Here is a 144,179-nt window from a genome sequence, read left to right on the forward strand (position 1 = left end):
ATTGAGTCGGCTCCATTTCATCATGACTGATTCACTTTCCCCTATCACTTGCCTTCCCCACATGTCTCTGCATGCCCTGACCAATCAAGAATCCATCAACTTCTACCCTAAATATACCTAAAGACTTAGCCTCCAAAGCCGCCCGTGGCAACGAATTTCACTGATTCACCGCTCTTTGGCTAAAGAATTTACACTTCGTCGTCTTTCTAAAAGGGCGCCCCTCTATTGAGGCTGTGTCCTCTGGTCCTAGACTCTTCCAGCATTGCAAACATCCACTCTATCAAGGCCTTTCAACAATTAAATAGTTACCCGTTACATTGAAACGTGTGTGTGAGAGTGAGAGTGAGGGAGTGAGAGGAAGAGAGAGAACGAACATTCACAAAGGGGAGACTTCAAATCAGTAAGTTCATCGCAACTTTAAGTTTGACACCTAATCATGGCATTTAACTTTGCCGGTAAAAGTGCTGCGTAAAGACGCTGCATATTACTTTACGAATGCTAAACAAAAACTAGGTAACTATAGCAACAGTGCCCGCTCTCAGAGATGATAAAGTGCTGACTGTACCAGTTGACGAAACCAGTTAGAGCCACGCCCTGTTGAGTGAACGTGTGCTGACGTAATCACGCAGCGTTTGCATCTCATTTACACGGGAAGCTCGGCCTCGTTAACCGTTCATTTTCAAACGACGCCCTCGCAACCTTACAGCGCTTCCCGCTCACTTGCACTCGTGTCAGGGGCGACATTCACACCGCGAAACAAGTTTCACGTCTCCCTGCTCGCTGAGATACTTCGCTTTATTCGCGGGCTTCGCAATGCAATATTTATGTGGCGCGTCTCGAGGACTCTGTGCATTAAAAGTTAGCACATCAGATCACGCCCACCAAGCTGAAGAAGGGGGGTGTTGGGAGGGGGAAATATGCCCCCATCCCATAATTTCCGGTCCCGGAGTTCGCCTTTATTATCAACACAAAGGGCGACTCTATTTTTTATTTAGAGATACAGCGGAACGGGCTTTTCCGGCCCAACAACCCACCTATTTGACCCCAGTCTAATCACAGGACAATTTACAATGACCGACTAACCGGTACATCTTTGGACTGTGTATCCGGATGGTATATAGAAACCCTGTGTCCTTCAAACTAATAAAGAGATTTTGAACGAAGCGAGCCGGAGCCCAGTTCCGCTAACAAAGACACGTCTCTACTAAAAAGCGCTCTTTCAAATCTTCACACCCCCGCTCTGCTCTTCACCGAGAGCAGCTAAGGTTAGAGATGCAGCTGTCGGCTTTGCCCATGTGGCAGGATGCTCCGAGACAAGGGGCTGTTTTGTGCTCATCTGAAACAACTGGCCAACTCCAACTTCAACAGGAAAAGGGTCACGGAACCAGCAGCAATGCCGAGGGAGAAAACAGAGAGCATACTGAACTGTTTCATACTGAAATCCCGAAACACTGCACACTCAATAATGTAAACGTAATGCTATTTAGAATATCCTACTGAATAATTAACCGTATAGGCATGCATTCAATCTGGGAGGAGGTAATTTCAAGGGAAGTGTGAGGGACTTTTTTTACATATAGAGCGTGGAATGCGCTGCTAGGGGTGGCGATATAGGCAGAAACATTAGAGACTTTTAAGAAACGTTTAGATGGGCACATGAATGTGAGGAAGATGGAAAGATGTGAACTTTGAGATTAGTTTAGTTGACCAATTGATTACTAATTTAATTGGTTCGGTACATCATTGTGCTATACTGTTCAATATTCTACGTGTAAGGTCTATAATGTATAGCAAGATGATCTAGCATTCTAGTAACGTTTCAATATATGCAACAGTTCAAACTGGAATCTCTACACTTTATTTTTTGCTCTTTTCAATCTTACACTGTACTGCGCACAGTGATCCGTGTGCAGTTTAAAAATAAGTGCTGAGATAACATGGAACACAGTGGGAAAGTGAATCATATACACAGAGCTTTTGCTCTCTCCTGTGTTATAAATCGAGTATTGCCGAACGGCAAACAGGTACCACACTGCAGATTTTATTACTGCAGATTTCATTCCAGAATAATTTTGCATTTTCCACCCCAATGCACAATCATTAAAACAGAATGACAAATCAGTCTATGTAGAAGTATCTTTGTTTTAAATTAAGGGAACGCTGTCTCTTGGGCGGAAGGTATATGGATACGAGGTGTCACTAGGACCCGGGGGTGCGGTGTCTGCAGTGTTTGCCGAGGCCCCGCCCCTCCAATAACACGTGAACCTCCTCCAGGAAAACCACCTCCAAACATCAACAGAGCGGGCATTCTGGATTCAGAGCCGGCTGGAGGGGGAGCTGGTCGGCTCGGCGTACATTATCTTAAAGATTGGAGCTGCCCGTAGAATCTGAAACCCATCCGGCTCAGCACATATAAAGCCCTATGAAAACTGAGTGACGATCGGCGTCCATCTCGTCTTTCGAGCGACAGCAGTATGCCCGGTTACGACTATAAGTTTCTGGAGAAGCCGAAGCGGCGATGTCAGTGCCCTCTATGCAACAAGCCGATGAGGGAGCCCGTGCAAGTCTCGACTTGCGGGCACCGTTTCTGTGACACCTGTCTGCAGGAGTTTCTCAGGTAAGTCTTGGGAGAGTTCAGCCCCGACCCTGCGGTTAGCAGCAAGGGTCCGGTGGGTTCAGATTAACAGTGGGTAGGAGTGATCCTGTGTGCATGCTGGTGTGTGTACACATAATGCGATTACGTTTCTATAGCTGCATTTGGATGTATGTGAAGTAACACGCATCGGGATGGGGTGAAGTTTGTACTTGTGTACTGTATATCAGTGAACGCAGGGATGGGGTAATGTACGTAAATGTATGTAAACGAACGTGAGGTGAGATGTGTAAATGACTTGGGTGAGTGTGTGTACACTGTGTATACTCGTTCATTTCAGTCCAAAGCAATCTTTCAGCGCCAGTCACTGTATAATGCATACAGTATATTGTGGGACACGGAAGTTTTTTTGCGAGATCCTTCTGTGCGAATTCCATTTAACTCGTTGCACCCGATTAATTTAAAACAAATATTCGAAAGTGTATTTACACCCGACCGGCGTCGGGGAGGGTCGCGGGGGGTCCGTTTGGTCAATTATTGAGCGTTGCGTTGTGGGACCCACAAGTAAGAGTGGAGTTAGAATTTGCTCAAATCTCTTGTAATTATTAACCCGTCGCATTGCGTGTAAACACGGTTTTTGTTCAGGAGCGAGATGTCCGAACGTGTTTGTTAATTGGGGGGGGGTCTTCCCTTTTAAGATTGGGAGGAGGATGTGCGTGGGTTTTGAAAGTGCCCCCAATCTCCCTACCCCCTGCTGTCGGAGCGAACTCTCTCCGCTAGACTGTTGGCATTTAGCGACGCCACCCGAGGACGGTTCACCGACCGTGGACTGGGGACCCGCTGATTGCTTGTTTCATTTCAGGACCCTCACTCCTGTGATCCTCTTCCGAGAATCGTAAACAGAACAAAAATCGCCGTCGGGGGTGGGGGGGGGGGGTAAAGGACTTGAATTGCCCGTGCTTGGGGCGGTTTCATTGTTTGAATATGAAGCACATTGTTCCCTGTTTTGAAGCATTTAACTTGTCTGACCAGCTGTACCGATCTCAGTGAGATGACTCTCCTCTTCCGCGGGGCGCCGCTGGAATGGGGAAGGAACTCCCGTAAAAACTGGGTTTATTGCCTAAACGTCAATCATTGGAATAATTGAGGGGACATTACCACCATTCTACAAACCTTCCATTCAAAGCGGCCCATTTTCTTTTTATCTGTAACTCCAGTGAATTATTAATGCATCGCTCGGGGCTAAACTCGATTCAGGTTTGCTGGTGGTGCCAGAAACAATGCTGCGGATTCCCGGACAACCGAGCGGGCGTTACGTCTTCATTGTATTAAAGCAGAACCTTCCTGACCTGACTGCTTTTCTTTAAGAGCGGTGTGTGTGTGTGTGGCTTAAATGGCATCTCGTTTTCACAAATCCTGTATAACACAAGTCTTTGTGCGTCTCAGCTACGTCTGTATCTCCCTCTCTCCCTCTGCCTCACTCTCCCTGTCCCTCCCTCTGTTTGCCTTTGTCTTTCTCGCTCTGCCTCTGCCTCTCTCTGCCCCCTCTTTCCCTCTTTCCACTCGGTCTCCTCTCGCTCTGGCTGTCTCTTCCCCCATTCTCTCTCAGGCTCGCTCTTCCTTGCCCCACAGCCCCTTCTCGTCTATCTGTTACTCTCTACCTGCCGCTCTGTGGGTGCATGCACCTTTGTGCCCAACTTTTGCTTCCTGTCCCTTGGCGTGATGTGTGATTGGAAGAGCCTTCTGCCGGAATGGTGGTTACACCCACCGGGGCATGTTACCTTGCTGACTGACATCTGGCTGATCATTGAAATGGCAGCATCTTCTGGTCGGATTTGTAAATCAATCCCTCCCTCTGCGTCGGTTCATTTATTTGTGAATGAAACTTGGGGAAAGCTAAGCCAATAGCAACTCGCTCTGAGGACAATAAATGCTACGGTCTTCAGATTTAGTGGACGAATTTTCTTTGTCAATAACAGTTGTTCCGAGATGAACTGCAAATGCGAAGCCGCCTCCCGGGGAATGTTCTGTGCAAACTCTGCGACAGGTATAAAAACAGTACAAGTGGGTCCGTCAATCTCACCAGCCACTGAACTGAAAAGTACTTGAGGCAAATTAATCTTTTGAACGCTGGCTTCGGGTTTTATTTCCCTGCTTCCTTCAGCAAGCTGTTAAATAGGATATTGACAGTTTAAAAAAAATCCACCCTTGATGTTAACTCTTGCTTGTGAGCCATGTGGCACCGGGTGAAGTTGGCATCAAAATCAAATCCCGAGGAAGGAAAGCGAGGAATTGGAGTCCAAGTACAAATTGACCGGCAATAACGTCGGGATTATGGGAATGAGGTGATTCCAAACACAACCCTCCGGAGTCCTGCCGAAGGGTTTCCGCCGGAAACGTTGACTGCACTCTTTTCCATAGAAGAGTTCCTCCAGCATTGTGTGTGTGTGTTGTTGGGATTTCCAGCATCCGCAGATTTTCTGTGTGATTCCAGACCTTGTTCACATGCAGTGCCAAACGCCATTAATCTTGCAGGAGGTCTAGTATCTCTGATTGGTTTTGGTGCATGTTGAATGGGTCCATCATTAGTACGTTTCCCGGATGCTGGATAATTCAGAGCAATTACCGCGTGCCTGGCTTTTCCTTCGTGGCGAAGTAAAGCAGAGGACCAGGACAACACACTCAACATGCTGGCGGAACTCAGCAGGTCAGGCAGAGGACGTTTTGGGCCAAGACCCTTCACCGGGACTGAAAAGGAAGTAATTTGGAATAAGGTTGGTAGAGGGAATAAGATGGCAAGTGATAGGTTAAGCCAGGTGAGGGGGAAGGAGGGGGGTGAAGTGAGAAAATGTGAGGTGAAAAGTGGAAAAGGTAAGGGGCTGAAGAAAGAGTCTGAGAGGACAGGGGAGAAAGGGAAGGAGGAGGGGCACTGAAGGAGGTTATGGACAGTTGAAGAGAAGGGAAGTGATAAGAGGGCAGATGTTTCTGGCCAAGACACTTCATGGACTTGTATGTATTAGAAATGTTGTAGGTTTATTTCTAATGGGTTTCTCTCATTGGCTTTCCAATTCTGGAGCACATGCAGCTTGGGCACAGGTCAGAATTTGTAAAGGGCCACTCCACAGCCACATTTAAGTGCTGCTAATCTACAGGACTGGCTGGGCTATTCATAAGGATGCATGGTTTTTGGGTGGTGACACCACAGCAGGTGACAGGGAGGAGGAGAAGGAGATGCGTTGGTGAATGTGGGCATTTGGCTGAAAGCGATGTTGGATGGGCCTTACCAATGTTCACTTAGGGGAAGGTCTTCCCTTCTTGGGCTGTGGGTCACGGGTGACTTGCCAGCGGTCTAGACCAATGGCTTCTGATGGGCCTTGTGTTGGACAGAAGGTGTCTGAGGAGAGGTGGTGAACTGCTTCTGCCATCTTCAATGGTCTGCCACGTACTCCTGAGGAAGAGCTCTGAGGTTCTCCGTGCCATCCCAGGTGCTGTTGCAATCTGAGCATCACAGGCTAAGGATTTCCCTTCCTTGTTGAAGGTTTTACATTTCCCCTCCAAGGATGGTTTGAAGGAAGTTTCCTTTGTCCATCAGATCATCTTTTCCCATGACAGCTCTGAACAGAGGGTCCTTTCTCAGGAGCCTGGAACTGGCCATGCACACAGTGTGGTCTGTTCAATGGATACAGCTGGGTGTAATTAGGGACAAGATAACCTATTGGGGGAACTCAGTGGGTCTGGCAGCATTGATAGAGTATAATTGAAACCTACTGAATACTGACAGACCTGGACAGAATGGATGTGGAGAAGATGTTTCCATTAATAATTGAGTATAGGATCCATAGGTATGGTTTCAGTGAAGGGGTATCCTTTTAAGGGTGAGATAAGAAGGAATTTCTTCAGTTAGAGGATGTTGAATCTCTGAAATTCATTGCCTTGGAGGGTTGTGGAGACCAAGTCACTGGGTGTATTTAAGGCAGAGACTGATAGGTTCCTGATTGATAAGTGGGTAAAGGTTTTGGGGAGAAGAATGATTGAATGATGGAGAAGAATGAACTAATTATGCTCCTATATCTTATGGTCGAAATCAAAAGTTCCCAACCTTGAGTCCACGGACCCCTTGCTTGATGGTGTTAGTTCATGGCTTACAAAAAGGTTGGGAACCCCCGGTCGAAATGTTTTGGGGGCAAGGCTTCATCTGGACTGACTAATTTGTGCCTGGTGTGTTGGCCGTCCAGAAGAAGATGCTCCTGTTAGGGGTTGTGGAAGGTTTTACAGAAGCATCATTGGGGCTTTCTTAGTGCTCTGAGGACCTTTGAATAGATAATCCAAGTTTTGCAAGTGTATAGGTATCTCAGTTTCCCGGGAGGCCATGAGTATAATGCTGGTTTCAAGTTCAAGTTTGTGTTTATTGTCATGGGCATACATACACAATGTATAAATGCCATGAATACCAGCTTCTGGCAGCAGCAGAGTACAATTTTAAACATAAATGTAGGGTATATAAACTTAATTAGCATAAATTATACATTATTTACACGACACAATAAACAAAGATTTTTTTAAAAAAATCCGTAACAACATTATTGATGATTGAAGGAAATATGCTCCCAAATAGAATCGGGTTGGTTTCAGATGGGTTTGAAGTTATTATTGTCAAACATAATTATACCCCCAGATGGCCTTGATTTAAGGACGCAGAGATAAATTTTGCCAGCGTTCTTTGTTAAGGGTCGACATTTCATCCCACCTAGCGCTGTGGAAATTTGGACAAGACTGGGGAGGCAGCAATTAATGAACAATCTGGATGAAGCGAAGTGCAAAAGAAGTTTAGCATTTGGGGCTAGTGGCTGCTACCAAACGATGATGTATCTATCACTGGCAGTGCGGGGCAGAGGCCGAAGCTTCTGAGGCTGGAAATCCCAGCTCGAGAATCCCACCTGCCAATGTCATGTTCCACACGGCTGCTCCTGCCCAAAATGCCGGCAGCTCCAATCAGCTGATTGTCTGTGCTCTCTGTTTTAGGATTAAATGCTTCACCCAGTAGTTGATATGTGCACTCGCTTATCTGCGCAAATAGCCAATTTAAATTTATGAATTTTTCTCCCCCGGAAAGGTCGATGGCATGTGGAAAACGTCTGCAAATATTGACTTGGTGGTTCTGTGCGGAATCTACTGGAAGAATTCAATAATGCTGTCCCCTCCCCCCCACTCCAGTGACTTCATTGATTAGTTCAAATTTAATTTTAAAGAGAAACCTTCTGCCCCAGTTTTGTAAAACGCGCACTTTTAATTGCTGGTCTCGCCGTTACAAAGCCAGCTCAAATGAGGTGACATTTACAGTGTTGACATGAAGTCAATTGGTCACTTGCAATGGTTAATATTAATTGAAGCCTCTCTGTAATGTTGAACTATTTTACAAATCGGGTACTGGGTATTACTTTTCTTTAATGAAAACCTGTGCCCTCTGAAGGTAACACCCAGTATGACCTCTTTTTTGATCCTGCAGATCTCCCTGGGCGAACTGAAAATCATTTTTAAAAAAAAATGTGTAGAACGCTTGCAGACTGCCCGTCAAGATACAGCCCTCGGGTCTGAGCACATTCTGGTCAGAGCGCCATTCTAGTCCAGTCAGAGGCCGTCTTGTTAAATATTCAGGAATGCGCTGTGCACACAAAATTTCTGCCCCGTTCTGACTACTGAATAAAACATCTCTTATGCTCTTGTTCAGGGCAAATAAAAATATCCACATGTGTTCTGTTCATGTCACCCCCCCCACACACACACCACCTCAGTTTGCTTTAATAATGTAACCCTCGCAGCTGCTGAAATCTGCCTCTTACACAGCTGGCTGCTCTCAGAGCGAAGCTGCCTTGGTTCAGAAAGCGGGCGGCCGGGATATTTAATCAGGCCAAAAGGTTTATTGCAGCAGATTTCTTTCCCGGGCTGCAGCTGGAAGGAAGTTCAAGGTATTGGGAGTACAGTACCTCCATAATATAACCCACCCCACCCAGCCTCACTTTATTTACATTTAATCAGTCCAGGTGCACTATTTAACAGTTACTGTACATTGCGTTTTATAGAATTGATTTTATATTTATTGCGTTTTGTTTATTTTGTGCTCTTTTTGCTTACTGTGTTTTTTATATTGCGTCGGATCTGGAGTGAAAAATCCTTTCCATGTGCTGCAGCATGACGATAAACAATCTTGCATTTAAGTATCTGAATCCCAACAGCTGACACGGTGGGATTTGAACTCTTCTCCCTGGATTGCTTGCTTAAGCCTCTGGACTGGTTGCAAATGGGTTCCATTTTTACAGAAGTCCATAAGTCAATTTTGTTTGTAAGTTTGGAAATTATGCAAAAAAATTCACCTGACATAGTAACTGTTTCTTGTGCTGTATTACTCTATAATACCTCCACTGTGTCAACACAGAAAGTTGATAATGAAGAACAGGAAGGGACAGGAGTTTCCTGGAAGGAATGTCTGTACATACATTAGATTCCATTATGAGTGCTCGTTGGTGGGTAGGGGGTGCCCACAGGTCAGGTATTTATAACCTGTTCAGTCCAGTAATTGCTTGATCAAAAGTAAAACAAAAGAACTTTACTTGCTGTAGAAGTCTGAAAATGAAAGCAGAAAATGTTGGAAACACTCAACAGGTCAGGCGGCATCTGTGGAGACAGGAACCACATTAATGGCTCTGGTCTGAGAATCAGAACCCCTGTGCTGGAGTATCTTCACACTGTGAAAGGAATTCTTGACCTTTTGGATAGCAACCATTTGCACGGCGAAGGAAGTGTCAGAATACAAGGAGAGATCTGCCTCCCCCTGCCAATTGTGGTCAGTACTTGGAGGAGGTGCGTTAACAGGGGCGGTTACGGTCTTGTCAGTTACAGTGAGTGAGAAGTGTGTATCAGATGAGAGGTGGCAGGGGAGCGTAGAGATCAGTGTTAACAATTTACAGTACTGGCAAATGGAAGATCTACTTTCAATTCCTGCTGCCCTCTGTAAGGGTTTGTACATTCTCCCCGAGACCGCGTGGTTTCCTCCCTCATGCTAAAGATGTACGGGTTAGGGTTAGTCTTGATATATGTAACTTCCTGGCTGGAACAGAGGAAAAACTGGTTCGCTGTAGTCTAGTCAATGTGCTTTAGTTGTGACGTTCAAGTTGCGTATAACAAAAGAATCCGAACGGCATTTGATTTGGGAATGAAACAAGCTGCAAAGCGAAAGTCACTGATACTGTTGTCACCTGGTTTTAGTTGAGTTTCAGGGCGACTCATATCACGGCATGAGCAGTTAGAAAGCAAGCTTGGTCTTGCCGAAAGTTTTGTCACCTGCCTCGTCAGCACACTTGGCTGTTATTGTGAATCCTTAAAGAACGTTCGTACCTTGATTGGCATTGAAACCAGCAGTTAAAAATACCTTACAAAATATTGTAGGTCACGTTGTGTTGTTTTCATATTCAGCCGTAGTGATGTCGTTAAGCACGCTCACCATGCAGATCCAAAGAAGAATTTTCACACCAGGACCCAGAAAGTAAACAGTACACAGTTTTAAACCCTGGCTTTAAAGGACATTAAAATGATGATATTTGAAATTAGTTATATATACTCAAACCATCACATTTCTGAATGGACAATGAACACGTGTACAACCTCACTACTTTTTCTTTTTCTTTGCTCCCTTTTGCATAACTTATACAAAAAATAAGTTAAAATATTTCTTACTGCGATTTATAATTTTTTATTATAGATTGCAATGTACTTCTGCTACCAGCCAACAAATTTCATGACATACGCCGGTGATATTAAATCTGATTCTGGTATGTGTGATGAAATAATTAATTTTCTATTCTATAAAATTATATTTTGCAATATCCAGCTGGGGGATTGAAAATCCGCTGATATTAACAATAATCTATTTATTTGGAGGTGGTTCTGGATGTTATAAATGAGGAATTAGGATTGTAGGGCACTCAAAACTTATGCTGCACTACATGACATCCACAGCTTTTCCTCGTGTGTATATGGTCTGCCGATTATTGCAGTTCCATTCATTCCCGATTTCTGCTGGTGAGTTGGAAAAAATTTCCCAAATGGCACTGCCAAGGGCAGGGAATCTTCAGTGGCAACCTCTGGATTTCCTCTTTTTGCAGTACAAGAGGTCACAGTCGGAATCCCCCGATATAGCAGAGATCGCTGCGAGTCTCACTGTTCTTTGTCACAGTGCATGTTTGTGTTGGAGAATAAGGTGTTTTATTGACAGGACCTACTATAAAATAAGGTGTTTTATTGATATCCACCAACTATAAAATCTGACTTGAAAACAAACTCCAAAGGCCCATTTTGGGTCGCACCCAATGATCAGTCAGGTATCTCCTGACAATAGTTTTGAGGAAATTACTGATGAGTAGATTTGGGGGATGCTGGTCTTCATTGGTGTAGATGCTGCCTGCTTGCTTAACTTGCAGTGTTTTTCTGAATGGATGTTGAGACATTCATTCAGAAAAAATTGCAGAAGACAATTCCTGTTTGCAGTTTAATTTACTTCTGCTGAAGTTGGCTCCGTAGTCTCTTCCCGAGCTTGTGTCGATATTTTGCACCCCTCTCCCTGAATCTAGACCGGTATATTAAACTTTCAAACCAGGCAAGTGTGTGTAAAAGTAGTAGGTAGAGCAAGATTCTGACACTGTTCTGACATTGTTGCAATATTGACATACATAAAAAAATGACTGCTATGATTTGAACTGCAGTGTGTGTATAGCAAAGATCTTATTTAGCATGTGTGGGAGCGCCCAATCAGGTCGATGCAAATGCTACTTGGCTTACCGGCTCATTTGTCATGGAGTTGTCATCTTGGTGGATACGCCTGTTTGTGGGCTATTGACTGCCAAGACCAGGAGCTTTGAAGTTTGCGCTCAGATTGAGAGTAACACTCAGCATGTCCCTCCGTGCAGTGAAGGGGGATGTTTTTGTCTGAAGGCCTGCTTTGTCCTGTCACCATCATGACATGTCCAATGAGGTGGGAGCAGGGAGAATGACTCACTCCTCTAATTGGCAATCAAACACTTTTAGATCCTTTCTTAAAACACTTGCATGATAACAGAGGCACACCAGTGCATTAGTTAATTGACTCGCGTCAGAATCTTGGACTTTAGATCCAGACACAAATTGAAACCCCACCATGGCAGTCAGGAGATTTGAAATTTCCCTGAAGACTCACACTTCCTCCCCTCTGCAATCAGATTTCTGAACGTCCCACGAGCCCATGACCGCTACCTTGTTATTTTTTTGCACTATTTATTTATTTTGTAATTTATAGTCACTTTGTGTCGTTTGTACTGTACCACTGCCGCAAAACAAATTCCTTGCCTTCTAAGTCGGTGACAATAATCTGATTCTGTTTTTGAAATTCATGCTATTGAATAAATTGGGATTTTTTTTAAGAGGTAAAATCTCTCAGAAGCAACAACCAAAACAGTCATTCGTTTTATTTTTTTTATTGTGATACAGTGCAAAATAGGCCCTTCAAGCCGTGCCTCCCAGCAACCCCCGTTTAATCCTAGCCTAATCACGGGACAGTTTATAATGACCAATTACCCTACATCTTACGACTGTGGGAGGAAACCGGAGCACCCAAAGAAAGCCCACACAGTCACGGGGAGAACGTACAAACTCCTTACAGGCAGCGGCCTGAATTGAACCGAGGCCGCCTGTACTGTAAAGTGTTGAGCAAAGCACTGCGCTACCACGCACTGGATTGTTGTACAAACCAAATGGATCTACTCGCGAGTTCTGTGGAATGAAATCTGCTGCCCTTCCCCACTCACCTTGTTTGTCCTAGATCAGGCATTCCCAACCTGGGATCTATGAATCCCTTGCTTCGTGGTGTTGGTCCGTGCCATAAGAAAAGGGTGGGAATGGGAAGCCCTGCTCAAGGTAGTAGTATCTGCTTGATGAAGGGTCTCGGCCCGAAATGTCGATCGTTTATTCATTTCCCTAGATTCTGACTGACCTGCTGTGTTCTTCCAGCATTTTCTGCACGTCGCTCCAGATTTGTGTCTGTGTGTGTGTGTGTGTGTGTGTGTGTGTCTGTGTGTGTGTGTGTTGCTCTCCATAGCTCTTTGAGATCGAAAGCTGCAAAGAATGCACAACCTGCAGAGTGAAGAAACTCCTTATCTCTGAAGTGAAAAAGCCCCATACTGCTTAAACACTCCATTTCATCTATTCTGTGTGTTATCACCATTAAATGTATCTGATTGAACACATTGTTAGATCTGGGGAGCCTTTGTCCGTACTTCCTAGAACTCAATGCTTGATGGATTTATAATGAGACATGGATTTGGTGACAGGTTACCTATTCATATGTAAAAAGAAGCTGTGAACTTCAGTTAAGGAAACAAAAATCTCGAAGCAATGAAGAGGGTGGGAATGTCACCAAGGTTTTGTTTACTTATTTCTTCACTCCTCCAAGTGTACACATGATTCTCTGAACAGAAAGGTGTGTTGTTGATTGTTGAAACACTTCAATGTTAAACAGGTTCAAATCGGTCTGACCATCTCATCCTTAAATGGTTCTCATTGTCATCTTCTTTGCTCACCACATTCCTTTGTGCTCCTGCTAGGTGGCTCCTAGCTGTCTCTGCCTACACCCTCCCTCCCCCACAGCGGGCTCTTTTTCTCACCCTTTCTGTGACACCTTGTCTGCTCCCACCTGTCTTTGTCTCCCAAATCTCTCTCCCCTCCAGCTCATTATTTATCACTACCCCCTCAGTCCACCAACCGCTCTGCCTCAACCTTCCTACTCTCCTCAATATATTGGCTACCTAGGAAAAGTGTACAGTTAGTGGTGGGTGTAACTCAGTCCATCACAGGCAAAGCCCTCCTCACATCTAGGCACGTTGACAAAGAGAGCGCAGCCACAAGAAAGCAGCATCCATCATCAAGGACTTCCACCATCCATGCTCTTTACTCACTGCCACTATCAGGCAGGAGGTACAAGAGCCTAACGCCCCAGACCACCAGGTTGAGAAATAGTTATTACCCAATAACCATCAGGCTCCTGAACCAGAGTGCATAATTTCACTGAACAGATTCCACAACCTACAGACTCTATAATTCATGTTCTCAATATTTACTTATACATTGGTTGATTATCAGCTTTTGTTTTTGTGTAGATTTTTTCATAAATTCTATTGTCATTCTTTATTTTCCTGTAGATGCAAGAACATGAACCTCAAGGTGATATATACCTACTTTGATAATAAATTTACTTTGACCTTGACTTTAACTTTCCTCACCACTCTCAGTCCCGAGGCAAGGTCTCCACTCAAGCCACCAGCTAATCCTCTTCCCCCTTCAGATGCTGCCTGAACTGAAATCCAATAACAGTTTGTTTTGTTTCACTGAGGATTTACACCTGTCAATACCTTGCTGTCATCTGTATACACTAGGGGTATCATGTTCTTCTGCGTGTCCTGTCTTGGCAGCGAAGGTGACCGTTGTGTTGGTTTGAAATATGAACCTTGTTCAGGGTGGATTGATGAAAATAATCCTAGCGAGGGGTCTTGGTCTGAACCACTGGCCTGTTTATTCCCCTCTATCGATGCTGTCTGACCTGCTTGAGTTTCTCCAGCATTTCAGAATCAGAATCAGGTTTATTATCACCGGCATGTGGCGTGAAATTCGTTAACTTAGCAGCAGCAGTTCAATGCAATACATCATCTAGCAGAGAGAGAAAAAAATAGTAATAGTAATAATACTAATAAAATAAATCAATCAATCAATAATAGTGTACATATATTGAATAGATTAAAATTGTGCAAAAAGCAGAAATAATATATATTAAAATTAAGGTTCAATGTCCATTTAGGAATCGGATGGCAGAGGGGAAGAAGCTGTTCCTGAATCACTGAGTGTGTGCCTTCAGGTTTCTGTACCTCCTTCCTGATGTTAACAGTGAGAAAAGGGCATGCCCTGGGTGCTGGAGGTCCTTAATAATGGACGATGCCTTTCTGAGACACTGCTCCTTAAAGATGTCCTGGGTACTTTGTAGGCTAGTACCCAAGATGGAGCCGATTAAATTCACAACCCTCTGCAGCTTCTTTCGGTCCTGTGCAGTAGCCACCCCCATGCCAGACAATGATGCAGCCTGTCAGAACACTCTCCGCCGTACATCTATAAACGGTTTTGACTGTATCCGTTGACATACCAAATTTCTTCAACCTCCTAATGAAGTATAGTCTTGCCTTCTTTATAACTGCATCAATATGTTGGGACCAGGTTAGGTCCTCAGAGATCTTGACATCTAGGAACTTGAAACTGCTCACTCTCTCCACTTCTGATCCCTCTATGAAGATTGGTATGTGTTCTTTCATCTTACCCTTCCTGAAGTCCATAATACGCTGCACGAGATTTTCTGGATCTGCAGAACCTCTCGTGTGTAGACTCTCTTTGTGATCTTTCTGGGTGATTGGTAGTGTAAGAGGGGGAGAAACTGACTGGCCTTTTGGACTTTGCAGTCTTTTATGTCTCTGCGGTCTTTGGGAAGTACTCAGTTATTCGAGTCAGTGTCAGTATTTTATTATAGGTTCAAGGGTGTTAACACCATTCCCATTATTTAAGATTTGGCATAATGAATAAAAGAATCAGTTTGCACAGAGGGTGAGATGTTCTAGAGGCCTAAACTCTATTCAATCAATTCACCGCTGCAAGTACCTGTTGAATCCTTATCTGTGGAGTCAGGAGATGGCCAACATTTTGGGACCACGAGTCCACAGGTATTGTCGACCATCCCTTTGCCTCCACAGACGCTACATGGCCCATTGAATTCCTGCAACAGTTTGCTTTTTTTAAATGCCAAAACAATGATAAGCCTAATTGCCAGTCAGCTGAGTGGCATTGGGTCAGTGCCCACTCCTGGTAATGGACTGGCTGTCCATTGAAGATGACCTGTTGCCAGTGCACCCCAAAGTTACCACAGTGGCAGTAATTCACAATTCTCAAAGGCTTCCTCTTACTTGTTTCCTTCTACTTTGACAAAAACCGTTATGTTATGGTCTGTCAACATTATGGATATTTCCTCACCTGCAGTAATTTAGTTGATCTCAGTTGAAGTGGCAATGAGAGGACTACTTTTGGCCATCACCTCAAGAGAATCAGTGATGAGGTATTGATCTGATTGCTGCCCAGTGATTTTAGGAAGTGGCTCAGAGACTGAAATGGAACCCAGTTGAGTTGTACAATTTAATGCCTTTGAACAGTATATCTCTTCTTTTGAGGCCATACGTAAATGATTGCTTAGGCCAGGACCTTTGAGACCTTCCAAGGAACTCCAGTAGAGCAAAAGGTGAATAAATGAAGTGAATGGAGGAAAATAAGATTTTTATGACCCACAATGGGGCTGATTATGATTGCCAATATGTTTATTGAAAACCTATCGACCTCGGCCACTATATCCAATGCCTTGTCCTTCACAGTTAATTTTGTGGCAACGAATCTCACAGAGTCACCACTTGCTGGCTAAAGAAATTCTCCTCATTTCTGCTTTCCTCATCCTACTACAGGATCCTAACACCCTCTCAATGGCCACTCTATCCAGGCCTTTCAGTATTCAGTAGGTTTTGAAGAAATCCACCACCCCCCTCACCCCTCTGAACTGTGTTGAGTATAGTCTACAATCATAGACTTCTGGCAGCATGAAAAAGACTTAATAATTTGGGTGTTTTTAATACAGTCTGACGAGTGATTCAGTTAACAGTGATTGATTAGACACTAGATTTTATGGAACTTCAGTAATCACATACAAACTTGTTGACAAATCCAGTAAGCAAACAGTCCGATGCAGCTTTACCAAGATATACAGCAAGTGTCCTCTTATTTTCCCCTTGCTTTCTTCACTTTGCTGTCTATACCCAATGGCTTAACCCACGTCTGTGAACTGTGGTGCTACCAAAATCAAGACTTGTTGCTGGTTTGCGAATGATGGAAGTCAGAGGTAGCCCTTCTGTTTTCCGGGTTTGCCTTGTCATCCCCAGCTTTCCTCCATTTACTGTATATTTTAAGATGAAGCAGGAGCCGCTTTGATTTGCCTCCTGTGCCTGATGAGGTGGCCACTGATCGTATATTCACAGTCTTCTGCTGCTGTAGCCCATCCACTTCAAGGATCAACGTGTTGTGCATTCGGAGATGCTCTTCTGCACACCGCTGTTGTAACGTGTGATTAATTGAGTTACTATCTACCTCCTGTCAGCTTGAACCATTCTGGGCTTTCTCCTCCAACCTCGCTCATTAACAAGGTGCTTTTGCACACAGAACTGCCACTACAGGATTTTCTTTTTGCTGTTTTTTTTGTTTGGAACCATTTTCTTTAAATTCTAGGGACTGTTGTGCATGAAAATCCCAGGAGATCAGCAAAACCCTGTGAGATACTCAAACCACCCTGTCTGGCACCAACAATCATTCCGTGGGTCAGAGTCCCTTGCATCACATTTCTTTCCCATTCTAAAAATTTGGTCTGAACAGCTGAACCTCTTGACCGTGTCTGTGTGCTTTTCAGCATTGAGCTGCCGCCACATGTTTGGCTGGTTAGGTATTTGCATTAACGAGCAGGTGTACCTAATAAAGTGGCCACTAATTGTAAGCGATAATGACTCATCAGTACATTACAAATTGGTCATACTGCAGGGCCTGTTATTTTCAAATATAAACACGAGAAGCATAATAATTAAAAGTAATAGGGGTAGGCCGATAGATAGGGATGCTACAGTCTTACAAAAAAATAATGTATTAGAAATGAGCTACAGCCTGACATTATTTGCCTTTGACATTACAGTTAAAGACTGGCTGTATCAATGCCGGGGTAACAGTGGCAATAACAGCACACCCTTTTGCAGTTCGGCTTTCATTCTGTGTTGCCCTTGAACATACGCCAAGCTTTTTTTTAAAAAACCAAAATAAACTTTAATCATAATAAAAGCAATGTTTGCAAGAATAAGCATTTTCATCCCTGCAGTCATAGGCAAGGCATTAAGTAGTGCTCAGTTACGTTTCTTGCAATCAGTTGGGCTGCTGCCATTCGTGCGCAGCCCCCTGGACAAACTTGGCCCTTCCCCGTCCAGTAGTGGAAGAACCTTGCCACTGGCCGGATTGAGCTTTAGCGGGTACCTCTGCACCCACTTCTGTACACCGAACGTGCCAGCCGGCAGTGTTCCCCTGTAGCAGGGGTTTCTAACCTTTTCTATGCCGTGGAGCCTTACCGCTCACCAAGATGTCCGTGGATCCCAGGTTGGGAACCCCTGCCCTACGGACATCTCGACGTGCTGGCAGACCAACACGTTTCAGGCAGGTCAGTCGGGGCTTTAACTGAGCTGATGATCATCCAGCAGCCCTTGACGTTCCTGTCTGTATGTGTGTGTCTGGGTAGACCCGTTTGGCCAAGCCTGGACAAGCCTCCACCTTTTGCTAATGGTTTATTTGAGGAAACAGTTTTTTGCCCAGTGCTCCCCTCTGTAAGGCCGGGATGAGGGATGTGGATAAAGCCCCTTTTCAAAGGTCTCATTCTTCCATGTTTCCTTTCTCAGTCCAGTGACAGTTTTCCTTCTCCACAGAAGGAAATTAGCAATTTTTATTTATTTCATTAATATCTTATAGTTTATTTATTGACCACCCCTTTCTCCCTGATGGCTAGTATAGGCCCATTTGTTTAATGTGCTGTTGCTCATAGGCCAGAGGTGGTGAAACTTTAAAGATGACGATTTATGTATCACGTGTACGGTACATCGAAACATGCAGTGAAATGTGTTGCTTGCGTCAAATCAAATCAACGAGAATTGAGCTGAGCAGCCTGCAAGTGTTGCCGTGGTTCATTGCCAACATGGCGTGCCCACAACCCACTAACCCTAGCTGTAAGTCTTTAGAATGAGTGAGAAAACACACGTGATCATAGGGAGAATGTACAGATTCCTTACAGACAGTGGTGGGAACGGAACCCTGAACTTGCAACTGGCGTTATAAAGCCTTGTGCTGACTGCTAAACTATTATGCCGCCACGGTTTAAAAGCTGGTACATTTCCCTTGGAAAGGACCTTAGCAAAGCCCATGAGCTTTGACTAACTTCATCAATGATTCTTGTATTTGGTTCCAGAATTTATTCTATTTATGAATCTAATATTGCCCAGCTGTCATGCTGGGTTTTGAATTTGTGTCTTTGGATCATTCGTGCCAGATTGTTTATTCATTTACATAAGTATGATGCAACTGGAACTGATGTACAAACAGGGATCAGGAGTGGGAGTGGGCCACTTGACTTCTCCCACCTTCTCTACCATTTGATGAAATCATGACTAAAATAATTCTAATCTCATCTCCGCATTCTTTCTTTGTAAAATTTTAGCCAAGAATCAACCTAGCATAAATAACTCCCTTTAAAAAAAAATAGTTAAAGGCTCTGCTTCTGCCTCTTTTTAAGGGGGGAGGCAGCACCCTCTGTGGTATCACAGTGATATGGGTGGGCTTGTTGTTGGAATCTCCTCCTTGGAATCTGTGCGGATTTGAGATGATCGTGCGTTCCGTGGACTTTCTCTCTGCGGTTTCAAATCTTGAGGACTTTGAGGAGTTTTCTTGCAAGTTCACTTTCCAAACTCGCTTGCCTTCTGGAATATTATTCTGAAGAAAGCTTTACAAATATCGTACTGAATCATCACTACAGGGTTAGTGCAATATTTCTGAGTGGAGAAACCCTGGGAAAGTTGAGTAATTTAATTACAGTTTGCTGGAATCAGAGAGGTATAAGTCAGCCTGGGAATCTGGCATTGTAATAGTGCTATCAGCTTTGTCATGGCCCTCTCTTGGGGCAGGCCTCTTTTAGAATAAGTTTTCAAGCTTCCTCTTTTATATGACAGGTGTACTGGAGTTATAGCTTCCAAAGTAATTGAAGGAGGCTGTGTCATGCACCCAGCAGCTTTATCTTTGATAGAAAGAGACGTCCAGCCTAATTCTGTTTTCCTATCAAATTCTGCACTCCTTCCTTGAACAGAAATGAGTACATTTTAGGTCTTTTTTTTTACTGCCTCAATGAGATTAATAGACTTAAATTACTGATTTATAGTACAATTTGTTGCATCTTGTTGCCCACTGTGGCATTTATTGCAGAACTCAAGTTTTATGTTTGCAGTTTGTCTCTCAAGATGCTGACTAATTGCCTTGAAATGTTTAAAGAATGCTTGGACTTTGTCCCACACCATTTCCACCTGGGCTCTTTCCATTCTAGCCCTGGCACCTCTGCTCTAGCCCAGCCTTCATAAATAAGGGGTCTCAGACTTGGAGGGGAATGGTGTGCGATGCTGATAAGCTGTGTGGTTTACAGGTGGCTGTTTTTCAGAAATATTCAGTGCTTGTTCAGATAAATAGGACTTGGTCCATTCCAAGTCGCTGTGCTTTCGCAAGGGTTAGAGGAAATTCTATATTGAAGAGGCCTACTGCCACTGGACTGTGCAGAGTTAGACACCATTGCTAAAATGCATAATGGTTATTCACCCAATCTCCACCAACAGCACAAGCCCATGACCTCAGCTGCCAAGGACATGGCTAGTAGGCACACAGGCCGTCACTACCATAGAACCATAGAACACTACAGCACAGAAACAGGCCTTTTGGCCCTTCTTGGCTGTGCCGAACCATTTTTCTGCCTAGTCCCACTGACCTGCACCTGGGCCAGACCCCTCCAAACCCCTCTCATCCATGTACCTGTCCAAGTTTTTCTTAAATGTCAAAAGTGAGCCCGCATTCACCACTTCATCTGGAGCTCATTCCACACTCCCACCACTCTCTGTGTGAAGAAGCCCCCCCCAATGTTCCCTTTAAACTTTTCCCCCTTTACCTTTAACCCATGACCTAATTCCAAACTCCTAATACCAACCTCCTAATTTACACACCATCCTGACTTTGAGATATATTGCTGGATCTGAATCTTAGAACAGCCCGCCCCCACCCTGTGGAAATATAGTCACCAGGATTAATGTTGTTTGAATGTGCCTAGGCAAGAGTGTTGGGGATAGGCAATAAATGCTGACTTTGGTTATAATTTCCACATCTCAGAAATAAAATTATAAGTAAAAGTTTGATGTGGCCATGGGGTTCATCTCTGCACGAGACGCCTCTGATCAGATGCTACAGGACCAAACATCTTCAGAAAGTATGCATATGATTTTGTAAAGGTTATCGCATTTGCATCAATACACATTAGGGGGAGACTAATTTGCAGATGAGGTTAGGCTAATTTGTGTAGAGCAATACAGCGACAGTTTTATATGGCTTATAGCAACTAAGGCTTACTGGAATTCCTTACGGTACAATGGGAGTAACAGGGCAGGGTCTGTTTTACGTTGGAATGAATTTCACTGGCTTTGAGTAATACAGTTAATTATTGCAAAGGTTTATGTGGATTTTTAAAGAGCTGGTAATGGTAGGGCATTGAAACTGAGGTAAGTTATGGATCACCTTGATCTAAACTTGCAACAGTTCCGAGCCTTTAGGAGCGATCTCTTGTCTTCCGAAGCGCGCTCCCTGGCAGGCAGCTGGCGTGTGGCTGAAGGGACGCAGACAAGTGCTCAACAGATACGTTGACAGCTGCAGAGAAGCCAGATGGTTCACTTCCGAGGAAGTGATGCACAGGGGGGAGGGAGTGAGGGAGAGAGGGACAGGAGCAATGATGATCTCTTCATTCAGGTTGGTGCCGGTGTATATTAGCATGAGGAAGTGTGATTTGAAAATAATATCAAAGTGAATATGGTGACAATAGCGTAGTTGGTGAGGAATGGTGTGGACTGGGTAATCTTATACACTAACATTGAGTCCCGTCTCATGCTCCTAAAGAAAGGATTTCCAACCTGGAAACCCTTTCTCAACCTGGGCTCCAAGGACTCCTCAGTTAATGGTAAAGCTCCAAGGTATAAAAAAAGGCTGGGAACCCTTGTTCTAATTTAAAGCAGATGTATACCTAGTCTATTCAACCTTTCCTCTTATGACAATTCACCCATTCCAGATATTAGGCTAATAAACCTTTGGACTGCTCTGGAAATGTACAGCTGTAACAGAACAACACATTCCAGACGCATGTCAGTGGCGATAAGCTTGAATCTGGTTTTTCTGACATCCTGCTTTAAATGAGAGGATTAATATTACACATTAATACTGTTGGCTTCCAAATGTGATTTTAATGTCCTTCTAAAAGAAAAACCTGATTTTAATTTTCAAAATAAATTGACTTTTCCTCTTTCAGAATGAAAAATGGTGGTGACTCCCGACTCCCATCACGTTTACTGTTATGAAATATATTTTTGGATTATGCACTCAGTGGCCACTTTATTAAGTTCATGGTCTTCTGCTGCTGTAGAGCACCCATTTCGATGTTCGACCTGGGATTTCAGAGATGCTCTTCTGCACACCACTGTTGTAACATGCTGTTATTGGAGTTACTGTCACCTTCCTGTCAGCTTGAACCAGTCTGGCCATTTCCCTCTGCCCTCTGCCATTACAAGGTGTTTTCACCCACAGAACTGCCACTCACTGGATGGTTTTTGTTTATCACACCATTCTCTGTAAACACTAGAGATCATTGTGTGTGGAAAAACCTGGGAAATCAGTTTCTGAGATACTCAAATCACCCCATCTGGCACCAATAATCATTTCTTCTTAATTTTGCTGTTTGCTTTGAACAGCGTCTGAACCTCTTGACCATGTCTGCATGCTCTTGGTTGTTGATTTGCAGCCATGTGATTGGCTGATTAGATGGTTGTATTAACGAGATGTACAGGTGTACCTAAAAATGTGGCCAATGAGTGCAAGTCCATTTTTCTCTGCTGGGACTCAGTCACTGTACCCGCCTACCCACAGGTATAACCAACACATGCTAATTGCTGAGGCATCCTTGCCATCAACTGCTTCGATAGCCTGCAATTGCATGTAGTAAGTCGGGTTGTACAGCGAGGTTGCTTCTAAAACAAGTAAAATGTATCGGGACCCATTTACCATCAGCTTTGCATTGTCTTTTGTCATTTTGTACTGTAATAACCCAGTTTCAGATTTGCTTGTTGGGAAGCGTCCCTTTACCCGTATACCATCGATCACAGAAAATGTTATCAAAGCCAAACTTCACATTTTAATTTAACCAATCATTAAAATTCTACCCTTCTGGATGGATTTCAGGAAGAGCGATTTGTCATTATGAAGAGTGAGCCAATTGTAGACAGGTTGGCTATTTCCAGTTGAGTGAAGCATCAAGAGGTCAGAGTTGAGGGTGGATTATGTACAGTTCCTTAGATTACTCCTTGATCTGCTTTGAATCCCTTTTCTGGGCATTTTGCATTAGTGTTGATAGCTCTGTGCATGAACTGTTAATATTGGTTGGTCTGAAAAGAAGGAAGTATACTGTATGTGGCATGAATAGATTGTATTGGTGGTGAGTCACCCATAATCTCTCAATACTAGATTGTATGTAGGCGAACTAATAATGTGCATGATTAAAGTTAAAGTAGGTATATTGGAAATGGTGAGGAACATTGAACCAGATAGAAGTGAGAGAATATGTAGGAGGCATAGAAATTTCAGTGACTTACCTGAGGACGGAGAGAGATTTCCTTTTGAAGGCTATCAATTTCATTGTTAGGGCCTACTGGTAAGGTTGAATATTTCTTTATCCAGAGATCCAAGAGAGACAAATGGTTTGTTTCCTTTAGTTAGTGTTGTAGAGTCATAGAGAGGTGCAAAATGGAAACAGACCCTTCTGCCACAGAATCTGCTCTGACCATCAAACACACGCAGTTACTTTAATCCTACACCAATTCCAATTTATTTTATTCCATTTTATTAGGATATCTCTTCTGATGGTTCGGTGTTGATAATCCTTCTGAAATTGATCCCTAGCCTTCACTTCAGTTTGGTATAGTTCTTGGTAGAGAGATTTGGGCGGGCGGACTGTAGAGGTGTGGTGTGTATTCAATGGTCACCACATATGGGACATTGAGATCTCTACACCACATTCAAGTAACTGACCTTCCTGTACCAGCCTAGAGCCTGATAAGGCAGGAAGCTGCTCCAGCCCTGCATGTCAACTGGCATATCTGAATAAGAACGTTGTTCAGAAGGTTATTTGCAAACTGATAATGAGACGCAAATCTTGTGGTTACAACTGTTTGTTAAGCATTCATCACAGAAAATAAGGGTAAAGCACAGGGAACAAGCAACACAGCAGCAGGTAACCAACTGTAACTGTAGCCAATGTGCTCCATTACTTTCCGGTCGTAGCTGGATGGGTAAGGGAATCTTCAAGGACAGCCTTGATTTATACACTGCTGTCACACAGGCTAACAGACACCCAAGTACAGAACCAGCTATACTACAATTATAGAAAATCCACTGAACATTTATAAACCAGCAGGTGATTATACTGCCTTGAAGTGTGCTGGCAAGTCGGAACTCAAGTACGGAAGAAAGACAGACTCCAATGTAGAGACGGCAACCAGAGTTCATTCTAACAGAACATTGGTGGTTCAGCTGAGTAACTCCGTAAGCTGCAATATTCTCAAAACTAGGACCCCGTGATTAGCGCTAATCAGGTGCCCACTTAAATAATACAAGTAACACAGAATCCCCAAGCCTGTCAAATTAAACTTAACAAGCTTAAACAGAAAGCACTAGGAGACTGATTAATAAAGAGCGAGTCACCCCAGGAAAAAAAAACACAAGTCACTCTAACGATAAACAACTAATTCAGCTGCTCTAAAAACTTTGGAGCCCAACACCCTCTGGTGTCCCACACAGGCCTGAAGAGCTTGTTACACAGCATAAAGAAAATTAAACAACAAGAGAGATAACAATTTAGACCTTAGTTCAATGCAACTTAACAACTATTTATATAGCACCTTTAACAAAGCAAAATAGATGCTAGAAATTTGAAGTAAAAAGAGAAAATGCTAGAAATACTCAATAGGTCGGGCAGCTTCTATGGAGGTTGAAACAGAATTAACATCTTTGGTATAAGATCTTGTTCATTGCCTGGAAACTTAACTCTCATTTTCTCTCCCCACTGATGTTATCTGATCTGCAGTGTATTTCTAGCACGGTGCAATGGAAAGTGATGGGCAGAGTTATTGAAGGGTAAATTGAAAATCATAGGTGGAATGTAAATGAATGGTACAAAGGTGAACACAGGGTCACATGAGATCCAAAGTTGCCAAAACCATTCTCTGTTATCAATCTAACATGACGTCACTGAGCTTCCTGCTTCATGGAACTGAGGCCATTTATTGGTTTTATCTTTACAACAGCAGACAACAGGTGTTAACAATATTTTGCCTACCTACCCCCTTTTACATTGACCTGATTAATTGAAAATAAATCGGTGGATGTGGAAGACAGCCAATTTGAGTTAAACCTCCTCATAGTACCTTCATTATAAGAATATAAATTGAATCAGGAGTATGTCCCTTGAGAGAGGTCTGCCTTCTAATAATATCATAGCTTATTCTATACTTGTCTGCATTCCCTACTGATACCTATATCTCTCTTTCCCAGAGAACATAAGTGACCTGTCTTGGGTTTGAATGTACTTGGGTGGATTGAGTATCTGCAGTTGGAAGTTAAGAATTATAAATCTTTACAACCCCGAGAGAGAGAATTTCTCGTTATTTCATATCATAGCTGCCAAGCCCTTTAAGCCAAGGATTAAAATTCACTCAGCCCAATTCCACAGATCAATCTATCCACTCTGGAACACCTCTAGGAATTTTGTTCATGAACTCATTTTTCCAACTCCATTAAACATTTAATCTTATTCAATTTCCCCCTCCATAACATGTTGTGATGAAGAAACTAAATGGATAAGTTATCCAAATATTTGAAGAATTTTTAGATATGCTGAAACTTGTCAAATTAAGTAAAAAGTGAATCCGCCCTTTTCAATTCATAAAGGACCAACCTGTCTAGGAATCTAATTGTATCTGTCCATCCAGATTTATAGACTTAGTCATTGGCTTCATGGTAGGCGTGCTTAGCATGAGTTTTTGTTTATTTAGTTAATTTGAGGAATAATTACTAATTGTGATAATCTTCGTACACTTGGAGATGTTTGGCAATTTGTGGCTTCATATTTAAGAGCTGAAGTTTGCTACTGATTTCCTGTTGCAAATTGTAACTGGTAGAAAAGTACTGCTTGTAAATTACCCACTACCCATGCCAAATCTTTTGAGGATTAATTGGAAACCCAGAAGAAAATATTTTTAAAGTCCTTTTCCAAAAGTGGATGACATTTGTTGGCTGAGTTTAAACAAATGGGTTAACATCCAGCATGTTGGCCGGAAGATGTCAGGTCCAGACTTAGCAGCACTGAGGGATGTAGGGGGCTGTTGCCTCCCATTTTCATGGGTCCAGGTTCAATCCTGACATTGCGTGCTGTCCATGTGGAATCTGCATGTTTTCTCTGCGATCCTGGGTTGTCTTGTTTCCTCCCTCATCCCAGAAGGCATGCCGGTAGATTAATTGACTAGTGACTTGTTTGAGAGGATAGAGTGCATATTAGGGAAAGAGGAAAACAAAGTGAATGGGACTGATGTTGTTTCTCCCCTGGGGGATCTGGCACAGATCTGATAACCAAATGGAGCGAGATATAAGGGAGCCAGAGGAACTCTGCAGGACAGGCAGCTTTGAAGGGAGCGAAATGGACAATTGATGTTTTGGGTCGAGGAGCTTCATCAGGAATAGGAGGAAGAGTCTCACCCGAAGTATTGACCGTCCATTTCCCTCCATAGATGCTACATGACCAACTGCGTTCCCCCAACTTCTTTTGGGTTGCTCCAGGTTTCCAGCATCTGCACTCTCTCGTGACTCCATGATAACTCAATACCATCCTCTTGTTTCAATAATTATAAATGCTCCTGAAGCCTCATAACCATCAACTCGTACCCCTGACCAACGCAGGAAGTGAACACATCAGTGTATTGGAAACAGAAAGCTGCTGGAAATACGCAGCTGTGGGAAGAGAAGATGAGTTAACATTTGGGATTGAAGGTGTCTTGATGATGAAGGTCCTTTGACTGAAAGATTAACTCTGCTTCTCTTTATACAGGTGTGGCCTGACTGCTGAGTATTTCCAGCATTTCCTGTTTTGTACTTTAGATTAGCAGCACCTGCAGATTTCTGACTTTTCATTCAGTGCATTAGATTGGCAGTGCTTTAAAAAGGTGGCATGCATTGTGAAGGATCCAGTCGTCCAGGTCATGCCTTGTTCTCAAGCAGGTAGGAGGTACAGAAGGCTGAAGGCACACACTCAGTGATTCAGGAACAGCTTCTTCCCCTCTGCCATCCAATGTCTGAATGGGCATTGAACCTGTGAACATTACCTCACTACTTTTTTATTTCTGCTTTTGCACTACTTATAGCATTTAACTATTTAATAAATGTACACTTACTGTAATTCGGTTTTTAAAAATCTATTATCGTGTGTATTGCATTGTCCTGCTGTTGCAAAGACAACAAATTTCACGTCATATGGTGGCAATATTAAACCTGATTCTGATTATTGTATTGATGAGAGTATGGCAGTGAACCACTTAAATTTGAAGATTATCACGATTACCCTGCTGGATTTTATAAAATATTGATCTGGGAGCTAAAATCAATTGGGATATATTGTCTGAAATCTTGGTAGTTTTTAATTGACAGAATAGTGGATGCGGAGGTGTTTTCAATATGGAGTTCCTGGGTTGTTTACAGTCTCCCTTCACCTCCCATTTGGGGTGTGTGAGTGTGTGGCGTTCGGTCAGGTGATACTGCACGATCAAGTGCAGGCAAGGACTGAAGTCTAGTCTTCAGCAGGAATCTTGGCAGCAGTTGACCTGATTGCTTACTCTGTTGATGATTCACTGAGACCTGTGGGCTGCACAATTACTTCGTTCGTATTGAGATTTACATATTCAAAAGAAAGAGCAGAGCAAGCACTCATGTTCTTGAGATTCATTTATTATTATTTCTTTTTTAACATTGCTCAGATTGTGGTCTTTTGCACACCGGTTGAAGGCCCAAGCTGGTGCGGTCTTTCATTGATTCTATTATGGTTATTACTCTATTATTGATGTATTGAGTGTGCAAAGAAATGAATCTCAGGGTTGTATATGGTGATGTATATATACTTCAACAATATATTTACTCTGAACTTTGAACCTCGGGCCAGTGTCCTTTTAATAAACTCCTGATCGGTCTGCAGTCAAGTAAGTGAGAAAGAGCTGAGACTTGATTCTGTAATCGGTTTGAATTGTGGAATTGTTAGTTACAAACAGTCTTCTTGGCCCATCGAGCGTCCATGAGTTCCAGGTAAAGTAATCTTATCAGTCTCATCACTTGCTCCTCCTCCACAGTTGTTAAAGCTACCTACTCTCGGCTCTTACCCTTTGACGGTATATAGTAATCCTGTTTCCACAACCGCCGTGGGCTGTAATTCCAGATGTTAGCCACCCTCTGACCTATAAAATTGTTTTCCTTCATATTTGCCCCTATCACTTTGCCCAGAATATTAAATCTAAGCCCGTTGGTCCCTATGCCATCTCCTGATAGGCAAAATTAACCTCATCTAACCAAAAGATCTTTACCTGACTTACCTCAAGTCCCCTTGCTCCACGGAGCGTCTACAGTCCAGCAGAAGTCTCATCTCCCTGGACCCATTCTTTTTTTTATTGAACCTTATCTGGTACCTTAACATCCTTCCTGAGTGTGGTGGCCGTGAAAGTGACTTTATATAGAATCTACATTCTATGCAATAATCATGCAAATTATGTGATGATACCTATTTCTTCTCTTGCCCTAGGTTGTAGGTACCTACACTTTATGATACTCTAATGTTGTAGCCTCTCCCCCACCTTCCCTACGTGTGCGCGCACACACACACGCGCGCACGCACACACACACACACACACACACACACACGACTTGCTCTCTGTGCTTAGATAAATAAATAGTGGATATGAGTGAGGATGGGGGAGTTTCAGACTGATTTCTCACATGTACGTTGAAGGATGGAGTGAAGTGCATCTTCTGCGTTAACCCAGGGAAGTTCATCAGGTTCGCATGAAGCTGCACCTCAACTAGCAACTGTAAATGTGTATTAACTGACTTCACAGTCTGGAGCAGGGACTCCGAGCAAAGTTATCGAATGCCACCGCATCTTAACATACTTAAATCAACTGTGGCCCCTGCTGGCTCTTCAACCCCCAACCACCCAGCAACCCCCGATCTAATCCTAGCCTAATCACGGGTCAGTTTACAATGACCAATTAACCTACCAACCATCTTTGGAACGTGGGAGGAGACTGAAGCAGCCAAAGGGAGCCCACATCCACACCCACAGGGAGAACTAATCAACCCCTTATAGACAGAGGCGGGAATTGAACTTGGGTATGTTGTGTTAACCACTATGCTACCGCACTGCCAATAAAGCAGAAATTAAAGATTAAATGTTTCTGAAAGATACAATTCATTTCTCACTGGTTTAGCAATGGCTGTCATATTTGGCTAGTTAGAAAATTAGAAAATTCGGCTCATTGTCAACTAGAAAATTTTCATAACATAGAAAACCTGGGGAGTGAACCGTTTAGTACTTGCCTTTGTTTATGCAGATCAGAAAGTAGAGGTTTCAAGCATGTAATCTAGGTTGATAATCTCGTGCAATAATTAAGGGGAGATGGGAATTTATGAATGAAGTAGTATATCTAGTCTAACTCCTTTCAGGATTTGAAGGCCTGCATCAGAGTATTTGAATGATAACAAGTGAGTTTACCTGATATACTGGGAAACATTTATCTCTTGAGCAAAATAATTGATCAATTCTTTTTGTGGGCTGTAGCTATGCATAAATTAGCAAAAGTGTTTGCCTAAGTTATTGCTATGATTGAACTTCATAAGTAATTCATTGGCAGTTAAGTGCTTTGCCAAGATCATAAAAGACCCAATTGAAAGTGAGTTGTTTTACTGAAACATAAAATAATAATTCTCTTGGTGCAAAGGCTACTAATCAATAATTTTAAATGCTTGATGATTAACAAAACTATTTCATTTTACTTAGATCTCTTTTTTTTACAATTCACTTACTTCATATCGAGCAGGGTGATGCATTGTTTTGTTTTAAAGCTCGTGAGAATTTATTTTCCTTGAAAGGATTCATTTTCCATTCAGGTGATTGTAGCTGGAATAAAATTGTTCCATGGCACACAAGTAGACCAATTTGAACTTCAGAATCAATCATTTCTTTATTTAAAAAATGCATGTCTGACATCTTGATGTACTCGGTTCATTTGAATATTCAGTGCAGTGTAGATTCCAACGTACCACAGCACTGGTTGAGGACAAGGTAGATGGCAGCTGAATTAAAAGCTGTCTTTTGTGCAGTGAATCTCTCTTGATTGGGGAAGATAAAAGATTTGATTTACTTTGTTGAAATGCACATACTTCATTGCAGCTGCAATGTGTACCAGCGTGGAACGTGTTGTAGCAAAGCTCCTGCCAGAGCACCTTCCAAACCGTCATCCCTCCTGCCCTAGGAGGACAAGAGAGTAAGGTCAATCAAGGATCAACTTTATTCACCATATGCATTGACATGTATTCAGAATTTGTTGTAGCGTGTTGGTCAGCATTCAACAAAAAACAACAGCATTCAACAATTATAAAGAAAAAATAATTATTTAAAAAGAATTATATATAAAATTTTACATTAATTGCATGTAAGCAGCATTATAAAAAGTGGTTTGAAGTGTCTACATTCGAGGGGGAGGGTGTCCATCTCGAACGGTTGATCAGATTATCTACCTGATGGAGGAAACTTTTAAGATGGTGTGAAGTTTTTGTTTTAAAAGCCCTGTAGCACTCCTCCGGAAGGATAACATTACATCAGGGGTTCCCGACCCTTTTTTTTATGTCTTGGAGCCTTACCATTAATTGAGGGGTCCGTGGAACCCAAGCATTACAGAGAATAGTGGCACAGCGGACCATTCTGCCGTATTTGTCTAAGTCTGCGCTTTGCCCCAGGGAACTCCTGCGCAATGTCTGGCCTTCCTCCAAAGTTTAACTTAGATTCTCTTTCTTTCCCTGATTTCTTCCCTCCTCTTCACCCTCCCCCCCCCACCCAATATAGCCCTGTAGCATTTCCACAATCCAGAATGGAGTTTTTGCAAAAGGCAGTTTGCAGAGTGGGTAGTATCCACAATCACTTTTCCTGGTTAGTTCTTTGTCCTGGGCATGTCCAAGTCCTGAATTTATGGTGGAGTGTTGCCATTGACCTTTTCTGCTGTCTTGACAGTTCACTGTGGTTTTCATGTATTGTGAGAGGATCCTGCACCAAGTGAATGCCACCTGCCTGTTTCCTCCATAAAGTCACTCCCCATCCTGTCTTGGAAGTACCTTTCCGTTTCTTCTACATTAATGGCTCTAGATCCTGGGACACTGTTTTGTCAGCAGAAGAACTGCAGTTTTTCAATAACATTGTTCACCACCTGCCTCCTGAGTGGCAAATGCCTCCAACACCAACATTCCTTAAATAGATTTTTATTTAGAAAAGTAACGGCGGGCTAGTTAAGATCGGCTACTCCTATTCAGGAGAATTGAGGTAGAGAATTGTAAAGATGCTGGCACTTCTAATTATACTCATATTGACATGGGACCTTCTGGTTACCTGGAGCCAAATAACTCCCTGTCATTTTTAATCTGCTTGCCACTCACTTAGCATCGATGGACATCAGCTAGAGTCATGTTTAAAAAGTCATTGTTTAACGTGGTTGGTAGCCCTTTTGGATAGAAAGTAAATATGATGGGCCATCGTTGGGAAGGATGTGGCGTGTCAGCGCCCTCACCTTGTTATTTCAGCAGCAACTCCAACTGCTTGTCCTGCGCTGGTTCTGAATACGAGCCCTGAACGTGGAGGCGGTACCTCTCCCTTCATGAACCCTGGCTCTATGCGAGCCTGTACGTTACGAATCAGTTGTCACTGAGCTGATGATGGGAATCAAAATAAAATTAGAATATTCTGGAACCACTCAGCAGGCTGAGGAGCACCCATGGAAGGAGAAGCAGTTAATGTCTCAGATCCAGGACCTTGATGAAAACCTGACAAAGGGCCCCATTAACCCTCCACAACTTACTCTCTAAAGTTCATGCAGTCCTCACGCTTTCCACAACTTGAAACTAGCTTGTTTTCTCTCTCCCCTGATTGGACCAGCGATGATAACTACACCTCTTTCCAGGAATGCTTCCTGACCTGGTGACAACATTTTCTGTCTTTATGCGACCAGGAAGACGATGGGAACGGGAGCTCAGACTGACAAAACGTCATTTACTCCATTGAGATGACACTTCCATTGCTGCTCCTATGGATTATAGTTCACCGGGCTGTGGGCAGGACGTGAATGACAGGTCTGTTAGATTTATTGCCTGCCTTTCAGTCCAGCTGTTTGGATGGGTAGCCACACTAATGTTAATGGCAACATTGCTAAGCAGAACGTGGCTTCGTGTTACATTAAGTAAACCAAGATGACGCCCTTAACTGTAATTATGACTCATGTTTTCAGGCCTTTAATTTCCAGACCTATTTTTCCCTCAGCTACTTTTAAACTGATGTCTGGAGACATAAGGGCTCCAGTTGTTGCATGAGGGAATCTCTTGACTTGAACTGTGCTCAATCCAAATAAAAGGAGATCTAAGGAACACAGTTGTAAATTCCTTTCATGCAAGTCACGCTGGTGTGGGTCTTTCTGGAGGAAGCAAAGCTGAGATTAGTTTAATATAATGGAATATCTTTCTTTAATATAATGAGGCAGCTGGTTGGGTGACTAGCTCCATTTGCTTACATAGTGCATAGCTAAATGTAGAAACTTGCTTGTGACAGTAGTTAAAATTGATCAGGTATCTTCATTCTGTTAGGTCAGCGAGGCAAGAATAAAACTTAACAACCTGGTGGCATGGTGATTATGTTCTGATGAAGGCTGGCTGGACCTGAAGTGTTCACTCCTGTTTCTCATTCCGCACATGTTGCCTGACCACAATCATGAATTGCTACCGGCTTTATTATAATAGTTATGTTGCTGATTTATAATCCATAGATCTGTGACAAAGACAGATTCCACTGTTGCAGCTGAGGAACTTGAATTGAATTGAAATAATTGAGGCGGCACAAAAGCGTGCAGCACCGATGACCTGGGTTCAATTCCCGCCGCTGCCTGTAAGGAGTTTGTGCGTTGACCGCGTGGGTTTCCTCTGGGTGCTCGGGTTTCCTCCCACAGTCCAAAGGCGTATGGGTTAGCAGGTTAGTTGGGTGGTGTGGGCTCGTTAGGGTGGAAGGGCCTGTTAGCGTGATGTATCCCTAAATAAAAAATACATTTTAAAAAAAAAGGTTAAAATGTGACTGTGATAGCTGCACTTTATGGTAAAGGCCCATCTGGCTCACTGAAGTCCTTTAGCATGTCCTTACACTTTGGCCTATGTGTGACTTCAGGCACACAGGAATGTGGTTGACTGTTCACTGCCCTGTGCAAAGATCCAGGAAGTCACTGCGTTCAGGAGAATGTCAGAAAAGGTCCTGCAATGCCCACATCCTGTGTGACTCAGTAAAAATAATAGGAGGGAGCTTACTTGGAATGTTAGATAAACCTGTGTTTTAAATGGGATTGGTTAAAGCTTAAGGAATGCTCCAGAGTGTCTTACGAGCAACAAATTTCTCTCTGAAGTGTGGTTACTGTGTTAATGTAGGAACTGCCTCATTTGTGCCTCAGAGAAGCAGCTATAAATCAAATCCCTTGACCATGCTGAGTAAGATGAAGGCTGATCCTAGGCTTAGTCCATTTTTTCCCACATACTCTCCGCGTAGTGGGATATATTTAAATCTTATGAGATTGATGGGCAAAGTGCAGGGATGTGTTTGCTATAACTAGATGCCCAGGACCACAGGCCACAGTCTCCAAATAAAGAGTTGCTACTCAGGACAAATGGGAAGAATTTCCACCTGGAGCTGCTGAACTTTTGGAATTCTTCGCCCATTCACTGACTGTTGTCAAGAATCAGTAGGCTTTTGACTATTGGGCGCATCCAGGGTTCAGGAGTTGGTGAAGGAAACTGGGGTTGAGGTACAAGGTCAACCACTGAATGTCATAGCTGGTGCAAAAGAGGTGAACCAATTTCGTCCAAATAGGTCGAAGATAAAAATCCTGATAAAGGTCTCGGCCGGATACGTCGACTGTACATTCTTCCATAGACGCTGCCTGGCCTGCTGAGTATCTCCAGCATTTTGTGTGTGTTGCTTAGTCCAAATAGGGATGGGCATGTACGATTTGGCATTAACACGATGGGCTGAAAGGCCTGTTCTGCTGCTGTATTGTTCTATGGAATGGTGCTACAGTGTTTAGTATAATGTTGTTACAGCACTGGTGATTGGTGATTCAATTCTGCTGTTGTTTGTAAGGGGTTTGTTCTCCCTGTGACCATCTGGATACTCTCCCTCATTCCAGAGATGTATAGGCCAGTAGATCAATTAGTCACGTGGGTGTAGTTGGTCAGCATGGGCTCAATGGGCCAGAAAGGCCTAAACTGTACTGTATCTTGAAATCTAAATCTTATGGCCTGTTCCTGTTAACTTCTTAAAGGGCCTCATTGTAGAGTAGAGCCATACGTCATAAAAAGTGGCTTTTTGGCCCATTAAGACCATGTCAACTGTCGCGTATACATTTGCATCTCTCTGCCGATCCTATTTGATACGCCTCATTTCCAGGGTCTGCTCCTCACTAGGGACCAATTACAGCGGCCAGTTATCCAACCAGCCTGCATGACGTGTGAACCCGGGGGAGACACTGTGGCCGGAGGACAAACTCCACATGGATAACCTTGGAGGCCTGGATTGGGCCTGTGTCACTGGAAGTGTGAGGTGGCAGCTCGATAAGCTGTGCCGTTTGTCACCCTTTATGATCTCGCCCTCACAATTAACGAACCTGATTGTATGCTTCTTTGTTTAATATGTAAACTCCACGATTGGCCCCATTTATTTCCACCTACCTGCCAGAGGAGACTGTGGAGAGGGCCATCAAATTCTTGATGTGATCACTTTCTCATCCCAACTCGTACACTGTGGGTGACCGCAGTGAGGAAGACTCCCACTACTGGAAGCTCCCGGGGAATGATTGTTTCAGCTTTACAGCAAACTAGATCAACTAAATGCACATCTTCCATGCAGCACACACAAAATGCTGGAGGAACTCATTGGGTCAGGTAGCATCAATGGAAATGAACAAACAGTTGACGTTCTGGGCCGAGACCCTTCCTCAGGACTGGGAAGAAAGGGGAGGGGAAGGAAGATAGCTGGGAGATGATAGGTGAAGCCAGGTAAAGGGCTGGAAAGGACGGATTCTGATTGGAGAGGGACGGGGGAGGTAAAGGTATGATGGGTGGTAGGTTCCTTATTCCCATTAGAGCTTGGTCATCTGTTGTACACTCAGTGGCCACTTTATTAGACATTGGCCTTCTGTTGCCCTTCTACTTCAAGGTTCAAAGTGTTGTGCTTTCAGAGATGCTCTTCTGCACTCCACTGTTGTAATTTGAGTTATTGTCGCCTTCCTATCAGCGTGAACCAGTCTGGCTGGTCTCCCCTGACCTCTCTCATTAACAAGGCTTTTTCACTCACAGAGCTGCTGCTCACTGGATGTCTGTATTTGGGTTTTTGTTTTTGCACCACTGTCTGTAAATTGTAGAGATTGTTCTGTGTGGAAAATCCGGAAGATCAGCAGTTTCTGAGATACTCAAACGACCCCGTATGGCAACAGCAATCATTCCACGGTCAAAGTCACTTAGACCACATTTCTTCCCCATTCTGATGTTTGGTCTGAACAACATCTGAACCTCCTGACCGTGTCGGAGTGCTTTTATGCTCTGAGTTCCTGCTGCACGATTGGCTGATTAGATATTTGCATTCACGAGCAGGTGTGCTAATAAAAATCATCAGATATAGGAGCAGAATTAGGCCATTTGCCTATTGAGTTTGCTCTGCCTGAATATAATGGCTGATTTATTACCCCTCTCAACCCATTTCTCCTGCCTTCGATGCCCCTACTAATCGAGAACCTATCAAACTCCGTTTTAAACGTACCCAGTGATTTGGCCTCCACAGCCATCCATGGCAGTGAATTCCACAGACTTGCCTTCCTCTGGATAAAGAAATTACTCCTCATCTCTGTCCTAAATAAAGTGGCCACTGACTGTAGTGTCCTTGTTTATGGAGGAGTTTAGAGAAAGCAATGAGGAATACTGAGAGATGTACAAGTAAGCTACCAAGCAGGTGTTGAAATATATTTGCACGGGAAGCTAATTGCAAGTCATTTGGTGGTTTTGAGACTAGCTTGTCATCATGACTCTCATCTTTGACTCTGATAACAACATAATGGACAATTTGTTTACGGGAGCTTGGAGAGTTCTTTGTTATTGTCACTTTTCATTTTTAAACATATAATGCATGGGCAGCAGAGGATGGAGAATGTCTTCTAAAGAGGTGAATTTTATGAGGACCTCGTACAACTGGGAGCATAGTATCTCTTTTACTGCCCAGGCCTCTCCAAGGCTAACATTTTTTTAATACATAAATGTGCACCTGGTGCTGAACACCAATCTTTATTTTGGATGAAAGGAGAGTGATTTCTGCTTGAAGGCCATAAGCAGGTACTGCCTTGAATCGGATAGATGAAGTACTCATTTTAGAATAAGTTTGCTGAAATCTCTTGGATGAGGTCAATATTCTGGAGTTTAGTGATAACCTAAATCCTTTGCTTAGGCCCCCAAGGCACTGAAAGCAAAATAATATCTACAGTGGCCTTCAGCAAGGTTCAATGTTATATTTGCAGAAGGATGAAAGACACTGAACATCTGTGGAGTCTCAGTAAGCATTTATATTTAGGACTTGACTATTTTTTTCTACTTTCTGTAGATCTTATTAGTAAAATTAAAGCAAGCAAACCTCCAGTCATTGAGTATGTTTAATAGTAGGGCGTCTCCATTTGTGAATTGCAGAAGATATTAGAAAATTGATTCAAGCTACATAAAGGAGATATTACTAATCATTTGCCAGTTTGTACCTCTTCCCCTCTCTCCACTTTCTTGTTCTGGCATCTCCACTTCCTTTTCAGTCCCGATGAAGGTTCTCAGCCCTAAACATTGACTGCTTATTCCTCTCCATAGATTCAAAGTTTATTTTATTATCAAAGAATGTATAAATGATACAACCTTGAGATTGTTGGCTTACAGGCATTGACAAAGCAAGGAGCCCAAATTTTTAAAAATACGACCACTACCTCCCCCACCCCCCCATGCCCACAAAGAAAGAGAAAAAAAAACACAAAACAAGATCATGCAATCAATAGAAGCGAGCAACACCAACAGCATTCCGAGCCAAATTGAGTCCTTAGATCCAAATCCACGGAGCAGCCGGGAATAAGCCCAAAGCCCCAGTACTCAGCCTGACCTGCTGAGTTCCTCCAGCATTTTGTGTGTGTTCCGAAAGGAGATATGGATGGATTGACAACAATTGGTCAGAGAGAGTTTAAGAGGAATGTTCATGGGGAAAAGAGTCAGGTGAATAGGGAAGTGATAACATTTCAAAAGAATTGGAGTATCACAGAGATACAGAGATTAATATTTTTATTTTTAAAACTTATTTATAACATTGCACTGAAGATTAAACAGAGCAGTATTTTAAACATTATTAAGATATGGCAATATATTCACATCTGTAAACATGTTTTTTTTTGGTACAGAACAAAATTGCTACTCATAAGTCCCTCTTTGGATGATACATCATGTTGCTGTTTGAGGGACTTTCCTGCCAAACTCATTCCTTAAATATCTGGTAGTGGAAGAATGCTGGACTGTGGTCCTTCTCCATAGAGACTTTGTGGTGGTTGCACCAAACTTCAGTGTGTCCCTCAGCATGTACTCCTGCAGCTTAGAATATGCCAGCCTTCAGTATTCTCTTAGAAACATCTCACTGTGTTGGAAGACAACCAGGTTCTGGGCAAACCAAAGAGCATCTTTCACCAAGTTGAAGACACTGGATGTCCATTTTTGCCTGTGACACTGGGAGAAGCCTGTAAATCAGAGAGCCCTCTGTAACACAGCTGCTCAGGGTGAACCATGGCCAGGACCCTTGAAATTCAGAGGAAATTAGAACACTACTAATTGTACTACAGTATTATACAGCAGTATTAGTACCTAATAGTTCTCAATGGAGGAAGTCATCCAATGCACTCAATGATCAAAATCAGAACAGATAATATACCATCTTCATACAATGCTAGCAATGACTGCATCCTCCAAATCTTCATTGTCATTGTAACATTCAAGATCATTGCTGATAGCTTCAAATTGTTCATGGTTTCTGACATGTTGAGGTAGTGAAATCATTTCATTTTTACTCCTGGACCTTTCTGACATCTCCAAGCCTGAAAGCTTGAAACTGCTTACTTCTCGTCAACTATCAGTGACAAAAATTACTGTTGTTTGAACATAAACACGTACAACCAATGCTAGTTAGAAACCGTTCAGTAAGTCTCCTGTCCCAATTAAGCAGCATAATGTCCCAAGTAAATGAAGGTTGATAGAGTGTAAATATATATAGTGCAAAAAGAGATCCAGAAATAGTGAGGTAGTGTTCATGAGTTGGTTCACTTTCTATTCAGAAATTTGATGGCGGAAGGTAAGAAGCCCTTCCCAAAATCTTGAGTGTGTCTTCAAGCTCCTGTACCTCCTCCCTGATAGTAGCAATGAGAAGAGACAGGCAGACAGACATTATTGATCCCGAGGGAAATTGGGTTTCGTTACAGCCGCACCAAGAATAGTGAAGAAATATAGCAATATAAAACCATAAATAAATAATAGTAAGTTAATCATGCCAAGTGGAAATAAGTCCAGGACCAGCCTATTGGCTCAGGGTGTCTGACACTCTGAGGGAGGAGTTGTAAAGCACATGTCTAGGGTGATGGGGCGTCCTTCACTCTCTTAGCAGATCCATAGTCTGCGAAAGGGTGGGCAACCATCGCCTTCCAATGCCGAGGTTAAATGCTTGAAGCTGTTACTCTCTCTCACTTCATGCTCTGTTCTTTTGTTCTGTGAACTTTTATCTTGATCAGGCATTTTCAAATTTACATATCCTTGCATGACTGAGGCTTGCTCCTTTCACTAGGTATATCACCCACAAATGCAAATCTCTGTAATTGATTTAACAGGACAAATTGTAAGGCCCAAGATGTTTCAGACAGGATGTTTTGAGTGCTGGCACATTAGGAGATGAGCTATTATTATTATTTAGTAGTTAGCAATAGAACAGCTTAGTGAAAGTTAATAGAATTCAGATAATGATTGTCACTGGCAAGCTTTACCTTTACTGCTGAGTTTTGATGTTTTAGTTACCCTTAATGAAATTCCTCTCCATGTGCCCGAGTGATCATAGCCTCGCTCCACCCCATTGTCACTTCTGTACAACGATATTGATTGGAACATAGGGTTTTCAAACCCACGGCCAAGTCCCCTGAACAAAGACTCGCTCTGTCAAGCCTGTTGCCCAGTGTAATCTGGTGGCCTGCGTTTTAAGGGAGCAAATATTTGCACAGCAGGAGGTCAAACAGGCCTCCTAATGAAATAATAGCGGACACATTCTTCAACTTGAAAACTACCATCAGCCTCCAAAGATTGTCAAACTGCAATCTGAATTTTGAGTGTATTTGGTGCAAAATTACTGATGATCACTTATTGTGATCAATAAATTAGGTAAATTTTGTGTGTAACTTGTGTTGTGAAGATTTATATTCAACTGGCTTTCTATGTATATCTATTTTTTCTGGCAATGAAAGGCCCAGATGAGCCCAGAGAGCATGGAATAAGCTTTGCAGTGAGGAATATATTGTTGTAGATGGCGTAACCGGGCAACTATAGATCTGAACGATTTCTTACTCTTAGCTTTGACACCACTGAAGGTCCAGTTACTCTTGTCAGTGGGTACGCTCCCATACGGTGCTCCACATCTGAGGCAAAAGATAAGTTTAATGTGAACCTTGCAGCCACTGTCAGGAATGCCCTTTGCAAGGAACATCTTGTTCTCCTGGGTGGCGTCATTGCAGACGATGGCTTGTGGCCCTCCTGCTGAGGTCGCATTAGTGTGGGCAAGTTGAATGAGACCAGGCAGGGATTGCTGGAGTTCTGCAGCTACTATGATCTATGTATCACCAACTCGTACCTCCAGATCAAGTTTCCTGGAGACGCCCTCGCTCCAGACGCTGATCCTGGTTGGATGCTCCTTCCTCAGCAGTGTGCCTTTCACACGTTCCTAGTTCCTACCGTTGTGCAGACTATACGCGGTATATACTTACTTGCTGCCCATTGCGCCACTGATGTTAGGGCAGCAATGAAGATCCTCCATCTCTGGTGGTGTTCAGGGCTTCCTTCATCATGTCAGTAGCTTCGTCTCGAGCTTCACTACCGTCAGTCGTGCGAGTCCCGGGTGGAGGCTCAGGAATACCGTCGCACTCAGATGTAGAAGGATTCGTTATTTCTGTTTCTGTAGCAATTTTGTTTGACCGCTCAGGGTTGTCAGCCCCGAGCTGAACCCCTGAACCTGGAGGCCTGGTGGACCACTCAGTCTGGCCACCAACCTTTGACCTGTTTGGCCTGGGTAACCCGACCAAGAGTCAAAGCATAAAGCCCTGACTCTAGCCAACGTACATAACTCTCTGGACCATTGAGGCACGCATGCATCCAAACCTTACGATGAGGTTGTGGTCCTCTTGAAGGACGTAGTATATACAACCGTTTAAAAAAGTGCCAATAACTTTGATTTTATTCAATCTTAGTGAAGGCTTGTCAAGTAAGGTTTCATTTAGAAATACTCTAAACAGGAGACCTGATGAGAGAGGAGGATGGTTTTACTTATTAATACAATTTATTTGTGTTTATAAACAGACTAAATTGACTCTTGGATGATATCACCACTTTCTGTTTATGAACAGGATGTCTACGTGTGATCTTCTTGCAGGGCAGGGGGGTGCAGCATTCACATTCTTACTGATTTCACCTTTTTGAGATATTTGGCCTTGGAAGTGAAGACGTGGTAGTTCGAGCCAAAGTCCTATGTTTTTAACGTGAGGCACGCTGATGGCATTTCCCACTGTCGTGCTCCGTTTGCTTGATCTTAATGAGACTCTTGTTTAAGGTACAAATTGGAGTAAAGGCATTGAGACAACAGAGGAGCCTGCAGTCGGCCCCATGAGCCTTCAGAGTTCATCTTCTGACCTCAGCTGCCAGGGTAACCATTAATCCAATAGGTGCAAGTTAACCCAGGTGACACTGGGGCTCATTCCTCCCTGTAGCTTAATAGCTTAATGCCTGAATAACACAGTGGTACTTACAGTACCAGGCTGTAGTTTAACAGAGCCATCAGTCTTCCTTATACAAGTAGATTTAATCATGTGTAACATTGGATTAGGTCTTTCTTTTAAACTGGGGCTTATCATTCATTTGATATTCAAGGATTGATGGCAGTCTCTCCCCTCCTGTGAATAAGTGAATTGAATTCAGATCCAAAATTGAGTTTATGTCACCCCTGACATGGCCTTATAGCTATTGTTTGTGCAAATCCTGTTTACACAGAGAGGTCAAGTCAGGTCCTTAGCCAAAAAGATACTTCAGATGGATGCGTAGTGCGTGTAACGAGCTCCCAGAAATGCCATTTGCTCGAGGCAGTTTTCAATATGCATGCTTGTTTTCATTTACCTCCTGAAAATTCACACTTCATCCACTAAAAGAACTGTATCTTTTCCTTGTCCCATATACAGTACACTGTCATTGGTTGGTATTGATTGCCTTTGCCTGCGTAATGAAATGTTCCAGTAAAACCAAATTCTCAATCAGCTGTGACAAAGTACATCTGAGCAAAGGAAGATTTTTAAAGCACCATTGTATCCTTTCTCTGTAAGTGAATAATAGTCAGCAGATTAGATTTGAAAGAGACATTGGAATGCACGTCTCTCAGGGAATGTCTGGAAAGTGATTTGAAAGGCCATCAACGAAACTTTATAATGTTTCTTTCAATTCCTGTAGAGGAACATTGGGTTCAATATAAAAGTTGCCAATCCATCTAATATTACCAATCTTAAACCTTAGTGAACTTGTGATCCAAAGCTGCTATGGAAGACAAGATTGAGGCATAAAAAGTGGTGCTATAGCCATTTACTAAATAAGAACAAATTACAAAGACACGACAAAGGACAAAGAAGGCGTAATTGTCTTATTCCAAAATCCAGAAGTTTCATGAATGCCCACAAGAAACTGAGACTCAGGTAGTTATGGTGACACATATATACTTTGATAATAAATTTACTTTGAACGTTATCTCTTCCAGTTTGAGTTAGATTTTAATAAGATCGCCGTGATAACAAATAACCTATGAAATAGCCACATTCAGGTGGTGTGATACTACTGCAGAAATGCTAAGAAGCTTCTAGAAAAATACAGAATCAGCTATTCTGCAATTACTAGAAAGTTTACTGAATGATTATACGTTTATAGATGCTTGTATAAAAATGTAAGCAAGCATAGAAAAAATTAAAATACAAGAAAAATAATAATTTAAAGAAAGATGATAATTTTATACTCCAAGTCATCATCAGTTTGCTTAAAGACATTTATATTTCATGGGTGTTGCTGGCAAAGCCGGTACTTGCTGTAGCATCCAGGTCATCTTCAATGAGCGATGTCTCAGAAAGGTGGTGTTTGTTCATCATTAAGGACTTCCATCACCCAGGATGTTGTAATGTGCGTATTATTAAAAGTAAGTTAATACTAATCGGGGAGCTGTTGGTAGCAAGAGGCGGGATCCGGGGTTGGCGGGGTCTTTACTTCCGCTCTTTTTACTCCCAGTATGCATTGTATATAGTTCCTCCACCCAGGCCGCACGAGGTACCTGGAAGCCTCTGTTTTGTAAATATCATTTGCCGTCCCAGATAAAGATGCTCTTTTGGCCATCAAGTTGTCGAGTGGTCTTTTTGTAAAGTAGAAGTTACCACCCAGGACGTGCCCTCTTCATATTGCTACCATCGGGAAGGAGGTACAGATGCCTGAAGGCGCACACTCAGCTATTCAACAACAGCTTCTTCCCCTCTGCCATCAGATTTCTGAATGGGCACTGAACCCATGAATGCTCCCTCACTACTTGATTTAATTTCCTATTTTTTGCACTACTTATTTAACTAACATATATATATATATATATATATATATAATGCAATTCAGTTTCTTTTTCCTCTGCTATCATGTATTGCATTGAACTGCCGCCCAAAGTTAACAAACTTTATGACGTATGCTGGTGATATTAACCTGTTTCCGATTCCCCAGCCACCCTTGAGGAAGTGGCGGAGAAGCACTTTCTTGAACCATGGCAGTTGTTCGGGTAGGGAGACTCCCACAATGCTGTTGGCAAGGGAATTCCAGGAATATATGGGGTGTGTAACACTAAGCTTGTTCCTTTCTGTTCTTGGCACTGGGCCTTATGATGAGAAAGCAGTTTTCTCTGTAAGCTGAAACTGCCTGCACAATAACGGCGAGTCAGGGAATCACTGGAATAATCCCTGCTCAGTACAAAGACACCTTTAGCCAGTTGAAAGCAGAACGTATGAGGAGACGAGATGGCGGGTTATTGAAACTGTAGCAGTGAACCCAGAACCGGAATCAGGACACGGAATTTGTTGTCTTGCAGCAGCAGTTCGGTGGAATACATTGGAAAAAATAGTACAATGTAAGAAAATAAGTAATGAAAAAAGAGAGCAAAAATGAGGTGGGTTTGTTCAGAAATCTGATGACTGAGGGGATAGAGCAGTTCCTAAAGACACAAAGTGTGTTTTCAAGGTCCTGATGGTAGCAATGAAATGAGCACACGTGTCCCTCTGCAGGGAGAGCCAAGTCCTCACACTTCAATCAAAAGGGAATGGAATCTCAGAAATACTTTTGTTTGCTTAAGGATATTTTGAGGGATGTGGAACTTCAGAAGTCCTGATGAAGGGTCCGGGTTGAAAACGCTGCCTGTTTAATCCTCTCCGTAGATACTGTCTGACCCGCTGAGTTCCTCCAGCTTTTGTGCGTGTGCGTGTGTGTGCGGCTCTCGCTTTCCAGCATCTGCAGAATTGCTGGAAGGAAGAGCAGACGCTCACTTGGGCAGGACGTGCACTAGCATCACGCTCTGGCTACACGATAGGAGCAAAGCAAAAACATGTCAGCGGAGAAACAGAAACTGCAACATGAAAGTATCCCCACCATTTCATGCCTGAAGCCATCTCTTGGTGCTAGTAGTTTGTGCTTTGTGCACTGAGCATTTTTATGCTGAACACTTTGTAATTCAACCGCTTAAGACATCCTGTCAGTAAAAAACCCTGAGAGCATTCAAAACATACTTCGACTGCACATTTCTCTGACATGGCATAATGTGGTAAGTCTGTATCAATTGCATCCAAATCTGTATCATTTGCATCTAACTTTTCTGCAGTCTGTGGAAGTTACACCTGTATATCCCCCGTCAATTGATAAATCCAACCAAAATAGAGGGCAGTTTTGAACTTTAATTGCCAGCTGAGGTATTGATGGAAGAGGGAAAAGCCAGCTCCCTTTCCCACAACCCACGAGGGCGTTTCAGATTACCTGAAAGTCTCGCAAACCAAAACTAAGATTTTTGTTCAAGTTTTAAATAACAGGAACATAATTTTAGAGTTTTTTCCTCTGGACTCATGAATGCTACCTCACAACTTGTCTGAGAGACTTAAGAAGGACTTGAGGGCATTTCAACCTGTTTCCTCACTTTGAGTCGTTCAGCCTCTCTGGATGACAATGTTGTCAGGCTGAAAGAGTCTTTTCTATGATTTACCAGGATGGAAATGATCATTTTGAGACATGGGCTTGGAGCAAGTTCAGAGCTGAAACAAATTAAGAATGATATTGGGAATAGAAGGACAATTCTCTTTAATTGTGGTGTGTAATGTATGGTTAGCATTCAATTTTTTTTCTAATTATTGCGGAGAAATGCACTTGAACTAAGAGACTTGGCTGGATTAGTGCAGCTGAACCATATGCTATCGCTTAGCATGGAGTTTGAGATTTCCGCTCACTTATTATGAAAAGGATTTACTGCCTAACGTTGGAAACTGGAGGTTTTTAACAATTACTAATTTATTTAAAATCCAGGAGATCATTTTGCACTAAACTTTCCTTAACATGTCTGATGCACCATCAATAATTCTCGGAGACAGGAGGCAAACCATAGGCTTTTATTAGCTGCAAACGTGACCACAACATCGTGGAGACTGAGGGGGGAGCAGTGCCTCCAATCGCCTTTATACAGGGGTCTGTGGGAGGAGCCACAGGAGCAGTCAGCAGAGGGGCATGTCCAGACAGGAATACACATAGTTTACCACAATGTCTTTTATGGAAGTTAAACTCTCACATAATTTCCAGGAGGTCCAAAATATTTCTGCTTCTCCTCAAAAGATAAAACTGGATGCACAGCAAAATATTAGGAAGTAGTCCAGTCAATATTTTGATAATAAATATTTACAACACACAATTCATGACATGCATGCATCAGTGTAATAAACTTTGTTCTAATTCTGTTTGCAGACAAAGTATTTCCCACACTGTAAGTCCTTGATGAGCAAGTTTTGTTTTTCATTCAAAGGGAAAGTGATTTCCATTTACATTGGATGATGTTATGAAGTTCAAAGTACATTTATTATCAAAGTATGTATACTATATACAACTTTGAGATTCATCTCCTTGTAGGCAGCCACAAAACAAAGAAACTCATAGAAAGACCATTAAACTCCCCCAATGTGCAGAAAAACAATAAAAGTAAGCAAATAGCATTCAGAACTAAAGTTCATGAAAGTGAGGCCACAGTCACTGCAGTCGATTCAGGAGGCTGTTAGTTGCAGGTCACAATGCAGAGATGATTAAAACTTGAGGAGCAGTGAGCTGAGCCAGTCCACCCTTCGCCTCCGGCTCCAACGCCCTGACCTTTTCAAACTGGCGTGCTTAAATTGTCCAAAGCTCAGATCATACCTTGCTCTCGGACCTGGCCTTGCCTGCTTCTATAAGCCCTTGGGCCTGGGCCTGGGCCCGGGCACTACCTCAATTCGTCCCATACCCAACCTTTCTAATGCGGCCAAAGCTAGTGGGATTCACAAAAGCCCTCTTGCTGTGAGTGCAAGTTGTGGAGCTAAAGCAAGGGGCATGGAGTTTAGAAGATCTAAATTCAAAGGGTCTGGGGCCTTTTAATCCAAATGTGGTTAAAAACCTGGGACAGAATCTCTGAGCAATTCTGGGATGGACAGCGAGTCAAAAATCTGCAGCTGTTGAGTTTTGAGGCACTTGAAGCAGGGAATGGGAACACACCAAACACACCACTGATCTCATGACACAATTCTGAATGACAAGGAGTGATGGTGTCACCATTAAGTGCCCATTTTCTAAGTCACTGCTAATTCAATTTGATCACTAAGCTTTCCCTACTGTGTTGATGAGTGGTAGAACCTGGGGCAGTATATAGGTGAGTCATGGGATTAGTGTAGTGTTAGGCTACGTCCACACTACACCGGATAAATCCATGACTGAAGCTTTTTCTCTTCGTTTTTACCCTCTGTCCACACTAAAATGGCGTTTTTGTCTCCTCAAACCGGAGCTTTTCAGAAACGTTGTCCAAAGTGTGTAATTTTGAAAATGCTGCTTGGGCAGATCAGTAACTGGAGAAATCTGAAAACGCTGTCAGATGGCAGCGTGCTAGTTCATTGTTTTCTTGAATGCAACCTAACTATTTCAGAACAGACGGCAACGAGACTGAAGCCAGAAGGGTTAGAAGTGTACTCACCAAATACTTTGACCCATAACTTACTGAATAAATAAGAATACTGTACTCACTTTGCCCTGTTTTCTGTTCTTGCTCGAATGAAGGTGGTTTACCTATTTATGCAAGTACTTCTCTGACAGTAGATGTGTAACAGCCTAATGTAACATTGTATAGAAATACAAGATAACACTGATGCAGACATGTTTTATACATTTAACAAGCTGCTTTATTAGTGCAACAGAGTTAGTCAGTTTTTCAATGTTTGTCGTCAGCCGGGTCAATCTGTCCGTGAACTCCCTGTCGGTTGCCACCGTACGCTTCAGTATTTGTTTTTTTTACTTTTAAGTTCTCCTGCGCGAGAGCCATCAGCTGTCCGTCGTTATTAAGTTTTTCTAGTCTGTAACTACACAAACGTGCACTTTTACGGTGAGATTTGACATCAAACATGTCGCTTGTTTTCGGTAGATGTGTCCTGTGCATGCGCAGGAGGAGGAGATTTGCCGAAATCTCCGTTTCAATGTGGACTGAGATATTTTCAAAAATACATAGTGTGGACGCCTATCGTTTTTACGTGAAACCGGCGTTTTCAAAATTATCTGGTCTAGTGTGGATGTAGCCTTATATAATGTGTACTAGATAGTTGGCATGGACTCAACTGGTGGGCTTGTCTCCACACACAGGACTCCTGACAATTGTAATAGCTCAGTAAGGGTCAAATAAAAATGAAGGCAGGCAGAAATAAACTAAAATAAAGGGAACTTTTGCAAGCCATTTGTGATCTTGTTTCCTGTTTCCCTGTACACAAGTGACAGGAGTGTGCACCTGTGGGTACTGACAGTTCCCTGTAGACATTCAACGTGGCACAGATGATCAGCTGCTCTGAGGTTTATCAGGCATCTAGCTTTTCTTGAGCGGGGACTTTGTACACAAAATGGTTGAAGATACTTCCACATTCTTGCCAAGCCTTTTGAAGAATTGGACACTCTAAGTACAGGAGCACCTGACTGGGAGTGTAACTCTCTCACTAACCCTTTCAGATTCAGGTTTATTTATCACGCATACATCAAAACATACAGTGGAATGCTACAATTATGTCAACTACCAACGCACCCAAGGGCATGCTGGGGGGGGCAGCCCGCGAGTGTTGCCACGCATTCCAGTGCCAACGTAGATAGCATGGCCACAGCGCTCAGCAGAGCAACCCAGAGCACGAGACAGAACGTACCAAGTGACAAAGCAAGCCCCATTCCTGCCTCCCACCCCCACACAAACACAGCCCTCTAACCCCAGGCCGGCCATCTTTACCCTCCAGCCTCCATCAGACCTCGTGTAAATCCGAAATCCAAGTGGAATCTTTCCCGTGAAGAGAGCCTTCCTAATGCTGAAATGACCCTGCAAGTAGAGCGCTTGTGACTCTCAGGGGGCTGGCAATCAATAGCTTTTCAGGCGGCGTGGCAATCCAGAAATATGGAAAGTGCAGTCAAGTGGGGGCGGCGTAAATCATTCGCCATTGATCTTGTAGAGTGACAAAACGGGCCGTGCGATTTGCACTTTCCTGCTCCCATCTTTCATGATCCTAGTGTTAAAAGCACCTCTCATAAAGGTGAGCGATGGGGAGTGCTTATAGGTCAGGGTGTTGGGGGTATAAGTGGAGGGAAATCTGGAGAGTTCAGCCAAGGGACAGCGAGCTGTGTGATTGCTGCCTGTGGCTTCAAAGAAATTGATTTACCAAAAAATTGAAATGAGGCTTTATTCTGCAGGCTCTCTGTGTGCCTGTCAGGATGAGGCATCCGTGGGCTTTCAGGATTCATTCTCAATGGGTGAAATCTTTCTCTTTATTAAAATAAAACTACAGTGCAGTTTTAAGGCACCTGTCTCCCAGTGCAACTGCTGAATTTTCCACTTGAAATACGGTATAAAATAATATAAATCATAGGAGGTCCTTGATAAGAAAAACAATGTTTTTCTTGGTAACTTTGATCCACACTGATTATCATTTAAGCTATAATCCTTGTGATTTCCTTTCTTCCCTTGTGTGGAGTTGAGTGTCTATTGAAATAATCCTGAGGAGGGCATTTGTTGTTTCCTCTGTAATGCTTTTAAGTAAGTGTGCATAGAAGATTAGGAAAATGCCTTGGTATTTCCATCTGGACTGCTGCTGGTTTCATAGAGAGGCCATTGCAGCTCGGTTAATGTGAGATTGCAAGTGGTTTTGCAGTGCATTCTGGTCTTGTTTCATTCCCTATCATTGCCTCCTGTGTTCATGGTTTCACAGAGATACAATCAACAGAAACAGGCCTCTGTACTTGTCTATACTACCCCTATTTACCTACCTCCTATGCCTTGATGGCTCAAACCCTGTTTCATTTGGAGTCAGTGGCTAAGAAGTAAGGAGTCAGACTTTTGCTCTCTGCTTTTTTTTTAATGTCCTCCCGTTCCTTAGGTGAAGTAATTTGAAGAAACGTAACTTCTGTCCCATTTGAGATTTTAATCTTCAACGGACAGCAGATTATTAAAATAAATCTTGGCATATCGATGTCACAATTATTAATCGTCCTTTCTTCTCCATGACGTTCTGTAACTTCTAAGTTATAACTTCAGCCCTTCTTTCCCATGAACCATTCAGCCCCTTGTGTTTATGTGTCAGATTCAGATTAGGCTATTGTCATGTACACCAGGTGCAATGAAATTCCTTGCTATTATGAAGCTCACAGAATAAACAGTGTACGTGGTTATAGTAAAAACAACAATAAGTATGATGATTAACACAAAACAACAGAGTGCAAAAATTAGTGCGGTGAAATGTTTATATGACAATAATGGAATAACTCAGAGAGGTGAATGTTCTGGTGAAGGGTCTCGGCCTGAAACATCGACTGTTCATTCCCCTCCATAGATGCTGCCTGGCCTGCTGAGTTCCTCCGGCATCTTGTGTGTGTTCCTCTTGATTTCCAGCATCTACAGATTCTCTCGTGCATACGAGAGAGGAAAATTAAGAGACTGAGAAGATGGCAGCACCGCCGGGAAGGGGATGAAAGAGAGATGATTGATTTGGAAGTCTGAAACCTGCGTAAAAATTTTTTTCTAAGACCCTTCTTCCATCACAGTTGAAGAGAGCTCCGAAGACTCTGAGGGGGAGAAAACCTCATCTCTGTGATGCATGGGCCTTATGTTTAAAGTAGTGAAGCTCCCCCACCACCCCACCAATTCAAGAAACATCATAAAATTTCCAAATAATCAAAGAGAACATTGAAGGTATAACTGCCCTAACCTCCTGTAGTCTGTGTAGTGAAGATTCTCACTCAGTATTGTTATATGTATAATTTCACTCTAGTAGAGCAACTTGAACTTTATAGTGGAGGGAATTAGATTGATGATCCCAGTGGGTTTCCTCCCTCATTCCAAAGATATACCAGTTAGTGGGCAAATTGTAAATTGTCCTGTGATTAGACTAGGGTTTTAAATAAGTGGGCTGCTGGACAGTGTGGCTCATTAGGCCGGAAGGGCCTGTTCATCTCTGTATCTCTAAATCATAAAAAATCTGAACAAATTACCACAGTTTGTTGAGGCTGCATGGGACTCACGGAGCCAAACGCAGGTTGTGCAAACACTGACAGTTAGACCGGCAGCTGCTCCCCGAGTCACCTTGCTTACAGGGTGACTGAGAGTGTTTGCAAGTCCTGTTTGTGGATTAGACCGTGCTGGCCTCTATTTACTCATGATGTTAATCAATAACAAATACACGGCAGCCTCTGACTCGCCAACCCCAATCCTTGTATACAGGAGGGCAGAGGGCAAAGGGCAAAGCCCCTGTTGCCTTTGATACTCCGGAGAAGGTTTTGATCTTTGGGCTGTGACGTTCGGAGGCTCCATTTGTCCCAAGAGCAGCCACCCTAGCCTGGTTGAGGTGTACAACACACACCCTTGAAAGGCACTCTCATGGAATCAGCTCACCTTTATTGACTGATTTTGGCCTCTAAGAGTACACTTTGAAACAGCTGGATGCTCACCAGGTCAGCCAAGAAAAAAGAGGGCAGCTGTTTATATTTTCCTTGCAGACAAAGAGGCATCCATCCATATTTTCAGAAGCAGAACTCTACTGCCTTTGACCTGTGAAGACAGCCCTGAGCCAATCCCACTTCTGAAACGATTTAAATCCACCTTCTGGAGAGAGCATTCTCAGAGAAAACGACTGCACTTCTAATCTCATCAGATAAGGTGTGAGTCCTGGTCAGGTTTGAAAACATCTCCCAGTAACCTGAGTTTAATTTACTGAGCATAAAAACATCAACAGAAAATGTTGGAGGCACTCAGAAGGGATGAGTGTTTCCTGCCATTCTGTTTTTATTTTAAATTTCCAGTATCTGCATTTCTTTTAGTTTCCCTTTAGGACATAATATGTTTATTGAAATGAGTTCAGGAAGTCGCTATATTCTGATTGGAGATGTTGATGTGTTTATTTTGTGCTTGGGGATCATTGGTTCCACTTTCTTGATGTTTAACAGGCTCCAAAGTAGGAACATGGGATTACCTGATCATTAAAAATTAGCAAGACTAATGGCCGAATTAGTGTAAAAGTGTGGGTGATAGTACAGACTCGATGGGCTGAAGAGCCTGTTTCCATACTGTATCCCTCTGTGATTGGGGCTGAATGATGACTTGATTGAAATGTGCAAGAGCTGTAGAGTAGACAGTAGACCTTAAAGAAGAATTTACAGCAGGAGCTTGTGGTCTAAATAGGGCAGAGACATTCTGAGTGTCACAAGTCATTGGAGCAAGGGTAGTGGAAGGAGTGTCTTTGGTCACATTTAAGGCAGAGGTAGGCAGATGGTCAAAGCGAGGATGCAAATGGTTACTGGAAATTGGGGCATAATTTTATGGTGTGCATAATTTGGATAAATATATGGGGGTGATATCAAAGGGAGGTTCTTTACACGGTGGCGGGTGCATGTGGCACTCTGGCTGAGGTGGTGGTAGAAGCAAGTACATTCGGAGCATTTAAGAAGCTCTTAGATAGTCAGGGTGGAGATACACCTCTACCAAAGGAAGCGTAAGGCATCCCTTCCCTCTGCTAGCCTGCAGGTCACCCTTGGGCAAGGTGTAGCACCTGATCAGGGTCACATGAAGCTCTGTGAGCAGGTGGTACGAGCAGCCAGTGCATATCACAAGTCCCGGTTACGCGACCACTGACGCCAGGCAGACAGTCTCTGAAGTGTATTGATAGTGGCTGGGGTCGCCTGTCTTGTAAAGACACTGCCCAGGAGAAGACGATGGCCAACCACTTCTGTAGAATTTGCCAAGGACAAACATGGTCACCCGCACCATACAACATGGCACGTAATGACGACAGTGATAAGATAGGCACACGGATGATAGAAAAATGGAGGGTTACAAAGGAAGTGATAGATTGATCTTAGAGTAGGTTAAAAGGTCGCCACAACATCAAGGGTCAAAGTGCATGCACTGTGCTGTGCTGGAATGTTCTATGATGAATGTTAGTTGAGATTACATTTGAGTTAGGATTACATTTGAGTTAGCCTTGATTTTATTGAATAGACACCCAGGTGCTAATCCTGTTCCTATTTTCAGGCTTATTTTTGGACATCTTATTTTGTCCTCAATAATGTAGGTGGGTAGATGCACGCAAACTCAACTCACATAATCTTTTGGCTGTGGGATATGACACGAGAACTAGGGTTTAACAAGCACTTTAAACTCTTGCTGATGCTACAAATTTGTAAAACAGACATAATTGCTTTTGTATTTGATAAGTGCTGCAAGGCTCTGAGAACAGGATCAGCTACCAAAGGAGATAATGTTCTGGGTCTGACACCTCCTATCTAAATTGTTGAAAATCGTGATGAGTAATAGGAGTCACACAATGACATTTGTCTCTGCATTCCCTGAAGAATGGCACAGGTTTCGCCAACTGCTGGAGAAACTCCTTGAAGTTTCACTTGGCTTTATGTACAAATGATCAACAACTAAACATACCTTGTTAGTGCCTTGTTTTTACTCCTTGGTGGGTTCTCCTACAACATGCATTGCCATTCTGCAGTGATGAATCTCATGGTTCTGGAGAGAATGGCCCACTGTTGCTACCCGTCATCTTTCTGTGGAGGGTGAGTATTTGTAGCATCTTCTACTTGCACACCTGCTCCTTGAGGTCAGAGATGACTGCCCAGTGCATCTAACTTGGTGCCCAATGACCTTGTTTACGCACAAGGAATGGAAATTGATACAAGGCAGACACAGATGGGTGACTAAGGACATCCTCAGTCCAGACCTTTGCAGCGATATGTATATGGGGCTGAAAGACACCCAGAGTCCAGGGCTCCACTCTTTGCTTGAAGGCCAGTGACGTGGATGGGTAACGGAGGACACGTGTGGATGTTGGACCGTCCCTGCTTGGTGGGTCCCAGGACTGGATTTGTGTTTGAGGAGGAGGCATAAGGAGGTGTGAGTACCCAGAGTCTGGGCCTGGAGTTTCGGGTCCCATGATCGGCTAGTCCAATGGTTGATCATAAGTCCAGGTCAAAGCCCTGGGACTGGAGGCCTGTCCTGGAATCAGAGGACTGTCCGTGTCTGTGGGAGGGAAGAAAGAGGCTTGTTTTGCTGTTCTTTTGTTGCTTGTTGTGTTCTGTGTTGTTCTGCGAGCACAGCGGGCATGCTGTGTTGGCGCCACAATGTGTGGTGACACCTGCAGGCTACCCCAGCACATCCCTCAGTGTGTTGGTTGTTAATGCAAACAGCACATTTTGCTGTTGATGTGATAATTGAACCTGATCTTCTGATAGGGTCGAGGAAGGGAACAAAGTGTATGGGAGGCACAAAGATATGAGGGGTCTTTCTGAGCAATTAGCGCCTTGTAAGAAAAATCAAATAGATTAACCATGATATCCTACATCTGTTGAGCTGGTGGAGACAAGTTGGAAATGCCTCAGGGTTTCTGCCACCGTCTGATGACTGTGAACTGTGAGAGTGGCTCTCAGGTTAGGGGGTCAGGGTGCAAGACATTTCCTTTCCCTTTCTCTACGAGATCCATGTCCTTGTGGCTCTGAGCAGATGTAGCCCTTCCTCAAGGAGATGAGGTGAGTCAAAGACCGCCTTTGTCCTCCGCAGGTCTTTGCAGCAAAGTCCTTTGAGTTGACGAATGGAAGGTGTTTGGAGACGACCGAGTTGGCTTGTCCTACTACACGGAGCAAACCTGCTTCGACGTTTAATGCACTTTAAGATGTTTGCATAATTGTAATAATTGGATAAGTGGAACACTCTCCTCATTACGTGGGGGAAGATTTACTGTCACAGCAAACTAGCATCACTTTCCGATCTGCAATGCAAAAGGGTGACCCTGTACGTATCCTGTCTTCACTGCCACACTCAGTGGCTGTGGCTGACGCCTGATGTCCTGAGATAACTAGCAGCTCGCCTCTGGGGAGGTCCACTTACTCTAGGTGGGGTTTGTCCTGCTTGAAGCCTAACAACAACATCAAGAGCACCCCTCCCTCCAATTTCCACAGCTCGTTCAGCCAGCCCTTTTAACTTTGTTCTTGTACGAAGCAAGATCGTAATTGATAATTGGTTTAGCATGGTCACATGTACTGAGATACAATGAAAAGCTTTTAGTTGCATGACATCCAGGCAGATATTTCCATACATAACTATGTAAATCCAGTTTGCTGGACAAATTTTAAAACCACTCGTGTGATGCATTGCACGGCTTATCTCTGGGCTATTAGACTTGCTTGTTTGGGGCAGTTAATAGTCCTGCAAGTTGCTGCACGTCTGAACTCGCACAGAGGGAGATACAGCACTGAAAAAGGCCCTTCAGCCTATCGATTCTACACTGACTATCGATCACCCATTCTAACCTAATCCTTCAGTAATCCCATATCACATATAGGCTAGGTTTAGTCTGGGTGTCAGTGTATAGGAAAACCAACTGGCTTTTATTTCAGATTCAATTTAATTAATTGGAACTTGGGTACTCCAACTGCAACAGTGGGAGTTGAACTTGTTTCTCCACATTATTAGTTGGGCCCACTGTGTCACTAGTCAAGTGATCTCCACTGTGCTAAAGTAATTCCTGCTTAATGTTAGGCATGGCTCCTTAACTCTCACTGGTGAGGGGAGTGAGAGACAGTCTTGTGTTTCTCTGGGGAGCAGGCAGTCTCCTTCTCCGGCAATGATACACAAGGGGGAGGGAACGTGTGAAACAGGAAGCGAGGAGATTTACTCCTTGAGAATGTGCAGAACTGAGAAAGTGGGCAAGGTAGCATCGCGCCAGCAATCGCCGATCGCGGTTCCATTTACTGCTGCTGCCCTGTAAGGAGTTGGTACATTCTGCCCGTCGCCGCCTGGGTTTCCTAGTTTACGCCGCTGCGCTTTCCCCATCCTCTCCTTGACGGGACCGGAGGGGGAGGGTTGCATGTGATAAGGCTCGTGGCGCAGTAGTTCGATTTAAGGAAAGGTTAAGTGATGGTTTTGGGGGTGAGCTCAAAGCACGTGGCTGCAATTTGTGCAGTTATACTGGGAAAAGCAGAAGGAGCTCTGCTCCCCACAGCTGGAGGGCATCAAGAATTAAATCTGCTTTTTACTGGCACCCGAATGAATGCAGAATGAAAGTGGTTCAGTGAAAGATTTGTAATGGGATCATCGTGAGTTATGTGCTCAATGTTAAACTTGCATTTAATTTCCTCCCCCATTCTGTAGGTTTTTTAAGATGTGAAACAAATGGTACTTTTCATGAATGACTAACTGCTTTATCTTTTTTTCTCTTTCCATGTCATACTTTGTTATCTTTAATGAAATCCCTTTAGGCTTGTGGGATTTCAAATCTTTAGCGAGGAACCAGATATACTAAAACATATACACTGCACTGTGTGTAATTTAGTCAAGAATATTAATTTCCTCTGGTTGAACAATATTACAAAGTGTTCAAATCACAATGCAATGTGTTCAAATGCAATGTTTCATTCCTTACAACTTGAATTTTTTTTCCTCTTTATTTTAACATTTGTTAAGCAAGTTCTCCATTTTATGTTTGGCTCATTTTGAACATTTTGCATGGCCTGTAGTACAAGACATGGGTGGGGGGGGGAGGGGGAGATTCGGGGTTCTGAATTTTTCATCATTCATTCTATGGAATTGTTTTTGTGGATGTCCGTGAAGAGTAAGAATTTCAGGCTGTATACCATATACATTCTCTGATATTAAATGGAACCATTTTGAAGTTCGACAATGACGCAATTGTCCCAACCACATTACACGAGACTCCCTGATCCTATCTGTATTTTCCCAGACACAAATCCACTGATTATTTAGTGTGGACACCCTTTGACACTCTTCAGGGGTACAAATTTTGAGAATGAAACCTGGATCCTAAAAATTATTTAAAAATAAGTTGCAGCAATGAGGTCAGGATAAAATAATTCAGCATCCTGTTGACTGGAGTCTATACAGATGCTTTTGGGGCAACTCCTATCAGCATCTGTAGTATATGTAGTTTATTATTTATCTTTGCGGCAGACCCTGTCCTTTTCTGAGTTTGTATTAAAATTTGCCAAGGAAACAAAGAAGCTTACATCAGTATTTAACTATGAGCCTGGGTCACAGGCATTGCTGTATCTTGCTGTGGAGTGAAATGTCCTTTCAGCTACCAATTGCATTTAGTCAATGCACTCCGTTTTCCTGATTTGTTGTACAGGATTAATACTCTGGGGGGGTGGGAGATCCCTCAGCCTTGCAGGCAACAGTTCAGCTGTGCGAAGAACACACTTGCTGAGCAAATGGTCTGAGTGTGATGACTGACAACAATTGAGCTTTAAACTTAATGACTCTGTTCCTTTCCTCACATAGGAGGTACAGTCCTGCTATTTTCCCCACCTCTCACGGTGCCAGTAACTCCATATGTTTTAAACTGCCTTCTGCGAAAGCCTTAGACAGTAAACTAGTTGTGAACACTTCCTTGAACAAACACTTATTCTGGCTGCCAATTGAGGTAACTTTTTTTAAAGTGTACATTAACAGCACCATTTGGTCTCTCCCTGTCACCTGCTCTGCTAATTACAGCAAATGTTTCTTTAGTGGAAGGGAAGTGAGCTTGAAGAGCAAAGCTTTGGTTACCCAGGCAACAGCTGGCAGTGATCACTGGGCCTCCTGAGTTGAGGTTCCCCACCAACTTGAGGTGGTGTGCAAAACAAAGCGTTGAGGGAGAAAGCAAGATGGAGAAGTGGCCATCTGCTTGCACGAGGTGGTATTGTATGTGCAATGGTGACCAACCCCCAAATGCGCCCCTCGTCACGAGAGGCTGAAAATGGTTTCGCTTAAATGGGCAACTGGGTCGATGTGGATGAATTGGACGGATGGACCTGCTTCTGTGCTGTTGGGCTCAGCTGGATCAGACCCACTCAATTCACACTCACTCATTGAATCACATTCTGCATCAGTTCCCTTCCCCATTGCCCAAATGACTCGCGTCCCCAAAGTTTATGTTGTTTGCTGAGTAGCCAAGCTTCTTCAGGTGCTAAGATTCACATTCCAATGAAGAAATGTTTCCTCCTCTCTGCCCCTATTGGGTTGCTCCTTGACTCAATGTCGACCCCTTAGTCCCAGTGTGAAACTGAGCTTTTTTTTATCTTGCACTCGCTTTGCCAAACTCCCTGTGAGAAAAGGGGGAGTAGGAATGAAATGGAAAGTGGAATGACGGGGTAGTATAGTGGAGAGAGACAAGGAGATGGGAAATTGCTGAGCTCCAGCATTTTGTGTGTGTTTCTGGGTACATGCAGAGAGGAGATTGACAGGTTCTTGATTAGTAAGAGTGTCAAAGGTTATGGGAGAAGGCCAAGAATGAGATTGAGAGGGGCAATAAATCAATCATGATGGAATAGTGGAGCAGACGCGATGGGCCAAATGGCCTAATTCTGCTGCTATGTTTTATGGTCTTATAATCCAAAATGCACTGGATTGACCGAGTTATGGAGTTTTAAACTTGATGAGAAGTCCTGCAAACATCCGTGATGTGGATGGCCAGTGAACCTTTCTCATGGACAAAACACTAACCTTGGCGTCACTCTGCTAAATCGCAGGGGATTGAAATTGTTCTTCTGTTCTATGTGGGCACATAAATGGGATTAGCTCAGTCAGGCAATGTGTCCAGCATGGATAAGTTGGGCCAAAGGGCCTGTTTCTGTGCAGTATAGTCACAGTATACCGTAAGGCGCCACAGTAGCATAGCGATTAGCGCGACGCGATTGTAGCTCTGGGTGCCAGAGCTCAAAGTTTAATTTCGGCGCTGTTTGTAAGGAGTTTGTACATTCCGTGATCATGTGGGTTTCCTCCAGGTGCTCCGGTTTCCTCCCACAGTCCAAAGCTGTACTGGTTAATAGGTCATTGTAAATTGTCCTGTGATTAGGCTGGGGTTAAATAGGGTTGCTGGGCAGCACAGCTTGTCGAGCTGGAAAAGCCCGTTCTGTGCTGTATATTATAGTTTTATGACTATAGTCAATGCAATGTAGTAATCTACACACCATTACTTCTGCATCTGAAACATGAACAGGTTGCTGTGTTGTGTGCTTACTGTATAAAGCAATGAATGAACTTTCAACTGTAGTCTTGGATTTCTTTATGACAATCTGGAAGCTGATCGGCAGTTTCTGTTCAACTCTGCTTCCAGCAAAACAATATAATCTTTCCTCCTTGATACTCAAGTGAACTGTGAGCCCAGATTTGGCACACTAGCCCTGGAACAAGACTCAAACTCCTCCCCTCTTCTTCTATTCCCACTCTGGTCTCTTATCTCCTCTCACCTGCCTATCACCTCCTCTTGCCTCCTCTCCTCCTTCCCCCATCTCCTATAGTCCACTCTCCTTTCCTATCAGATTCCTCCTTCTCCAGCCCTTTACCTATCCCACCCATCTGGTTTCACCTATCATCTTCTAGCTATCCTTCTTCCCCTCTCCCCAGACTTTTAATTCTCAAGTCTTCCCCCTTCCTTTCCAGTCCTGAAGAAAGGTCTCGGCCCAAAACGTTGACTGTTCATGTTGACGGATGCTTCCTGACCTGCTGAGTTCCTTCAGGTGGGGGGGGGGTGGTGTGTGTGTGTGTGTGTGTGTGTGTGTGTGTGTGTGTGTGTGTGTGTGTGTGTGTGTGTGTGTGTGTGTGTGTGTGTGTGTGTGTGTGTGTGTGTGTGTGTGTGTGTGTGTGTGTGTGTGTGTGTGTGTGTGTGTGTGTGTGTGTGTGTGTGCGCGCGCGCTTTGGATTTCCAGTGTCTGCAGAATCTCTCATGTCACTGATGTACAAGCACCAGTCTCTTCTTTTTGTGGTTTGTCTTTTGTCTTACTGCCCAGCTTGGAGATTTATGGCCAAGTGAATGGGTCTTTATAGTTTCACCATGATCGAACTTGGCAGTGACTAGACGCAGATCAGAGTGGATGGACATATGTAGAACAAAACAAGGGCGAAGTCATTTTGCTCTCAGGCACTTCCATGATGTTTAGCAGGGGCAACTTTCACACTAAAGAGATTTTTATAGAGACTTGCATTTTTATAGCATCTGTCACAGCCTCAGGTCATCTCAATGTGTAACCACTCTTGCAATTAATGGATCCTTGAAGGTTTACTGCAGAGCCTAATGTGTCCATTCCGGTCAAATTGAAGCCAATTGCACTTCCAGTGCTGGGATTGTATTTCTGTAGATCAGCTATCTGACTACACATCCAAGTACTTTTTATATGAAGCTTCCGCCTTTTAACAGAAATGCTTTTTCTTAATTCTCTCGAATGTTTAAATTGAGTCAGTACCGTTGGTTTTTAACCCCTCTGTTAAGGGTGATAGGTGATTCCAATTTCACATAATTTCATACAACCAATGACCTCACACAATGCTTTGAACATCCTACTCAGCCAAGGCATTTGATGAAGAGAACAATTACCACATCTTCCATCGTGCTAGCTCCTTCCTTCTATTCTGTGCCCCCGCCAGCCAGTTCCTGCTTCCACTGCCCTCAGCCCGGATGAGTTCTGATGAAGGGTCTCCATCTGAAATGCTGATCGTCCAATTCCCTCCGTAGATGCTGCCTGGCCTGCTGAGTTCCTCCAGCATTTTGAGTGCATTGCTCAGCATTTTCAGCGCCTGCAAGATCTTCGCCTTAATTTTCCTCACTAGCACCCGACACTCCATCCTCCCACAGGCTCACCAAGCAGAAGTGGTAAAGATTGGGCCTGTGCGTTCTGCGAGGACCACTTCAGTCAGTTAACATAGAATTAGCTTCTAATACTGCCTCGTTGGCCATGTAAATCATCCTGTGAACTTTGTGTTCCAGATTCTGTTATCTGCAGTCTCTCTTTTTCCTGTTTAAGTTCAGTTGGTACACGAACAACTCCTTAAGACAAGATCACCATCGGCTTCTAAGATGTGGATGACTTCACTGATAAAAATGTGATTTAGCTAGTTCTTCTTGGGCACTCTTCTGAAGACCTAATGTATATGTGATTATAATCAAATAATTTACCCTGAGCCTTTCTGTGGAATGTGGAATGAACTGGCACTGCCCCTTTAGTGAGTTGCTCAAGTAGGTTTGGAAACAAGTGCTGGGACAGTCAGCAGCACAAACCTGCAATACCACCTGGTGCAGTCACTGAAGGTGAATGAGCAAGTGCAGCAGGCAGCGAAGAAGGCTAATGGAATGTTGGCCTTTATTACAAAGGGAATTGAGTACAAGAGCAAGGAAATCCTCTTGCATTTGTACAGGGCCCTGGTGAGACCACACCTGGAGTATTGTGTACAGTTTTGGTCTCCAGGGTTAAGGAAGGACATCCTGGCTGTAGAGGAAGTGCAGCGTAGATTCACGAGGTTAATTCCTGGGATGTCCGGACTGTCTTACGCAGAGAGGTTAGAGAGACTGGGCTTGTACACGCTGGAATTAAGGAGATTGAGAGGGGATCTGATTGAAACATATAAGATTATTAAGGGATTGGACAAGATAGAGGCAGGAAATATGTTCCAGATGCTGGGAGAGTCCAGTACCAGAGGGCATGGTTTGAGACTAAGGGGTAGGTCATTTAGGACAGAGTTAAGGAAAAACTTCTTCTCCCAGAGAGTTGTGGGGGTCTGGAATGCACTGCCTCAGAAGGCAGTGGAGGCCAATTCTCTGGATGCTTTCAAGAAGGAGCTAGATAGGTATCTTATGGATAGGGGAATCAAGGGATATGGGGACAAGGCAGGAACCGGGTATTGATAGGAATTGATCAGCCATGATCTCAAAATGGTGGTGCAGGCTCGAAGGGCCGAATGGTCTACTTCTGCACCTATTGTCTATTGTCACGCCAGAGCTTAATCGGGATATGAAAAGACATATTTAGCATTGTTTGAGACCCAAGATTGCCTAATACACTTAACAGTCAATGCGGCAAAGAAATCTTGGAATCATGTGCCTTTCCAAAGGACAGCAAAACCTGCCTCTATTTTCCCTCAGCTGGAAGGACCTTCTATTATTGAGATTAGTGGTTTTATTGGCTGAAGTAAAGGAGCCGAGAAGGGAACATACAATGGAGGTGGAGATCAACTCTAGTTTAATAAACTAGTGAAGCAGGCAGAAGGGATTGGGTTGGGGTTAAGGGGAATGACAAATGGCTTACTCTATCTTATCAGTTCTGGAGTGGCTCAGTGGAGAGAAGTTTTCTTAAAAGATTCCTGGGTTTCCTTTCATTTGTGAAAGGTAGGATACGGGAAGGGAGCGGCGTGATAATGTAGCGGTTAGCCGTAATGCGTTATAGCACCAGTGACCGTGATTCTTTTCTTGCTACCGTCTGTAAGTTTGTACGTTCTCCCTGTGACCTAGTGGGTTTCCTCCAGGTGCTCCGGTTACCGCCAACATTCCAAAAGTGTACGGGTTAGTGAGTTGTGGGCACGCTACGTTGGCACCGGAAACATGGTAACACTTGTGGCCTGCTCCCAGTACAATCCTTGGATTACTATGAATTACAAAAAGAATATAAATAAATAAATAGTGCAAAATAGTGACGTACTATTTTGTACATGCTGTACAAAAACTTTAGGCATCCTAGCTAGATATATATCTTGCCAATAACCAAATAACACTTAATATTACTGAGCTAATACAGAGCTAAGTCCTCCTATTTCTATTTCCCAGCCACCTTCCTATTTTAACCACTGTGTACTGTGTAAAAAGTCTATATAGATGCGCCTAAGACTTCTGTACAGTCCTATACTGTCCATGGATTCATGCAGTAATCAAAAATCTGATGGTGCAGAGAAAGAAGCTGTTCCTAGAATGTTGAGTGTGTGCCTCATTTCTGGTGGTAATGAGAAGAGGGCATGTCCCGGGTGGTGAGGGTCAATAATGATGGGTGATACCTTCTTGAGGCTTTGCCTTTTGAAAATACCTGTGGTAGTGGGGAGGCCAGTGTCCACGATAGAGCTGGCTGTGTCTACAGCCTTTTCCGATCCTCAAGATCTCCAGATCCTGGCAGCTCTGCGCCCCCCCTGCCCGACCTGGACGCCTCTCTACCGAGTTACCCCGGGAATACGCGTGACCATTACATGCTGGAGGGTATTTGCAAAGCATGCTCTTCTGCAGGCAAAACAATAGGCAGTTAGCAACATAAAAGAGAACTTTGTATTCGGTTTGGACCTAAGCCGTTATTGCATTAGTACTTTGATCCGGTATCCAGGAGACCAGCCTCCGACAAGCCAGTACCCACAGATGTGCCTGTAGTTCGTTGCCCTGTCACAGCATTCCTCCTCTCTTTGTTGCACTTATGACCTTGCTGTTGTAATTTAATAAAAAAACAAGGCAGACTTTTTGGTCATGGAGGTACAACTCTCAGGCGAAGATGGAGGTCTCAATAACGTTGTGAAGAAGCTTTTGCAGCAGTAACTGTTAGTTTATACTACATGTAGGCCAGAAGGCACAGCACCTGTACTGGACATTGGCACTTTGTGACGTCCATTAAACCAGCCCAGCGCACTTTTATTTCAGCTGGTATTTGATAAGGGTTTTACTCATCCAGTTTTGCAACTTTCTCCAAAGTGGTAGAAATACACACCAGTTCGGTTTTGGACCATTTTCTCCACTGAAGGTTAAAGGCTGGGTGGAGGTGTTGATGCGGTGACTGCGACGGGCTCCTTGTCTCTAGAAGGCACTGTGGCTAAATCTGCGCATTGTCTCGCAAAGCTCCCTCGAGAACAAAGCGGCACAAATGCGGGCACTGAGAATCAAGATAAACCGGAAATGCTCACTGGGCCAGGCAGGGTTTGTTTACTGAGAAATAAATTGATAATTCTGCCACAGGCGAGGAGTTTATAAAAGGGAAGCATGCAGACAACGGTGAGGTGTGTTATGAGGGGTGGGGGATGGGCCGACAATACAAGGTCAAATAAATAAAGCTGTGGAGAACAGGAAATGGTTAAACAACTGATGACATTTGCAATCCGAAGAGTAAAAGTTACAGAGAATGGGTGTGATGTGATGAAAGGGTGTGGAAAGGGACAGAACAAAAGAAATGGAAACCTGGGACCTGGCCACCAGCTCTGTATAAGAAACTGGGTCAAGGCCAAACCAAGACGTACAAACAAGCTGGATGAACTCAGCAGGTCGGGCAGCATCCGTTGGAATGAGCAGTCAACGTTTCGGGCCGAGACCCTTCGTCAGGACTGAAGAAGGAGGGGACGGGGGCTCATTTCAACGGATGCTGCCCGACCTGCTGAGTTCATCCAGCTTGCTTGTACGTCTTGATTTGACCACAGCATCTGCAGTGTACTTTGGGTCAAGGCCAAGGCTCTTCCCTCCCCCCACCATCTTTTAAACCTACTCCTCAACTTTTTTTCTCCAATCCTGCCAAAGGGTTTCAGCCCTACTATACTTTGAAATGTCGACTGTACTTTTTCTCCATAAATGCTGCCTGGCCTGCTGAGTTCCTGCAGCATTTTGTGTGTGTTGCTCGGATTTCCAGCGTTATCAGATTTTCCCTTGTTCAAGGCAAGAGATGTAGACCCACCCCACCAGAAGGTGCATTCCCCGCAGGGAAAGCCGTGGTGAAGGTTGAGGTGAGGCGTTCCACCGTATGGCTCACAGATAGTGGGGACCTGTATCCCATGAGTCTGTGGTCACTCATTAACCTTGCCAGTGAACTTACAGCCCTCATGCATTCAGCAGGGAATGAGTCACACATTGCTTGGAATTGGCTCAGAACCTTGTTGATAATGGAATCGGCCAGGTAGCTTAATGAGGTGGAACAGAAAGTCAGCGACTGAATTAAACACCACGAATGGGTTCTATGGAAGGGCATGCTGTCATTCAAAGAGCTGCCATGCATAACTTTGATTGACAACAATTATCTCTTCAGAGAGCGGCTTTTCTGTAGTCTGATCTGCAAGTGAACTTCTGCCGCAGTACGTCCGAACGGGGAACCTTCTCTGAGGGCATCTTCAAGAAGCGGCGCCTCAGGAAGGCATCGTCCGTCGCTGAGGACCCTCCCCGTTGGGGACGTGCCCTCCGGGAGGAGGTACAGCCTGAAGATCACACTCACCAATTCAGAGACGCCTTCTTCCCCTCTGCCATCAGTTTCTGAATGCTGCCTGAATCAAATAGCACCAACTTGTTATTTCTATCTCCTTGCCCTTTTCTTTCAACTTAGTTTTGCAATTTATAATAATATCCTCTGCACGGTCCACAGCCACAGAACAGTGAATTTTGTATCATCTATGTCAGTGGTAGTAAAGACAATTCTGGTACAGGAATGGATATACTCTGTAGAATAACATTTTTAGTATCATTTTTATTCCCCCCCCCCCCCCCCAGTCTGTGTAGATGAGTATAAGGACATTATTTTTCAGCTTTGTTCTCTTCTACTGCTCTTTAGATAATTCAACATCAATCAGACTGGAGAGAAAGGCACAGGTTTTATTCTTTTCATTTTAACAGCTATGTGGCTACAGTGAAACAGTTCCTCGGATTTTCTCTAGAGCACGGTCAGCTATTACATCAGTTCCTCAATGTTCTGGTTTAATTCGCTGTGGACAGGAACTCCCTCCTGTACCCGATTCACATTTCGTTGCCAGTGCGCCAGCCCGCTGTCCGGGTGCCATGCTTATCTCCGGACCTGCATCCTATTGAGCTCTGCCATTCTGGTGTTGGACCTGCCCTGAATCTTGTTCTGTGGATGCCTGTGCGCAGGCGCTGGTGGGCATGAGTTGCTAGAAGCGACAAGTGGAGGTTTCAGGCCATATCCTGGATCCCTAACCCTCAGCCCGAGAGGGCCTTAACGATAAAAGGATTAGTTTTATCTGTCCCGGTGTACATCGGAACATATGGTGAAATGCGCCGCTTACAGCAAATCAGAATTGTGCTGACCACACTTTCAGCATCAACATAGCATGCCCACAATTTACAAACTGTGACCCACGTGTCTTTGGAACGTGGGCGGACACTGAAGCACCCAGAGAGAACACACGTGGTCACGGGGAAGAGTGTACAGACTCTTTACGGGCACCAGTAGGAATTGAATCCCAGCCTTACAACTGGCATTGTCAGGTGTTTACAGTAATCGCTACGCTGCTGTGCCACCCCAGAATATAATCACAGATATTGCAGCTTTTGCTTGAGCTATAAAGAGAAGCTGGACAGTCTGGGACTTTTTCCACGAGTGTGTAGAGAGCTGAGGACTGGCCTTGCAAAATCAGGTGCCGGATGGCCACAATCTGTTTCTCCAGGGCAGGAGATTCTGAAACTACAGCGACAACTATAAGATTCTAAAGCTGCAAGGTATAGAGGATGGATATGAAAGGGATCTGAGGAGAACTTTTCTCATACAAAGACGGTGGTGGGTATATGGAACGGGTTGCCAAAGGAAGCTTTAGAGCTTGGGTACAATTACAGTTCTTAAAAGGCAGTTAGACAGCTACATGGATAGAAGTGATTTAAAGGGAGAAGGGGCACAGGCAAATGTGACTAGTTTGGTCAGCATGGAGAAGTTGGGCCGAAGGGCCTGTTTCCTCGCTGTTTAAATTCTGTGGCTTTCTGTGTGTCCTCTCAGACCTGGTGTGCATTCCGATGGCACTTCAGGTATCAAGCCCTGCCATACTTGGCTTAGTTCTGTTTTCCCAGGTCAGAATGATTTGCTTATACGAGGTGCACCACTAATCCTTGATCAGCGGCAGCGCTTGCAAATTTCCAAATTTCTACACATGTTAGGTTTGCCAGCATAAGACAGGACACAGGAGCAGAATAAGCTGATTCAGCTGATTGAGTCAGCTCTGCCATTCCATCATGGCTGATTTATTACCCCTCTCAATCCCATTTTCCTGCTTTCTCCCCATATTCTTTGATGCCCTTACTAATTAAGAACCCATTAACCTCCGCTTTAAATATACTCAATAACTTGGCCTCCACAACCGTCCGTGGCAATGAATTACACAGATTGACAAAGGGTCTCGGTCTGAAACGTCGACTGTACTTCTTCCTATAGATGCTGACTGGCCTGCTGCGTTCCGCCAGCATTTTGTGTGTGTTGCTTGAATTTCCAGCAGTCCTGACGAAGGGTCTCGGCCCAAAACGTCGACAGTGCTTCTCCCTATAGATGCTGCCTGGCCTGCTGCGTTTCACCAGCATTTTGCGTGTTTTGTTTGAATTTCTAGCATCTGCAGATTTCCTCGTGTTTACCTCCTCATCTCTGTTCTATTCTGGTCCTAGGCTCCCCCACTATAGGAAACATCCTCTCCATGTCCACTCGTTCTAGATGTTTCATTATTTGATAGGTTTCAATGAGATCTCCCCCCCCTCCCACCCCATTCTTCTAAACTCCGGCGAGTACATGCCCAGAGCCATCAAATGCACCTCATATGTTAGGCCTCAGTCCTAGTCTGACTGCACATTGTCCCTGGTCTCGTCAAGCCAGCTTTTCAATTCTTGAGCTGAATAGACTTCTCCATGGTGCAGCAGGCACTGTGTGGTGGGTCTGTGATCAAGTAATATGTCATCAATTCCTCAGCAATTCATGCTGCCCATTGTCCTGAGGCTGCAGCTTTTGATGCAGTGGGAATTTATTGAGCTCTCAGCTGGTATTCAGCCAGTAGTTCTTGCCTCTGAATCAGTGGGTCGCGAGTTCAGTTTGCATCGCGTGTGGTTCCCAGGGCCACAAACCTGATTAAAGTGACGTCAATACAATTGAGTTTATTTCTGATTATACAATAATCCCTGGGTTATTTTTTTTTCCCCCTTTCTACATTTCACGCCCTCCCATTAGCGCGTAATGACTTCAGAGTCCCGGTCAGTTTGCATCAGGGGATGGTTTCTCCTATCCCCATGCTGTTCATCCGGACGGAGCAAGGTGTCAGAACACTGTGCCACCCGTCGTGGTCGGCTGCATCAAGACCCACAAGCAGCAAGGTTCATCCCTCGTCGGTAAGTGCAAGTGCGTCGACCCGTGCAGTGCCTCCGAAGCTCATTTCCCTGAGGTTGATGGAGTCCATTTCGGGGGCAGAGTGTGGTGCTCTGCCGCACTGATATAGCACGTTGGGTGACGCCAACTGGAAGTTCTAGGCGGCTGCAGGTAAGCTGCTGTAACTGGAATCCATGTTGCATCACTGCTGTCCCATAGATCAAGGAGGGAGGCAGTCCAACAGATCAAGGTGTTGTCAGGAGGGAGGGTACAGGAGTCTTATATTATCACCCTGAACCAGTGTGGGCAACTTCACTCCCCTCGACTCTGAACTGATTCCACAACACATTTCACTTTCAAGCGCTCTACAACATTTTTTAAAAATTCGTACTTGCACACTTTGCCTTTTGCACGTTGGTTGTTTGTCAGTCTTTGTGTGTAGTTTTTGATTATCCTATTGTATTTCTTTGTTCTACTGTGAATTGCCTGCAAGAACATGAGTACTGTGACTTTGATAATCAATTTACTTTGACCTTTGAACCGAGCCCACGAGCAGGTAGATCTACGACGGATCGGTGGAGTTGTCACTTCCACAGCCGCTGCCCCTATTGTTCAGCTTGCTTGTATAGAGAGCGTGCACGAGAATGGGCTTGACAACTGCAGCAAGGTCCACACGGTGTGGCTGACAACGCAGAGTTGTGATTAACAGCAGAAAGATGCTGTGCGAAACCTCCGCTTCATTTCACAAAAGCAAAGTCAAATGTCTTCATTTTTAAGCTGCCGAAGTGTTGACATTTGCAGGCAAAATCTTTTGGCATTTCTTTAACCTTTCATCAGTGGCCCACAATGCCTTTTTATTTACGTTTGCTCCACGCTCCCAGACATCAGAGCAGTCAGAGAAATGTTCCGGCTGGAGTATACATCCAAGGTGCAAGCCGCAGCCGATCTTGCCCCTCGCGGGGCTGACCCCTGCCCAAGAAAAAAAATTCTATCCATTGTTATTGGGAGCTTGACAAATGGAAGTATGTAGGCAAATGACCTATTTAACCCTTTGAAGAGCAGTCTGCAAGTGACTTTCTTTGTAGTCGGGCATTTCTATATCCTGTATTAAATGCATAAAATAACGTGCAGGAAGGTACACTGTTCTTTATGGGCGTGGGGAGAGCTGTTTGTCGGTGTTCTACAGGTCAGGAGCAGTCAGAATGTTTCTGCATGTATAATTAATCCTCCAATCATCAATAGAATTGAATGAAAGTGCAAAGGATGATGAAAGTAATTGGAGATGTAAATATGTAAAATCTTAGGTGGGTAAGAAACTATCTTTTAGGCACTGACAACACTTTCCTATGTGCTGTGGTCTATGTCCTATTTATACAAACCACTGTTAGAAGCAGCCATCACCCACACAGTTGAATTTTAACTGTAACAGCATTTCAAATTGTAGGATTAGGTAATAATTCTTAATGGAAAATTCTAAATAATTTGGAGAGGTGCAGTAGCTGCATCCTTTACCTCCAGTGATCTGGGTTCAATCGTGACCTTCAGCCTAATCAGTGAGGAGTTTGTACGTTCTCCCGTTTCCTTCCGCATTACAAAATCTTGCAGATTTATCCACTGTCAATTGCTTTTACTGTGTATACATGACTGGTATAATCTTGGAGGCAGTTGATGGGAACAAGGGCAGAATAAAATGAGTTAGTTCAGGATTAACGTAAAAATTGATGTTTGATCCATAGGGTCATTTGTGATAAAGGGCCTATATCTGTGTTGTATCTTTCTATGATCATAACTGTAAGTAATTGTTGAAAACAAAACAGTACCATTTGTTTTTTATCTGCAAGAGAGCTTTGAACTGAGAGCCTGGCTACAGTTATTTATTTTCCAGATGTTACATTCATCTGGTCCACTTTTTCTTGACAACCCTGGAATTGGAATGTCACTGCAGAGAGATATGTGTAGTAAGTATCTCCTTTCCTGGGGTCTTTATCACACTCGATCTCTAGGAGCTGTTCCTCTTTAGAATTGGTAGAGGTGTAACTTCATGAAATGTTCTTATTGTTGTGAAGGCAAAGTTAAGCTTGTGCCCTTTGGAATCTGGGAAAGAGATCCCCCTCACTTTATGGGCTATGGGAAGAAGGGGATTGGGGAAGAAGGTGTCCTTCACCCAGTGGGATTCAAGAAGAGTTCCCCCTTCACCCAATGCGATTTATAAAGATGTCTCCTTTAATCCTTTGGGATTGGAATGAGATCCTCCTCCACCTAATGGGCTAAGAGGGAAAAGTTGCCCTTTAGCCCAGGGATTTTACAAAGTCTACTTACAACATAAGTCAAGTCAAGTCCAATTTATTTATAAAGCACATTTAAAAACAACCCATGTTGACCAAAGTGCTGTACAAACTATAACAGGTAGCTGAAATCACAAATACAAGAAACACTGATATAAACAACAAGCTTATAGGCACAAAATAAGCAACACATGAGCCTAGGCACAAGCTAAAAATCAGCCACGTCAGAAAGATTCAAACGCTTAGTGAATAAAGGTAAGTTTTGAGCCTGGATTTAAAAGAGTCGATGGAGGGGGCAGATCTGATAGGGAGGGGAATGCTGTTCCACAATCTAGGGGCTATAACAGCAAAGGCGTGGTCACCCCTGAGCTTAAGTTTAGATCGCGGGACAGCCGGGAGCCCCAGGTCAAGCCGACCTGAGAGACCTAGGAGTAGAATAAGGGGTTAGAGAGTCTGCGATACAGGAGAGGAACAGCCCATTTAGGGCTTTATAAACAAACAGGAGAACCTTAAAATCAATCCTAAACCATCCTGGTAGCCAGTGGAAGGAGGCCAGGATAGGAGTAATATGGCCCCTCTTTCAGGCACCTGTCAGGAGCCTGGCTGCGGCCTTCTGGACCAGTTGCAGACAGGACAGGGACGACTGACCAATCCCTGTATACAGGGAGCTGGAGTAGTCCAAGTGGGAGGATATAAGGGCATGGATGACTTTCTCGAGATCTTTGAAAGAGAGAAACGGCTTGATTTTGGCAATAGTACGAAGCTGGAAAAAACTGGCTATTACTACTGCATTAACTTGCTTGTCAAATTTAACAGCGGAATCAAATATCACAGCAAGGTTTTTGACATGGGGTTTGACAAGGGTGGACAGGTTACCAAGACCTTTTAAGATGTCTTTTTGAAACTGGAATAAAATTTGCTGAATTGTCTGTAATGCTGATGTGCAAATTGGAGTGTATCCATGGATAAATTCTCTGCGTTGTGATTGAATGATCAAATAAATTTCCATAGAGTATTTTAATCAATCTCGTACTTAACAGGAAGACCTTCAAACAGAACTGCATCCTTACATTAGCAAGTTCTATTTTGTTACGTTGCCAATTTAGAACTTGTAAGCAAATCTCACAGCAGATCAGCAATATAACATCAGGATGTGGAGGAAGGCCACAGAGTCACTTGTCAGGCAGGTCCATGTCTAATGGTGTCCTTGCAGTTGTTGATGTTACACTGCCTTCAAAATATACATAATCTTCACGTCAACTGAAATTCTTGCATCAATTTAACTCTCCCTGCTTGTTAGAAAGTTGTAGCAATAATAAACTTGGAATTATTAAAAGTTTTAAAAACACTAGATTTGAGCTCCTAGCTTTCCTGAAACAGCGCAAAGCACTGTTTCAGGACAGTGAGACAGTTCCAGGTTTTCCGGCACACTGGAATGCTCACTCATTGTGAGGAGGATACAAGAGTAGAGGCGGACGAGTCTTCATCCTGGGGTGATTGTGTTGATGCATCACCGTTGTTCTTTAAGGGCCTCTGTAGAGGATATCAAATATGTTCCTCCATTACAGATTATTTGGAACAATCATTTTAATTCCAGGATATTTACTTTTGGCTCGTTATTTTGTATCTGGCTTCAAATAATTTTTAATAGGAATGTTACCCAGTTTCATCAGAGTTCATAAATAGGGAGCTGTCAGTCAGAAAGAATATGTAATTTAACAAATGGCATATTATTATGTTTTACAATAATTACTAAAGCCCAAGTGAGTGCCCCATTCGCCACTGACTGTTTCTCTTTCTTTGTTTCAATGACTTTATTACTTAACAATTGTGCTGTCTGATGTTAGACCCCAAAGATGGGCAATCTGCCCTGGCATCCCAGTTACCAATACGGCATTAAAGGTGACCAAGGCATGTGTTCTCTCAAATTCACATCGTCACATTACTCCATCCACCATTTGCTGAGATGCTGTAAAATTGTTTTTAAAAATTCTGGGAGCGTTAAGCCATCCATTGCTAATTCCACTTGCTGACCATCTTGGGGTTATGGGTGGCTTAAGATTCCCAGAACGTTCTTTATGCATTAGCTTTTAAAAATTGTTTATTTACAGATACAGAGCAGAACAGGCCCAACGAGCCACACTGCCCAGCAGACCACTGATTTGACACTAGCCTGAGCAGGGGACAATTTACATTGACCAGTTAACCGTCTATGTCCCTGGAGTGTGGGAGGAAACCAGAGCACCTGGGGGAAACCCACACGGTACATACTACTTACAGACTGCTCCAGAACTGAACTCTGAACAACCTGAGCTGTGATAGTGCAGCACTGTTTTCAGAATGCCTTCTCTGCATGTGGGGCCAGCATTTATTGCCTATTCGTATTTGCCCTCGAGAAGGTGATAATGGACTGCCTGGAACCAGCGCAGGCCTTCTCGTAGTGCTAACACGAGGTTGCTATGGCGGGAATTCCAGGACTTAGACCCAGTGTTGTTGAAGGGACAACGAGGTACTTCCAGCTCAGAATGGTGTGTGAACTTGAAGGGAAGCGTGGGGGAGATGGTGTTCCTCTGTGCTTGTTGCCTTGTCCCTCTCGGTAGAGGTTGTGGTTTGCAAGTTACTATTGGAGGAACATGGCCAATGTGTTGGTGGTGGATAGAATGTGTAGTTCACGTGTGGGTAGCCATCAGTAAAGTGTGCTCATTGGTTCCGGACACATTATGAGCTTGATCATTGTCAGAGGCCGTTGTCAAGGTATTCCATCCCATTTCTGTCTAATACATTGTAGATGGTAGAAAGGGTCTGGGGTGTCGGGAACTGAGTGTAGCTACCGCAGGATCTACAACCTCTGACCTTTTGCCATGCCACGGTACTTGTGTGTGAGATAGAATCAGAATCAGGTTTATTATCACCGGCATGTGCCGTGAAATTTTTTAACTACGGTATTTATTGACTATTCAAATGTCTAGTCAATAGTAACCGTCTGGGGGAATCAGTAAAAGTAAAGGTTGGTTTGGACTTGGCGGGCTGTCAGACCTATGTCTGGGTGGTATAACTATAAATCCAGTAGGGAATTGAGTAGAAACCTCTTTTTACCCAATGAATATCTACTAGAGGGAGCATCTAAAGCAGATATATGGTTCAATGGTCAATGGTGCCATTTAACATCAGAGAATGTATACAGTATATAACCTGAAATTTTCACTCTCACTTATTCTGGCATAAATCATCAGCACTCCCACCACCCACCATGCCAGCAACAGTAAACCCCTAAAGAGACACCATGGTCTACAGTCCATCAAAAACTGACTGTCGTCTCAGCAATTCGACACCCCTCGGGTTCTCTCTTTCACTGGAAAGGGAGAGACATCGCTCCTTCGTTGATGAGAGGGGAGAGGTGGATATATTGACGTATTTTAGTTGTACAAAGGTAAGAGTGGAGAAGAGGAGGCTGAAGTTGAGGGAAAACTGATGAGGATTTGGGGTAGGATTACGCTATTTGGCCTTTCAAGCCTGTTCCACCATTTAATGCATTATGACTCCTGTGATACATCCAGAGAATTGTACTTCAGCTAAGATTCAGTGTTATCATGGGAGGGAGACGGGAAGGAAACAGGGAGAGACAGTGAATCTAAGTTCAGCTTTAGACAAAGAGCAGACATTGCTGTCAAATTCTTCATAGCAAAACGTTGTTTATGTTTTGTGTCCAGTGTCTGTGGGCCAACAAAGCAGACTGGTCTGTCTGTACCAGCTATCGGGGTAATGTAATCCCTGACAATCACACAGGTAGGTACACCTGCAGCTGTCTCTCGGTAGCAATTGTCACGAGAAGCCCAACGAGTCCCACTGACGGAGGACGTTCAGTCTGTCAGGTAACAATTTGAAAAGGCGGGCCAGAATAACTAGTGAACACTTCCTCCACATTAACCGTCCACCAGAAGCCATAACCATGACGACTGCAGTTTGTGCCCCTTTTTCTAATGTTGTAATTCATCACCGAAATGAGTTTAAGAAGAAAGCTAGAGAACTGCTCTTTTGATGCTGAGAGAAACCCTTGCTGTAATGGATTTCACAAAGTTGGCATGTTGCAGCTGTAACGTGAGAACGTAAGGTGTCGACCACAGGCCGTTCCAACCTGCCCTACTCTTCATTAAGATCGTGGCTGGTGTGCTCCTTCGCTGCAACTTCCCAGTACTGTCCCGATATCCTTTGAGTCCCTTCATGCCCAGAAAATTCTCAGTGTTTGTTTGGATGTATATGGCGACTCTCCCCACCACCCTTCAAGATAAAGAGCTCCAGCCTAATAAAGTGCCCACTGAGTGTATGTTAACCATATAACAATTACAGCATGGAAACAGGCCATGTTGGCCCTTCTAGTCCGTGTCGAACGCTTACTCTCACCTCGTCCCACCGACCTGCACTCAGCCCATAACCCTCCATTCCTTTCCTGTCCATATACCTATCCAATTTTACTTTAAATGACAATACCGATGTTCATGGACCTCTGCTGCTGGAGACCATCCGCTTCATGCTTCGGTGTGTTGCCCATTCAGAGATGCCTCTCTGCACACAACTGTTGTAATACATGGTAACTAGGCTTACAGTTATATTCCTGTCAGCTTGAACCAGCCTGGCCATTCTCCTCTGACCTCTCTTATTAATAAGGCGTTTTTGGCCATGACAGTGCCGCTCACTGGATGCTTTCTGTACTTCACTCTGATCTTTGTAAACTCTAGATTCTGTTGTGCTTAAAAATCCTAGGAGATCAGCAGTTTCTGAGATAGTCAAATCACCCTGTCTGTCATCAACAATTATTCCACTGTCAAAATCACATTTTTCCCCCATTCTGATGTTTGGTCTGAACAACAACTGAACCTCTTGACCATTTCTGCATGCCTTTCTGTAGCGAGTTGCTGCCACATGATTGGCTGATTAGATATTTGCATTAATGAGCAGGTGTACAGGTGTACCTTTTTATTAAAAAAAGGCCATTGAGTTTATTTCTCCTCATTTCAGTCCTGCTGCTTTATAAACGACCAAGAGATATATCAGTGATCAAACTGTGTCTGCAGGTTGTAAGTGAGGATGGAAATTTAACACTTAACCCTCATGGTAGCTCAGTTTATCAACAGGGAATTGAACATTATGCCAACGATCCTGTGGGAATCAACCAATTGTGCCACATTGTTTTTCAAAGAAAAATTACCTCATGTTCATCCTCTTTAAATCATACTTACCGTCTGCCAGCCCAATCCACAAATGAGCTTGTTTTTCCAAAACTTGTTTACATTCTGTTGTTGTTTTTGCCTTTTAATGTCCAAGATGAACTCTTTCCTCTTCTCCCTGTTCCATTGATCCCAAATATTTGATTATGATTCCCAAGAAACCTCTCTTCCACCCTGGGCATCAGTTATTCTAGTTCATTGTTGACCAACCTTTTGTAAGTTAATATTATGCAAAAATGCCCCAAGTCTGTTGAAACATAATCCAGTTTGGCACCTGTACAGTTTTCACAGATCATTTCTTTTTTTAAAACCCATTTGAGAAGTGGAACTAGTTCGGCAACCAAAGCTCTTTTTTTTGGCCATCCCTTCCTTGAGGCAGTCAGCATGAGACAGTCACTAAAAATCCGCTGAGTAACAAGTGGAAAAATGTCTTTACCCAAAGATAGAGAGCTTGGCACAGTATTCGTCACGTGCACATCGAAACCTACAGTGAGGTGCGTCGTCTGCGTCAATGGCCAACACAGCCCGAAGGCGTGCTGGCGGCAGCCCACGAGTGTTTGTGCACTTCCGGCGCCAACCTAGCATGCTCACAGCTTGTTAACCCGAACCTGTTGTACGTCTTTTGGAACGTGGGAAGCAGAGGGAGCTGGGCCGTCACAGGCAGTGTCAGGGCGGGTGAGAGTGTGGAACTCCTCAATGCTGGGGTGCTCTCACAGGACAGATGCAGGCACACTTAGTGTGGACGATCTTGGCTTAGGGAAGGAAACAGTGGGGGAAATGGAGTATAAACGTCAGCATGTTCTGGTTGGATCGAATGGCCTGGTTCTCTGCCATACCTCGATAAAATCTAAACTCTACACTGGGTGGGGGTGACAGTGAAATGTGCCCCTCCCACCATAACTATTGAAAATGCTGAGAACATGTGCAAATGATTACATTAAGTGGGTGTTCAAATGCCCCCTCCAGTCAGATTCAAGATTGCTTAGTCATGCAAGTGTATAGATCCAATGCAGTACAAAAAAACACAATAAATGTAAATACATACATAAGATAGCTTATATACTGTACATAGATTGACTGTATATCCATAAAGTGATGCTAGGCACGGGTGTGTTTTTACATATGGTGACCCTGACTGGCAAAGAATGAAGTAATGGTTGTGAGGTGGGTTATTGGGTGGAGATGTTCATCAGCCTTACTGCCTGGAGAAAGTAACTGTTTTTGAGTCTGGTGGTCTTGGTGTGGATGCTACGTAGCCTCCTCCTTGGTGGGAATGGGACATACAGCCCATGAGCCGGGTGGGGGAAATCCTGACCCTTTTCCAGTGTATTATTTAATGCTGCTAGTGGGAGAGGGTTGTGTCAGGTTGCTTGTGTTGAGTGTGTTTGCACAATCCTGTGGAAAGGGGAAAATATTCCGTGATTAGAGCTCAAATTCAGGCCCTTCACAGCCGTCCGCACCTCAGGAGGACCGCAGCTTTGTCGAGGTTTGGAGGCTTGTGTGCCTCAGTGACCCAGAGAGCAGTGTTGGCTGGAGTCAGGGTCAAAGGATAGAGACCGGACTAGGAGTGATCCACCGGTCCTCCAGGTCTGGGGGTTCTGCTCAGGTCTAACAACCCTAACTGGTGAAACAAAACTGTTATGGAAGCAGCAATGAAGAATCCTTCTACATCTGAGTGTGACGGCTTTCCCGAGTCTCCACCCGGGACTGGCATGACCGCCAGTAGTGAAAACCGAGAGGAAACTACTGACACGATGAAGGAAGCCCTGAACACCGCCAGAGATGGAGGACCTTCATTGTGGCCCTAAGCGCCAGTGGTTTGATGGACAGTAAACTGAACTAAATAACAACCACTACCGGTTTTGTGTAAGAGTTTTCATGAAGTTGTAATGCAGCTCCACCAACAGCAATTACAAATACTGTATTTGTCATTACAAATTACAGGCCTGAGCATCACATGACCAGTGTCTGAAGGATGGTGCATTTGTTCTCCTGACCCTCAAGAGGAAACGTTTTCCAAGAATATTTTGAAGCAAAGCAGCACAACCCCTTTAGAAGTTTACACTAAAGCAACATGTGTGCAACACTTCCATTTAACTATTTACTTTTCTGTGGCATAATTGCATGGAAATACCACAAATGATTTGACTGCAAGGATTGAGCGTGTTTTAGTGACAGTCACGTGACATTGACACCCTTGAGCCTGAGTTGCAAGTGACGATAATTGGGCGGCGTGGTTAGCGTAACGCTCTGCAGCGGCAGCTGTGAGATACCGCCGCTGTTTGTACGTTCTCTCCAGAACCGTGAGCGTTTCCTCCAGCTGCTCCAGTTTCCTCCCATATTTCAAAGATGTGAGAGTTGGGGTTAGTTAGTTGTGGGCATACTATGCTGGGGCAGGAAGCATAATGACCCGTGTGGTTTGCTCCCAGCACATCCTCGGAATGTGTTGGTCATCAAAGCAAACAAAATATCTTGTTGTGTGCTTTGATGTACATATGACAAATAAAGATAATCTGCTTTCTTTAATCTAAAGGCAATTGCAGTCCTTTTCCCCTCCTCTTAACTACAATAAACTTGAAGAGGGGATTCATAAACATATTTATTAGCTGGGTACACATTTTCTTTGACTCAAATTGCATTGGTGTGACTCGTCTCCGCTGAGACTGGAAATTTGTTCTGTGTTGGATTCATGAATGGAGGAGCTATAGGGAGAGTCTGGGGAATCACAAGGGCCCACTTCAGACATTCTTTCCTCCACACAGCCGAACGCTGTCCAGGCGTAATGGAGGTGATGGTGGGAACTGTTCCAGCTCTTTCACTGTGGAATGCTTTTTGTCAGAGGGGGGACGTTTGTTTTGCAGATGTTTACTGTAAGTCAAAGTTGAGTTTATTTCCACATGCACAAGTACGAAAGCCTTAGGTGCAGATATATAGCTAGGGTGCCTCAGAATTGGGTTTATATCACTGGATATGTCGTGAAATTTGTTGTTATGTGGCACCAATACCTAAGAATAAAAACATTATTGTTATTGTAAAAATTATTATATTTAAATAGTTAAATTAGTAGTGCAAAAAGAGGAGGAAAAAGTGGTGAGGTAGTGTTCATGGGTTCAATGCCCATTCAGAAATTGGATGGCAGAGGGGAAGACGCTCTATGCCTTCGGGCTTCTGTATCTCGTCCCTGATGGTGCCAGTGAGAAGCGGACATGTTCCGGGTGATGAGGGTCCTTAATGATGGATGGCGCCTTTTTGGGACACTGCTCCTTGACCGTGCCCTGGATGCTGGGAAGGCTGGTGCTCATGATGGAGCATGGGTCTTTGCAGAGTATTGTAGTAATTTTATACGTTACACTGTACCGCTGCTGAAAAAAAATCACGACATATGGTATGTGTGCCCAAGGCCTGTGCATATATGCAGAAGTGCAATGAAAAATTACTTGTATGCTGCTGTGAATTCATCAGTATAGGCATAATAGACAGTCATAGAACATTCCAGCACAGAAACAGCCCTTTGGCCCATCTAGTATGCTGAACTATTATTCAGTCTGATCCCATCAACCTGCAGCTGGACTGTAGCTCTCCATACCCCTCCTGTCCATGTACCTATCCAGATTTTTCTTCAAGAGGAATTCAGGGAAACACTTGCATTATACAACAAATTGATTTTTGAGATTAATATTCTACAAAAGGCCTTCAAAATTACTGCATTTCTGAATGAAATTTTCCTGTAAATTTGAGGAATTTTAGGCTTCAAAATTTATTTTGGCAGTGTAGAATGATTCCGTAGAGAAGACTGATAGAACATTCTGCAAAAGCATATCGATATTGAGTTCTTTTTATCATGGTTAAAACGGCTTTTCTAATGGCTGCCGGGAAATGCATTAAGTCACTATTGGAACCAAATGTGTTCATGCCAAAATTGAGAGAGACAAATTGTTAATGGGAACATTCTGAGGTCTCCAATTGTCCTGTGGTTCATTAAAGGAGCATCTCCGGTTTTATACACACACAAATGTCCGCGGGATGTTATTTGTACAGAGGCACGGGATGTCTCTGGGGTGAGTTGATATCTTTGGGATTTCTTTCAGACTAGACTGTGCAGACCCCTGAAAAATTAGCTGGTAATTTTGTGTTCATTCCTCTGGGAGAATGGCAGGGCTGATTACTACAGTCGCTGATTCCTTTTTGCTGTGAGTGACTTGGAAGATAACTCACTTTCAAATGCTGCAGTAGGAAAGTAAATGGGTCTGCTTGGTAAATATTTCTCTGTAATGTTAAGCTTTGTTGTCTCACATAATGGACCACTGTGCTCTTTCGGAACTAACTCCAAGCAGTGCCAGGAGCAGATTGTAAGAATCTCTGGCTTCTCTCAATGGCTCTCTGATTTTCATCCAGAGAGCAGCCAAATTGCTCGACAGCATTCCCGTTTCCAAGTCAGTATTCCCGTCCTGGCTATCCATGGTAATTTCTCACACCGTAAAGGCTTGGAAGTGTCATTTTCTTTGTAAGTTTGATTTTTTTTAATGTGCTTGTGTGTGCACATGAGAGAGAGATTTTAATTTAGTTTTAAATTCTGAAGATACAGAATAGTACCAGGTCCTTCCAACCCAATGAACCCATGGTGCCCAATTATACCCATGTGACCAATTAACCTACCTGAAATGTGGGAGGAAACCAGAGCACCCAGAGGAAACCAACACGGTCAAGGGGGAATGTAGAAACACCTTGCAGGCAGTGCAGGGAATTGAACCTGATTAACTCGCACTGTAATAGCGTTACAATAACCACTACTGTGACTGTGCCACCCCAGAAAGTGTGAATTTATCCTTTTCTTTCTCCTTCTATGCTGACCGAAGTGAATTCGAATTTACTTTATTACTTACATCCTTTATATACACGAGGAGTAAAAATCTTCATATCGCGTCCCCGTCTAAATTTGCAATGTGCAATTTATAATAAATACTATGGACAAACAGGGTAGTCAATATAATATATAAATACAGTTGCAGCAGCATGAATTAAGCAGTCTGATGGCCTGCTGGCCCATCCCTGTACGGACCAGTGAAACCTGGACTGAACACAGCTGAAATATTCCCAAAGTCAAATAACCCAGTAATTTAATTTCACTGCCAGGACGTGTGCAGTAACAGTGGCCTTGAAAGCAATAGACTGGAAACTGGCCAGTTCTCCACAACAAAGGTGTGCTCTTTCAAGGATTCAATGGTCAGCGTTGGGTTATCTTTGCCGGGCAGTAAACTAACTCTGCTACTTGAAATATTTGGGAGTGCTGGTGTCCGACAATTGTCCTTCCTCCCTCCACCGTGACCCCTGATCCTACGGAGGTAATTCAACTCCTCACCAGTAATGTTATATAAACACCCAATGATTCATCACGTTTTAAGACTTCCCGAAGGAGGGTGTCACAGATGACATGTTTGTGCATTTGCCTAGGACAGTAGTGCAGCTTTTAGGAAGCCAGCTAACATCTTGGTTGGTTATCTGTCAAGAATCAATGAAAAGGAGTGATTCATGGAGCCAACAGCTTAGATAAACAGATCGAGCCAGGGCTGGGCCATCAATCTGCCTCTAGATTGTTAAACTCTGTCTTGGGGTCTACATGAAGACAGAGTACAGATATCAGTTTACACCGTTTCATCCTGACGAGCATTACGGGCATGCTATGTAGGCCCCTGAATGTGTGATGACACTTGCCAGCACACCCCCGCCCCCCCCCCCCCCATGTGTGTTGGTTGTTAACACAAACGATGCATTTTTCTGTACGTTTTATATACTTTTGGCAACTTTGACAAACTTCTGGAGGTGTGTGGTGGTGTGGGTATATTGACCGCCTGCATTACAGCCTGGTATGGAAACACCACAGTCCTCGAATGGAAGAGCCCAGTCCATCGCGGGCAAAGCCCTCCCCACCATTGGGCACGTCTACACGGAGCACTGACGCAGGAAAGCAGCGTCCGTCTTCAGGGACCCCCACCACCCAGGACATGTTCTCCTCACATTTATTATTCTCATCACTGTTACCATCAGGTAGGAGGTACAGAAGCCTGAAGGCACACACTCAGCAATTCAGGAACAGCTTCTTCCCCTCTGCCATCTGATTCCTAAATGGACATTGAACCCATGGACATTACCTCACTTTATTGTACAGTATTTCTGTTTTTTGTACTCTTTTAATCTATTCAATCTACGTATACTGTAATTGATTTACTTATTTATTATTTTATTTACTATTTTTTTTCTTCTATATTGTGTACTGCATTGAACTGCTGCTGCTAAGTTAACAAATTTCACGACACATGCCAGTGATAATAAGCCTGATTCTGACTCTGATTCCTTGCTCTGCCTGCTCGAAGTCAGTTGATGCTGATTAGCAACAGGAAGCTTGGTAGAGCTGCCATTTCCTCTCGCTATTCCCCTGATTGTAGTTGCTGACCAACAGGAAAAATATCAATAAGGTTGAACGATTACAGAGAAAAATTAAAAGGATGTTACTAGAACTTGAGGGCGAGTTATAGGGAGGAGTTGAATAGGTTTGGACTTTATTCTCTACAGTGTAGGACAATGAGGGGAGATTTGACAGAGGTTTACAAAATTATGAGGACTATAAATGCAAACAGACTTTTTCCACTGAGGCTGAGAAGATTCGAATGAGAGGTCAGGGGTTAAAGGTGAAAAGTGAAATGTTTAAAAGGAACTTCTCCACTCAGAGGATGGTGAGAATATGGAATGAGCTGCCAGTGGAAGAGGTGGATGTGGGTTCGATGTCAACTTTTAAGAAAGTTTGGATAAGTACATGGGTGGGAGGGGTGTGGAGGGTTGTGGTTCAGGTGCAGGTCAATAGAACTAGGCAGAATAATAGGCGCCTTGGTGGTGTAGTGATTACTGCGACACTATTACAATTTGGGGCATTGGAGATCGGAGGTTCAATTCCAGCACCGTCTGTAAGGAGTTTGTACGTCCTCCCCATGGACGTATTGGTTTGTCTCCCATAGTCTGGTTAGTTGGTTAATTGATCATTGTAAATTGTCCTGTGATTAGCCTAGGGTTAAATAGGTGGGATGCTGGGTGGTATGGCTTGTCGGGCTGGAAGGGAATGTTCTGCACTGTATCTCTAAATAAATTTAAAATAGTTCAGCACAGATTAGATGGGCCGAAGAGTCTGCCTTTGTGCTGTAGTGCTCTAGGACTCTATCCCTACCTCTCAGGGTCAAGTAACATGGTGGCAACTGAAAAGATATAAACTGGCTTCCATTTCACTTTTCGTTCTTCGGGCTCTTTGCGGCATAATTACAGAGAAAGTTGTTGGTGTGTGTGAAAGATTTACAACTTCTCATTTAACCCAGTCACACAGAACAGCTGCTTTCTGACAGTTAAGGAGATTTCACTGTAAATATGGAATAAATACTGATTAGTCTGAAGACAGCGAGAAGTAAAAATTAATGACTCTTTTTAACTGCTATTTGCTCAAATGGAACAACAATGCTGAGATGAGATTGCACATAAATATATTACACTAATTCCATTACAATCCCGATAAGTTCTCAGGGTTTGGTAGAGTCGATGGTGATGTGTTTCCAATAGTGGGAGAATCATAAATAAGGAGACCTGCTTGCAAGATTAGGTGTGTTAATTTCAAACGGCCGAGTTTTGAATAGAGCAGGAGTTCCCAACCTTTTTTATACCATGGACCAGTACCGTTAAGCAAGGGGTCTGTGGGCCTCAGGTTGGGAGTCCCTGTGGCGTAAAGGGTTTAGATTCATTTGTTTATCACATGTACATCAAAACTTACACTGAAACTAGCACAATCTAGCACAGGACCTCCCGGTTGCCACCCACTTCAACGCTGCCTCTCATTCCCATCTAGATATGTCCGTACATGGCCTCCTCTACTGTCATGATGAGGCCAAACTCAGGTTGGAGGAGCAACACCTCATCTACTGTCTGGGTAGCCTCCAGCCTGGTGGTATGAACATTGAATTCTCCAATTTCCGGTAATTCCCTCCCTTTCCCCTTCCCCTATCCCAGGTCCCTCTCTGCCTCTCTCCCCTTTCAACTTTCTGCTTCTTTACAGTTCTTTCATGCTTATCCCCTCCCCCTCCCCCCTTTACCTTTCCTCTGATTGGTTTTCCACCTGGCACCTCTAGGCCCTACTCCCTCCCCTATCTCTATTACTGGGCTTCAGCCCTCTCTTCCCCCCCACCCAATCCCGATGAAGGGTCTCAGCCCGAAACGTTGGCTACTCTTTTCTCACGGATGCTGCCTGACCTGCTGAGTTCTTCCAGTGTTGTGTTCGTATTCTACAATCTAGCAATGTGCTGGTGTCTCCACACATTCCGGTGCTGGCGTAACATGCCCACTGTGCTCCGCAGAACCCAGAGCACGACAAAACACAACATACTGTCCCCAACGACAAAGCAACAACAGAAAAATGACGGTGAATTCCTGGGATCCTCTGCATCTGAGGACCGCGGAGGTATTTTAAAAAGGAAGTAACGTCTTGAAAAATCAGGGAATTGAGGGCTGTGGGGAACTGGTACAGAAGAGGAGATGAGGCCTGCGGAAGAGTGACTGGTGAATCAGGTGTGAGCAACTGAGCGCTCCGCGCCTGCTCCTGTTTTCTGGCGTTCTCAGTCTGCTGACTGAGCTGGACAAGCTGGCAAGGAGAGTGAGAGAGCTGGCTCCATCTGACTGGAGTCGCTGCAAGATAGCAAGTTTTGAAGCCTGCATTGATTTTTTTTTAAAACTGTGCCATTTATCACCAAAAAATAATGTGGAGCCTTTGCAGGCTTTCACGGCGTGGGTGGCAGTACACGGGCATTGGGTGGCCCATCTGTGTAGCCTCGTGGGTCAGGTCAGCGGTTTGCTCATCACAGCGAACACTGTACAAGTCGAGGTGTGGAGCAGGGAGTCGTCAAGGGATGGGTTCAAAGATTAAAGATTAGCTTTGTCACATGAACAGTGAAACATATAATGAAGCAACACACACAAAACGCTGGTGGAACGCAGCAGGCCAGACAGCATCTATAGGAAGAAGCACAGTCGACGTCTCGGGCCGAGACCCTTCGTCAGCATCCTATAGATGCTGCCTGGCCTGCTGCGTTCCACCGGCATTTTGTGCGTGTTGCGTGAGGTTCCAGCATCTGCAGATTTCCTCGTGTTTGCGTTTTTAAACATGTAATGAAGTGTGTTGTTCTGCGACAACGACCAATGCAGTGTTGTCAGGCTTCCGGTGCCAACCTAGCATGCCAACCACTCACGGACCCTAACCTCAGGCCTCGGAGGATCCATGGAGTCACAGGGAAAAGGTTCACAAATCAGGGAATTGAGAGCGGGACGCCAATCAATGACCACTGCCGATGTGAAGCAATTGCTCCAACCACTAAGATCCTGTGTCGCCATTTTCAGTTCCTATCAGGGTGGCTGGCGTTAAATATCGTGTGCTGTTAGTATTTTAAGATTCCATGATTTCTACCTCCAGTGGCACTGCCTTCGAGACAATGTGGCCAAATGGCCGTCCAAGAGCTGGAGGACAGTTTGAGCAATCTTTGAGTCCATTTTACCACACACTGTACGAGGCATCTGATAAGCCTCAGGGTCTCAAGTGTATTAGGGCCAGTATCTGTGCAAGGGAGTATGGATACAAAACTGTTTCAAAAATATTTCAAACTTTAAGTATTTGAAGAACTTTGCTCTAAAATGTGTGTCAAGTTGCAACAGAGAAACTACATCCCTTGGTCACTGTGCATTAAGGAAGGATGTGATGGACAGTGAGGCAGAAGAATGATCCCAGGGATAAATAACGAGTCTGCAGAAGCCCTTGTCTCCCTCCCTTTCCTCCACCTCTTTGACACTGTTATTGCTCCCTAATCTGATGAATGCTCTCTTTTTAACCAACGCACTGATTTTTACGAGGTTTGCTCAGACCTGGGTCTTGTGGAGTAACCTAGAGTTATTACTGGAGGACTGGTGATCCCAGTGGCAAAGCTTTGTCTGCATTTGTTTGTGCAGTGAAAGTCTTCTCAATGTTTTATCATTGTGCGTTGCCTTGTCAACTCCCGGCTCCAAGCCTAATTCAATTTGCTGTTTTGGGGGCTACTTTAAAACAAAGTTTCTGCAGGAGTTTGAATTGTTCCACTGCCCGATCCCACTTCAATAGCAGCGAAGGCAGCTCCTTGTGTAAACGCAGCATCGTTCCATCCGGCACGGTGCCCCAGCCTTTAAATAATACACAGTACCTGCTCACAGAGGGATCACCGATCTGCCTCTGCTCGCAATATGTTATTTTGTCAGCGTTAGAAAATAGAAAACAGAGGGAAAAAGTTGTTCACTGCTTGCTCACTTAACGACTCTCTTCTCTTTCTTTCAGTGAGGGCGTGTTTAAATGTCCGGAGGACCAACTTCCACTTGACTACGCAAAGGTAAGGAAGGGGCCATCCAGGCGGTGATTTTCACTCTTTCGTTGCTCTAATTGGTTTGCCTCAAATGCTGCATGTCCATTTCCCATAGTTATCTGTGTCTGCTCTGAGCAGCACCACACCCCCACCGTATCTCTGTTACCCCAGGGGTCCTCGTGCAGCCTTTTGTCATTTTCTTCTCTACACTGATCAGTTGCAGCTCCGACAATTGTAGTAATGAGCGTGCCTTCAGGCCTGTATCATCTGCATCCTTTGTTGTGCAGCTCACCAAGGTCTTTCTTTTTAATAGTTGCCTTCCTGGTTGCCTGTTCTGTTTTGCTGGATGAATAGAGCCGTAAAGCTGTTCTGTTCCTCTCCACCTCCTCCAAAGCACGCTGTTTTTTTCTCTCACTCCTGCACCTCAGTCACTTCTGCTTCAGTCCCTCAAAGACAAGTTAGATTATTCAACGTGACACCAGAAATCCTGCCTTGTCCCATGCAGAAGCAAGAAACCACTTAGCTCCCTTGAGCCTCTGCACCATCCAGAAAGGTCCTGAACCTCAAAGTCCAACACCCTGTATGGTTCACATGTCCTTTGAATGCTTTGTGATGTCCAGCAGCTTTCTCTGATTAAATAATTGAGTTTTTTAAAAATCAAAGCAGAGCCAAGCGTAAACAAATGCAAGCACTCTGACGTAAGTTTGTCCATTCACAAAGGTTATAGCCAGCCTGTACCTCAAGTCCAGCGCCCTGTCTGATTCACGCATCCTTTGACTTCTTCGTGGTGTCCAGCATTCTAAACAACTTTGCAAATTGAATGACTGAGTTTCTTAAATCAAAGCAGCGCTTGTAGCCAAGAGCAAGCACTCTGACTAAGTGTACAGTTTGTTAGAATAATTAGCTGTCAGCAATTTTCTGATTTTTTTTTGACTGCAATAATAAAAGAATAACTGGGCTGGTTTGAATAGAAATTGTGAGATGAAGTTTTTTTTAAACTGGTAGTTCTTTTCACTTAATTTAATGTGACATTCCTTGTAATTCCATGTTACCTTGTCAGATTCCATTAGACGGCATACAGCAGTGGCGTTTCTTCAGAGTGTTACACACTGTTCCATAAATTCAATTTGCCCATCAAATCTATGCAATGGCAGTTACGAATAAGCCTTCCTACAGTGATCCTCTCCACAATGCCCCACTGTTTGTCCTATATTCAATTCTGCTACAAATTCAGTAAGTGACATTTGACTCTTGGCGAAAGAAGCAAGCTTAGTTTGTTTTTACTCTGTTCTCTTGCCGAAGATTGAGTTGGCTGCAAAAATGACCATTTGTCTGTGGTTTTGCAAAGGCTGAAGAGAGTGTTTATTCTGTGCTCACTAAGTTGCCTGCATTCACCCAGTGTTTCTGCCAAAGGGATCCAATCGCTTTTCTTTCATTCAGTTGGTAGATGGAGAAATTGGCACAAAGAATGTCACTATTTGTCAATTGACGCTTGAATACACTTTATTGCTTCCTCTCTTCCCCTCAGAGCTGGCAGCAAAATCCCACTGCAAACTGAAACAGAGGGAAATGTGAACCTTTTCCCCTCTTCTCCAGTTCTTTTAATACAGATGTTCCTTCATTTTGCTCTGCTGCACTTCATCAATATCTTGATATTAGATGTAGTTTCATTTCCACAGATATTAGAAGTTATTTTTAGACTGTAATCCGCTCTAGCTGGATTTTTTTATTAAAAAAATCTTGCCCCTTTATTGTCCAGACAATAAGTCTTACTGTTCCCCGCTGTGTCAATTCTAATTTTCATTAGCTTTGAAGTGTCGTGGAGACCAACTCCTTTTTTAATATTTCCTTCCCACTGCAGCAGAGGGTTTGCGAAACCCTTGCAGTGCAGGCTACCGGATTGTGATGTTTTTACTGGGTGGATTCTTACAGACAGATTAAATTGATCAGCTCCATCCCTGGTACAAATGAGGCAGAAAACAGTACAGAACAGAAACAGGCTTTCAGCCCACGATGTTTGTGCATCACAGAACGCCAAATTAAACAAAATCTCTTCTGCCTGCACAAGATCCATATCCGTCCGTTCCCTGAATATTCATGTGTCTATCTTAAAGCCTGTTAAACACCACTGTTGCATCTGTTTCCACCACTACCTCTGGCAGGTGGATCCAGGCATCTACCATTCACTCTCTGTGTGTGACATAAAACTTGCTTCCTTTAAATTTTCCCACTCTCCCCCGAACTATAATGTCCTCCAGTATATGGCATTTCTACCCTGGGAGAAATTATCTGACTGCCTAACTTTGTCTAAGCTTCTCATCAGTTTATAAATTTCTGTCAGGTTTCCCCTTGGCCACTGACACTCCAAAGGAAGCGAGCCAAGTTTGCCCAACCTCTCCCAGCTCATATCCTCTGCTCCAGGCAGCATCCTCACAAACCTCTTCTGCACCCTTTCCAAAACCTCTCCACCTTTCCTGTAATGGGCTGCCAGAACCGTGCACAGTGTAATGCTTACTCGCGCCTTCAATGTGCCACTGTTTGCTGGGGATATAACGCTGAATTGAGGCAAACTTGCCTTGGCTGAATGCAGCCACTGTAGACACAGTCGAATGACGGTGATGCTGAAAATGTGCAACTAAAAACAGAAAACATTGTAAACAGGAAACAAGGACGTCAATGTTGTAATCACTTGTATTGAGGAGGTCAGAGAAAGCCTTGGAGAGGGCCTCTGACACCTCCATTAGGATGTCACAAGGCCAAGTGCAGCTATTGAAATACTTGTGAACTGTAATCACTGTCTGAAGCTGGCCAGCCCGTGCACAGCAAGCTCCCATGAAAGAAAGTGTGATTGTAAGCGCAGACTCGGTGAGTAAGGCAACATGGCAACAGGCCCGTCAGCCCAAATTGTCCATGCCAACCATGATGCCCATCAAGCGAGTCCCATTTGCCCCCTCCTATCTGTGTATTCATCCAAAGGTTTCTGAAGTGATATTATTGTACCCCTGCTTCTGGCAGCTCATTACCTGACCTGGAGAAGTTGCCCCTCCAAATCCTTTTAAGTCTTTCACCCCTCAGTTATGCTATGTCCTCCAGCTTCCAGTTCCCCTTCCAAGGGGGAAAAAAAGCTGAGTGCATTCACCCTATTGATGTCCCTCATGATATTTTGTTTTGCTGAAGAAGATTAAGGGATAAGTATTAGCTGGGACATGACAGCAAATGTTTACACTTGTTTGTAAAAGGGCCGTGGGATCTTTCACACCTATTGAGCCTCATACAGACCGTGGGTTTAACAGCCCACTCGAAACCAGGGGACAGTGCTGTCTCCACACTTCCCCTGCGGTGGTACGATATTCCATGGCTGCCACAGTTCGGCAAAATAAAACCGAGAGTCAGTGGTAGAATGAAGGGTAAAACTGAGGTAAATGTTGGGGTAAAGTTTTTGACGATAGTACCTGCTGTCTGCAGGGTTTGGAGTATTTAAGGAGACGAGAGGGGCAGAAAGGAAAAGAAGTTTTCTGTGTTTAAATCACTGAACTGTCAGGGATGTGTGCTGATGCATGAAGGTCTCTTGTGTCACTTTCACGCACTTGCCAGTGTCCGTTCTGTGGTGACACAGGATGAATGAGACGATTTTTTTGTTTCTGCTTTTGTTTTTACATCAAACACAACCTTTCCCCATACTTCCCCTCCTGGCCTCCGGTGCACGTCTTGGTTCCTCTTCAGTCACTGGGGACAATCGCGTTTCTGTTACACTTCCACAGGAAAAACCACAGCGGCTTTCGGTAAATGCTCTCCGGTAAAACTGCTGCGGCAGCAGTTCGTCACCCGGCCACAGACTGTAGGGAACGTGAGCTGATGGCAAAAAAAAATCTCCGAGCTGGAATGATGGGGCTGACCTTCCATTTCAGATCTCTGGTGAACACGCTGAGTTTTGGTATTCTTTTCCAGCACTCTGCACACAAAGACTGTTCTGTGCAGAAAGGAAACGTCTGCTTATTCCGCTGATAGGAATAAGTTAGAAATTAAACAGAAGTGATTGAATGAACTTTTCTCTAATTCTTGTCACAGCAGACGTGGGCATGGGTCTGTGTTAGGCAAAGTTCAAAGTAAGTTTATTATCAAAAAGTTCGCATATGCCACCATCTGATGGGGAAGACTGGATGGGCCAAATGGCCTAATTCTGCTCCTATCTCTTATGATCTTATATACTACCTTTGAGAATTGTTTAATTGCAGGCACTTAGAGGAAAATTAAGAAATACAATAGAATTTATGAAAAAAATGCAATTAACAAAGACTGACACAGAACCAATGCAAAAGAAAATAAATTGTGCAAATAAGTAAAAAAAAGTAAATAAATAATACTGAATAGTAGATTCCTTGAAAGTGCGTTCATGGGTTGTGTTTAGTGATCGGTTCAGAGCTGAGGTGAGTGAAGTTTTCCACACTGGTCAGGAGCCTGATGGTTGAAAGGTGATAACCGTTGCCGAACCTGGTTTTGTGGGACCCCAGGCTCCTGTCCTTCCTGCCCAATGATCGCGTGCCTCCGGCTTCTTCCTCCTGTGGAAAATAACCGGCTCTTTGATTTTGCTGCTGCTGAGTGGCAGGTTGTTCTTATGGTGCCATTGAACCAGCTATTCAATCTGTAAGCTATTTACAGACCACGTTGTAACAGAGTTCTGCAAGATTTTGAGTAGTGAAAGACCGATTTTACCGATTTCTATACTCTCGGCTTTTCTAACCTGCGACTCAGTCAGGTGGGTGTGGAAGGTCGTTTGATGGCATCTACTGTCCACATCAAAGACAGCCTCAGGAGTTGATACCAATCCCACTCCCCCCCCCCCCCACCTGAATCCCTCTATCCAGATTCTGGTGTCATCTTGCGCTGTATTGTCTACCCGCGCTGCGCTTTCTCGGTAACTGCTATGGAGACTCGTAAGGTTCTGCAGAGGCTGGAGATCTTGAGTACCACACAAGGAAATGCTGGAGGAGTTCAGCAGGTCAGGCAGCATCTGCAGAGGGAAATGAACAGCTGACATTTCGGGATGAGATCCTCCATCAGGACGCAGACAATCAGACACGCGTGTTGCTCCATAACTGTTGCACTTCATTCTGCATTCTGTTATTGTCTACCTTGAACTCGCTCAATGTTCTGTAAGGATCTCGCCTGTATGAACAGACACAAGACAAGCTTTTCACTGTATCTCAGTACATGTGACAATAGTAAGCCATTTCCAATTCCAGTGCACTACAGATAGGTAGACAGAGTGCATATGGAGAGGATGTTCCTAATAGTGGGAGAGTCTCGGACCACAGGGCACAGGCTCAGAATAGAAGGACGTCCCTTTAGAACAGAGATGAGGAGGAATTTCTTTAGCCAGGGGGTAATAAATCTGTGAAATTCATTGTCACAGATGACCATGGAGGCCAAGTCATTGGGTATATTTATAACAGAGGTTGATAGTTCTGGATTAGTAGGGGCATCAAATGTTACGGGGAGAAGACAGGAGAATGGGGTCGAGAGGGAAAGTATATCAGCAATGATGGAATAACAGAGCAAACTCGATAGGCCAAATGGCCTAATTCTGCTTCAATATCTTATGGCCTAGTGGGTCAAGACCTCTCCTCCATTAAAATACCCAAGGGAGATTGGCAGCTTCTCAGCACAAAATTTGCTAGGCATTCATAATTCTCATTAAACATAGTAGGAAACTATGTGAGCCATCAAATCTATTCTAGTTACTTCCATACTTCCAAACAAGTCCCATTATCTTGCTCTTCAGTCTGGTTGGATTATTCAGCTTCTGATGTGCTTTTCTGAATTTAAAAATATGTCAAACTCGTGATTGATTTTTCTTGCTTTTGGCTGGATACCAAACTTCTACTCCAGAAAGTCCAGGGTGTTTCTCATCAGAGTGGGTTCTGCGCTGCTTGGTGAAGATTCCCAGCATTATGGTGTGGTCAGCGATCCTTCCTTTAACCACCCACCAACGATCCCATCCAACCATTGACTGGTACCTTTTGTGGAATAAGCACCGTACAGCTGGAGAGCGGACTGGTGTCTGTCTTTGAAAATACAGACCAAAATGCCGGGGGAACACAACAGCAGGCCTGATGAAGTACCTCAACCCTGAAATATCGACTGTTTATTCCTCTTCCTCGGTGCTGCCTGACCTGCTGAATTTTGTCTGTGCTGCACCTTTCTTTCAAGTTCAAAGTTCAAAGGCATTTTATTATCAAAGTATGTATATGTCATCATATACCACCTAGAGATTAGTTTTCTCACAGGCGATTACAGGATCTTAGATGCACTAAAACACAGAAAAGTTCTGAGTTCCACCAATCCAGCGCTGGTCAGACCCATAGTCACTGAATGTACCAAAAGGTGCATTGTGGGTACTGGATATTTGGACAAGAAACTAATCCCCCATCGGTGTCCAAAATATCGGATAAGCACGCGATGCAGGAACCTTCCAGAAACAGCATAAATAAAGCCATCATGTCAGAGCTTAAATGCAATCCTTCCCGTTGCCAGCAGCCCTTTCAAGATTCCAAGCGTTCATTCTGACAGAGATCCTCAGTGAGCGAGAGCAGCCCTCTCCTTGACTCTTGAAGAACAGACAGCTTTATTTAAAGAAGTGATCAGGGTTCTGAGCCTGTTTTTGTTTTGTTCCTGCCGCTCTCCCCGGTCGGGGCCTTTGCTTTCCAAGTGAGTGAGCGAGTGACCCCCCCCCCCCCCCCCCACCCCAACCCCGGTTCTGGGTGCCACTGTTCACGCTGAAAGTGAATTGTACAGAGGAGGAAGCGGCAGATCATCTTCCCTCCCTTTTCACATCAAGCAGATTAGTACAATCCTGTCTTTGTTTTGTGGTAACTGCCCGGCGAGGTGACTTCTGTAACTCTCTGTGGTAATGAGCTCCTGCGGCTGAAATGATGCCAGTGGTGGATTGGAAAGCAGACTCAGTTCATAACAGGGCTTTATTTATTGTCCGATGTTGGCTTAATGGTGTTTTTCCATCTAAATTAAATACTGTATTCCTTCCTTTCACTGATCCTTCTATTTCCCCTTGGTCTATGTGCTCATTCAGAGTCAGAAAGAGCCGCATTGTGTTCCTTGAAGGATCAGACTAAAGGCCATTTAGCACAAGTATACAGGTGTGAGGAACTGATCTTCTGAACTGTCCTCCTCTTTCCATTCCGTATTTCAGTGCGAGCAAGTGACGGGCCAAATTCCGGCTCAGCATATCACGCGTGTTCGTGGGTTAATTGAGGTAACTTGTTTCAGGCCGAATACCGCAGATGCTGGAAATCTCAAGAACAAACCCTCAGAAAAAGCTGGAGATATTCCACAGGTTGGGAATGTTGTGGGATTGGTGGAGAGAAATGGAGTTACTCTCTCTTGGGCCTTTCATTAGGGCTGTAGAAATGAGAAGTAATTAGTGAATTGGTATATTTTTGTCATGTGTATCAAGATACAGTGGGAAACCTGGATTTACATGCCATGCGTATAGATAATTTCAATATATAAGTACATTGAGGTAGTTATAAGGAAAAAACAGTAACAGAGTGCAGAAATTCTCTCCCATCCCCTTTCTCTCCTTTCATTCCCCAGTCTGGCTCCCACCTTACCTCTTCTCTTCTGCTCTATCACTTGCCTATCACCTTCCCTTGGTGCCCCTCCTCTTTCCCTTTCTCCCCTGGTCCCCTCTCCTCGCCTATCAGATTCCTTCCGCTTCAGCCCCTTACCTTCTCCCTCTATCACCTCCCAGCTTCTCACTTCATCCCCCTTTCCCCACCCACCTCCCTTCCCCTTCACCTGGCTTCACCTCTCACCTTCCAGCTTGTAACCCATTCCTTTCCCGTCCTGAGGAAGGGCCTTGGCCCGAAACATCGACTTTTCCATAGATGCTGCCTGACCTGCTGAGCTCCTCCAGCAATGTGTGTGTGTTACAGTGATAGTGGAAACACAGTGCAGGTAGACAGTCAGGTGCTACTGAAGGAAACAGGGGTTACGTTCAATAGACTTGAGCTAAATGATCCATTTACTCATTCAGTTCTTAGTATGACCTGAACATTTTGGAACCTGGCTGAGCGAGGCAGCTGATGTGAGGTGCTTCCTGTCCCCTTCTCCTCACTCGGTGCCATGCTGTGACTATGATCTGGAGTCACAGGAGACACACTGAAGCTGATGATATAGAAATCTTTATTCAAAGCTTATTTGTTTATCAACGTGTGAATACTTTATACAACCTTGAGGTTCGTCTCCTTACAGGCAGCCACAAAGCAAAGAAACCCTAAAGAACCCATTTTAAAAGGGGAAGACTGTTAAGCACTCAGCGTACAGTTCGTGCGAACAGTGAAAGTAAGCGGGACTGAAGTTCGCGAAAGTGAGTCCGCAGGCACGAAGCCAGGCATCGCCACAGCTGATTCAGGAGCTCAGTTTAGCGCAGAGATGAGTAAACCTCGCGAAGCAGTAAGCTGAACCAGCCTGTCCCTCGCCTCCAGCCCCGACGATCTGACCTTTTCAATCTGACCCAGCCCCTAAACCATTCAAACCTCGGGTCATTCCTTGCTCTCTGACCTAGACCCTGCCGCTTCAATACGATCTTGCTCCCGGGCCCCGTCGCCTCAGTTTAGCCCAGCACTTAAATTGATCAAACCTCGGGTCATTCCTCGCTCTCGGGCTCGGGTTCTGGCCCACTTCGGCTTGCTTCGATTCGCTTCCATGTCCGCTCCCACAGTGGCTAAACATTGGCTTATTCCCCGCTCTTGGACTCGGACTCCACCACCTCGATTTGGCCCATGCACGCCACGCCGCTAACGCCTCATGAAGTCAAACAGATATCCTGATGAAGACACTCTCAGTAGAGGCTCACAAAGCCAGAAGTGTATCACATTTTTATACCCTTAAGATCAAAGTTAACAGTAGGTAATTTCAGTAGCTCCAATGACATTGTTTGCTTCAATATTCTGGGTTGACTATGCTTCCTTTGAATTATATATCTAGAGTGGGAGATACCTCTGAACGTTCAAATACCTTTATAACTAAGTAATTCACTCAAATAGGCTAAAAACTTCTGAAGACAGAGAGACAGACACCCAAAATTAATATTGTCAGGGCTGTCTCTGAGTACACGAGCAACCGTTGATTGTCTGTACCCGTGACCACGTTCAATATGTTAAATGACAACATCCATCTGGTCAGTCAGCTTAAACTCCAGTCATAATGCTGCAAAATAACTTAGCCCCACCTGATTTGATGCAGGTCAATTAACACAACCCCAATATCCTAATGTTTGGCTGATACATATGCAAATGGTCACCATTTTGCAAACTATTTCTCTTAGTCTCTGGGCTTTTTCAACTTACTATAAAAACCGAGGACAGTTCTTGCTTAAGTTAATGTGTGCTACATTCGCATAACTCCAGAATACTTGCTGACACTCTGCAAGCCCCATATGGTGTGGTACCGATCAGTCGAAAGCTGTGCTCAAGTATAACTCTATTTTTTAACGAGCCACAGACACCGTGTGGCTGAGGCTTCTGGACTGGGCGCATCTTCTTGTAGGGGAGGCTCCTCCCTCCCCGACCGTGAAGAGCCAGCGAGAGGCCTGGCGTTTCAGGTGCTGCGAACCAGCGACCGTGCACAAAGCTGCAACTCCCGCCCCACCCCCACCAACGACGACCTCCCAATCCTGAGGGCCTGACCCTTTGTCTGGCTCCCTCATCTCCGATCTGTTTACCCCAAAACATTTCTCCGACTAGAATTAATCACTTGTCACGAGCTCACATTGCAAGGTGAGGACGTCAGCCTTGCATTGTGTCTGGATTCTTTAAGAAAGCTCTTTCTCCCTCTTCCTCCACCCCCCCCCCCCCCCCACCCCATCCCAGTTTAGTATTGTTAGAAATTCTGCGTGACACCCTTTGAAGTGGAATCGGCTTTAAAGGTGCCAGAAAGCACCCCAGCATCTGGCTGATTGAATTGTCCGGTTAGATGACTGTACTATATCTTTACCAACTTTTAAAACTCTAGGTCGATTCATTGCAAGCACTTAGGCTGCACTGAGGGATGGGGAATTGTAGGGTTCAACCAGCACTCAGAGGCTTGACTCCTATTGAATAGAGTGATGCTGAGATGAAAGTAATTGGAGAAAACTCCCATTCATACAATGGGAGCTGGAGGGAATAGATCTCCTTGGGTCTGGGGTGATGATAATTCATTCCAATGCACAGGGTCATTAAAAACTTCTGACTACCAAGGATATATTTAATATGCCATGCCGCAAGGAGGAGCGTCCATCATTAAAGGGCATCCGGGACATGCCCACTTCTCATTACTACCATCAGGGAGGAGGTAAGGCAGTATTTTAGGAAAGGGTACTTCTCCCTCCGCCATCAGATTTCTGAACGGTCCAAGAACCATGAGCACTGCTCACTATTTTGGTCCCTTTTTGCGCTACTTGTTTTTATATATTTCTGATTATAACAATGAATTGTAGTCTTGTTTATGTATTTCACTGTGGCGTTGATGCAAAACAGCAAATTTCACGGCGTACGTCCGTCATAATAAACCTGATTCCTTTGTCGGATCACCAATCATTTGGGCTTGATCTCTTTCTATCAAATGCTGAGGCGAAATCATCCATAACCATGGGAACTGAACAATGATATGGAACTGGGGTGTGCTTGAGCCTTAGAAAGTCATCTGTGTTCTGTCAGGATACCTCAACTAGCTCATTCACAAAGCATCATGGACACTAGATGAAACTTCTGTCCAAGCTACTTATCTGCAGTGGATGGGGTCATTTTTTGACCAAATGGAGAGATGTCCTCCTTAATAAGAATTTCCTGACCAAGGTAAGGATACCAAGCCCAGTTCAAAGGTCAAGGCATGGAAATCATTCTAAAATAATGTAACTGTAGCACTCTATTCTGCATTCTGTCAATGGCTTTCCCTAGTACTGTTTCAATATATTTTAATTTTCAATGACCGTTTTATTTTTAATGGTATCTCAATTATTTATTATTATCTGTTCTATTATTTGCACAGTTTTTCTTTTGCACATTGGTTGTTTGTCAGTCTTTGTCTTTTTGCACTGGTGGTATTTATTTATTGAGGTACAGCACGGAATAGGCCCTTCTGCCCCTTCGAGCCATGCCGCCCAGCAGCCCCGATTTAACCTCAGCCTAATCATTTACAATGACCAACCAGCCTACCAAGTGGTACATCTTTGGACTGTGGGAGGAAACCAGGGCACCCGGAGGAAACCCACACGGTCACAGGGAGAGCGTACAAGCTCCTTACAGGCAGCGCCGGGAATTGAACCCTGGTGGCTGATACTGTACAGCGTTGTGGTAACCGCTACACTACCATGCTGTCCGACGGCTCTTTGTTCTGTGAATGCCTGCAAGAAAATGAATCTCAGGGTGACATACTTGTATATGTGCCTTGATAATAAGTTTACTTTGAACTTTGTCCTCTCAGTACCTGTGACAATAATAAACAAATTTAAGTTCTAATAATAATTGATTCACTGCTTTCAGAACTACTCATTCAGTGTAGTGCTTGTTGACTGTTTCTACTGTCCGTGTGGATTATGGGCGGACATTTACGTTGCTTGCAGAACAAAGCAATGCTGAGTTTCTATTTGGCTCCCAGCTTTTCCACTGATTTATTTGTGTCCTTGATTTGCCACGAGGGTCTGACCCTCTGATTTTAACCAAGCGGGGGCAGAGGTCTGGTGATCGCAAAACAATTCGGAGATTTACCGCAAAACAGCGGCATGAGTTGGGTTTTCGGCAAAGTGGCAACGGTGTCGGCAGCTTCACCTGCTGTCCTCAGTTTCTGCCAAGGTGATGCCTCATTCATCACGGCTGCTTTGAATTAAGAGAGGATGTTCAGTCGGGCTGCTTAGACTCAGATATCACCGGCACCACGCAATTGCATTTAAAATATTCCACGCGTCAGATAATTGTGCGTCTCTGACTGGTCTCGTCTGCTCCAATATGGCTACTGTCCATCTTCTTTTCCTCATAAATGCAATTACTTTCAGTTATATTTTTCTCTGTGGCTGGAATCCCTAATTGCCCCTGAACTGAATAGTCCGGCAGCCACTTCAGGAGGCAATGGATGCACAGTGCTAGCAGTCCTTCCCTGAAGGATATTAGTCAATCAGCTGGCCATTTTCTTTAAACTCTAGAACTCGTTGAGTTGCGGCGACGGAATTTCATCTCATCTCCGAAGCAATATGAAAAGAGGCAGAGATAGATTGGACAACCAGTGCCTTTTTCCCAGGGCAGAAATTGTTAATAGGTGAAGGCATAATTCTAAGGTGATAGAAGGAAAGAATGGGGGGGTGGGGGGCTGTTGTCGGAGGAAGGGTTTTTACCCAGGGAGTGGTAAAGTGCTTTGAATGCGTTGCCAAGGGTGGTCATAGAGGGCCACTCATAGCTGAAAGATAAATGGAGGATTAGCTGAGCATTTCAGCTCCATGTGCTGTGCTGTTCTGTGTTTAACAGTTCTGGTGGTTGGCCGTGGTCCAATAAGCTGGCCATTATATCACCACATCTCTCGGATGAGTGAATTTGAAGTCTTCAGGCTGGAATATACTCTTTTTTACTGACCATTTTTATTGAGCGAGTATCATTGTAAAGGGTATGAATTTGCGGGGTAAAGGAGATGTGTGGAGCCAGTTCTTTTCCACGGCGTGGAAAATGCTTGGAATGGGTTGCCAAGGGTAGTGGTAGAGCAGATACAATGGATCATAACACCATAAGATACAGGAGCAAAATTAGGCCATTTGGCCCATTGGGTCTGCTCTGCCCACTCCATCACGTCTGATCCAACTTCCCTTTCAGCCCCAGTCTCCTTCTGCCTGTATCCCTTCATGCCCTGACCAGTCAAGGATCCATCAACCTCTGCCTTAAATATACATAAAGACTTGGCCTCCACAGCTGCCTGTGGCAAAGAATTCCACAGATTCACCACCCTCTGGCTAAGGAAATTCCTCCTCGTCTCCATTTTAGAAGGACGCACCTCTACTCTGAGGCTGTGTCCTCTGGTCTTAGACTCTCCCACATCCACTCCATCAAGGCCTCTCACCATTCGATAGGTTTCAGTGAGGTCATCCCTCATGCCACAATGGTGGCATTTAAGAGACTGTTGGATAGACATGGGAATAAAGGGTTATGGATCGTGTATGGGCAGAAGAGGTTTTGATTTGGTACCATGTTTGGAGCAGACTTGATGGGTCAAAAGGCCTGTCCTGTACTGTCCCGTGTTCAATGTTCAGTACATGATAAATCACAATCATATTCCTGACATCTTTGCCTACAACTTAGTTCCTGAAGGGGGTCTGTTGCCTTCGATTTGCTTCACCCTGAGCATAATTTTATTGGCTGACTCACTGCAAGGCTTGGCCACAGATTGGTGGATAAGTGCCCTGCGGATCTCTGATTACCAGGAGGTCAGCTGAATTTTTATTACCTCAGCAGAGATGTGGTGATTTTAATGCTCTCCACAGTTCTCAGAGTACGGGACTAAGGAATAAAAATCAACAAGAAGTTGGGGGAAAAAAATAATTGACGAAGTCTGGGTTGACATACACAAATGCCACATGGCATCTTATTCCGTTGTTCAATGTTCAAAGTAAATCAAAGTACTTTAGTGTCACCATATACTACCTTGAGATTCATTTTCTTGCAGACATTTACAAGAAAAATAAAGAAATACTACAGAGGGGGCTTTGTGGTTCTGAGGTTTTCCTGTCATTCATTCTTTTGAGGTTCTTCTGTTTTTCGTGGATGCCTGTGAAGACTAAGAAATTCAGGTTGTATTCTCTGAAAATAAATGGAACCATCTGAATTTATAAAAAAACTTAAAAATGACAACAGACTGACAAATAACCATTGTGATGTGGCGTTCCCAGATAGCTTTCGCTTTGGAGTTCCCTACAGGATTTCTGCAGCAACTCTTGTCACAGGGTACTTTTTCCAAGGATGGGTGAGAAGGTGGAATGTCCAGGAAAGACGCAGACTGATATCAGAGTTGTGTACGACATGCAAAACCAAGAGGCTTTTATTTAACAGATGGATTGCACACTTACTTCGCATGATAGGGGATTTAGAAACACTGGCACTGCTTTTGTGTCTTGCTCAGGCTGCGTGTGTGAAGAGGCAATTATCCGTTGGGCAGGCAGACAGGCAACAAGCAGGGAGGTGGCTGGACTACCCACAGTACGTATATCTGACGCACTGCTGCCGGTTTCCTTCTCGAACCATTCATGCTAAATCATTTCAAAGTAAGAAGGATCTGCAGAAGTATATATCAAGCAAGCTGCCGCATTCCACGATTCATCATCAGTAAAGATTCTGCAGTGGCTGCAAATCCAGAGTAACTCTCTTACAGAACGCTGGAGGAACTCAGCAGATCTGGCAGCATCCATGGAGAGGAATAATCAGTCAACGGTTCGGCCCCAGACCCTTCACTGACACTCCATGATTTCCTTTCCTGTCCATTTGGAGTGTAATAACAACATATATATTTTACACTCCTTGATGATATAATATGTTAGCCAGAACTTTTCAGAAGAGTGTTGTTGGATAATGTTCTTTATCCAGAAAGTGGGCAGAATATATACAAAATGCTGGTGGAACGCAGTAGGTCAGGTAGCATCCATAGGGAGAAGCACTGTCGACGTTTCAGGCCGAGACCCTTCGTCAGGGCCAGTGTTTTGTGTGTGTTGCTTGTATTTCCAGCATCTGCAGATTTCCTCGCGTTTGCGGGAATATATACAGACTGTTTTTAATAATAAGTGCCATAGCCCAGTTAATGGAGCCACTGCCTTACAGTGATGGAGACCCAGGTTCAGTTGTGATCTTGGGTGCATTCTGTGTGGAGTTTGTATGTTCGCCCGTGTAAATTTCCCAAGTGCTCTGTTCTCCTTGCACATCACAAAGACTTTTGGGTTGGTAGGCTAATTGGCCAGTGGAAGTTGTCCTCTGGCTTGTGGGTGTGCGGAGGGATGTGAGGTGGATTTGTTGAGAATAAAATGGGATTGGAGTCAATGGCTGGGTTGATGGTTGGCACAGTTTCAGTGAGCCCAAAGGTCCTGTTTCCAGTTCGTATATCTAATGTGTTCTGGATGGTTGAAACAACACGTCAGGCCATGCCAGTGCCCCACACAAGCTATTCCAGCCCCCCCCCCCATGAGGCTTCAGGTCAATGCCCGATCCATGCCAGGTTTGCTGATCTTGGCTTGGGAACTCCCAAAGCTGCTGAACTTGGCACCAATGTCTTCCGATGGAGAGGGGCTGTCGGTCAATGCTGCCCGTCGGGCTCGAGGGCAACCGCTCTGTGTCTGACCACCTGCAGGTTGTTTGAGCCCAAGGGATCTTCACGGCAAGGAGCTGTTCCTTAAACTAAGGCGTGACAACAGGGTGGCTGCTGGTGGAAATGACCTCACCTCATCAGCCAATTTCCATTTTTTTTTAAATTGTGAATTACAAATAGAAATCTTATTTATATCTGAGCAGCCAATTTGTGAACAGATGGATTGCCTGCAGCCATACTGGCCTGAAAACACCCAATCTCATCTGATGTTAGAAGCAAAGCAGACTTGGGCCTGGACAGTTCTTGGATGGGAAGTTGTCTGGGAATAGGAAATGATGAAGTCTGAAGGTGGAATTAGCATGGCTACCGAGCCATTGGCTCACAACATGAAGAGATCCAGGCTCAATCCAGACCTGCAATGCTGCCTGCGTGGAATTTAAACGTTCTCTCCGTGACCACTTCTCAAAGTCGCGCGGAAGGTTGGCCACTCAGTGCGCAAGTGACTGATAGAAAAGGGCCACACACAAAATGCTGGTGGAACTCAGCAGGCCAGGCAGCATCCATGGAAAAAAATTACAGTCGATGTTTCGGGCCTAGAGCCTTCAGCGGGACTGGAGAGAAAAAAGGTGAGGAGCGGTCCCACCAAAGGGTCTGGGCCCGAAATGTCGACCGCACTTTCTTCCATAGGTGCTGCCTGGCCTGCTGAGTTCCTCCGGCATTTTGTGTGTGTTGCTTGGATTTCCAGCATCTGCAGATTTTCTCTTGTTTATGATAGAAAAGGGAGAGGGGTGGCAGTGCTGGAGGATGAAGGAATCAGAATCAGGTTTAATATCATCGGCGTATATTGTGAAATTTGTTAACTTTGCGGCAGCAGTACAATGCAATACGTGACAGTAGAGAGAAGCAAATGGAATTACAGTAAGTATATTTTTTCCTTTCTATTATCGTGCATTGCATTGTACTGCTGCCATGAAGTTAACAAATTTCAAATATATTTATTAAGTAGTTAAATTAAAAAAGCAGGGAAAAATAGGAAATAAAACGTAGTGGGGTAGTGTCCGATGACTATTCAGAAATCGGATGGCAGAGGGGAAGACGCTGTTCCTGAATGGTTGAGTGTGTGCCTGCAGGCTTCTGTATCTCCTACCTGATGATAGCAATGAGAACAGGGAATGTCCTGAGTGGTGGGCGTCTTTAGTTGTAGATGCCGCCTTTCTGAGGCACCGCTCCTTGGCGTCCTGGGTACTATGGAGGTTAGTGCCCATGATGGAGCTTACATTGATCCTGAAGTTTGGCCCCTCCATACCAGACGGTGATGCATCCAGTTAGAATGCTCTCCACGGTACCAATGAAGAAATTTGCGAGTGTTTTTGGTGACGTACCAAATCTCCTCAGACTCCTAATGAAAGAAACACAGCTGCTGAAGGCATTAGTGGGAAAGTGTAAGGAAAAAATTGAAGTTAATATAGGGTTAGTTTGGTTGGGAGCTTGATTGGCAGTGCAGACTTGATGTGCTGATGGGGAAGGCGATTGCCGAGGGTGGGCGGAAAGAAAAAGGTAGGATTATTATAAGTGGCTGGCTGGCGATTAGCACAGACTTGTGGGCTGAATGTGCTATCTCTGACTCTGAGATCCTTCCAAGCATCACATGAAAGAAATGCTTTGTTAATGTGTTCAGGTGATGGTAGAGTAATGAATTTTCAGAAGCAGAATCTGATTTATCATCATTGAATTGCAGAATATGATGTGAAATCTTTCATATTGGGAGTACAGCGCAAAGACAAAAAATTCTGTAAATTCCAAAAATGAATAAATCGTACAAGAGTGTACGTGGTCCATTCAGAAACCTGATGGGGCAGGGTAAAAAGCTGTTCCTGAATCGTCGAGTGTGGGTCAAAAAGCGGCCGATCGTGAGGACCTGAGAGCGGGTCCCATTTCCGCAAAGAGCCGAAGTCGGCGTGTAACTCCAGGGTCAGGGTCTTCAAAAGAACCCTGAAAGGGGAAAAGAGGGATATCAAAGATAGAAGTGGAGCTGTTTCCAAAGATGCAAGCAAAGGAGTCGCCGTTAAACATCATCATCCTAAACTCTGCCCCTCCGCCCCTCTTTCGAGAGGGTGCAGAGGAGTTGTACCAGCATGCCGCCCGGACCGCAGAGCAGGACTTATGAGGAAAAGTTGAGACTTTTTCCCAGGGTGGAAATGGGGTGATTGGAGGAAAGTATAGAGGGGATGTCAGAGGCGAGTTCTTTACACAGAGAGAGGTGGGTTTGTGGAACAACGTGCCAGGGGTAGTAGTAGAGGCAGGTGCATTAGGGACATTTAAGAAGGTCTTAGATAGGCTCACGGATGAAAAATAGAGGGTTATGTAGGGGAGAAGTGTTAGAATGATCTTAGAATAGGTTATAGGGTTAGTATGATATTGTGGGCCGAAGTGTCTGTACTGTGCTGAAAAGTTCTTTGTTCCCTAAATTGGATATATTATGTGCACCCATACTATACTTTACACCCCCCACCACCTCCACCCTCTTAGCGTCTTGAGTGGGGGGGTTGGGGACAGTAGCATTGCAAGTGCACAGATATAAATATTAGAAGTGAAGTGGAAAGAATAAATAAAATGAGTTACATTAAACAACCTACCGGGGTGGGGTGGTCATCACTTTTCCGGCTATGGGTTGACTCGTTATAGAGAATAATGGCTGAGGATAAGAATTTAATGAGGTGTTGCTTCGTTAAGTGCATCTTTTTCCCCTCTCTGGATCTGGTTTCCTTCGGTCGCGTAAATAATCGAGCCTTTCAATGAGCCACGAGGAGATGTCTTGTTCATTGAGGTCAAAGCTTCCCGTTGTTCCTTTCAGATCTACCCCGATCCGGAGTTGGAAGCTCAGATTCTGTTGCTGCTCATTCGCTGCATCCATAGTGAGGAAGGCTGCAGGTGGACAGGACAGATTAAACAGCTTCAGGTAAGCTCTGCAGCTCCCTCGCACCCGACCGTTGGCCGTTGAAGTGCATCACACTGGGAAAAGATGTTGGAATTATTGCTGGGTGCTTCGCGTGTTAATGCTGGACGATGGAAACCAACCCAGTTTAGAGAAAAGCACCAGTGGCTGAGAGATATGAGTCTGTTACACGATGTGACTCTGATCTTCCTCTTCCTGAGCTTATGGAAAATCAAAGCAAGAGCAAGTTAGTTCAGAGGATATTTGGACCCCGCCCCATCAGTACACTCTGATTCAGACCTTTGCTGCGGTCCAGCCTCTGCCTGTTTTCCGCAGTGGTGGCCAAAGAACTGTTGAGTCACACAGCACAGAATCAGGCCCTTCAGCCCATCATGTCTGTGCTGATGATCAAGCACCATTTTATGCAAACACACACACACAAGCTTCTGGAGGTACTCAGCAGGTCAGGCAACATCAGTGGAGGAAAACAAACAGTCGGGCTTGCGGGCTGCAGCCCTTCATCAAGACATTCCTCTGGCATTTTGTGTGTGATGTTGTTTCAAAATTCCTGTATCCACAGAACCTCTTGTGTTTCCCATTTAATTCTTCCACATGTGCCCATCAACTCTCCCCAGGTTCTGCCAAAAAACCTATGAACACTAAGGGCAACTTACAATGATGAGTGAACGGACCAGCCTACACATCTTCAGGAGGTGGGTGAGGACCAGACTAGCTAGAGGGAACGCGTATGGCCGCTGAGAGAACACATCACACAAATGTCACCAGAGGTCAGGGTTGAACCTGGTCACTGGGCATGTGAAACAGCAGTTCCATTGGCAATGACGGCTGGTCCTTACTAGACTTGATGCTGGTATTCTGTGTCAAAGGCAATCCAGGAGGGACCAGAGCAAGGTTGGCCAAATTGGGCTTTGCCTAGGGCACCTGCAGCTATAGGTAGTTTTGATTTCAGAATATTGCTCTTGTGTCCTCAATAATAGGACTCAAAAACATCAATATGTTCTCCTTCCATCTCTGCTGGGTTATCGGTCCCTGACGCTGGGTATCGTGTACCACACTGGCCAAGAGCTGTGAGGAGAAGCATTCATAGGCTATTCATTGCTAATGACACCTCTCAGCTATCCCTGAGTCCTGGATGGGATTCTTCATTAGGAATGCCTGGGAACAGAAAATTCCACAGAAAGCTGTGGATACAGCCCAGTCCATCACGGGCTAAACCCTCCCTACCACTGAGCACATCTACAAGGAGCGCTGCCACAAGAAAGCAGCATCCATCATTAAGGACCCCCACCATCCAGGCCATGCTCTCTTCTCTCTACTTCTTACAGCCAGGAGCCTTAAATCCCACAGCACCAGTTATTACTCTGGAACCCTCAGGCGTGGATGACTTCACTGACCACGACTCTGACCTGACTCCATAACCTCCAGATTCACTTTCAGAGACGTTACATCTCATGTCGTCAGTATTCATCATAACTACATTCATTCATCCATCTATATACAGTGTCTATATATCACAAATTACCTTCTTTTTGCACAATGGTGATTGGCCAGTCTTTATGTATAGTTTTTCATAAATTCTATTGTATTTCTTTAGTTTCTTGTATTCGGGCAGATGGGGCTCGTTAGCCATGGTTGGCAGCTCATCCAGGAGAAAGACAACTCTGATCTCAAACCTCCGCTGCCTCACTCATGGGGAAGGCTTTGGGAGTAAACCCTGAGGGAAAACTCCAGTGCTGGAGTCCCTAAGGATCATTTAGAACCATATAACCATAACAGCACGGAAACAGGCCTTCTCGGCCCTTCTAGTCCGTGCCGATGCTTACACTCACCTAGTCCCACCGACCCGCACTCAGCCCATAACCCTCCATTCCTTTCCTGTCCGTAATATAACCATTTGGGTTCATCAGGTGCGTGGAGAGGGAGAGCCTGCTACGTGGGCAACAGCTGGCTCTCCATATCGTACTACCCAGGCTTGAGTATCTAGACAGCTAGGATGCAATATTTCTGGTCAACTCTGACCAATGGAAGCCTCATTTTATTTTCTTCTAAATGCCCACAAGAAAATGAATCTCAGGGTTGTATACGGTGACACATATGTACCTTGATAAAAAAAATCTACTTGGAACTTAATTAGGAATATCGCCGGCAAGTTGGTTATAATCACCCTTGGGACTAATTTCAATGCTCTGCCGACAATTTCTCAGAAGTGCAGACTGGGGGGCGAGTCTGAGGGACTTTAGCTTTGGTGGTGTCCTGATCTTGTTCTCTGATCCCACAGCCCCACCTTGCCACATGCCCATTTAATGTGATACCTTGCCCAAACCGCTGTACCGTCAAACTGAGCAGGAGGGACCTGGCGGAGCACTTGCAGCAAGATTGCCCAAAGCGACGCGTCAAGTGCGAATACTGCGGCAACGACTTCACCGGAGAAGGTTACGAGGTGAGCCCACCACTGACTGACTGATAAATGCTGGCAGGCTACAGATGTGGCTACATTAAATAATGACGGCAGGAGATTCTGCTTTCATTTAGAAATACAGGCTGACAAACCCATACGTCTTTGGTATGTGAGAGGAAACTGGAGAACCACATAGTCATAGAGAGAATGTACAGACTCCTTACAGGTACTAGTGGATTGGAATTCCGTTGCTTAGTACAGTAATATTGTTATGCTAATATTACGCTCTCATGCCGCTAGCATTGCTCAGGTTAATAAGAGATCATGTATGTATATTTAATTATAGCCACACACTAACGGAGAACTTGGTATATGAGGGGTGATTGATAAGTTCATAGCCTAAGGTAGAAGGAGTCAATTTTAGAAAACATAGTACATTTATTTTTCAACATAGTCCCCTCCTACATTTACACACTTAGTCCAGCGGTCGTGGAGCAAACGGATCCCTTCTTTGTAGAAGTGGTCCACAGCAGGGGTGATTGATAAGTTCGTGGCCTAAGGTAGAACGAGATGAGTTATTAACTTCAAACTTTCTGCATTTTCACTCAAAGAGTTGAACTGCACGTGCATGTAACGAGAGCATCTTGGACCTGCAGGTGGTCCACAGCAGGGGTGATTGGTAAGTTTGTGGCCTGCAGTAGAAGGAGATGAGTTATACAGCTCTCGTTACATGCACGTGCAGTTCAACTCTGAGTGAAAATGCAGAAAGTTTGGTTAGTAACTCATCTCCTTCTACCTTAGGCCATGAACTTATCAATCACCCCATGCTGTCGACCACTTCTGGAGGCCCAAGTCACTGACTTCTACAAAGAAGGGATACGTATACTCCACGACCGCTGGACTAAGTGTGTAAATGTAGGAAAAATAAATGTGAAAACTGACACCATCCACCTTAGGCCACAAACTTATCAATCACCCCTTGTATTTTTGTGTCAAATGGACCAAAGGTGGTGTTGCTGAGAAGTGAAAGGCCCCACAACTGGCTTCCCAACTTGCCTGTCACAAGTGCTTGAGAAATCACCCAGTGACTAACGTGTGTGTGTGTGTGTGTGTGTGTGTGTGTGTGTGTGTGTGTGTGTGTGTGTGTGTGTGTGTGTGTGTGTGTGTGTGTGTGTGTGTGTGTGTGTGTGTGTGTGTGTGTGTGTGTGTGTGTGTGTGTGTGTGTGTGTGTGTGTGTGTGTGGTGAATATGGCTATTTTGTACATTACTGTTGTTGGCTGAGAGAGGATCTGGATTACTGTTCCATTCTGATGAAAGGGAATGCATGGGTTTAGTTAAATGCCCTGTGCTGTAATGACTAATCCACAACAGAGCCAATAGGGATTCAGTCTTAGCCAAACAACAGAAGACCAAATTTTCCAGTCACTCTCAAGACATCCAGAAACATCACTAGCTATTTTTCTGAAGTCCAATGCTTTTATTCAAAGGCTGCAGTTCTTCCTATTTAACCTTTGTTGCCCCTCACAGTTTGACTGGTTATCCGACGGGGCAGGGTAGTGCTTGGTATCCTTAACTGCCTTTTCCACACGACCGCGCTGTGAGTTTATGGATTATGCTTTTGTAAACACAGCCCAGATGTATTCTGGCGTTCCCATGGTGCTGAACTTGCTCCTAACCTGTGCTAAAGATGCACTCAGTACTGGTGTGGGCCAGATGTCTCCAGACCTCACTCAGCGAACATGGAGAAGCTAAGGGGAGAGAACTTATTGATGTGGCTCCTGCCCTCCTCTGCGCAACTGTGAACAAATTAAACCTGATTTTCTGCTTTTTGGGTCATTTAAAACCTCTGCATTTAAACGTTATACTTGAAAGGAGATTTTCCATTTCAGTACTTGCATGTATGTGCTCCTACCAGTGTTTCTGCCGGTAGTGATGCTGTTGAATGTGCAATGCAGTAGAATAAATGAGATAGCATTAGAGTGCAGCCAGGCGTGATATTAATCTGTTTGGCTCTGTCCAGAAGAGATGGTTATTTAATTTGCTGGCCTTAAAACAGACCTTTTATGCTGAAGACTTATGGGCAATGACTGTAAAACAACAGAACATGTCAGTGCCCTGTTCGGTCAGGAACAAGTGAGATGGAATACTCTCCATTTACCTGGATGAATGCAATTCCAATAACACTCCAGAGGTTCAACACCAAGCGGAGTTTTAATCAACGTTTTAGAAACAGCTTCTTCCCCTCCGGCATCAGATTTCTGAACAGGCGATGCACCCATGAACACGACCTCACTGGTTTTGCTCTTTTTATTTACAATATATATATTATTTATCAGATACTTATTTGTTATATGTAAAAAAAAACAGACAAAATGCTAAAGAAACAACAAGATTGCTGTCCAATGCACCACAAGGTGTAGAGAAGAATGAATGAATGAATAAATAGATAGATAAATAAATGAATATATATATGTGTGTGTGTGTGTGTGTATTTCTTTTTAAAATGTATATCATATTTCATGCATTGTACTGTACTGCTGCAAATCAACAAGTTTCATGACATACGTTGGTGATAATGAACCTGACTCTGATTCTGAGCTTGATTAACCCCATTCGTCTGCTCTGTCACTGGCACATCCTGGCTGCACCGTGCACCAGCGGCAAAATCCGTGGCAGTTCCTCGCTCCTACTGCTCCAGCCCAGGAATGATGAAGGCAGCAGGCCCATGGGAACCTCAGTCCCTCACGTCCACTTCCAGTCACATATCATCCTGGCCTACAGTAGAAATATATATAGGCTGTCCATAGCTCACCGACGCCTGGCTTACTGTACGTGCAACTCCCTTGATATGAATGAGTGTCTGAGAGACTGAAATGATGGATTTGCCAGCTTTTAGGGAGAGAGGAATGCTGCAGGAATCTTCTGCTGTGCGTGAAGTTGGTTTGCAACGACGCTGGATTACCGACGGTTCGCAGGAATGGAACGCTGCTGTAATTTGGGAAAGGCTCATTCATTCTTAATGATGCTAAATCCTGGAGCTTCCTCTCTAACAGAACTGTGGGAATACCTTCCCCGTAAGGACCACCAAGGTTCATTTCCCCTTGGAATTTGTATGTCCTCCCCGTGACCGTGTGGGTTTCCTCAGGGAGCTGCGGTTTCCTCCCACATTCCAAAGACTTAGTGAATTGTGGGCATGCTATGCTTGTAACTGAGGCATGGCGACCAGGACTGATTAGATTTCAGTCCATTAACAGTATGTTTTCTTGTACATGTGACAAATAAAGCTAATCTAATTTTAGTCCTTGGCCTTGAGTTCGTTCATGCTGGAATCCAAGCTATTGTCTGGTTTAATATTCTCTTTGTATTCATGAAGTTGTATCTGCCGTTGTCTCACAGAATCACCAGGGGATTTGCCCTCAAGAGAGCGTGTACTGTGAAAACAAATGTGGGGCCAGAATGATGCGGCGCTTGCTCTCACAACATTGTCTTACGGACTGCCCCAAACGCACACAGCCCTGCAAGTTCTGCGGCAAGGAGTTTGTGTTTGACACCATACAGGTTGGTTTCCTGCTTGGGCCCAGGGTTGCCGCTTAGATGGTGGCGGCTGAGGTTACAACGGGAGTATTTCCACCGCCATTTAATGCCTTTTGCGGCGCGTGGAGCCTCTTGATGGGTGCCTGGCAGAAATGAGAGGCTGCTCTGCAATGTGGCCCAGGCCCATCAGGACCCGGGGTGCGGTGCAGATTCCATTTTGCAAAGCAGGCTGCACAACTTTAGCTCTGGGGATGGACATCCTTGGTCTGAATCACGGCCATTTTGGAGGCTTTGCTTGAGACATGGGATGAGCGGCAATGCCAGGATTTCCCCTCATGCTGAATAAATAGACATCCAGTTTGACCGTAAAATTAGAAACATAAGATGTATGAGAATGATTAGGCCATTCAGCCCATTGAGTCTGTTCCACCATTCAATTATGGCTTATTTTTTCTCCAACCTCATACCCCCTTCTTCTACAATCCTTAGCTCCCTTACCAACTAAGAAGTGAGTGCTAACATTGCATTTGCTTTTTTGAATTCACCGCCATAAATGGCTGTGGAAGCCAGTTCATTTGAAGTGGAGGGTGATAGGTTCATAATTAGGAAGGGTGTCAAAGGTTACGGGGAGAAGGCAGGAGAAAGGAGTTGAGGGGGATAATAAATCAGCCATGGTGGAATGGCGGAGTAGACTCGATGGGCAGAATGGCCTCATTCTGCCCCAATGTCTTATGGTCTGTCTTAGTAAGATCTGCCATATCCCTCAGTGGTAATATATTCCACAGATATACCACTTCTGGCTAAAGAAATACCTCCAGCTCAGTTCGAAAGGGGCTTCCTTCATTCTGAGGCTGTGCCTGTGACGTGGAGAAGTGAAGCTGTGATGGCCTCTCTGTGCCCAGTTTGAGGGAATGAACATTTGTATGAGGAACAGAGGGTAGTAGAGGAGAGTGCCATAACAATGTAGAGTGTGATGGGCTGAGAAACAGGGCCTCAGGACAGAGTGGCCATTGTCAGGGGGACGCGGAGGTACGCTGCCCTGCTTGGATTCTCTCTGTTGTAGTCAGCAATGAGGAGAATGGCATGAGGCCAGGTTGCTTCAGGATGTGCTTCAGTTTCACGTGGACCAATGGCGGGGAAAATAACTGCGGTTTGAATTCTCCGACAGAATCACCAATATCAGTGCCCACGATACCCAGTGGCCTGTCCCAACCAATGTGGAATGGCAAACATCGCCCGGGAGGACCTTGCGCATCACCTGAAGGACAACTGCAACACAGCCATGGTTCTCTGTCCCTTCAAGGAGGCAGGCTGCAAACACAGGGTAAGATTCCCACCCTGCCCTTCCCTTGTCGGCCTTCAAACACGGTGGATTGTATCATCACTTGTAGGCCTTCAAACACGGTGGATTGTACCATCACTTGTAGGCCTTCAAACACCATAGATTGTACCATCACTTGTAGGCCTTCAAACACCATAGATTGTACCATCACTTGCAGGCCTTCAAACACCATAGATTGTACCATCACTTGTAGGCCTTCAAACACCATAGATTGTACCAGCACTTGCAGGCCTTCAAACACCATAGATTGTACCATCACTTGCAGGCCTTGAAACACGGTGGATTGTACCATCATTTGTAGGCCTTCAAACACCATAGATTGTACCATCACTTGCAGGCCTTCAAACACCATAGATTGTACCATCACTTGCAGGCCTTCAAACACGGTGGATTGTACCATCACTTGCAGGCCTTCAAACACGGTGGATTGTACCATCACTTGCAGGCCTTCAAACACCATAGATTGTACCATCACTTGTAGGCCTTCAAGCACGGTGGATTGTACCATCACTTGCAGGCCTTCAAACACGGTGGATTGTACCATCACTTGCAGGCCTTCAAACACGGTGGATTGTACCATCACTTGCAGGCCTTCAAACACGGTGGATTGTACCATCACTTGCAGGCCTTCAAACACCATAGATTGTACCATCACTTGCAGGCCTTCAAACACGGTGGATTGTACCATCACTTGCAGGCCTTCAAACACCATAGATTGTACCATCACTTGCAGGCCTTCAAACACGGTGGATTGTACCATCACTTGCAGGCCTTCAAACACGGTGGATTGTACCATCACTTGCAGGCCTTCAAACACCATAGATTGTACCATCACTTGTAGGCCTTCAAGCACGGTGGATTGTACCATCACTTGCAGGCCTTCAAACACGGTGGATTGTACCATCACTTGCAGGCCTTCAAACACGGTGGATTGTACCATCACTTGCAGGCCTTCAAACACCATAGATTGTACCATCACTTGCAGGCCTTCAAACACCATAGATTGTACCATCACTTGTAGGCCTTCAAACACCATAGATTGTACCATCACTTGTAGGCCTTCAAACACCATAGATTGTACCATCACTTGCAGGCCTTCAAACACGGTGATGCCAGGTTTCTCTGACCATGGAGAATGCATGCATGGTCCCAATATATAGCTGAACCTCCCGCCCCACCTGTGTCACCAGGCCCAGTTCAGTCCTTTCCTTTGGTGGTCTGCATGTAGTTTATACATTTAGACCTATTTTCTTTAAAGAAGAAAAGACCCTGCTATAATTAAATGGAGGTGAGCAGAGTTAGTTTGAAACCAGATAGCTCCAATCTTCAATGAACCATAGTACATTAAAGTGGTCCAAATCCCCCACATTTTCACAAAAGAGGCCCGGCTTCTTTGCCTGCTGTCAGGTTGCGCAGCATTAAATGTGACAGCACAGTATTGTTTCTCCGTTTGTTAACCCCAACCCTGACTTTCATGCCGTTTTTCCCCATCCTAGTTCCTCCACTGTACCCCTCCTGTACTCCTCTCTTCTCATTGAGAAGGCTCCACCACATGTCTGGATTGGGTTCAGATGTGCGACCTTGTACGGCCATCACCAAGGGTGGATGGGAAAGAGTTGTTTGGCTGAGAGGCTGTGCTGTTTCACAGCTGATGCCTCTGTGCCTCAGAACCTACAATGTTTCCCCAGTGCACTGGCAATATGTGCAGTAAATTCTCGTTAATCACGAGAGAGAGAGCCACACTAAAAGATGGGGGTAGCACTAAGGCCACTGGTAATGACTCGCTGTGGATACAACAACCTGTATGGAAGCAAATGACAGCTTGACTGGCAACATATAACAACAAAGCACCCTTCAGATTCCCCAGCTCATTTGATACTCCACCTCCCGCTGCCCCTATCCATTCTTCAGAACCCCCGAGCTCCAGCCCGTCTTCTGGGACCTCCAATTCCCATGCCCTGCAAGTTTGTTCCCACTCTTCTGGTGTCATTCCGACAAAGCTTCAAGCGGAGCCGTGGGCAGACTTTGTGGGCGTGTGTATCCCTGGGTAAAAAGTCGCCAGAAGCAAGGGTATAATAAACTTAGATGATGGATTTCCCTGGCTGCAAGCCTGTACCCAACATCCCCTTTGCAGAGAACTGATCTAGACATGCAGCCTCTTAATCTCCAGTAGGTGTTCCTCTAGCCTGGACTACGTTCATTGGTCTCCTGGGAAGATAAGCTGGGGTGAGTAATATCACTCATGTGGGCCTCAGTGCCTTGAATAGGGGCCTCCCACCTGCATCAGACGCAGCTGCTGTCGCTGGCTTCATCCACCACTACACCCACCTTGAGGTGTGACCTTGAGCCCTTCTCCTCTCCCACCCTAGCAGCATCACCATTCCAAAGACAGCTTCAACCCAAGCGTTGTAATAATTTTTCCCTTCCTCTTAAAAAATCGCACCTTTTTGCATAAATTTTGTCACAGGGACTCTCGCTTTTGTAAAATGTTACTCTGACCTTGGGCTATGACACAGGCAAGGTTATTCCCTCCGAAACCATAGATTATTTGGACATTTTGTGAGTGCAGCCGGGTATGTACTCAACGGAGTGTGTAATGGGTTTGTCAAAGTTCACACAAAGGAAAATTTGATAATTTACCCTCATAAAGTACAGTTCAAAATTGATGGGGTGGGGAGCATGGAACAAAATGACACGTTACAACAAGCATGCCGGTTGTCCTTCTGTCTCACCTGCCCTGTGTCGAGCAGACTGAGCCTTGCAGGAAATGGATGCCTCCTGCCCTTCTACTCTACAGTACGGCAGCCCCCCTCGCTCACTGCCTGGACTTACCTGTGAATTCTAACGTCATCCTAACACTGAGCAGAGGCAATGTTCACGTTGGCAGAGTTTTTCATCAAAGCACCGGCACTTTGTACACGAAAGACTTTTTTGTGTGACTAGAACATTTCTTGGAAATTACAGTTAATGTAAGACCATAAGGTATATGAGAGTCAAAACATCAAATCGGCTCCACCATTCAATCGTGGCTGATGTTATTTCAAACCAATTCTTACCTCCTCCCCCCCCCCCCTTACCAATTCAGAACCTATCACCCCCTGCTTACATACACCCAATGTCTTGGCCTCCACTGCCCTGCGTGGCAAAATTAGTCTGCTCCATCATGGGTACTAGCCTCTGTTGTGTCCAAGACATCTTTAAGGACCGGTGCCTCAGAAATGTGGTGTCCGTTATTAAGGACCCCCACCACCCAGGACATGCCCTCTTCTCACTGTTACTGTAATGAAGAAAGGTACAGAAGCCTCAACGATTCAGTAGCAGTTTCTTCCCCTCCGCCATCCGATTTCTAAAAGGCCATTGAACCCATGAATACTATCTCGCTTTTTAAATTTTCTATCTTTGCACTATTTTTAATTTAACTATTTAACATACATACACATACTTACTGTAATTCATTTTTTGTCTATATTTATCATATATTGCATTGTACTGCTGCCGCTAATTTAACAAATTTCACAACACATGATGGATATATTAAACCGGATTCTGATTCTAAGATTCGCTGAAGAAATTCCTCCTCAAACCAGTTTTAAAGCGATGTCACTTTATTCTGAGGCTGTGCCCTTGGATCCTAGACTCTCCTATTAATGGAATACCCTCTCCACATTCACTCTGTTCAAGTCTTTTAGTATTTGGAAGGTTTCAATGAGGTCCCGTCCTCATCGTTTGAAACTCCCGTCTCGGAGAGGCCTTGAGACAGGCTTCTTATGGATTAAAGCTTTCATGCCTGGGACTGAAAACTAATTAGCCTTTGTGTGTTTTCCACCTAGTGCCACAAGATTGCGATGAGCAGACACATTGATGAGAGCATGAAGGTGCACCTGAATATCATGTGCAGCTTGGTCAGCCGACAGCGCCAAGATATCCTGGAGCTGCGGCGGGAGGTGGAGGAGCTCTCGGTCGGCAGCGACGGTGTCCTGATCTGGAAAATAGCCGACTACATGCGCAAGCTGCAGGAGGCCAAACTGAGGAACAACTATGAGTTTTTCAGCCCCCCGTTTTACACCCATCGCTACGGCTACAAGCTGCAAGTGTCGGCATTCCTCAACGGCAACGGAAGCGGGGAGGGGACCCACTTGTCGGTCTACATCCGCGTCCTCCCAGGCGAGTACGACAACCTGCTGGAGTGGCCCTTCTCCTACAAGGTGACCTTCTCCATTATGGACCAGAGTGACCCATCCCTGTCAAAACCGCAGCACATCACTGAAACCTTCACCCCCGACCCCAACTGGAAGAACTTCCAGAAGCCTCTAAACTCCAGGAACTCCATGGATGAAAGCAGCCTTGGCTTCGGGTACCCCAAGTTCATTTCCCACGAGGAGATCAAGAAGAGGAATTATATCAGGGACAATTCAATCTTTATCCGAGCTTCTGTGGAGATCCCTCAGAAGATAATAGCTTGAGCCTTGGCCAGGAGGAAAGGGACCAATTCACTTCCTTTAATGTTAAAAAGCTTTCCTTTTTATAAGTGTACATTGTGATACAAACAGATTGCTCGAGAACCAAAAGTTTCTGAGGTAGATTTGGGATTTCTCTGTGCACTATGAACCTTGCTACTGTGTATGTGCAAAAGATGGCATGGTACTCGAACAGTGAGTCTGCCCACTTCAGGGAGACAAAGAATACCTCCACCGTGTGGCTTTTTTTTAAACAAACAAAGAAAATGTACGTCTCATTTTGATTTGCCATTATTTCACCAACCGTGCTCACACTTTGGGGCATTTGAGAACATACTCAGTCTGATCTATATTCCCACTCTGAGGGGTCACTCCGAAAACAGATCCAACCCACGCAGGACTGGAGGAGGCAGTCTGAAGACATGTTTGGATTTAGAAGGAAATATTTTCCTCCAAGCAACTTTTAACTTTGTCCACAGACCGACCCGTGTGAAGAGATCAAGGGCACCGTAACAATATCCATTAAGGGGGAAGGATACAATTCTTTCAAGTGACAGTCGGTAATGCAAAGGGGCTCAACTCCAGGCTGGGTTTGGGTGGTGCCGAATATGTTTGTGTGTTTGTTTGTTAAAAGGACGAATCACCTTGCGTACTGTAAGCTGTTGAAAGTTGGCTTCTCAGGTGATCAAACATAAGCCAGCTTTCAGTATTAGTTCAGTGTTTTCAGAGTAGCTGCTTACAATTCCATGCTGGTCAGTGAGTGTGCGAGTGGGTGGGTTGTAGACTCTCCACCTGACAGGAAGCATCGTCCATTTACTCAGTCTCTTTAACAAGCAAGTGATTCCTCTTCCCATTTTGCTTTGTCAAAATGTAGTCCATGGAGAACAACCGTGTGCGTAAACACGATCACAGCCTCTGACAGCCATGTGGCCAGCAAGATTCGCAGGAGTGTAGTCCACTGACTTTGGGGACTGCTGATGTGGGTTCAGGGCTGTCTCTGGTTGTTCTGACTTTTCTCCATTCTATAACTTTGATAGATTAACATGGGAAGTTTTCAGGCATCCATTTCAAAGAGCAAAAGAAACATTCTGAGGGAAGAGGGTAAGAGAGGCCTTTATTTTCATCCCAGTGTTATTTTGGAACATGAGGAGTGACATTCGGTCCACAGGAAGGCTTCGGCCTAGTTTATATTTCTATTTGACCGTGGCTGATTGTTGAGAAATGCCCATTTAAAATGTTTTAGTGAACTAAGCCATGTGGAATAAGTAAGTGCCCGCATTCAAAGATGTGAATAGTTAAAGCTACTAATATATAACACAGTGATGTTAGAAATTAAAGAGGATTGTTTTTTTAAATTTCTCTCTTTTCAGTCATTCTTTTCCCTCACGTGCTCCCTCATGGAAGTTGCTATCTTTTGCTAAGTGCAAACGATATCAGGTGCAAACTGTTTCTATGTCAGTGTCTGCGTTCACCGATTTTGAAAATGGAAAATTTTTTTCTAAAGCTGAATATTTTAAATGAAATTACATCTACAACTTTAACTGTTTTTTTGTAGTAGGTTAGAGACTCGAGAGTGTTTTTGTAATAAAAATAATGAAGAGGTGGGAAATAATCTCAATGGCATGTTAATGTAATTCCATTTTGTAGGTTACTTAAAACATTTGGAAAACTTTGGAGTTGCCTTCTGCTTTCCAAGACTCCCATGTATAATTTCCCTTCTAAAGCTATTTATTTTTTAGCTCTGTTGTTGATCATCGAGGTAGAGATGCTTAAAAGCCAGAATAAGAGATGATTGCCTGTATGTTCGTCTTTTTCAAAATAAAATGTGTATTCATACAAACTCCGTGTGTTGGTTCTCATTTTCGAGGAGAGGACTTTATTTTAAACTGCGTGGATTTTGGGGAAAATGATAGAACTACAAGATAAGAGGCAGAGATCAAGGGACAGCCAGAGACTTTTTCCCAGGGTGGAAATGACCGATACAAGGTCATAATTTAAATGTGATTGGAGCGAAGTATTAGGGGATGTTGGAGCTAAGGATTTTTTACAGAGAATGGTGGGTGTGTGGAACACCCTGCCAGGGGTGGTAGTAGAGTCAGATATATTAGGGGCAATTAAGGGACTCTTAGATAGGTGCATAGATGACAGAGAAATGGAAGGCCATGTTGGAGGGAAGGTTTAGATTGACCTTAGACTAGGGTAAAAAGGTTGGCACAACATTGTGGGCTGAAGGGCCTGTACTGTGCTGGAATGTTCAATGAAAAACAAACACGTGTCATAATATAACTAGCAGTTACATGTTTCACCACCTCGGGATATTGCCAGGAATAGCTCATGAGCAACGAAGTATTAGAACTTGTTGTAACTGTGACGTTAAGTTCCCAGAAACTGCAAGGTGATTTGCTTAGTGAGTTGAATGCAGGGTGTGGGATTATTTTTGTCCACCTCACCTGAGAGAAGAAATGAGATCTCGAACAGTGATCCTCTCTGTCAGCTTTATTACTCCCCTTTGAATGCATGCAGCTCGAGCTCAAACTGCGATAACCTTTACCAGTGAAAGATGCGAGTGGGGAATTGTCGCAGTTAAGTTGCGTGCATGAGTACAATAGTAAGCAAGCTTGATTGACAGAATGATTGCCCGGTGATTTCCACTGATTTGAGGATTGGCGGCTGGATGAAGTGACGATCAGAAGTTGCCAATAATAGCTAATGGTAAATACAGACATTGGAGACAATTCTGACTACAACACACACTAGGTGCTGGAGGAAATCTGCAAGTCAGGCAGTATCTATGGAAACAAGATTCATTCTTTTCTGGCCTTTGACCTTTCCCACCCACCTGGCTTCACCTATCACCTTCCAGCTAGCCTTCTTCCCCTCCCCACATCTTTTTATTCAGGCATTCCCCCCCCCCACCCCCCCAACTTCCTTCTCAGTCCTGAAGAAGGGCCTCAGCCTAAAACGACAACTGTTTATTCATTTCCATAGATGCTGCCTGGCTTGCTGAGTTCCTCCAGCCATTTTGTGTGTGTTGCTTTGGGTTGCCAGGGTCTTCAGACTTTCTTGTGTATCTGACCACAATGTTAGGAGTGCAAAGGGTTAAATGTCACAAGTAGCTGATGGGGGTGGGTTTTAGGACCTGGGGGGAAATACAATTGATATTGACCGCACGTTCCTTGCTATTGATGTCTTTGGAAAGTGCATTGTTGATTTCCATGAAGCTGTGTGCAGATTTCAATATAGCATTGATCCTGAAAGGAAGCAATTCTAATGTGAACAACAGCTAAAACTGCTCACTGTTACTCGCCAAGCACAGCCAATAGCTCCCTCATCAATGAATTAATTTGTACGGATTGCTGCAAAATCCACCATTGTCCCATTTGTGTGGATTTCATTGGTGCTTAATCCCAATGCACAGATGGATTTTTACATCAGAAGTTAAGGAGATGTTTATACTCCTGGCTTTAACACTATAGGAAGGCCCAGGATTTTTAGTCACCACAAAATTCACGTGACTTTGTAATCAGAAAGCGGGACACAGTGTCATTCAGAATTAGATTTATTTATTTATTGATATACAGCGCAGAATTTGCCCTTTCCAACCCTTCGAGCCATGTTGCCCAGCAACACCGTGCCCCCCCCCCCCCACTTCCGATTTTAACCCTAGTCTAATCACGGGAGAATTCACAACGACCAATTAACCTACCAAGCAGTATGTCTTTGGACTGAGGGAGGAAACTGGAGCACCCGGAGGAAACCCACATGGTCACCGGGAGAACTTACAGGCAACGGCGGGAACCGAACCGGGGTCACTGGTACAGTAAAACATTGTGCTAACCACTACACTTCCGTGCCAACCCATTTATCACGAAACATACAGTGAAATGTGTCAATGTGTTAACAATCATTTTTATTTTACATTATCCGGAGATACAGCACAGTAACCGGTCGTTCTGACCCAGCAGGCCTGGGCCGCCCAGTTACTTGGATCCTATAGAGAGAGTGCAGAGGAGATTTACAAGAATGTTGCCTGGATTGGAGGGCGTACCTTATGAGAGCAGGTTGAGTGAACTTGGCCTTCTTGGAGCGATGGAGGATAAGAGGTGACCTGATAGAGGTGTATAAGATGATGAGAGGCAGTGATCGTGGATAGCCAGAGGCTTTTTCCCAGGGCTGAAATGGCTAACACGAGGGGGCACAGTTTTAAGGTGCTTGGAAATAGGTACCGAGGGGATGTCAGGGGTGAGTTTTTCACACAGAGAGTGGTGGGTGCGTGGAATGCACTGCTGACGGTGGTGGAAGCAGATACAATACGGTCTTTTAAGAGCCTCTTAGGTAGGTACATGGAGCTTAGAAATATAGAGGGCTATGTAGTAGGGTAATTCTAGGCAGCCTCTAGAATAGGCTACATGGCCAGCACAACATTGTGGGCTGAAGGGCCTGTAATGTGTCATAGATTTCTATGTTCTATATTCTCCTGTGTGACCAATTAACCTACTAATCTGTATGCCTTTGGTAAGTGGGAGGAAGCTTAGAGTATCCCGAAGAAACCCAGACAGTCATGGGCAGAACGTACAAACACCTTACAGACAGCAGTGGGACATGAACCCGGGCAGCTGGAACAGTAATAGCAATAAACTGATGCACTATGCTACCCTGCCATCCATAACTTTGTTAACTCATACTAAAATGGAGACTGTAATAACTTAAATATTCCTGCCACTCTATTGCCCAGCCATACTAGCCTACCTTGCTTTATCTAACTCCTTTCTCAATAATTTATGACCATATAACAATTACAGCACGGAAACAGGCCATCTCGGCCCTTCTAGTCCGTGCCAAATGCTTACTCTCACCTAGTCCCACCGACCTGCACTCAGCCCATAACCCTCCATTCCTTTCCTGTCCACATATCTATCCAATTTTACTTTAAATGACAATGTTGAACCCGCCTCTACCACTTCTACTGGAAGCTCGTTCCACACAGCTACCACTCTCTGAGTAAAGAAGCTCCCCCTTGTTATTATTTATTGTAATTGGAACCAATTAAGCAGGGGGGGCTTCTACCTCAACCAGATCCCACAACAGTATTTTAATCCCCTCTGCGGTGTAATCTTCTACGGAGCTGTAGGATTGAGTCAGAGTAAACCTAATAGGGAATTACTTCTTCTGTTGCCTTCGCTTAAAAAATCTAATGTTCATTCTTGTTGTAGCCATTAATTCACTGAGAATGGCTCTACAATGCTGATTACTTCGAAATAGAGGTTATTTTTAGCATCCTAGATATAGTCCCAGCTGAGCTAATTAACCCAACCCAAATGAATTGAATTCTGGACCTTCATAGTGAGACTGCCTTTGTTGCTGCCTTACCTGCCTATTAGCATTTCTGCAGTTCATGCTTTCGAACAGGTTTCCCAAGTTTTTTGTGTCATGGACCATTAAGCGAGGGATTCATCTACCCTAGGTGGGAGCCCCTGCTTTACAGCCTTATCAGGAATTCTTAAATTTTATTAAATATCTTTGTCTTCCCCCTGCAAAAATAGTAGCTGAAACTCTGCACCGTGATTTCTACCAGTGGTAAGTCCTCAAGCTTACTAGAGACAGTGTGCAAGGGCATCTTATCCACAAACCAGAATTCACTCACACACAAGGGAAGAACATTGCCTGTTGAGATAGAATGTGTTTTTCCCTTGTGGGTAGGTGATTTTGTTTTATCTTTATGGTACAAATAATTTATGGCTAAATGTGTTTTTTTTTCATTTTTCTATTTTTTTATTTTAGAGATAAGGTGTGGAATAGGTCTTCCTGGTCCTTCAAGGCACGCCACCAGCAACTGGAAATGAAAGTTCTTTCTACTTAACTTTGGTACAAATGTAATGGAAAAAGTGCAAATGATGTTAGATTACCCATAGAGAGTGCCAGGATTGGAGGTGGACAGCAGCTTTTTAAAGGAACTGTTTGATTTTATTTATTTAGTGATACAGTGTGGAGTAGGCCCTTCTGACCCTTTGAGCCCTGCTGTCCCAGCAACCCCAAAACCCTGATTAACCCTAGCCTAACCTCAGGACAATTTACAGTGATCAATTAACCTATCAGCTGGTATGTCTTTGGACTGTGGGTGGAAACTGGAGCACCTGAAGGAGACCCATGCATTCCACAGGGAAGATGTACAAACTCCTTACAGAGGATACCAGGATTGAACTCAGAGCTCCGACCGGCCTGAGTTGTAACGGCATTGCGCTAACCGCTGTGCTACAGTGGAGCTTGTAGCTTTCATTCATGAACAACCTTTCTGTCTAACTTTTATTAATTGAAATACAAGTTCCCTGATGAACTGGGTTCGTCCTGAGCACATACCATTCAATTTTTTTGGATAACCAATTTGAGGTTCTATTTTAAGCTACCTGTGATGCAGACAGAAAATTTTCTAATCTCTTTCTGCAATTATTCGCATTCTTCTTTCGAACAACTATACCCTTTACAATGGGAATGTTAACCTTCTTGGGAATGGATTTTGGTGCTGGGACATTTGTCCCAGACCCCTGTATGCTGTATGTTTAGGTTTAAACTGGATAGTATATACCAATGCTTCCCAGAGTGGATGATATCGTTTCCCCCCCTCACCCCCCGGGGCAATGAGAGTTTCTAAGGGGGTGATAGGGAGATGCTTGATAGCAAGGGGGCAGCTTAGGGATTACAAGCTTAATTAAAGTAATCAATTACTTACTATAAGCCAGGGGTTCCCAACCTGGGGTCCATGGACCATTTGCTTGGCATAAATTAGCATTTGATCCTTAGTGCCCCATAATAAATTACAATGATCATGTAATCAACTCATCTCTTGCTAACTCACTGTTCTCTTAGACTTTGTTCAAAGCACATTATAGGTATTGAAAAGTAATATGACACCTCTGTATTTGGCATATCATGAAAAATAGGGACTCAAGAAATCATGTTGTGGATTTACGCCAGCACCAAGCAACCAACAGCTTACCAGTTGTGTGAACATTTTTCTCAAATGAGGCTATCAAACCATCTGGGCTCCTTGAACAGATGAAGAGAATGCACCCTGATAAAGCAAACAAGAACTTGGCTTATTTTCAGACACTTCGTGAAAACTTTCAGATATGGAAAACACTTCAAGACGTGTATGCCAGCTCTTCGCACCAAAACAGTGATGGGTTTGTGTGCTTCATACAACATTTGATTGCTCATTGTTAAATCTGGAAACCCCCATACAATTGGAGAAGGACTGATTCTGCCAGCAGTAAGGGATGTTCTGAATATGGCTTTGCCTAAGTCACCGGACCACATAATTAAAGTAATTCCGCTCAGCGATAACCCTGTTCAAAGACGAGTAGATGAAATGTCTGAGAATGTGGATGGCACATTGCGCAACATACTTAGGACAACAGAATTTGCTTTGCAGTTGGATGAATCAGCTTTGGTTATATTCAAATCATAAAAGATGAAAGGAAGCGTTGTTATTTGCAAGGGGACTAGAAACAGATACGAAGAGGGAGTCAATATTTTGGGTCGTTGAGCAGTTTTTCAATGAGAAGGACATTCCACACACCAACATTCTTGCTTGTGCAACAGGTGGGACACCATCCATGACAGGGCATCAGCAAAGGGTTATTACGTTCTTGAAAAAAGCAGTACCTAACATATTTACCCTTCACTGTGTAATTCACAGACAACGTTTTGTAGCAGAAAACCTAGGTGATCACATGCACAAATCATCAAACAGTGTTATCACAGCAGTAAATAAAACCAAGTCCACCCTCTCAATTCTTGACAATTTTGAAAGCTTTGGCCTGAGAATGATGAACAATTTGAAGGCTTGCCGTTGCACACAGAAATCAGATGGTTCTTGAAAGGAAACTGCCCAAGACGCTTTTGTGTGCTTTTTAAAACTGATGAAATTCTTTGAAGACTTGAATGCTTCATTCAGTAATTAACTCAGGAATATTAGGCATGACATTGCTTATTTGTCAGAATTATTCGCAAAGTGTAATGAAATCGATTTCCACCTCAGTCGTTTCCATATTTCTGTCCAAGTTAACCCTATTTAAGTGCAACATTGGTCGCAGTGACCTTTTCCAATTTCTGAGCCTGTCTGAGTTAGAAAAGAATGAAAGAATACCAGATGATGATATTCAAATATACACCCTCCTGGGTGAGCTACATAAAGACATGTCCAAAGAGACTTCATCTCTTGATCCAAATTCCAGATTGTGTAATAAATTCATTCCTGAACACTTGTAATGAGGAATTAACAGGAAGGATGGGGGAAGAACTGATCAAACTACAAAATGACTTTGAGCCGAAGCCAAGATTTATAAAATCATATCAGGACTTTTGCTTGCAGAAAGAAATCTCTGAGTACTACCCTGCACTGTGGAAAAAGGTCAGGACGTTCTTTATTGTCTTTTCTACGTTATATTTAGTAGAGCACAGCTTCAGTACAGTCGTCAAACTTATTTCAAAGCAATGAAACAGGCAAGCAAATTACTGAATGTAGTGACATTCAGCCTGATGTTGAGAAGCTGATAACATTGTACCAAGCCCATCCATCTCATTGAGAGGTGAAAAAGCAATGAAGTAGTGAATAGTTGGACTACTAATTTATGTTCTAAAATTGTTGATGAAAATAGTTTTTATTGTAATTGAATGAAGAAATAATTTTATTTGTAGCTTTAAATTGATTAGAATTTTTTTTGCAATCATTTGTCACTGCTTTGAATTTGCAGTTCCTGTTTTTTCCCTCCATGCATCGTAAATTGAAATATTTTATGTGCTTATGCAATGGTTGGAAAGGGAGAGGGGTCACTGGGGACGTGGTCTGGGAGACAAGGGGGTGGTAACCTATAAAAGTTTGGGAACCACTGGAGTAGGCTATCTCATTATTAAAAAAGGGCTGTAAAAGCAAGGGGAGTTACAATTATTACTGTGTTCAAATGGTACACAAATTTAGCATGAGTTTAAGGGTTAACATATGAGGAGCGGTTGATGGTTCCGGGCCTCTACTCACTGGAGTTCGGAAGAATAAGGGGGTATCTCACTGAAATCTATTGAATATTGAAAGGCCTAGATAGAGTGGAAGTGGAGAGGATATTTCCTATAGTGGTGGAGTCTAGGATCAGAGGGCACAGCCTCAAAATACAAAGATATGGCATTAGAACAGAGCTGAGGAGGGATTTCTTTAGTCAGATGGTGTTGAATATGTGGAAGTCATTGCCAGATAGCTGTGGAGATCTTGTCATGGGCAGATATTAAGCAGAAGTAGATACTTCCTTGATTAGTAAAGGGGTCAAAGTTTATGGAGAGAAGGCAGGAGAATGGGGTTGAGAGGGATAAAAAATCAGCCACAAAGAAATGATGGAGCAGACTCGATGGGCCGAATGGCCCGATTCCGTTCCTATGTCTGACGTCTTATGGTCTAAAGCAATTACAACTGTCACCGTGCAATTGCTTTAATATTACCAATAGTAATTACTTCGTTGTAAGGGTTATGCTCCCCTCCTGTTCTGCAGAGATCGATCTGCTGGATGACAGTGCTAGATGAGATAAAAGCCTTTAGCCTCTTAACCTATGCACAATAAATAAACCATGAATTCAACTGAGGTATATCATCGTGGGCTTCCATGGCCAATGGAGACATCGATCGAAACATCCTCTCAATCAGTTCTGCCTCTCAAGACACAGACACTGCCTTGTTGCAAACTAACCTATCAAGGCAGTTACATCAGCACTTGTGTGAGCTTGCTAAAGAACTCTGGTGCAATCATCCCACATCTGACATTGAGACTCGGAGCTGGGCGTTTCTACTCTCAGGGTGTAGCAGAGATAAATAAAAACCCTGCTCTGTTGAATAATTCAAACCAAACGTTGCAGTAACAGAAACAAGTTATTAGAGTTGCTTCATTCCACGTTTTTGTTTGAGTCTGCTTCAGGGGAAAAATAAAATGTTATTTTGCTATTCAATGATATACTCAGCCAGGTTCTGAAGGACGCAGGCCACTCCCTCTACAGAGAGTGATGGATAGAGCCCAGTGAATCATAGGTAAAGCCTCCCCATCACTGAACACATTTACAAGGAGCACAGTCGGACTAAAGCAGCATCCATCATCAAGGACCCCCACCACCCAGGCCATGCTCTCTTCTCACTACTACCAGCAGGCAGGAAGCACAGGAACCTTAGGTCCCACGCCACCAAGTTCAGCGACAGTTATTATCCTTCAGCAATCAGGCTCCTGATCCAGTGTGGATAATTTCATTCTCCATAACTCTTACCTGATTCCACAACCTACAGACTCAACCTCTGTGTCTCATGTTCTCAGAATTTTTTTTTATTATTCGTCTTCTTTTGCACGTTGGCTGTTTGTCAGTCTTTAAGTACAGTTTTTCATAACTTCTATGGTAGTTTGTTATTTCCCTGTAAATGCCTGCAAGAAAGGATATGGTATATACTCTCAAGGTAGTATATTATGATGTATATGTACTTTGATAAACTTGACTCTGACATTGATTCTTGGAACACCAGGGTGTGAACGTAGCTGTGGGAGAGGAGAGGCAGTAAGGATGATAGGGTCTCCCAGAAGGCTGCTGATGAACCTGTTAATGACAGCCTGGTGGTCCATGATCATATAAGCTTGCTCTATAAAACTTCTCAGCGTAATGCTCTCCAGGCTATGAACTGGAATATCTGCTGTCCAACACAGCCAGAAGCAGGTTAGCTGAATACTCGCCTGGGTGGAGCTTAAGATCACTTAAATATAAACTTTAGGATTAACTTTATTCATCAAGTCCATTTTGCATCTATTAGGAAAGTTCATTGGTGTGTTGCCACTGTATGCAAAAATACACATTTAACAATTACATCGAATAAAGACATATATAAAAATAAGTTAGAAGTACAGATATGGAATAAAACGTGTAAAAATATGTAAATAAGTATTTACAATGTAAACAACATTATAAGAAGTGTCTTAAAGTGTTTACAGTGCAGTGCAGTGACTAAGGTAATAGACAGAGGGGGTCGGGGTTGGGTTACCTAGAATGGTTGATCAGGTTAACTGAATGGAGGAGGAAACTTTTTAAATAGGTCAAGAGCACTTTACAGAAGGGACCTTTTGAAAAAGGCAGCATCAGCTGGCTCTAGGCTTTAATACTTTGTATGCATTGTGATGCTGCTAAGGGATACACCATTTTTAGCTTAATTCAGGTCTCCTTTTTGCTATGCAGCCACTATTATTTGGGACAGCTAACATGACATCACTTGGGTGAATCAGGAGAAGGCAGCTTTGAACTCATGACCCAGCACAACTGTCAATTTGCTTCTGAGGGCAATTGCCTTCTTAGAGAGCGCAAGAGTACTCGGCCGCAGGTGATGTGTCAATATGATTTTCTCTTCTGGTGATCCATCGGGCATGTTTACAGAAGCATTTGTGCTACTTCTCAAGGCTCTGCGTGGGCAAGAAATACACCAGTAAGCAAAATCAAGGTTTTCTCCAGTTTACAGCACGGTTCTGTTCCTTTGAACTGTTCTAAACCTGAACAGCTCAGGAGTCATGAACTGAATTTGTAAGCAACTGAAGATGTCTGTAACACTACAGCAGCGGGCAAATCCACTCCGCTCATCTCTTAAAGACCTTAAGACATAGGAGCAGAATCAGGCCATTTGGCCCATTGAGTCTGCTCCACCACTTCATCATGGCTGATCCATTTCCCTCTCAAACCCATTCTTCTGCCTTCTCCCCATAATCCTTCATGCCCTGTCTAATCAAAATAAGACCATGCAATTGCTGGACAGGCACTCAGTGGCCACTTTATTAGGTACTCCAGTACATCTGCACGTTCATGGAACTATCCAATCAGCCAAATATGGTTAAGAGGCTCAGATTCAGGGTATCTCAGAAACTGCTGATCTCCTGAGATTTTTCACACACAACAGTCTCCAGAGCTTAGAGAGAACAGTGCGGTAAACCCAAGAAAATCCGGTGAGCCGAGGTTCTGGGGGCAAAATCGTCTTGTTAATGAGAGAGGTCAGAGGAGAATGGCCAGACGGGTTCAAGCTGACAGGAAGGCTGTTCTCCACGTGTTACAACGGAGGTGAGCAGAAGAGCGTCTCTGAACGCACAACTTGCCGAATCCTGAAGTGGACGGGCTACAGCAAGAGAAGAACAAAAGGTACCTAATAAAGTGGCCACTGAGTGCAAGACAGGTGCTCAGAAGTTGGGAGGGCCTGTGAATGTAGGGCAACAATCGGAAAAGACCATGACCTGCCATAGTTATCTGAAAACAGGCAGGGTATTTTAAGCCCCTGTACTAAATTCCAAAGTACTGGTCTAATGATCAAGGGATGAGAGAGACCCAACACTAGAGCTAATTTAGATTGAACTAATTAAATAAATTAAATTAAAAAACTATTATTATTATTATTACTGCTGTTCATGAAACTAATGGATTGCTTAAAACCTAATGGCCTTCAGAGAAGGTAATTTGCCACCAGAACCTGGTGTGCCTTACATTTGACTGCAGAACCACATATGGTTGGTGCCCTAAATATCTTCTGAAGCATCTTAGCAAATGATCCGGTTTGGGGAGAGACAATGACCATCAGCCTTGTCTGAAAAGCCCCCAAAACGACAGATTGATTTCTTATTCCAATGTGCTCTTAATGATGTTCACATTCATCCTGCTTGAGGAGCCGGAGGAGGGAGTGACAGAAGTACAGAATATGACGAGGGAAGTTGTGATTTGCTCTGGAAGTTTAGCAATCTGAGTATTAGTCATTATTCATTTGAATATTCAGTTTATAGAACAAAGAACGGTTCTTACAAAATACGGAAAGGTAAATTTGAATAAATTAGGCAAATATTGAAAAGGGAACTGAATTTGCTGAGAGAACAAATACTCTTTGCACCTTAGCCCCAAATGTATGAGCAAAAGGTTCCTAAACCTATTGTCACAGAATCAAACAACATGGAAATAGTCTACTCCTATCATATCAGTGCTGGGAGAACAAATACTCATTGCGCCTCAGCCCCAAATGTTTGAGCAAAAGGTTCTTAAACCTGTTGTCATAGAACCAAACAACATAGAAATAATCCACTCAGCCCATCACACCTTTGCTGCAATTTAGGATCTAACCACACCACCACTACATGAATTTCACTTCATTTACTACAAATTCCCACTAACATCTCCCTTTTCATACACTACCACTGTCCCTCCTCCCTATTTCTACCACTGACCTGCACACAAGGGGTAATTTAAAGTGGCAAATTGGCCTACCAACCTGCTGATCTTTGGCATTGTGCAAACACCCAGGAGGAGCCCCAAGCGGCCGCTGGGAGAGTGAGAAAGTTTCAAACTCCACACGGACGGTACCCAAAGTCAGGAAAGAATTCACGACACTGGGGCTGCGAGAGGCCAGCTCAACTACAGCTGAGCTTTATGGTGCAATATTAGTCTCACATGACATCTGAGCACAAGGGTCCCACAATCATGCAACTCGAAGGAAAGAGAGCAGGAGGACAGGAGGAGAGAACTGGGGCTTTTCTCTTTGGAGTGAAGGAGGATGAAAGGTGGCTTGATAAAGGTGTACAAGATGATAAGGGGCATGGGTAGAGTGGATAGCCTGAGACTTTTTCCCAATGCAGAAATGGCTAATTTCAGGGGGCATCATTTAAAATTGATTGAAGGAAAGTGTAAGGGCGAAGTCAGAGGTAAATTTTTTACATAGAAAGTGGTGGGTGCATGAACCACTCCACCAGGGGTGGGGGTAGGGAGATTTAGAGACACTTAGGAGACTCTTAGGCAGGCACATGGATGAAGGAAAAATGGAGGGCAATGTTGGAAGGAAAGATTAGATTGATTTTAGAGTAGGTTAAAGGTTCTACATAACATTGAGGGCTGAAGAACATGCGTTGTACTGAAATATTCTATGCTGTATAAAGTTTAAAATAAAACAATATTTTAAGTACTCTGCATATAAGGAAGAAAACTGTTAATAAAAATAAATAGATTTCAATTCATGTTTTGAATTTTTAGTTAGAATTCTAGACACAAGTCCCCAGTATATTAATAAAAGTAAATATCCCGATCCTCAAATAATATCTATACAAGGCCTTAATTTAATGTTTCATATTGAAAGATGACACATCTGACAGAGCAGGGCTCTCTTGGTACTCCTCTGGAATGTCAGCCTGTATTAATTCTTCAAAGTAACTGAAAAGCAAAAAAGTTGCTGATGATCTGGGAGAAAAGCAGAAAATGCTGGTGATTCTCCACAGGCCAAGCAGCAGCCATGGAGAGACAACGTGCTTTAATATTTCAGGTCAATGACCTTTTATCAGCTCAAGAGTCATCAACCTGAAATGTGGGAGTGTGGACACTATAGAACAAGTGCAGAGGAGATTTACAAAGATGCTACCTGGATTGGAGAGCGTGCCTCATGAGAATAGGATGAGTAAACTTGGCCTTTTCTCCTTGGGGCGACGGAGGATGAGAGGTGATCCGATAGAGGTGTATAAGATGATAAAAGGCATTGATCGTGTGGATAGTCAGAGGTTTTTTCCCAGGGCTGATATGGCTAACAGGAGGGGGCATAGTTTTAAGGTGCTTGGAAGTACATACAAGGGGATGTTAGTGGTAAGTTCTTGAAACAGAGAGTGGTGGGTGCGTGGAGTGCACTGCTGACAACAGTGGTAGAGGTCGATACTATAGGGTCTTTTAAAAAACTCTTAGATAGGTACATGGAGCTTAGAAAAACAGAGGGCTATGCAGTAGGTTAACTCTAGGCAGTTTCTAGAGTAGGTTACATGGTCGGCACAACATTGTGGGCCGAAGGGCCTGTAATGTGCTGTAGATTTCCATGTCCCATGTTCTCTATGTAAAGAACCCGCCTTCTCCAGAATCTTCTGTTTTCATTTGTGTGGTGGGTCCAGGGATATACTTCGAACCAACGGCTTCTGAATCAAGTTGAAAGGTACTAACACCATGGCTTAAGCCAGAGAACTGGGATATTGCAATTGTTACCGGGCCTGCTCAGTGTAAGGCTTCACAAGCATGCCATTTTCTCACTGGGTGCAAAAATATAATACGGCAGATTCTGGAAATCGGAAACAAAGCCAGAAAATGACCCCAGGTGTTCAGCAGACCAGATAGCATCTGCGGAATCAAAAAATGAGTTCGCATTTCACTCAACTTTGTTACCTGTCCATATACCTTTTCATTTATTTGTGGACATTACTGGCAATGAAACTATTTATTGTAGATCCCCAACTGGAAATGAAGAGTATGGAAGAGTATGGTCAAGTGTGGAAGCCAAACAAGGGAAGGACAGTTGACACTGTCTCTCCCTGGTAAACCTATCTGATAGTTTCCTGGTCAGTACTACTTAGGGCAGCTTTTTAATTCCAGATGTAGTTACTGCAATTAATCTTCTTCTGCCATGATGAGATTCACGTTCACGTTTCTACATTAATATTCTGAAGGATGCTACTGTTCTACCGTATCTCTTAACTGTTAATCTACACTCAGTGGCCACTAACCCTATCTATTCCTATTGGAGAGAATCATACACTCAGTGGCCACTTTATTAGGTACACCTGTACGCCTGCTCGTTAATGCAGATATCTAATCACCTAATCATGCAGGCAGCAACTCAATGTGTAAAAGCTTGCAGTCATGGTCAAGAGGTTCAGTTGTTGCTCAGACCAAACATTAGAATAAGAAGGAAATGCGATCTAAGTGACTTTGACCATGGAATGATTGTTGGTGCCAGATGGGGTGGCTTGAGTATCTCAGGAACTGCTGATCTCCTGGGATTTTCACACACAACAGTCTTCAGAGTTTGCAGAGAATGGTGTGAGAAACAAAAAAGAATCCATTGAGTAACAGTTATGTGGGTGAAAATGCCACGTTAATGAGAGAAGTCAGAAGAGAACGGCAGAATGGTTCAAGCTGACAGGAAGGTGACGGTAACTCAGATAACCACGTGTTACAATGGTGGTGGGCAGAAAAACAACTTTGAATACATAACATGTCAAACCATAAAGTGGCCACTCAGTGTGTAAAAATGTGATTCTGCTGATGTTGACAAGCCCGTCACTTTTTGAAACAACTTCACTGGCTGGAAAGTGCTTCAAGATGTTTAGAGATTATGAATGAGGTTGTGCAAAGCTCAACTTGTTTTTCTTTAAATTTAATTTAGGCAGGTTTACCTTTGATGGTAGGTGACTGTAATAGGACGTGACTCAGTGTGTCGAGATAGCAGAGTTTTTAAGGTGGGGGTGCACACTGGAGGTTTCTCTCCGGCCCATGCTGGGCTCTCCAACATGACAACAAGGCCTGGGGGTTAACTGGGGGAGCAGCAACATGTAAAACTCACAAAACGGTGACTGTTTATTCCTCTCCATTGATGCTGCCCGACCTGCTAAGTTCCTTTAGAATTTTGTGTGTGTTACTCTGGATTTCCAGTATCTGCAGAATCTCTTGCGTTACAAGCAAGATTTAAAAACTGTTTTAGTGTGACAAGTTGTTTTTTTGTTTTAAACATGAGAGATTCTGCAGATGTAAGAAGTCTAAAGTAACACAGACAAAATGCTGGAGGAACTCAGCAGGTTAGGAAGCATCTATGGAAAGGAATTAACAGTTGACATTTCAGGGCAAGACAATTTATCAGGACTGGAAAGGAAGGGGGAAGAAGCCAGAATAAGGAGGTGGGGAGAGGGAAAGGAGTAGAAGCTAGAAGGTGATAGGTGAAGCCTGGTTGGTAGGGGAGGGCAATAAAGTGAGAAGCTAGGAGGTGATAGGTGGAATAGGTAAAAGGCTGAAGATAAAGGTATCTAATGTGACAGGAAAATGGACCATGGGAGAATGGGAAGGACGAGGGTTCCCATGGGAGGTGATAGGCAGATGAGGAGAAGAGAAGAGGTAAGAGAAGAGACAGAGTGGAGAATAAAGGAAGAGAGACAAGGTGGATGAAAAATTTCCGGAAATTAGAGAAATCAATGTTCATGCTATCAGGTTGGAGGCTTTCCATACAGAATGTAAGATGTTACTTCTCCAACTTAAGAGTGGCATCATCTTAGAAGTAAAGGAGGCCATGGACCGATATGTTGGAATGGCAATGGGAATTTGGATTAAAATGGTTGGCCGCTGGCAAATCCTGCTTGTTATGGATGGAGCAAATGGGCTAGTTGAAGGTGTCCTCCAATTTATGTCACGTCTCACCAAGGTAGAGGAGGCCGCCTTGGGAGCACTGGATGCTGAAGACAAATCCAACAGATTTGCAGGGTTTTTTTTTCTGACCTGGAAGGACTGTTTTGAGTCCTGAATGGAGGTAAGGGAGGAGGTGAATGGGCAGGAGTTGGTAATTCTTCTGCTTGCTGAGATACTTGCCAGGAAGCAGATTAGTGGGGAGGGATGAATAGACAAGGGAATCATAGAGAGAGTAATCCTGCAGAAAGCGGAGAGTGGAGAGGAGGTGAAGATGTGTTTGGCGGTAGGATCCCATTGAAGATTATGGATTGTGGAGAACGACGTGCTGGATGTGAAGGCTCATGAGTTATAGGTAAGAACAAAAGGAACCCTACCCCTGTTAACAAACGAGAAAATCTGCAGCTGCTGGAAATCCGAGCAACACACACAACATGCTGGAGGAACTCAGCAGGCCAGGCAGCGTCTATGGAAGTTGATGGTTCGGCTGAGACCCTTCATCAGGACTGGAAAAAAAGATGAGGAGTCAGAGTAAGCGATCCCTATTAAGGCTGTGAGGGTGGATATCTGGGAAATAGAGGGGATGTTTTCTTTTAGTTCGTAAACCTTCAGACACAGCTTTTCATGCACCTGTTAGTCTCTAACCCCTAGATCAACTCCTCATTAAGAAAGCATACCTGCAATAAAAAATAAAAATTGTTTGGTCAGGCAGCATCTTTGGAGAGAAAGTGAAAATAAAAAAGAACTATTGCAAATATGGAAAACCTGAAATAAAGCCAGAAGAATCTGGGAACACTTAGCAGGGCAGCAGCATCTGTAATGAAGGGTCTCCAACCTGAAACAATGTCATTGTTCCTCTCTTCACGATGCCGATGAGCATTGAGAAGGATCCCAGCACTTTATGAACACGAGATTTTGCAGATCAGAGAAATCTGGAGGAACATAACATATCAGGCAGCATCTATGGAGAGGAATCAAGCAGTTGACTTTTCAAGGTGAGAACCTTCATCACGATTCTGAAGGATCTTGGCCCAAAAGGTTGACTGGTTATTCCTCTCCGTGGATGTTAAGAAAGGACGGGGATATTAGAGAAGTTAAAATACACAATTGTAGTAAAGGATGTTGGTGAACTTGATTGGACGATGAAGAACTGTGAGATGAGTCAAAGTACAGCAAGGTATGTTGGATTGTTCATAGCAACTCCTCAGCCAATGAAAAAGACCATGCATGGACATAGCAAGCCCACACAACATTTTGGCACCGGCTGATAAATGGAAAGTAGCATTCTTCTCACAAAAGTACCAGCCAATGACTATCTCCAGCCAGAGGGAATCGAATCACCGACCCCTGACTTTGTTGGTACTGCCATTGCTGAATGGCCCATTATCAATATCCTGGGAGTCAAAAACTCTGCAGAACCAGCCGTATTTACTGCCATGGTTACAGAGAACAGGTTTATTTTTATTTTTCATTTATTGAGACACAACATGGAATCGGCCCTTCCGGCCCTATGAGCTGCACCGGCCAGCAAACCCAGGTTTAACCCTGGCCTAATCACGAGACCATTTACAATGACCAATTAACCTACCAACTGGTACATCTTTGGACTGTGGGAGGAAACCAGAGCACCTGGAGGAAACCCACACGGTCACAGGGAGAACACACAAACTCCTCACAAAGAGGGTTCGAAGTGGGGGAATTCTGCGCTAAGTGACATCTGAACCCTGAGGTATTTGCGTCGTCTAAAAAGCATAAATCAGGAGCACGATGGAATACTTTCCATTTGCCTGGATGAGAGTGGTGCCCACAACTGTGAAAATATCAGCAACATTGGTGGCAGGGTAGCAAAGACATACTGGTTAGTAGATCCATCGGTCAGTTGGGTGTAAATGGGCAGCACAAGCTCGTTGAGCCAGAAGGGCCTGTAACCATGCTGTATCTCTAATAAAGTAAATTAAAAACAAACAGGGAAAAGGAGCCCATATCACCTCGGCAACTTAATGTTAACTTGTTTTCCTTCTTTCCCACTTCTAAGAATCTTTAACCTTTGGCAGATGGAGTTCAACCCAGATAAGTGTGAGGTGGTTCACTTTGGTAGGTCAAATATGATGGCAGAATATAGTATTAATGGTAAGACTCTTGGCAGTGTGGAGGATCAGAGGGATCTTGAGGTCTGAGTCCATAGGACACTCAAAGCTGCTACACAGAATGACACTGTGGTTAAGAAGCCATATGGTGTATTGGCCTTCATCAATCATGGGATTGAGTTTAGGAGCCGAGAGGTAATGTTGCAGCTATATAGGACCCTAGTCAGACCCCACTTGGCATACTGTGCTCAGTTCTGGTCGCCTCACTACAGGAAGGATGTGGAAACCATAGAAAGGGTGCAGAGGAGATTTACAAGGATGTTGCCTGGATTGGGGAGCATGTCTTATGAGAATAGGTTGAGTGAAATCGGTCTTTTTTCCTTGGAGCGGCGGAGGATGAGAGGTGACCTGACAGAGGTGTATAAGATGATGAGAGGCATTCATTGTGTGGATAGTCAGAGGCTTTTCCCCAGGGCTGACATGGCAAGTACGAGAGGGCACAGTTTTAAGGTGCTTGGAAGTAGGTACAGAGGAGATGTCAGGGTTAAGTTTTTTATGCAGAGAGTGGCGAGTGCGTGGAATGGGCTGCCGGCGACGGTATGGATACGATAGGGTCTTTTAAGAGTCTCCTGGATAGGTACATGGAGCTTAGAAAAATAGAGGGTTATGGGTAAGCCTAGGTAGTTCTAAGGTAAGGACATGTTCGGCACAGCTTTGTGGGCTGAAGGGCCTGTATTGTGCTGTAGGTTTTCTATGTCCAAAATACCTCTCCATGGGTGTAGTCTCATGTGCTAAGGATTTCCAAATTTTTTTGTTGTCTTTATTTCAGATTTTCAGCAACAGCGGTTTTTAAAAAATTTCTGTTCTGAGCCAGGAGCCTGTTTAATCATAGAATGACAGCCTGAACAGTGATGAGGATTGGGCAGGCAGATTACCCCTAACTCCTGCTCAAGAACAGACCTAAGCCATGGCTGAGATCAGTCATCGAGAGGGTTTCAACATGGATTTCTTTAGTCAGAAGCAGATGTGAGAAAACTAGAAAATAAAGCGTGGTGTCTTCCCTGTATCCCGATATGAAAACGTCTGAGACCTGGCATTTTACTGATTTTAATGTCTTATTTATGACATGCTTTATAGTTTCACAGAGAAAGTAAACAGGGTTGGGCATCATGGTAGAAGATCATTCTTTCTTAACAAAATGCATGTCTTTAATGACTTCTGAATGTAAATATTTGTAGATAGAACTGCAATCTGCCAGTAATATGCAAAGTTATTGGGCTCAGCCATCTGACATTTACGATTAATATCAGGAATTTTATGCGTGGAGATCTTTTAGCTTCTTCTATTGAAGTTAGAGTAAGAAAACAGATTCAAAAGATTCGTTAAATCATAAAACACAGGAAGAGGCTCTTCGTTTCACCAAGTACACATGAATGACAAACATTTCTTAGAGCTGTCATGTAAAATCCGAGCCGGATGGGTAAGAACTAACTGCTAATCTGGGATCTTTATAGACTGCAGAGGAGCTATAATTTGATAAGGCCATATTTGGAGTATTGTGTGCAGTTCTGGTCCCCTGCCTACATGAGTTTAAAAGAGTACAGAGGGAATATGCAAGGACGCTTCTGGGACATGAAGACCTGAGTTATAGGGAAAGGTTGAATAGGTGAGGACTTCATTCCCTGAAGCATAGGAGAATGAGGGGAGATCTTAGAAGTACACAATATTATGTGGAGTATAGGTAGGTTGGGTGAGACTAAAGTTATAGGTCATGGGTTAAGGGTGAAAGGTGAAAAACCGTACCTATAAAAAGCATTCACCTTCTCCCTCCACCCCATGGAAGTTTTCATGTTTAATTGTTTTACAACATTGAATCACAGTGGATTTAATTTGGCATTTTTTGACACTGGTTAACAGAAAAAGATTCTTTCGTATCAAAGTGAAAACAGATCTCTACGAAGTGATGTAAATTAATTACAAATAAAAAACACAAATGATTGATTGTGTAAGTATTCAATCCCCTTTGACATGACACACCAAATCATCACTGGTGCAGCAATTGGTTTTAGAAGTCACATAATTTGCTAAATGCAGATCTGTTTTAGGAGACCTATGTGCAGTCAAGATGTTTCAATCGATTGTAGTAAAAATACACCTCCATCTGGAAGGTCCAGCTACTGGTGAGTCAGTATCCTGGCAAAAAATACACTATGAAGACAAAAGAACACTCCAAGCAACTCCATGAAAAGGTTATTGAAAAGCACAAGTCAGGAGATGGATACAAGAAAATTTCCAAGTCACTGGATATCCCTTGGAGTACAGTTAAGTCAATCATCAAGAAATAGAAAGAATATGGCACAGCTGTAAGACAGCCTAGAGCAGGCCTTTTTCAAAAACTGAATGACCGTGCAAGAAGGATACTAGTGAGGGAGGCCACCAAGAGACCTACGACAACTCTGGAGGAGTTACAAGCTTCAGTGGCTGAGATGGGAGAGACTGTGCATACAACAACTGTTGCCGGGTGCTTCACCAGTCACAGCTTTATGGGTGAGTGGCAAAGAGAAAGCCACTGTTGAAAAAAGCTCAGATGAAATCTTAGTTAGAGTTTGCCCAAAGGCATGTGGGAGACTCTGAAATCAGCTGGAAGAAGTTTCTATGGTCTGTTGAAAGCAAAATTGAGCATTTTGGCATTAGCCAAACACTGACCAAACACACACCATCCCTACCGTGAAGCATGGTGGTGGCTGCATCACGCTGTGGGGGTGCTTCACTGCAGCAGGTCCTGGAAGGCTTGTGAAAGCAGAGGGTAAAATGAATGCAGCAAAACACAGGGAAATTCTAGAGGAAAACCGGATGCAGTCTGCAAGAGAATTACAACTTGGGAGAAGACTTGTTTTCCAGCAAGACGATGATCCCAAGCATAAAGCCAAAGGTACTCAGGAATGGCTTAAGAACAATAAAGTTAATGTCCTGAAGTGGCCAAGTCAGAGCCCAGACCTCAATCCAACAGAGAATTTGTGGCTGGACTCGGAAAGGGCTGTTTACTCATGATCCCCGTGCAATCTGATGGAGCTTGAGCAGTTTTGCAAAGAAGAATGGGGAAAAATTGCAGTGTCCAGATGTGCAAAGCTGATAGAGACCTATCCACAGAGACTCAAGGCTGTAATTGCTGCTAAATACTAAATCTACTAAATACTGATTTGAAAGGGGCGAATACTTTTGCAGTCAGTTATTATGTGTTTTACATTTGTAATTAATTTAGATCACTTAGTTGAGATCTGTTTTCACTTTGACATGAAAGAGTCTTTTTCTGTTGATCAGTGTCAAAAAAGCCAAATTAAATCCACTGTGATTCAATGTAAAACAATAAAACATGAAAACTTCCGGGGGGGGTGAATACTTTCTATTGGCACTGTATGTAAGGGGAACTTAAGGATAAACATCTTCACTCAGAGGGTGGTGCAAGTGTGGAACGAGCCTCCAGCAGATGGGGTGGATGTGGATTTGATTTCAATATTTAAGAAAAGTTTGCACAAATACATGGATGTGAGGGGTATGGAGGGTTATGGTCCAGGTGCAGGTCGATGAGACCAGGTAGAATAATTATTCAGAATGGACTAGGTAGGCTGAAAGACTGTTTCAAAGCTGTAGTGTTCTACGACTCAATATTTTGCATTGATGTACCTTCATACTTGCTCACAAAAATTGGGAGGATCAATTAAGAAGGCTTAAACCGTAATACTGACTCCAAAATTGAACTGGACCATTTCCCCCCTTTCAGATCTTTTGTTTCAATTTTTTTAAAGAATCTGCATGTCGCTGGCAAAGCCAGCATTTATTGTCCATCCCTGACCGTTCCGCTTGGTGGCTTATTGCAGAGATGATTTCAGACTCAACCATGTGGCTGGAATGACAGATTTTCCACAACGAGAGCTATTGGTGAACAACGTGCTTTTTGAGGTTCTCATTGCTAGGACTATTTTGTCTTTTCAAAGTTCCACATTTTTAGCTCGACTTAAATTTAGTGGCTGTTGTGGTGGGATTTGAACTTCCCTGTCTGGATTGTGAGCTCAGTAATGTATCTGCTCTATGCCTTAACTCCCCAAACCGTTTAGCACTTGAATTTGTAACTGTAGAGATGAGTGTTGGTTTCAGAGTCAGAACCGTGATTAGGTTTAATATCACTGACATATGTTGGGAAATTTGTTGTTTTCATAGCTGCAATACTGTGCAAGATGCAAAATTACTACGTTACAATAAATAACTACCTAGTGCAAAAGAGGAATAGTGAGGTAGTGTTCTTGCACCATTCAGAAATCTGATGAAGGAGAAGAAGAAGCTGTTCCTAAAACATTAAATATACATCTTCAGACTCTTGTACCTGCTCCCTGAAGCTGGTAACAGAAAGAAGGGATGTCCTGGATGGTGAGGGTCTTTAAAGAAGGATGTCACCTACTTCAGGCACTCCCTTTGAAGATGTGATTGATAGTGAGGAGTTTGGCGGCCGAAACCATGGAGTAATTAAGCAGCCACTGTACCCATGTTCAGGCTTGTAGAACAAATTTCCTGATGAATACGTGGAACAGTATTATTGTTATATGACTTTACAACAAACACCACCATGGTCTCTCTTCTCCACATTTTTAACAGTAACTTTGCTGAGTTGAGAACCCATCATCACAAACTCAGTTTCCAACCCAATCTAGCCTGAGTTTCAGTTGCAAGCTAGCTCGCACTCCTAAATGATCTCCTTCCATTCACCAAGTTTCTCCACCACACGAGCAGCCAATCCTGGGGATGGCTAAGTCCCTACCTGAAAACTACCACATCTGAGGTATTATCTTCGTAAAGCAATGAAAATGACACTGGGGCTAGTGTTAGCACTTTGAACCAATTTCTCAACGGACAGTTTTAAGAATGGTCAGAATTCCTTTCTTGCCAGAGCACACCACGCATCCAAAGAATGAGCTGATGTGATTAAAAACCAATTTGTGTTCAGGGCTGGACAGAACAGATGTATGATTCATTACAAATTGCTGCATTTGCTGACCTCATATAGATTGGATCAAGTTTTAAAAATTGAAAAATGCAGATTTAAAAAAAACAATTGTACTTATGTGTTAAGTTACTGCCCAGTGATTAAGAAATGGGATTGAAGTTGAGTGTTTCTAATTTTCTTCAATGCACTGGCAGCTGCCAAGGTCTCCAATTCCGAGTAATGCAGTTATACAGCGCGTTTCCAAAAAAAAATGGCTGATGTTGGAGAATGCAGAATTGGTGGAAACACTCAACGGATCAGACAGTATCTGTGGAAAGTGGAACTGAGTTAACATTTCAGGCAGAAGAGTTCATCAAAAATAAAAACAAGATGCTGTAAATTGCAGAAAATTTCAACCAGTGAAACTCTTTTGAAGTTGAGTCACTGTGGTAGCCAACCTGTACATTAAAGATCCCAAAGTAGCAACATAATGATAATTGGCTAATCTCTTTTAGAAATGTTGATTGAGGATTGAGGGCACTGGGTATACTCCTGCTTTAAAATATAGTGACGTATCACTATTTACTGCCACAAGAAAGTGGTCATTACTTTAGTTTCCCATTCAAAATACGACAGCTCCAGCAGTGTGAACTCACAACCACTTTGTTCAAGAGGAAGTTCTGAACACTGGGAGCCTTAAGATGTCAAAACACTCTGCTGGTCAGGTAACGCTGGAGGGAAGAGAAGCAATGGTAACAAAACCAGCAGTACACAATAGCATGGAGGAACTCAACGGGTCAGGCAGCATTGACTGAATCATTGACTTCCCATTTCCTCTCACAGGTGCAGCCTGACCCGTTCAGTTCCCTCCACATCTTGTGTGTGCTCCAGCTTCCAGCAGCTACAGTCTCTTGTGTTTTGCAGCATGAACCCTGTTTCTCCTTAGAGATGTGTGGCGAGGTTTCAACACTTTCTGTTTTTATTTCCGATGAAGAGTCTTCAGCGTGAAGTGTGAGCGTCCCTCCCTCCACAGCTGCTGCCTGACGTGCCCGCGTTTTCTGTTTTCAATTTCCGGCGTCTGTAGTTTTTAGATAGCAACTTCTTAAAGCCTAAGTCTTAATCAAGCTTTATAAAAAATTTGTTTATTGCTCAGATTTTTGTTTCATGATCTTCTAGTGAAACAATCTGATGTTTGAAACAATCTACCTTCACCATCAACACCATCATCATTATGTGCCGTGTCGCAGGACGTGGGTCATCATGGTCTATGACCATGATTGTACTTGGCAAATTTTACAGAAGTGGTTTGCCATTTGCTTTCTTCTAGGCAGTGTCTTTACAAGATGGGTGACCCCCAACCACTATCAATACTCTTCAGTGATTGTCCGCCTGGCGTCAGTGGTTGCACAACCAGGACTTTGAGAAATGCATCAGTTGCTCATACGACCATCCACTATCTGTTCCCATGAGAGATTGAGCAGGGGGCTAAACAGATGTTACACCCTGCCCGAGAGTGACCTGAAGACCAGTGGAGGGAAAGAGTACCTTACACCTCCTTTGGTAGAGACGTTTTTCCACCCCTCCGCACACCTAACTACCGTAAAGAGCAATCCATTACTGTTGTAAAGTATTCAGATGTGGAATTAGAATCAGAACTATGGACTGCAGTAGTGGTGCTCCTTGCCTTGGACTAGTGTGTGCTTTGCTCACCAATTTGAGGACCACCAACATCTATAGTTTCATGACCTGACCACCTTTGCTGGAAACCAGTGCGATTTAGGTTCGTTTTGCGCTTCTTTCCTCCGTCAGGAATATCTGAGCTTTATTCAGATGATGCCTTCTCCTCAGGGGTTACATTGCTGAGGTCAGTCAGGACTTGGTTGGTTGTCAGTCACTTCCCACCTACTCTTCAGTAATTTCCCTCATCTGAGCACCCTCAACTCATCGGGATGCCGTGATGCACCCCCCCCCCCTCCCCCCCCAACCCGAGACCGGTCAGTCATGTTCAGAAGCCCGTCTGTGGATGGCCTGGGTTCAAATGATTTTTAGAAGAGATTAACATCGGAAACACTGTGGTTATTTAGGGGGAAAAATATTTTGTATTTCATTTCCTGCTGTCTGATGATAAAGAGGAAATGACTCTGGTATTTAAATATTTGCCATTCTCTGAACATAAATCCATGTGTACACTGGTGGCCTTCGGGGGCTTGCTGGGTGTCACAGGCGCTTGGTAAGGCTGGCTGTGTTGTAATCTGAAGCTGTTGACCACAAAGTGTGTGAATTGTGGAATATTGAACTGATACTGTAATCACTGAATCAGCCTCCTTTCGAAAAAGGAGAGAAAGGAATAGAACAGAGAATACAGAACTATATAGCACAGAAACAGGCCCTTCAGCCCGTGATGACTATCCCAACATAGAGCAGTACAGCCTCTTCGGCCCGTGATGCTGTGCTGACCCTTTAACCTACCCCAAGGTCAATCTGACCTTTCCCTTCCACAAAACCCTCTACTTTTGATGACACATTAAACTAATCCGTTCTGTCTGCTCATGATCCAGATCTCTCCCCACTCTGTATATTAATGCGCCTAACTGAACACTACTGTCCTATCTCAAAGTACATATATATGTTACCACATATTACCTTGAGATTCACTTTCGACAAGGCACTTATGGGGAAAAATAAATAGAATAGAATTTTATGGAAAACCATAGATAAACAAAGCCAGACAAACAACCAATGTGTAAAATATGTGACTAAAATAAATACTGAGAAGATGAGTCCCACCACTTTTGGCAGCCCCTTCCAGGTATCTACCTCATTTGTGTGTGGAAAAGTAGACTTGCCCCACACATATCCCTTAAACTTTCCCACCCTCACCTTCAAAGGTATGCTGTCTAGAGTCTGACATTTCGACCCTGGGGAAAAGATTCTGACTGTCTACCCTATCTATGTCTCTTACAATCTTATAAACTTCCACCAGGTCTCCCTTTAACCTCTGACCCTTTGAGAGAAAACAATCCAATCAGTCCAAGTTGGTCTGACCTCCATAGCTAAGCTGTACCTGCTGATACTACAGGAATGTACAGGGCTTGGCAGATCTCTGTTCTGAAGTTATAAACCAATTAGAGGTTTTGGTGTTAAGCATCTCACAGATGAAGCCTGTGGTATTGTTACTGCCCACACAGAAGTATATTTATGACACTAGAACTTATAAATCCATTTCCAAGTATCTATTGCACACACAAAGATAATTCTCATAATCCACAGGCCATTATTTACCTGGAATGTTAATCATTCAGAGAATCCATGGTATTAAATTTTTAATAATTGTTGCATGGAGGGTAGGGCCATTGTGCTGGCGTGTACTTAAAGAGAGGGCAAGCTTATCTTACTCAGGTGGCAGATCTAGTTAAAAGCACCAAGTTAATGAGCATTTTATCTTCCCTAGTTTCTCTCCCACTGGTAGTTTTAGGCAGCTCTCTTGAGGTATTGCTGGCTATCACTGTCCCATTACTGGAGAGGAGGTGGTATCCAGGGAAGAGGCATTACAGTAACTGTGCACTTTTCTAAAAATTAATGACATTCCTTGATGACGATTCTTGCCTGAATTACATCCTGTCACATGATGCTAAATTAGAGGGTGTTGTACTTAGACAAGTATGCATTTGAAAATCTAGGAGGAAGTTCGGAAACCCAGCAATTTCTCCAAATGGTGTCCTTCCCATCTCTGGAGGATGCTCTGTTGGCTGTTTCATAAACGAAAACATTTTTGCCACGTCTTTATAGGGATTGGTGGTTCATTCCGAAGCAGAGCACAAGGCAGAGGTATATTAGATTAGATTTGCTATATTGAAGCATGGCCGGCTGGTGGTGTAGTGGCATCCGCACCGGACTTCGAGACGAGTGGTCCCAGGTTCGAATCCGGCCGGCTCCTTCTGCGCTGGGTTGAGCATCAAACTGGTAACTTGGCCTCACTAAAAACAGACAAGTGCTAAAGAAAAAGCTAAGTTGTCGCCTGATGCGCCGCAAGGCACGGAAAGGAATGTACAGTATATCTTTGGAATGTGGGAGGAAACGAGAGCAGCTGGAGGAAACCCATCAGTCTCGGGAAGTGTGTACAAACTCCTTAAAGACAGTGATGGAAAATTAACCTTTAGAGCAGTAAAGAGTTACACTATCTGTTATACCGCTGTGCCACCAAGACGCATGCAAAAACAAAACAATTTGCTGAAGAGACTCAGCAGATCAGGCAGCATCAGTGGAGGGAAATGGATAGCAGACATTTTTGGTTGAGACCCTTCATCTGGACTGTTGTAGTTTTGTGGACTGGCCTCAACTTTGCAGGGGTCAGATTGCAGTTCCTGAGCATCTGTGCTGGACCCTCAATCCACCACAGTCTCCTTTCCATCACAGATCCCGTCGCTTCAGAAGATCTTCCCTCCACTGTCTCCAACCTGATAGTTCCACGATCTCGATCTGCCTGTTTCTATCTTGAGTCCAGCTGATGTGTCTCAACCCCAGAATACGGTCGATTTCTCTCCATCAATGTTGTCTGATGTGCCGAGTTCCACAGGGATATTGTTGCTCCAGATTACATCATCTGCAATCTCTTGTACCTCCAGAACTATTTAAATTTTGGAGAAAGAAGGGACTGCAGATTTTGGAGAACTGGGGAGAAAAAACAAACTGCAGGAAGAACCTTGCAGGTCAGGCAGCATCTGTGGTGGCAAAGGAATGAGTGACATATTACCCCTCCCGCTTACTTCTATGCACTGGCTATCTTCCATCTGTGACACAGGCTTGATGCAAAGTCTCAATCCAAAATATTGCCCATTCTTTTGCACCGTAGGTGCTGCCTGACCTGCTGAATTTACATTGAGTCTTGAAGTTGTGGGTGTAGTTGAATAGTTCAGAGTCTGATATTGTTTCATTTTCCAAGACCCTCCTGTCCAATCAGGACTGCATAGATACATAGAACATAACATGTTCCTGCTTAAAGTTGTACCGCAATA

At 43.9% G+C, this 144,179-nt stretch overlaps 1 protein-coding gene across 1 annotated transcript; it reads left to right on the plus strand.

Annotated features, from left to right (window-relative positions):
* The first annotated feature begins 2,307 nt into the window (after positions 1–2,307).
* Positions 2,308–116,710, plus strand: LOC140731691 (TNF receptor-associated factor 4-like). The gene is made up of 7 exons (XM_073053375.1): positions 2,308–2,617; positions 84,829–84,880; positions 103,038–103,142; positions 105,418–105,579; positions 108,934–109,095; positions 110,240–110,395; positions 114,244–116,710. Exons 1-7 carry the CDS (start codon positions 2,475–2,477, stop codon positions 114,874–114,876), a joined length of 1,413 nt encoding a protein of 470 aa, XP_072909476.1. The 5' UTR covers positions 2,308–2,474; the 3' UTR covers positions 114,877–116,710.
* The last annotated feature ends 27,469 nt before the right edge of the window (positions 116,711–144,179 follow it).

This window comes from Hemitrygon akajei, chromosome 8 (assembly GCF_048418815.1).
Source record: "Hemitrygon akajei chromosome 8, sHemAka1.3, whole genome shotgun sequence".
Classification (NCBI taxonomy): Eukaryota; Metazoa; Chordata; class Chondrichthyes; order Myliobatiformes; family Dasyatidae; genus Hemitrygon; species Hemitrygon akajei.

Excerpts from the sequence above, each read along its gene's own strand:
- LOC140731691 (XM_073053375.1), top strand. The coding sequence starts at position 2,475 with ATGCCCGGTTACGACTATAAGTTTCTGGAGAAGCCGAAGCGGCGATGT. Across the intron at positions 105,580-108,933 it reads TCACCGGAGAAGGTTACGAG|AATCACCAGGGGATTTGCCC; the intron begins GTGAGCCCACCA and ends GTTGTCTCACAG. Across the intron at positions 110,396-114,243 it reads AGGCAGGCTGCAAACACAGG|TGCCACAAGATTGCGATGAG; the intron begins GTAAGATTCCCA and ends TTTTCCACCTAG.